Source organism: Chiloscyllium plagiosum, unplaced genomic scaffold (assembly GCF_037043375.1).
Source record: "Chiloscyllium plagiosum isolate Xiang-an unplaced genomic scaffold, Cpla_swu_hap1 HiC_scaffold_28, whole genome shotgun sequence".
NCBI classification, from domain to species: domain Eukaryota; kingdom Metazoa; phylum Chordata; class Chondrichthyes; order Orectolobiformes; family Hemiscylliidae; genus Chiloscyllium; species Chiloscyllium plagiosum.
The window spans coordinates 27,305,612-27,449,790 of NW_028270166.1; the positions used below are offsets into that span (position 1 = coordinate 27,305,612).

The 144,179-nt window shown below is 37.8% G+C and overlaps 3 protein-coding genes and 7 long non-coding RNA genes across 10 annotated transcripts; all 10 read left to right on the forward strand.

The window, feature by feature from the left end:
* The first annotated feature begins 9,111 nt into the window (after positions 1 to 9,111).
* Positions 9,112 to 10,049, forward strand: LOC148142511 (uncharacterized). The gene is made up of 3 exons (XR_015751913.1): positions 9,112 to 9,251; positions 9,349 to 9,416; positions 9,937 to 10,049. It is a non-coding gene; the product is annotated as an uncharacterized LOC148142511 (long non-coding RNA).
* Positions 10,050 to 11,512: 1,463 nt separating this feature from the next.
* Positions 11,513 to 12,450, forward strand: LOC148142512 (uncharacterized). Its single transcript, XR_015751914.1, has 3 exons — positions 11,513 to 11,636; positions 11,734 to 11,801; positions 12,321 to 12,450. It is a non-coding gene; the product is annotated as an uncharacterized LOC148142512 (long non-coding RNA).
* Positions 12,451 to 12,904: 454 nt separating this feature from the next.
* Positions 12,905 to 23,143, forward strand: LOC122565222 (mucin-16-like). Its single transcript, XM_087975843.1, has 18 exons — positions 12,905 to 13,073; positions 13,405 to 13,431; positions 14,247 to 14,380; positions 14,478 to 14,545; positions 14,841 to 15,010; positions 15,953 to 15,979; positions 16,386 to 16,501; positions 16,599 to 16,666; positions 16,964 to 17,133; positions 18,620 to 18,646; positions 19,075 to 19,208; positions 19,301 to 19,368; positions 19,665 to 19,834; positions 20,815 to 20,841; positions 21,267 to 21,400; positions 21,494 to 21,561; positions 21,832 to 21,994; positions 23,111 to 23,143. The coding sequence occupies exons 1-18, from the start codon at positions 12,905 to 12,907 to the stop codon at positions 23,141 to 23,143; spliced, it is 1,773 nt and encodes a 590-aa protein (XP_087831969.1).
* Positions 23,144 to 23,307: 164 nt separating this feature from the next.
* LOC148142513 (uncharacterized) lies at positions 23,308 to 24,033 on the forward strand. The gene is made up of 3 exons (XR_015751915.1): positions 23,308 to 23,335; positions 23,770 to 23,903; positions 23,996 to 24,033. It is a non-coding gene; the product is annotated as an uncharacterized LOC148142513 (long non-coding RNA).
* Positions 24,034 to 42,200: 18,167 nt separating this feature from the next.
* Positions 42,201 to 42,876, forward strand: LOC148142514 (uncharacterized). The gene is made up of 3 exons (XR_015751916.1): positions 42,201 to 42,334; positions 42,420 to 42,487; positions 42,763 to 42,876. It is a non-coding gene; the product is annotated as an uncharacterized LOC148142514 (long non-coding RNA).
* A 3,200-nt stretch (positions 42,877 to 46,076) lies between these two features.
* On the forward strand, positions 46,077 to 46,802 carry LOC148142515 (uncharacterized). Its single transcript, XR_015751917.1, has 3 exons — positions 46,077 to 46,104; positions 46,539 to 46,672; positions 46,765 to 46,802. It is a non-coding gene; the product is annotated as an uncharacterized LOC148142515 (long non-coding RNA).
* Positions 46,803 to 51,217: 4,415 nt separating this feature from the next.
* Positions 51,218 to 51,893, forward strand: LOC148142516 (uncharacterized). Its single transcript, XR_015751918.1, has 3 exons — positions 51,218 to 51,351; positions 51,437 to 51,504; positions 51,780 to 51,893. It is a non-coding gene; the product is annotated as an uncharacterized LOC148142516 (long non-coding RNA).
* Positions 51,894 to 56,126: 4,233 nt separating this feature from the next.
* LOC148142517 (mucin-16-like) lies at positions 56,127 to 58,515 on the forward strand. The gene is made up of 5 exons (XM_087975844.1): positions 56,127 to 56,295; positions 57,273 to 57,299; positions 57,740 to 57,873; positions 57,959 to 58,026; positions 58,302 to 58,515. Exons 1-5 carry the CDS (start codon positions 56,127 to 56,129, stop codon positions 58,513 to 58,515), a joined length of 612 nt encoding a protein of 203 aa, XP_087831970.1.
* A 931-nt stretch (positions 58,516 to 59,446) lies between these two features.
* LOC148142518 (uncharacterized) lies at positions 59,447 to 60,172 on the forward strand. The gene is made up of 3 exons (XR_015751919.1): positions 59,447 to 59,474; positions 59,909 to 60,042; positions 60,135 to 60,172. It is a non-coding gene; the product is annotated as an uncharacterized LOC148142518 (long non-coding RNA).
* A 334-nt stretch (positions 60,173 to 60,506) lies between these two features.
* Positions 60,507 to 120,075, forward strand: LOC122539219 (mucin-16-like). Its single transcript, XM_087975845.1, has 61 exons — positions 60,507 to 60,642; positions 62,416 to 62,549; positions 62,642 to 62,709; positions 62,980 to 63,149; positions 64,588 to 64,721; positions 64,807 to 64,874; positions 65,150 to 65,319; positions 67,678 to 67,704; positions 68,135 to 68,268; positions 68,364 to 68,431; positions 68,728 to 68,897; positions 69,916 to 69,942; positions 70,379 to 70,512; positions 70,609 to 70,676; positions 70,968 to 71,137; positions 72,099 to 72,125; positions 72,568 to 72,701; positions 72,798 to 72,865; positions 73,156 to 73,325; positions 74,265 to 74,291; positions 74,697 to 74,830; positions 74,926 to 74,993; positions 75,291 to 75,460; positions 76,692 to 76,718; positions 77,465 to 77,598; positions 77,692 to 77,759; positions 78,066 to 78,235; positions 78,650 to 78,676; positions 80,949 to 81,094; positions 81,186 to 81,253; positions 83,035 to 83,204; positions 84,217 to 84,243; positions 84,855 to 85,015; positions 85,105 to 85,172; positions 85,656 to 85,825; positions 86,565 to 86,591; positions 86,916 to 87,049; positions 87,138 to 87,205; positions 89,552 to 89,721; positions 90,027 to 90,053; positions 90,680 to 90,706; positions 91,030 to 91,166; positions 91,255 to 91,322; positions 95,379 to 95,548; positions 96,763 to 96,789; positions 97,083 to 97,219; positions 97,310 to 97,377; positions 98,303 to 98,469; positions 98,983 to 99,009; positions 101,719 to 101,849; positions 101,938 to 102,005; positions 102,956 to 103,125; positions 104,128 to 104,154; positions 106,278 to 106,438; positions 106,526 to 106,593; positions 108,340 to 108,503; positions 111,013 to 111,203; positions 111,472 to 111,539; positions 114,486 to 114,646; positions 116,192 to 116,304; positions 118,503 to 120,075. The coding sequence occupies exons 1-61, from the start codon at positions 60,507 to 60,509 to the stop codon at positions 118,593 to 118,595; spliced, it is 6,381 nt and encodes a 2,126-aa protein (XP_087831971.1). The 3' UTR covers positions 118,596 to 120,075.
* Positions 120,076 to 144,179: the final 24,104 nt, after the last annotated feature.

Sequence of the window (144,179 nt, forward strand, 5' to 3'; positions counted from 1 at the left end):
TCACATTTTAAAAGATGCAACATGGGCAATAATCTCTGAATGGGATTAAACAAGAAATAAAACTGATAGCAAAACAAATTGATTCTCAATTAAGTTATGCAATCTGTTACAAATTAGAGAAATTCAAACCATTTATCCAAATTATAAATTCTGATCAATTTTATTCATGCAAGGTGACACACAATTCTTGTTCATTTCCTCTGCTCATGAAGCAGATAACAAAAAGGAAAAATACCAAGAAGCCCAGTATTAATTTTTTTGTCATATTGTTCAAGCATGGAGTTATTCATTAACAATTTGCTGCAGTATTTACTTAGAAGTCACCCGTGTAATATAGAATTTCAAATTAGGCACAGCAGTGTTGTTTTAAACCGTAATCAAATTGGTGACAACTGTGGAGAAAGAAAAGGAACAGTTACACAGGAACTCTCTAGCCCTCTTTTCTTCTGCTCAAATGGCACACCAATTGCTCTGGTTTACTCATCACAGGTAACATTCATTCCAACATACTTCTGGATTTAGCTAGCTCCTCCCAGCTAATTACATAATTATTTTACATAATTATTCGAAAGCGTGCACAATTCTCAACAATAATAGGTTAACATAAATCATAATTAGAAGAAATGTCCAAAGAACTGTACACATTCAAAATTCTGACACCAATCACACAGTAGCCTTACACAAATTGAATTGCCCAGATTCTTTTGCATTGAACCACAAATATTGCACACATTAACAGAGTAACCAACAGTGATAACTTCCTGTGACAGTACAATGTTTCTTTGTTTCCAGATTATCATGAATCACCTCCGCTGCTGAGTAAGTAAGGTTTCTAATTTCTTTTGCATAAATGGTGTCACATTTAAGTCACATTATTCTTGTTAGATGAATTTTTGGGAAAACTTCTTTTATGATTTTTCAAATATTAGAATGAATTTTTATACCTATCAAGTGTAGATTAATGATCATATGATTTTCAAAAAGTTGCCTGAAATGAAAACTTGACTTTGTTATCAGAACAAAACTGGCTGCCAAAAGAAAATTTGTTTATTGCTGAAAAAAAAGACAAATGTTCTTGAAGTTTTCATCTCGCACTCATCAGGACAATGTGCAAGAAATGTCAATGTTAAGGGATTATAAATAATATATAAAGTATGAGAGATTATTGACAGGTTGATAAGTGAACTCTGATTGGTAGGGGTGTTTCCAGGGAGAATGTACCAGTTAATGATGAAGCCAAATTAATGATTAACTGCCAAGCTTTGATAAAATTGTAAACAAGTAGATTGACTCTGATTGATCAAAGTACTCCTTAAGAAAGGAAATAAAGAAATAATGTTGTCTATTTTGTTGAGTTGAAACAAGCGTAACAAGGCACGGTATAGACCAAATCGGTCTAAACTTGCAACACACACAAATGTGGCTCTGTGATTGTTAAGCTACATTTCCTAAATAATCCTTAGTATGAAATTAATTATGCTGCTCATCAATTTAGCATTCTCAGTAGGGTTTCCACTATGGTGTGTTTACGCCAGAATGCTTCATTTTTTGAAACAAAGAGGAAACAGACAGACTGGTAAACATTATAGAAACAATGAATAGCAGCTAATCTGCATTTCATTTCTCAGGGCACTCACCTCTCATATGTTTTTCCTTTACTTGTTTTTTTTTTCAGAATTGTCCCAATGAGTAGAACACAAAATTCTGTGAGAAAATGCTTCTTCTTTCAGTAATAAAAGAGAGTTTCAGATCATTTAATCCTTCCAGATTGATAATTTCTGTTTAGTTCAGGAAGCAGTGTATTGAATACAAATCAAATGTGGGAATTGATTTGGTTTAGAATTTTTCTATGTTGTTGGTTAAGTTGTGTTATATGTCAGGAGTGGAAAGGAGATCTTTACATACATCTTTATTTTGTATTTTTGTGTGCTAAGCTGTTTTTCCCTCATTTCACAGATCCAACTGTGACTCCAACGCAAATTCCAACTGAGGAACCAAAACTTGTTGACTACAATGTGACATTTATTATAAGCAGTCCAGCATTCCAGGAAATTCAGTCAAATACTTCTAACCATACAAGCCTGATTGCAAATGAGGTGATTCAATTGCACAAATATGGGAAGACAGAAAGATATAATTTATTTTTCCGTATCTAAATCAATGTTCATTCTTTCCCAATAGCTCAACAACCTGTTTAAGAACAGCAGCATAAATGCTACATCCTCAGGTTGCACAGTTAACTCATTAAGGTAAAAATAAATTTCCATTCAGATTTAATATTCAAATGTTACACCTATGGGGTTGTATTGTATTGTCAGATTATTGCATTGAAAATAAACTTTGCAACTATCCAGAACGGTCAAGAATCATCTCCTAAAATGAAATTTTTAGGAATTCCAGTATATGATTGGTCTCTTGAATTTACAGGTCAATGACATAATTATTCCTAGTGGCAGAAATAAATCTGTTACCTCAGATAATAGAAATTCATATTCTCTGTTAGATTTTCCACAGTGTTGTAATTGGTGACAGCAGCAAAGTGAGAGCAACTTGTTCTTTCAAAACAGATTTTATCATTCACGAAGTTGACAAAGCAATTGCGTACATATCTTTCAAAACAAATATAAATTGTAATATGGCCATTGATACAAAGAATTTAAAAGTGTTCTTCCTTTTGAGTCTGATTTCCAAAATATTGCATTTAATGCAAAATCTTCAGATATGTAGAATGAGCAAGTTATGAGTATTGCCAAGAACTGGTGTACAGAGGAACCTTAATTTCACAGAAAATTGTCCGCTTACAAATAATTCATCTCTTAAAATTGTTCACTGTTGATGCCATCATTCATGTCTTGGTAGTCAAGAGGTCTATATTGTGTCTAAGTACCTACCTGAAATACTAATCTTCCTTTCATGTTTTGCAGCATCATAAATGGTGACAGGAGCAGAGTGACATCAATATGTTCTTTCAAAAATGATTCTAGCAATCAAGAGATTGACACAGTACTTGTCTATCATTTGTTTGAAAACAAGACCAAACATATTTCTAACTTGGGACCATACATTTTGGACGATGATAGCCTCTATGTGAATGGTACATACCCAGTAATTATTCAGTTCGACTCAATTTTATGGTTATCTATGTGCGAAGTTTTAGGGCATAGATAGATGTAGTTATAAACAATACAAATCATTTGTGCAACTGTTAATTGGTCAGAGAGACAAAATTCAGATGGTTAGTGTAATTATTTTGCTGATAAATGATATCCTGGGAAATATGTATATTACTAGAATACTTCTTGAAGCGACAAATTGTAATTGTACAAATTCTGTAGTTGAGCAAACAGTTTATGAATTGTGTCAATAATGCAAATAATGACAGCAGCAGAAATATATTTTTAATGAACAAAAACATATGTTGTAATCTAAAAGCATGCAGAATTTTATAATTGAGTCTAGAAATTAGATGAGCTATTTCAAAAGAGGGTCGAACCACACACTCCATTTGACCCCACCCACAAAGCAAGAAAAAAAGACACAGATGTGAAAAGACCATAAGACCATAGATTCAGAAACAGGAGTCGGTCATTCAGCCTCTTGAACCTGCTCCACCATTCAACAGTATTTTGTTTGATCAACAATCCTCACACCCACTTCTCCTCCCTTTCCTCATAACCCTTCATTCCCTGACTGATCAATGATCTATCTACCTCAGTCTTAAATATATACAAGGACTCTGCTCCACAGCTCTCTGTGGCAAGGAGTTTGAAAGACTCACAATCCTCTGAGAGAAGAAATTCCTCCTCATTTCAACCTTAAATCGGAAGTCCTTAATTCTGAGAGTATGTCCTTTGGTCCTAGACTCTCCCATGAGGGAAAACATCCTCTTAACATTTACCCTGTCAAGCCCCTTAAGAACCCAGTATGAATCAATGAGATTACCTTGCATTCTTCTAAACTCCAATGAAAGAGTCCTAATCTGTTTAGCCTTTGTAAATACATCCATACCGGAGAACCTCCCAGTGAACCTTCTTTGAAATGCCTCCAATGAAATGATATCTTTCCTTAAATAGTGGGAACAGACTGCTCAGAGTACTCCAGATGTGGTCTCACCAGCACCTTGTACAGTTGCAATAAGACTTCCCTATATTTATACTCCAACCCATTGGAAGTATAGGTCAACATTCCACTAGCCTTCATGATTACCTGTTGCCCCTGTGCGCTAGCTTTTTGTGCACATGTACCCTAAGTACCTTTGTGTTTCTGTTTTAATGTTGTATTATTTTGTTCTCCCTTCCAAAGTGAACAACATTACATTTGCCCATGTTCTATTCCATTTGCCAACTTACTCTACCAATATCTCTCTGTGAACTGTTTGTGTCCTTCTCACAACCTGCCTTTCCACCCACTTTAGTGTTGTTTGCAAATTTGCTGACAGCACATTCACTTCCTTTCTCAAAGTCATTAATACATATTATAAACAGTTGTGGGTCCTGGTACTAATCACTGTGGAATCCCACTGCTCACTGGTCACCAAAATGAAAATAACCTCTTATCGATACCCATTATTTCCTGCCCATGAAACAGTTCTCTATCCATGCCAATGTTCTATCTCCAACACCATGAGCTTTTATCTTATAACTTTTATGATGTACCTTTTGGAAGTCCAAATACTGCACATCTACTGTTTTCCCTCTATCTACTCTGGTTAAGACATCCTGCATAAATTCTATTAATTCAGTCAGACATAAGTTTTCTTTCATAAGGCCATGCTGACTCTGCTTGATTAGATTATGGTTTTCCGAATGTTCTACTATTACTTTGTTAAAATTGATTCCAGTAGTTGTCCAATAATAGACATTCAACTCATCAGCCTATAGATACCTGCTTTTTACTTCCCAGCCTTTTTGAATAGGGGTGCCATATTGGCAGTTTCCAATCCTCTGGTACTTGTCCAGAATCTAACGATTTGTGGAAAATTACGACCAATGCATCTACCATCTGTGTATCTACCCCTTTTCAGGATGCTAGGATGCAGGCCATCATGGCAAAGGGGCCTACCTGCCTTTAGCCCCATTAGTTTGTCTAATATTACTGCATTAGTGATAGAGTCAAAGAGTGTGGTGCTAGAAGAACACAGTTGGTCAGACAGCATCCGAAGAACAAGAGACTCGATATTTCGGGCATAAGACCTTCATCAGGAATGAATCATAAGTGATAGGGATGGTACTTAATTCCTCCTTCCTACTCCTTTGCATAGTGTAACGTTAGTGGGCAGCACGGTGGTTAGCACTGCTGCCTCACAACGCCGAAGACCCGGGTTCAATTCCCGCCTCAGGCCACTGACTGTGTGGAGTTTGCACGTTCTCCCCATGTCTGCGTGGGTTTCCTCCGGGTGCTCCGGTTTCCTCCCACAGTCCAAAGATGTGCAGGTCAGGTGAATTGGCCATGCTAAATTGCCCGTAGTGTTAGGTAAGGGGTTAATGTAGGGGTATGGGTGGGTTGCGCTTCGGCGGGTTGGTGTGGACTTGTTGGGCCAAAGGGCCTGTTTCCACACTGTAATGTAATGTAATCTAATCTAATCTAAGTATCTTCCACTGCAAAGACTGATACAAAATATCTATTCAACTCCTCTGCCATTTCCTTATCCCTCAAAAACTTCTCCCCAGATTCATTTTCGAAGGGGCCTTTATTCACTTTGACCTTCCTCTTCCTTTTTATATATTTAAAGAAGCTGTTATTGTCAGTTTTTATATTCATCGCTTGTAATTCTTGGTCAGCTCTTGTTCAAGAGTGATACTTTCATATGAGTTCTGTAACCACAATGTAGCCACAAAGTTTTGCAGGGTGAACTCAGTCCTCTACTTGCTCTTGTAACTTCTGTAATTTCAAAGCTGTCACCTAAACATTTGTATGTTTCTCAACAGAGACAGTAGGAAGCATGATGTATCAATTGACCGTGCTAAATTGCCCATAGTGTTAGGTGCATTAGTCAGAGGGGAAATAGACCTGGGTGGGTTACTCTTCGGAGGGTCGATGTGGACTGGTTAGGCCGAAGGGCCTCTTTCCACACTGTAGGGAATCTAATCTAATCTAATCTAATCTAATCTAATCTAATCTAATCTAATCTAATATTTACATATCACAGATCAAATGGCAGGCTAACTTCACTGATTCACACAACAGAACTGATTCATACTCAAAGATGTTTCCAACATTGGACAAAATCTCATTGTTTCAAAATCTCCTCGTGGGATGTTATTGACATTTCAAAGGCGTCAAATCATTCAAAAAGCTGTTCTAGGAGATTTGACATTAATAAGAATGGCATTAATTGCTATTAATATTTTATTTTAATTATCGTTAGAGAGATCAATTGTGACAACCTTGTTAACAACTCAATCTTTTTATGTTTCTAGATTACCATGAGATTCATCATATAACCAGTGAGTATTGATTCTATTTAATTGGTTAAGAAAAGCTGTTTTTTAAATGTGGTTTTGGCAAAGTTTATGTGAAAGATTACTGAAGGTTTTACGAGTTGCTTCGTTAGTTTATCTTGGGCTGAATAATGATTCCCAGTTTACTTCTGGCAGTTGCTTAGTTCAGTTGGCAGGTTTTTAATGCAGAGTGGAGTCAACAGTACAGGATGGCTGCTACACTGATAGAAGTTACCATATTGGTCCTACCTTCTCAACCTCTCCTCTTACAGAGGGATGATGACCCTCTGGTTAAAGCACCACCAGTTATCATTTTCTAATGAAAAAAACACCCCTATGATTGAGCAGGACTGTGGCAATTTTAACTTTTATTGTGCTTTCAATACATTTGCAGTTTTTAAAAAAGTGTGGAATTAACTAAATTTCACATTATCTGCAGCAGAAAGGCCAACTGAAACTTCAACACAGACTCCAACTGAGGAACCAAGTCTTACTGAATACAATGTGATGTTTATTATAAGTCAACCAATATTCCAAGACATTGAAACAAACTCTTCTAATCAGAAAAGTCTGATAGCAAATGAGGTGAGATGATATACAATTTTTGTGTATAATGTATAGTCTAGTTTCTGGGGAAATATTAGTTGGTTTTGTGTCTTTTGTTTCTCCATTTAAAACGATGCTTGTTATTTCCCTGTAGCTCAATGACATGTTTAAGAACAGCAGCATAAATGTGACATTCTCAAGTTGCAGAGTTCATTCTTTCAGGTAAGGACAAACAATTATCATTCATTCTAAATATCTACATCACTATTCAAGTCATGTCATGCTTTCAGAATATTACATTTCGATGCAAAATTCTCAGATATCTGGATAAGCAGGAGTATTTATTCTAAACAACGTTTGTGCAGAGAATTGTGCATTCCACGGAATATTGCTTTCTAGAGGAATGATTCATAAATTTGTCCATCATTGATGTCATCTTAGTTGTGTAAGTGATTTTGATATCTATATTCTGTCAAAGTATCTGTTTTTAATACTTTGATTTGTACTTTTTCAGCATGGTAAATGGCAACAGTAGCAGAGTGACAGCAATATGTTACTTCAAAAATGATTCGACCATTCAGAAGTTTGACCGAGTCCATGTATATCATGTGCTTGAAAACAAAACCAAAGACATTTCTAACTTGGGTTCATACAGGCTGGACAATGACAGCCTCTATGTAAATGGTATTTATCCAGTTTATGATACATGTACTAAGTTTTGGGCTGCAGTTGGATGCCGTTCTAATGCAGAACACAAAACAATACTTGTAATGATCGGACATTTTGCAATGGTGCAATTCATAGGCCCATCTCAGATTGTCAGAGAAGTTGAGTATAAAATAGACAATGTAATTTTTGTGCTGATGTAGAACATTGTGAAAAATATGTGTTTTACCAGGATTATTCTTTGTGAAACAAATTACGTTGACACAGACGATGCAGTTGATTCAACAACCCATCAAATACTTAACACAGCAACATATTGAAAGAAATCAGAATGTATTTTAATAGATTAAATTGTCTGCTGCAGGGTGGAAACATTCCAAAATGCATAACCAACATTTGGAGTTTGAAAAACTCATTCAGAAGAGGAATTTATCAATTAGTCTATTTGTCTTTCCACACAGAGCATGAGTGGCATTAAAAAGACATGTTGGTGATCCATATATTAAATTCTTAGTCCACATTTGGTCAGCCAAAAGCTATTTATTGACCTCCCAACCACCAAATTAACTAAAGATTTTTGCATAATGACATCAGTCTCCATTTGGTTTTGAAATTTCAAAAACTTGTGCAGCATTTGCTTCTCAAAGTCATTGTACAACAAATGCACATTAAAGGGAAGTTCACACAGAAATCATTATATATCAATGATTCCAATCCAAACACAAGATAATCAAATAGTTGGTTAATTTGACTATTTGTTTATAATAGTTTATTAGCAATTATATGTTTGCTCACCATTGATAAACAAAAACTGGTATAAATATTTCACAAAATCCTCAATGGATATTATTGACATCTTGATAACTCTCACACCAAACATAAAGCGAAGGGATTTGACATTCAACAGATTAGTTGCTATTCATATTACTTCAATCATTGCATATTTAATTACAGAGATGTATTGTGATAACCTTGTGTGACAAGTCAATCTTTTTTCATTTCTAGATTATCATGAATCACCTCACGTAACCAGTGAGTATTGACACTATTCAATTTGCCAGGAAAATAGTTCTGCTTGTGCAAGTTTATTCTGGTCTGATGAGAATTTGATAAAGGTTTTGCTGTGATTTATTGAATGGTTTACTAACAGCTTCAGCAGATTATCTCACTCCTAATATCAATGAATAAATACATAAGAAAATCAACTTCTAATTCTTAAAAGGACAGTGTTGAAATTGTGAACAATCTAAGCGACAGCTGGTTCCTTTCAATGTGTCATATTAAGAATACATGACCTATTTATTTACATTAGTCCAGCAAAAGTAGATTGAATGATAATTAATTATTGCAATTAATTTACATTGGATGTCTATGCCATAGGATATTTTTCTTTCAATGCTTTCTTCATTTTTTGATGTGCCACGGAATAAACATAATTTCTCTTTCTCCACAGCTGCAATGCAAATTGAAACTTCAGCACAGGCTCCAACTGAGAAACCAAATCTTACTGACTACAATCTGACTTTTATTATAAGTGAACCAGCATTCCAAGATATTGAATCAAATTCTTCTAATCAGACAAGCATGGTTGCAAATGAGGTGAGATAATATACAAATCCAGCTTTTGGGGAAATATTAGTTTGCTTTGTGCCTTTTTTTTCTCCATCTAAAACCAATGCTTGTTACTTCCCTGTAGCTCAATGACATGTTTAAGAACAGCAGCATAAATGCAACATTCTCAAGCTGCAGAGTTCAATCTTTCAGGTAAGGACAATTACCATTCCCCCTAAATATCTACAGCATTATTCAACTTGTGTCATGCTTTCAGAATATTGCATTTAATGCAAAATTTGCAAATATCCAAAATGAACAGGAGTAATTATTCCAAAGATGTGTGTGGAGTTTGCACAATCTCCCCGTGTCTGCGTGGGTTTCCTCCGGGTGCTTCAGTTTCCTCCCACAATCCAAAGATACATAGTTTAGGTGAATTGGCCATGCTAAAGATGCATTAGTCAGGGGTAAATATAGGGTACTGGATTGAGTCTGGGTGGGTTAATTTTCAGAGGGTCGGTGTGGACTTGTTGGGCCGAAGGGCCTGTTTCCATACTGTAAGGAATCTAATCTAATCTAATCTAATTGTTCATTCCATAGAATATTGCTTGTTGAGAAATTATGCACCTCTTCAATTTGTCCATTGCTGTAATCGTTCTTCTTAGTGAACAGAATAAATATATCATATCAAAGTATCCACTTTTAATATTAGGCTTCTTTTGATGTTTTACAGCATAGTAAATGGTGACAGGAGCAGAGTGACAGTAATATGTTCCTTCAAAAATGATTCTATCATTCAGGATGTCGACAGAGCACTTGTGTATCATGTGTTTGAAAACAAGACGAAAGGTGTTTCTAACTTGGGCCCATACACATTGGACAATGACAGCCTCTATGTAAATGGTACCTTTCCAGTTATTATTTAGTTTAGTTCTAAAATTAATGCTTTATTTTGGGCAGTAGGTTGACACAGTTTACAGAGAAGTGAAATGGTATCATTGATATACTCAACTATTAGTACGTCAATCCGTAGTCAATGATGGACAGTGTAATTCTTTTGCTTTAAAGGACCTTCAAGGGAAAATTGTACATTATCTCAATAATTTTCTGAGTAACAAATTACATCTGTACAGATTACATAGTTGAGCCAATAATCTATGAATTATATTAATAATGTGATATTATGACACCAACAGACAGACATTTTAGTTGACTGAACAATCTGTTGCATGTGAGAAACATTCAGAACTGAAAAATCAAGTTTATACATTTTTGAACTCTGTGAAAACAGGGCTGAGCAATCAATCGATTTGACTTTCTCCTGAAAACAAACAGTAAAACGGCATCCATGACAGGTACATTAAATGCTAAATCAGTTATTGTCCAAGGGTGAAACTATCTATTGACTTCTTGACCTACAAAGTAAGTGAAGAGTTTAGCCTAATGGACTCAGTTCTCAATATGATTTTGAAATTTCTACACTATTCATTGCAATAACTTCTCAAAGATTTATATAGACAATTGCAACCTTCTGAAAAGAGATAGCAGAAGGCATCACACAGCAATAATAGACAATATGTTAATCAAAAGGTGGGCTTATTTGACTGCTTCACATGTAACAGTGGATTTGCATTTAAAAGTGCTCCCAACATTGGATAAATAAAAGATTCCACATAAATGTCTAAAAATCCTCGCTGGATGTGACTGATACTTAGCAAGTCAATCATAACGATGTTCTTGGAGACTTAGTATTGATAAGATTGCTAGTCATATGTTCCTTACAATTTTGAATCTTTAATTCTTGAGATCATTTATGATAACCTTGCATGACCACATTTTGTTTTTGAATTCTAGATTACCATGAGTCGCCTGAAGTAACCAGTGAGTATTGATTCTTTCCAATTTGTCAGGGGAAATATTTTTGTTTATTTTATTATATTTGAAGCTTATGAGAAATGTGATGTGCTGATATTTGAATATTTCATGAGCAACTTCATCAGATCATCTTGCGCTTTATACTCATTAACTTTTAAATGAGAAAGCAAACTACTATTGTATGTTGCAATAATCACATATTAATCACACATGAAACATGAGAAGTATGTTTGACATGTTTATTGCCATTAATGTAGCAGAAGATAGATTGAATAACATTGTTGCAAATAATGTCATTAAGATCTCCCATTGCTGCTGGTTAATCTGGCTAATATTTCAGCAGCGGAATATTATTCTTTCAATAAATTCGCAGGTTTTACCCTTGTGTGGAATAAATTATTTTTCTACACAGCTGGAATTCCTAATGTAACTCCAACACAGACTCCAACAGAAGAACCAAAACTTACTGACTACAATGTGACATTTATTATAAGTAGTCCATCATCCCAAAACATTGAATCAAACTCTTCCAATCAGATAAGCATGATTGCTAATGAGGTAAGATAATTCAACAAATCTATTTGAAGGGGATATTGTAGTTCCAAATTTCTTTTGTTTCTTTACCTAAAGTATATTTTGTTTTATTTTCTTGCAGCTCAATGATGTGTTCAAAAACAGCAGCATAAATGCTACATTCGCAAGTTGCAGAGTTTATTCATTCAGGTAAGAAATCTTAACATCTCATACAAAATAGTTGTAATGATCTTGCATGAAACTTTATTGCTGGAACAGCACAGCAGGTCAGGCAGCATCCAGGGAACAGGAGATTCGACGTTTCGGGCACAGGCCCTTCTTCAGGAATCCTGAAGAAGGGCCTGTGCCCGAAACGTCGAATCTCCTGTTCCCTGGATGCTGCCTGACCTGCTGTGCTGTTCCAGCAATAAAGTTTCAACTTTGATCTCCAGCATCTGCAGACCTCACTTTCTTCCCGTAATGATCTTGCACTTGACTCTTGCCTCAGAATAGTGCAGTGATTGCAAAATGGAGAAATATGTTGATTGATGAAATCATATTTTTTTACAAAGAATGGATGTGTAGAGAAATTTCCTTGCACAGGCTGGTAATGGTTCGCCACTCAACATTATCCACCAAGGTGTCATCTTTCTTGTCTTGGTGATTATGCTAGTTATACTGGATCAAAGCTTTTGCCTTTAATATTAAACACCTTTTGATGTTTTGCAGAATGGTAAATGGTGACAGCAGCACAGTGACAGCAGTATGTTCCTTCAATAATGATTCTACTGTTCAGGACGTTGACAGAATCCTTGTGTATCATGTGTTTGAAAATAAGACCGAAGATGTTTCTAAATTGGGGCCATATACATTGGACAATGACAGCCTCTACGTAAATGGTAGTTATCCAGTCAATATTCAGTTTTACTCTTTGTATGATACATGTGTTTTGTTTTGTGAAATAGGTAGATATGGGTATAGTACAGATAACCAAGCAACTCAGAATCAAAGGAAACATATTCAATATCCCAAATAATAGCCTCATTAATTAGTTGCATATTGACAAGTCTATGGCAGACAATGCAATTTTTTTGCTGACATTTCTGAGATAGCTCTCTGTGTAATAGAACCAACACTATCTGAATTGTGTTAACAATATAACATTATGACAGCAGCGGAAGTGGTTTTTATTGCGGATTGTAGCATCAGTTGCAAGGCAGAAACTTTCAGAACTCTATAATTGAGTTTGGAAATGTGATGGCTCTTTCAAAGGTGGGGTGCACTTATCATTTGATTGTACCCTTGAAAGAAAGATGGTACTCTATTGTAATAAATTCTCAGACAGCTCTTGTTCAAGGCTGTGGCTGTCTTTTGATGTCAGCATTGAGAAAATAACTGAAGAGTTTTTCATGATCAACTCAGACTACGATTTCATTTTGAAATTTCTGCAATTGCAGAAAGATCTTCTGAAAGGCACTACATGTATTACTGCATTTTTCAAAAAGGGGACAGCAGGAAATATCATAGATCAATAATTACATATCAACATCATGCTAAGCTGTTTTGATTGCTGTCAACATGATCGGGGTTGGCAAATCAAATCTCTCCCAAAATTGGGGAAATAAATTTTCCAGAAAAATATCAAACCATCCTCACTGGATAGTACAGACAGGCAACACATTATGCACAAACTGTCCTTTTTGACATTGTCCATTTTGGTTTTTTATAACATTCTCTTTCAACTATTACCATTTAATTCATGACATCAATTTTGAAAATCTTGTGTGATAACTCAATCATTTTCTGATTCTAGGTTACCATGAGGAACATCTTTCAACCAGTAAGTATTAATTCTTTGCAATGTTTTCAGTAATTTACTTTTGGAAAAGATTATTTTCCAATTTAATGAATGATTCATTAGTAGCATCACTGGATGTCTTGACCTTAAATTATATGACTTTTCAATTGTAAAGAAAGATTGGATAAGCTGGGACTATTTACCCTGGAGTATAGGTGGTTGAGAGGTGACCTTATAGAAATTTATAAAATCAAGGCCGGTATAGATAGGGTTATTGGTGGCTGTCTTTTCTCGAGGATGGGGTATTTCAAGACTAGGGATGCATTTTAAAGGTGAGAGGAGTGAGATTTAAGAAAGAAAAGGGATAATTGTTTTACACGGAGAGTGGTTCGCATGTGGAATAAATTTCCTGACGAAGTGGTGGATATGGGTACAATTACAATATTTAAAAGACATTTGGATAAGTACATGGATCGGAAATATTTGGAGGGATGTCGGCCAGGATCAGGCTGGTTAGAGTAGTTTAGTTGTGGATTACATTCAGCATGGATTGGTTGGACCAAAGGGTCTGTTTCCGTGCTGTACAACTAAATGACACTATTGGTTGAAATGAGTGTGTTGAAATTGTCAGCCATCTGAGCTGTAGCTGCATAGTTTGCATAAAACAAGGAAAAAATGCTTGCCAACTTCCTTGTTATTAATGCAACAGATGCAGTTTGAAAGTAATTGATTATTGAAATCAATTTCCAAGGCATCTCAGATTGATGCCAGCTTTTCAGCAATGGAATGGTGTTCTTTCATTGCATTCTCAGTTTGTTTCTGTGTGTGGGATAAACTGTTTTCCTCTTTTTCCACAGCTGTAATTCCACTTGTAACTCCAATAGAGGAATCAAATCTTATTGACTATAACATAACTTTTATTATACGTGACCCATCATTCCAAGATATTGAATCAAACTCTTCCAATCAGGCAAGTATGATTGCAAATGAGGTGAGATAATTTGACAAATTGATTTGAAGGGGAAATTTTCATTCCAAATTTCTTTTGTTTCTCAATCAAAAGTATGTTTTATTTTCTTTCCCTGTAGCTCAATGATCTGTTCAAAAACAGCACCATAAATCCTACATTCGCCAGCTGCAGATTTCAGTCATTCAGGTAAAAAATATTGTCATTTACGTGTAATATTTACAATGATCTTGAAGTTGAGTCTTGCTCACAGAGCATTGCACTTAATGCAAAATTAACAGATACCCTGAAGGTAAAGGCCATTGTTATTACAAAAAATGGATGGGCAGAGAAATACACATCACACAGAGCTCTGCTTTGTGGACAAATAAGTCTTCTTTTAAAAGTATTCACAACTGAAGTTATCATGCCTTTATTGGTGATGTGGTGACTACAACAGATCAAAGTACCTGCCTTTCAAGTTAATCTTTTGATTTTGTTGCAGCATAATCAATGGTGACAGCAGCACAGTGACAGCAATATGTTCCTTCAAAAATGATTCTACTGTTCAGAACGTTGACAGAGAGCTTGTGTATCATGTGTTTGAAAATAAGACCAAAGATGTTTCGAAGTTCGGGCCATACACATTGGACAATGACAGCCTCTTTGTAAATGGTAGTTATCCAGTCAATATTCAGCTTAATTATTTGTTTGTCACACACAATAGGTTTTCATGAATAGCTGGGCAGTATTCTAATGCATGATACCAAGCACCACTTGCAATGGCAGGGAACATGTACAAAGTCAAATTCAAATGCTCCACCATTTGTTGATTGGAAGGACAAATTCTGTGGTAGACAGTTCAATTTTTTTTGTTGTCACAAAATATCATTTACCCAATACCTACCTAAGCCTGAAATTGCATTCATGGAGATTGTATATTCGTCATACAAGCCTCTGTACTGTGTTAATAATATGACAATATGACAGAAACATAAATTCTTATTACCATCTGTTGCATGCCAGAAGGAATCATTACTCTGTAACTGAGATGGGAACTTTTTGAACTCTTTCAAAAGAGGCTCAGGTAACTTATTCCATTTCTCATACCTTTGAAAGAAAGAAGCCAAAAGAGACCATTACCAAAAATATATTAACTTCTCATTCAGTTTGAAGCTGGCTACACATGCAGAATAAATGAAGATTTTTTTTTGCATAATAGACACAGACCAATAACATATTGTTAAATTTGCTATAATATTTGCAGTGATATGTTCCTAAAGCCATGATATGGTTTGTTGCACATTACAGACAGGAAATAGGAACTATTACAGATCATTAATTACACATCAACAACAAGCCAGCTTTTTTGACTGCTATGAAAGTGATGGCAAAATTGCCAAAGTGCTCCTAACACTGCTCAAATAAAAGTCTGCATAACAATGCCTAAACATTCCTCACTGGATGAAATTTACATTCATCTTGAAGCTATTCTTAGAATTGTTGACATTGATTAGATTAGTTACGATTATTGTGATAGTTTAATTATTGTATGTTTAATTAGTGAGACACATTGTCATAACTTTGTGTGACCACTCAATCCTCTTTTGTATCTAGATTACCATGAGGTGCGTCTTATAACCAGTGAGTAGGCACACATTTCATCTTTTTCTAAAATATTTTCAGCTTGTGCATATTTTTAGGTTTTCTGGTGAAGTATATGCTCTCATTTAATGAATGATTCATCAAGACTATCATCAGATTATCTTGAGTTTAATACTGATTACTGTTTAGATGAATAGGTAAACTATGATTGGTTGAGCTTAGCGTGCTGTAATTGTCAGCACTGATGAGGTAGCTGGTAAGCTTACACAAATTAAGGGTGAATGCTTGACAGCCTTCCAGCCATTAATGCAGCAGATTTAGACTGAATCATAATTAACTCTTGAAATCAATTTCCATGGGATCTCCCGTTGCTCTGGGTAAATCTTTCAATACATTCTCAGCTTATTTCTTTGTATGAAATAAACTGTTTCCTCCGTTTCCACAGCTGCAACTCCACTTGTAACAACAACAGAGGAAGTAAGTAGTATTGACTACAATCTGACATTTATTATAAGTAGTCCATCAAACTCTTCCAATCAGACAAGCATGATTGCAATTGAGGTGAGACACTTTGTAACATCTATTTGAAAGGAAAATTTTCATTCCACATTTCTTTAGTTTCTTTACCTAAAGAATGCTTGTTTTTTTTTCTCTGTAGCTCAATGACCTGTTCAAACACAGCAGCATAAATGCGACATTTGCCAGCTGCAGATTACAGTCATTCAGGTATAAAATATTTCAATTTATACATAATATTTACAATGATCTTGCACTTGAGTCTTGCTCTCAGAAAATTACAGTGAATGATAAATTAACAGTTATCCAGCGGGAAGAGGTCACTGTAATTACATGGAATAGATGTGTAATGAAATGTTCATTGCAAAGAGGTTTGCTTTGCTGACAAATGATTCGCCTGTAAAAAGTGTCCTCCATTGAAGTCATCATGTTTATCTTGGTGACGCGGTGACTACCTCGGATCAAAGTTCCTAACTTTGATTCTAATCTGCTTTCCATGTTTTGCAGCATGGTCGATGGTGACAGAAGCACAGTGACGGCAATGTGTTCCTTCAAAAACGATTCTACCATTCAGGACATCGATAGAGTGCATGTGTATCATGTGTTTGAAAATAAGTCAAAAGAAGCTTCGACATTGGGGCTATACATATTGGATAAAGACAGCCTCTATGTAAATGGTAGTTAACCAGTCAATATTTGGCCTACTCTTTGTTTATCTCACATGCTATATATTGAGGAATAAGTAGACAGTGTTCTAATGCATTATCTGATGAAATACTTGCAATGGAAGGGAACATGGGAAAAGTCACAATTCAAATCATCCAACATATTTTGGCCAGATCGACAGAGTCTATGGTGACCATGGAATGTTTTTGCTGACAAAGAATATTATCTACACAAAAATTGCATTCATGCAAATTGTAGGATTAAGCCAAGAATGTCTGTATTGTGTTAATAAAGCAACAATACATGAGAAGCATAAAAGTTTATTACGTTGGATTCCCATCTATTGATTCCCAGTATGAATCGTAATTCTGGAATTGAATTTAGAAATTCTGTGAACTCTGTCAGAAGAGGCTCAGACAACTCATTCCATTTCTTTGGCCCCTTGAAACAAAGAAAACAAAAGACACTATTATGTAAAATGTGTTAAATGCTGATTCAGTTTGTCTTTGAGTTTAGCACTATCTTTTAATGTCTGCACACTTGAATAAAGAAGGTATTTACATGTTTCACTCAGTCCACAATTTTTAGGGACTTTGCTGTCATAGTTACAGCAATCTCTTCTCAAAACCATGGTATCATATTTCAGACAGGACATAGCAGGATACATTACAGATTAATAATTACACATCTACAACAGTTAAATGTCTGGAGTCAAGATTAGTGGGCGGCACGGTGGCACAGTGGTTAGCACTGTTGCCTCACAGCGCCAGAGACCCGGGTTCAATTCCCGCCTCAGGCGACTGACTGTGTGGAGTTAGCACGTTCTCCCTGTGTCTGCGTGGGTTTCCTCCGGGTGCTCCGGTTTCCTCCCACAAACACAAAAACTGTGCAGGTTAGGCAAATTGGCCATGCTAAATTGCCCGTAGTGTTAGGTGAAGGGGTAAATGTAGGAGAATGGGTCTGGGTGGGTTACGCTTCGGCGGGTCGGTGTGGACTTGTTGGGCCGAAGGGCCTGTTTCCACACTGTAAATAATCTAATCTAATCTAAAATCTAATCTAATTAGAGTGATGATGGAAAAGCACAGTAGGTCAGGCAGCATCAGGATTCATTCCTGATGAAGGGATTTTGCCCAAAACGTTGATTTTCCTGCTCCTCAGATACTGCCTGACCTGCTGTGCTTTTCCAGCACCACTCTAATCTCCAACATCTGCAGTACCCACTTTTGCCTAGTTAACTGTTTGACTCATTTGACATTTGTCAATGTGATATGTTCTTGAAATTAAATGTGGTCCCAACGTTGCACAAAGAACAGCTTTCACAAAAATGTCTGAAAATTCCTCACTTGATGTTATTTACATTGTCTGTTCTCTCATTCATCTGAAAGGCCTTCTCGGAGTCAGATTTACTGCCATTAACGTCTTCCCTCATTTCTTGCACATTTAGTAAGACACACTGTGATAGCCTTGTTTGACAACATGATGTTATTTTTGTTCCAGATTACCATGAGGCACGTCTTGCTACCAGTGAGTAGAAACTATCTTTCATTTTCTTTGGGAATATTGTCTGCTTGTCCACATTCATCTCAATTCTGCCAAGATTATATTTTGATTTGGTGAATGATTCAGTCAGAGTATCCAGATTATCTTGGACTTTATACTGATTAATTTATTCTTGAATACTTAAATGAATATTATTTGAAGTTAGCGATTTGCAGTTGTCAGCACTTCTGCGATAGATGGTAAGTTTGCACAAATTCAGGCTACAAGCTTGACACCTTTCTTGTCATCAATACAACAGATTTAGATTGAATAATAATCAACTCTTGAAATCAAATTTCATGGGATTTCGTATTGAAATCTGGCCACTATTTCAGTAATAGGCTCTTGTACTTCCAATGCATCCTCAGTGTATTTCTGTGTGTGAGATAAACTGTTTTCCTCTTTTTCCACAGCTGTAGTTCCACTTGTAACTCCAACAGGGGAACTCATACTTACTGACTATAATCTGACATTTATTATAAGTCGTCCATCATTCCAAGACATTGAATCAAACTCTTCCAATCAGACAGGCATGATTGCAAATGAGGTGAGAAACTTTATAACATCTATTTGAAGGGGAAATTTCATTCCACACTTCTTTAGTTTCCTAACCTGGAGAATGTTTTTTTTCCTCTGAAGCTCAATGACCTGTTCAAAAACAGCAGCATAAATGCTACATTTGCCAGCTGCAGATTACAGTCATTCAGGTAAGAAATCTTGCAATTTACACATAATATTTACAATGATCTGCACTTGAGTCTTGCTCTCATAAACTTACAGTGAATGATAAATTAACAGTTATCCAAAAGGAAGAAGTCATTGTTATTACACAGAATGGATGTGGAATGAAATATTGATTGCAAAGAGGTTTGCTTTACTGAAAAATGATACCCCTCTAAAAATTGTCCTCCATTGAAGTCATCATGTTTATCGTGGTGACATGGTGACTACATCGGATCACAGTTCCTGCCTTTGATGCTAATCTTCTTTCCATGTTTTGCAGCATGGTCGATGGTGACAGAAGCACAGTGATGGCAATGTGTTCCTTCAAAAATGATTCCACCATTCAGGACATCGATAGAGTGCTTGTGTATCATGTGTTTGAAAATAAGACGAAAGATGCTTCGATATTGGGGCCATACACATTGGACAAAAACAGCCTCTATGTAAATAGTAGGTATCCAGTCAATATTTGGCCTACTCTTTGTTTATCTCACATGCTATGTATTGAGGAATAGGTAGACAGTGTTCTAATGCATTATCCAATGAGCTACTTGCAAATTAAGGGAGCATGTGAAAATTCACAATTCAAATTCTCCAACATATTTTGGTCAAAAGGACAGAGTCTATGGTGACCATGGAATTTGTTGGCTGACAAAGCATTTTATTTATGCAATATGTCTCTGAGTTAAAAATTCCATTCATGCAGATTGTGGGATTATGCTAAGAATATCTGTATTGTGTTAATAAAGTGACAATATTTGAGCAGCATAAAATCTTTTTACGTTGGATTCTACCATCTATCGCATCCAAGAATGAATCATAATTCTGGAATTGAATTTAGAGATTTGTTGATGTCTTTCAAAAGTGGCTCAGACAACTCACTCCATTTCTTTGGCCCCTTGAAATAAAAAAGACACTAATGTATAAAATGGATGAGATTCTGAATCAATTCATCTTTGAGTTTGACATTATTTTTAACATCTGCACACACAGGATACATGAAGGTATTTACATGTTACACTCAGTCCACAATTTGTTGGGACTTTGCTGTCATAGTTACAGCAATCTCTTGTCAAAGCTATCACACATTGCACATTTCTGACAGGAGACAGCAGTAAACGTTAATGACTAATAATTACACATCTACAACATACCAATTAAATCTTAGGCTCATTTGACATTTATAAATGTGATATAGTTCTTGAAATTAAATGTGGTCCCAACATTGCACAAGACCCAGTTTTCACAAAAATTTCTGAAAATTCTTCACTGGATGTTATTTACATTGTCTGTTCTGACATTCATCACGGAGTCTGGGCATTGATCAGAATCTGACATTTATTTACGTCTTACATAATTTCTTGCACATTTATTTAGTGAGACACATTGTGATAGCCTTGCTTGACACCACAGTGTTCTTTTTGTTCTAGATTACCATGAGGCACGTCTAGTAACCAGTGAGTAGAATTGTTTTTGGGAATATTGTCTGCTTGTCCACATTTATCTCAATTCTGCCAATGTTATGTTGCGACATAATGAATGATTCAGTCAGAGTATCCAGATTATCTTGGGCTTGATACTGATTGACTAATTCGTGAATAGATACATGAATATTGTTTAAAGTTAGCGATTTGCAATTGTTAGCACTTACGCGATAGATGGTAAGATTGCACAAATTCAGGCTGAAAGCTTGACACCATTCTTGTCATCAATAGAGCAAATTTAGATTGAATAATAATCAACTCTTGAAATCAAATTTCATGGGCTCTCCCGTTGTTCCTGGTAAATCTGGCCACTATTTCAGCAATAAGCTCTTCTTCTTCCAATACATTCTCAGTGTATTTCTGTGTATGAGATAAACTGTTTTCCTCTTTTTCCACAGCTGTTGTTCCACTTGTAACTCCAACAGAGGAACTCATACTTATTGATTACAATCTGACATTTATTATAAGTCGTCCATCATTTCAAGACATTGAATCAAACTCTTCCAATCAGACAGGCATGATTGCAAACAAGGTGAGATAATTCAACAAATCTTTTTGAAGGACTAATTTTTGTTCCACGTTTCTATTTTCTTTTATTAAATATGTTTGATTTTATTCCCTGTAGCTCAATGACCTGTTCAAAAACAGCAGCATAAATGCAACATTCTCCAGTTGCAGATTTCAATCACTCAGGTAAGAAATATTATAATTTATACGTAATATTGACACTGATCTTGCACTTGAATCTTGAAGATTACAGTGAATGAGAAATTAACTGTTGTCTAGAAGGAAGAAGTTGTTGTTATTACAGTGAATGGATGTGTAATGAAATGTTGCTTGCACAGAGCTTTGCTTTGCTGACAAATGACATGCCTCTAAACATTGCCCTCCATTGATGATATGGTGACTACTTTGGATCAAAGTTCCTCCCTTTGATGCTAATCTTCTTTCAATATTTTGCAGCATGGTCGATGGTGACAGAAGCACAGTGACGGCAATGTGTTCCTTCAAAAATGATTCCACCATTCAGGACATCAATAGAGTGCTTGTGTATCATGTGTTTGAAAATAAGACCGACAATTTTTCGATGTTGGGGCCATACACATTGGACAAAGACAGCCTGCATGTAAATGGTCGGTATCCAGTCAATATTCGGCCTACTCTTTGTTTGTCTCACATGCTATATATTGACGAATGGTTAGTCAGTGTTCTAATGCATTATATTCTAGGAGAAAGTGAGGACTGCAGATGCTGGAGATCAGAGCTGAAAATGTGTGCTGGAAAAGCACAGCCGGTCAGGAAGAAGGGCTCATGCCCGAAACATCGATTCTCCTGCTCCTTGGATGCTGCCTGACCTGCTGCACTTTTCCAGCAACACATTTTCAGTTCTCATGCATTATACCAAGCACCACTTGTAATGAAAGGGAATATGTGCAAAGTCACAATTTAAGTTCCCTAAGAACAGGATCCATGTTGGACCATGCAATTTATTTGCTGACAATGAATATAATTTATGCAGCAGCTCTTGGAGCTCAAAATTGCATTTGTGAAGGTTGTGGAATTAAGCCGAGATTCTCTGTATTCTGTTAACAATCAGATAGTATGTCAGCACCATAAATTCCTTTTACACTGGAGTGTACCATGTATTGCATCCCAAACTGAATCATAATTCTGGAATTGAGTTTAGAAATTGTTGGATCTCTCTCAAACTTATTCCATTTCTTTTCCCTCTTGAAAGAAAGAAGGCAAAAGGGACTATTGTGAAAAATGTATTAAATTCTCAGTCATTTCCTCTTTGAGTTTGGCACTATATTTTAGCAGCTGAAAATGTGTTGCTGTAAAAGCGCAGCAGGAATCGGGCTCATGTCCGAAAAGTCGATTCTCCTGCTCCTTGGATGCTGCCTGACCTGCTGCGCTTTTCCAGCAATACATTTTCAACTCTGATCTCCAGCATCTGCAGTCCTCACTTTCTCCTACTATCTTTTGACACCTGCACACTCAAAATACATGAAGCTATTTACATGTTAAACTCAGTCCTCAATTTGTTTGGAATTTGCTGTAATATTTAGAGCAATATCTGCCAACAACCATGATATGACGTATTGCACATCACACAGGAGGTCGCAAGAAACATTACAGATGAAGAATTACATTTCAACAACATGCCAATTAAAGTTTGGCTCATTTGAAATTTGGCAACATAATGTGGTACTTCAAAATAATTGTGTCCCCAAAATAACAGATTTATGATAATATCTGTAAATTCCTCACTTGATGTTATTTACATTGACCGTTCTCACATTCATCTGAAATGTCTTCTCAGAGACTGGGCATTGATCGGATTGGCTACTTTATCGTATTACATCATTTCATTCACATTTATTTAATGAGTCACATTGTGATAGACTTGTCTGACAACACGATGCTCTTTTTGTTCCAGATTATCATGAGGCACTTCTTGTAACCAGTGAGTGGAAACTCGTTTTCTTTATTTTTTGGAATATTTTTACCCGTCCGCATTTATTTCAATTCTGCCAAGATCACGTTGTGATTTAATGGATGATTCAGTCAGAGTAACCTTATTATTTTGAATTTGCCTTGTTTATATTATAGTTGATTCGGTAAATGAGTATTGTTTAAAGTTAGTGTGTTGCAATTGTCAGCACTTATGCAGAAGCTGGTAAGCTTGCACAAGTTCAGGGCTAATACTTGACATCTTTCTTGTCATCAATACAGCAGGCCTAGATTGAATCATAATTAACTCTCTAAACCAATTTTTATGGGATCTCCCATTGTTCCTCGTAAATCTGGTCACTATTTCAGCAATAGGCTCTTGTTCTTCCAATGCATCCTCAGTGTATTTGTGTGTGTGAGATAAACTGTTTTCCTCTTTTTCCACAGCTGTTGTTCCACTTGTAACTCCAACAGAGGAACTCATACTTATTGATTACAATCTGACATTTATTATAAGTCGTCCATCATTCCAAGACATTGAATCAAACTCTTCCAATCAGACAGGCATGATTGCAAACCAGGTGAGATAATTCAACAAATCTTTTTGAAAGAGAAATTTTAGTTGCACATTACTTTTTTTTAATGTAATTATGTTTGATTTTATTCCCTGTAGCTCAATGACCTGTTCAAAAACAGCAGCATAAATGCTACGTTCTCCAGTTGCAGATTTCAATCACTCAGGTAAGAAATATGATAATTTATATGTAATATTGACACTGATCTTGCACTTGAATCTTGAAGATTACAGTGAATGAGAAATTAACTGTTATCTAGAAGGAAAAAGTTGTTGTTATTACAGTGAATGGATGTGTAATGAAATGTTGCTTGCATAGAGTTTTCTTTTGCTGACAAATGATTTGCCTCTAAACATTGCCCTCCATTGGTGATATGGTGACTACTTTGGATCAAAGTTCCTCCCTTTGATGCTAATCTTCTTTCAATATTTTGCAGCATGGTCGATGGTGACAGAAGCACAGTGACGGCAATGTGTTCCTTCAAAAATGATTCCACCATTCAGGACATCAATAGAGTGCTTGTGTATCATGTGGTTGAAAATAAGACCGACAATTTTTCGATGTTGGGGCCATACACATTAGACAAAGACAGCCTGCATGTAAATGGTAGGTATCCAGTCAATATTCGGCCTACTCTTTGTTTGTCTCACATGCTATATATTGATGAATGGGTAGTCAGTGTTCTAATGCATTATCTTCGAGGAGAAAGTGAGGACTGCAGATGCTGGAGATCAGAGCCAAAATCGTGTTACTGGAAAAGCACAGCCCGTCAGGAAGAAGAGCTCATGCCCGAAACGTCGATTCTCCTGCTCCTTGGATGCTGCCTGACCTGCTGCACTTTTCCAGCAACACATTTTCAGTTCTCATGCATTATACCAAGCACCACTTGTAATGAAAGGGAATATGTGCAAAGTCACAATTTAAGTTCCCTAACATTAGTTGGTCAGAAGAACAGGATCCATGTTGGACCATGCAATTTATTTGCTGACAATGAATATAATTTATGCAGCACCTCTCGGAGCTCAAAATTGCATTTGTGAAGGTTGTGGAATTAAGCCTAGATTCTCTGTATTCTGTTAACAATCAGATAGTATGTCAGCACCATAAATTCCTTTTACACTGGAGTGTACCATGTATTGCATCCCAAACCGAATCATAATTCTGGAATTGAGTTTAGAAATTGTTGGATCTCTTTCAAACTTATTCCATTTCTTTTTCCTCTTGAAAGAAAGAAGGCAAAAGGGACTATTGTGAAAAATGTATTAAATTCTCAGTCAGTTCCTCTTTGAGTTTGGCATTATCTTTTAACAGCTGAAAATGTGTTGCTGTAAAAGCGCAGCAGGAATCGGGCTTGTGTCCGAAACGTCGATTCTCCTGCTCCTTGGATGTTGCCTGACCTGCTGCGCTTTTCCAGCAATACATTTTCAACTCTGATCTTCAGCATCTGCAGTCCTCACTTTCTCCTACTATCTTTTAACACCTGCACACTCAAAATACATGAAGCTATTTACATGTTAAACTCAGTCCTCAATTTGTTTGGAATCTGCTGTAATATTTAGAGCAATATCGGCCAACAACCATGATATGACGTATTGCACATCACACAGGAGGTAGCAAGAAACATTACAGATTAAGAATTACATATGAACTACATGCCAATTAAATGTTTGGCTTATTTTAAATTTGGCAACATAATGTGGTACTTCAAAATAATTGTGTCCCCAAAATAACAGATTTATGATAATATCTGTAAATTCCTCACTTGATGTTATTTACATTGACCGTTCTCACATTCATCTGAAATGTCTTCTCAGAGACTGGGCATTGATCGGATTGGCTACTTTATCGTATTACATCATTTCATTCACATTTATTTAATGAGTCACATTGTGAAAGACTTGTCTGACAACACGATGCTCTTTTTGTTCCAGATTACCATGAGGCACTTCTTGTAACCAGTGAGTGGAAACTCGTTTTCTTTATTTTTTGGAATATTTTTACCCGTCCGCATTTATTTCAATTCTGCCAAGATCACGTTGTGATTTAATGGATGATTCAGTCAGAGTAACCTTATTATTTTGAATTTGCCTTGTTTATATTATAGTTGATTCGGTAAATGAGTATTGTTTAAAGTTAGTGTGTTGCAATTGTCAGCACTTATGCAGAAGCTGGTAAGCTTGCACAAGTTCAGGGCTAATACTTGACATCTTTCTTGTCATCAATACAGCAGGCCTAGATTGAATCATAATTAACTCTCTAAACCAATTTTCATGGGATCTCCCATTGTTCCTCGTAAATCTGGTCACTATTTCAGCAATAGGCTCTTGTTCTTCCAATGCAGCCTCATTGTATTTGTGTGTGTGAGATAAACTGTTTTCCTCTTCTTCCACAGCTGTTGTTCCACTTGTAACTCCAACAGAGGAACTCATACTTACTGACTATAATCTGACATTTATTATAAGTCGTCCATCATTCCAAGACATTGAATCAAACTCTTCCAATCAGACAGGCATGATTGCAAACAAGGTGAGATAATTCAACAAATCTTTTTGAAAGAGAAATTTTAGTTGCACATTACTTTTTTGTAATGTAATTATGTTTGATTTTATTCCCTGTAGCTCAATGACCTGTTCAAAAACAGCAGCATAAATGCTACGTTCTCCAGTTGCAGATTTCAATCACTCAGGTAAGAAATATGATAATTTATATGTAATATTGACACTGATCTTGCAATTGAATCTTGAAGATTACAGTGAATGAGAAATTAACTGCTATCTAGAAGGAAAAAGTTGTTGTTATTACAGTGAATGGATGTGTAATGAAATGTTGCTTGCACAGAGTTTTCTTTTGCTGACAAATGATTTGCCTCTAAACATTGCCCTCCATTGGTGATATGGTGACTACTTTGGATCAAAGTTCCTCCCTTTGATGCTAATCTTCTTTCAATATTTTGCAGCATGGTCGATGGTGACAGAAGCACAGTGACGGCAATGTGTTCCTTCAAAAATGATTCCACCATTCAGGACATCGATAGAGTGCTTGTGTATCATGTGTTTGAAAACAAGACCGACAATTTTTCGATGTTGGGGCCATACACATTAGACAAAGACAGCCTGCATGTAAATGGTAGGTATCCAGTCAATATTCGGCCTACTCTTTGTTTGTCTCACATGCTATATATTGACGAATGGGTAGTCAGTGATCTCATGCATTATATTCTAGGAGAAAGTGAGGACTGCAGATGCTGGAGATCAGAGCCAAAAATGTGTTGCTGGAAAAGCACAGCCGGTCAGGAAGAAGAGCTCATGCCCGAAACGTCGATTCTCCTGCTCCTTGGATGCTGCCTGACCTGCTGCACTTTTCCAGCAACACATTTTCAGTTCTAATGCATTATACCAAGCACCACTTGTAATGAAAGGGAATATGTGCAAAGTCACAATTTAAGTTCCCTAACATTAGTTGGTCAGAAGAACAGGGTCCATGTTGGACCATGCAATTTATTTGCTGACAATGAATATAATTTATGCAGCACCTCTCGGAGCTCAAAATTGCATTTGTGAAGGTTGTGGAATTAAGCCTAGATTCTCTGTATTCTGTTAACAATCAGATAGTATGTCAGCACCATAAATTCCTTTTACACTGGAGTGTACCATATATTGCATCCCAAACCGAATCATAATTCTGGAATTGAGTTTAGAAATTGTTGGATTTCTTTCAAACTTATTCCATTTCTTTTCCCTCTTGAAAGAAAGAAGGCAAACGGGACTATTGTGAAAAATGTATTAAATTCTCAGTCAGTTCCTCTTTGAGTTTGGCACTATCTTTTAACAGCTGAAAATGTGTTGCTGTAAAAGCGCAGCAGGAATCGGGCTCATGTCCGAAACGTCGATTCTCCTGCTCCTTGGATGCTGCCTGACCTGCTGCGCTTTTCCAGCAATACATTTCAACTCTGATCTCCAGCATCTGCAGTCCTCACTTTCTCCTACTATCTTTTAACAGCTGCACACTCAAAATACATGAAGCTATTTACATGTTAAACTCAGTCCTCAATTTGTTTGGAATCTGCTGTAATATTTAGAGCAATATCTGCCAACAACCATGAAATGACGTATTGCACATCACACAGGAGGTCGCAAGAAACATTACAGATTAAGAATTACATATGAACTACATGCCAATTAAATGTTTGGCTTATTTTAAATTTGGCAACATAATGTGGTACTTCAAAATAATTGTGTCCCCAAAATAACAGATTTATGATAATATCTGTAAATTCCTCACTTGATGTTATTTACATTGACCGTTCTCACATTCATCTGAAATGTCTTCTCAGAGACTGGGCATTGATCGGATTGGCTACTTTATCGTATTACATCATTTCATTCACATTTTTTTAATGAGACACATTGTGATAGACTTGTCTGACAACACGATGCTCTTTTTGTTCCAGATTATCATGAGGCACTTCTTGTAACCAGTGAGTGGAAACTCGTTTTCTTTATTTTTTGGAATATTTTTACCCGTCCGCATTTATTTCAATTCTGCCAAGATCACGTTGTGATTTAATGGATGATTCAGTCAGAGTAACCTTATTATTTTGAATTTGCCTTGTTTATATTATAGTTGATTGGGTAAATGAGTATTGTTTAAAGTTAGTGTGTTGCAATTGTCAGCACTTATGCAGAAGCTGGTAAGCTTGCACAAGTTCAGGGCTAATACTTGACATCTTTCTTGTCATCAATACAGCAGGCCTAGATTGAATCATAATTAACTCTCTAAACCAATTTTCATGGGGCTCCCATTGTTCCTCGTAAATCTGGTCACTATTTCAGCAATAGGCTCTTGTTCTTCCAATGCATCCTCAGTGTATTTGTGTGTGTGAGATAAACTGTTTTCCTCTTTTTCCACAGCTGTTGTTCCACTTGTAACTCCAACAGAGGAACTCATACTTATTGATTACAATCTGACATTTATTATAAGTCGTCCATCATTCCAAGACATTGAATCAAACTCTTCCAATCAGACAGGCATGATTGCAAACAAGGTGAGATAATTCAACAAATCTTTTTGAAAGAGAAATTTTAGTTGCACATTACTTTTTTGTAATGTAATTATGTTTGATTTTATTCCCTGTAGCTCAATGACCTGTTCAAAAACAGCAGCATAAATGCTACGTTCTCCAGTTGCAGATTTCAATCACTCAGGTAAGAAATATTATAATTTATATGTAATATTGACACTGATCTTGCACTTGAATCTTGAAGATTACAGTGAATGAGAAATTAACTGTTATCTAGACGGAAAAAGTTGTTGTTATTACAGTGAATTGATGTGTAATGAAATGTTGCTTGTACAGAGTTTTCTTTTGCTGACAAATGATTTGCCTCTAAACATTGCCCTCCATTGGTGATATGGTAACTACTTTGGATCAAAGTTCCTCCCTTTGATGCTAATCTTCTTTCAATATTTTGCAGCATGGTCGATGGTGACAGAAGCACAGTGACGGCAATGTGTTCCTTCAAAAATGATTCCACCATTCAGAACATCGATAGAGTGCTTGTGTATCATGTGTTTGAAAATAAGACCGACAAGCTTTCGATGTTGGGGCCATACACATTGGACAAAGACAGCCTGCATGTAAATGGTAGGTATCCAGTCAATATTCGGCCTACTCTTTGTTTGTCTCACATGCTATATATTGACGAATGGGTAGTCAGTGTTCTAATGCATTATCTTCTAGGAGAAAGTGAGGACTGCAGATGCTGGAGATCAGAGCCGAAAATGTGTTGCTGGAAAAGCACAGCCGGTCAGGAAGAAGAGCTCATGCCCGAAACGTCGATTCTCCTGCTCCTTGGATGCTGCCTGACCTGCTGCACTTTTCCAGCAACACATTTTCAGTTCTAATGCATTATACCAAGCACCACTTGTAATGAAAGGGAATATGTGCAAAGTCACAATTTAAGTTCCCTAACATTAGTTGGTCAGAAGAACAGGGTCCATGTTGGACCATGCAATGTATTTGCTGACAATGAATATAATTTATGCAGCACCTCTCGGAGCTCAAAATTGCATTTGTGAAGGTTGTGGAATTAAGCCTAGATTCTCTGCATTCTGTTAACAATCAGATAGTATGTCAGCACCATAAATTCCTTTTACACTGGAATGTACCATGTATTGCATCCCAAACCGAATCATAATTCTGGAATTGAGTTTAGAAATTGTTGGATTTCTTTCAAACTTATTCGATTTCTTTTCCCCTTGAAAGAAAGAAGGCAAAAGGGACTATTGTGAAAAATGTATTAAATTCTCAGTCAGTTCCTCTTTGAGTTTGGCACTATCTTTTAACAGCTGAAAATGTGTTGCTGTAAAAGCGCAGCAGGAATCGGGCTCATGTCCGAAATGTCGATTCTCCTGCTCCTTGGATGCTGCCTGACCTGCTGCGCTTTTCCAGCAGTACATTTTCAACTCTGATCTCAAGCATTGCAGTCCTCACTTTCTCCTACTATCTTTTAACACCTCCACACTCAAAATACATGAAGCTATTTACATGTTAAACTCAGTCCTCAATTTGTTTGGAATCTGCTGTAATATTTTGAGCAATATCTGCTAACAACCATGATATGACGTATTGCACATCACACAGGAGGTAGCAAGAAACATTACAGATTAAGAATTACATATCAACAACATGCCAATTAAATGTTTGGCTCATTTGAAATTTGGCAACATAATGTGGTACTTCAAAATAATTGTGTCCGCAAAATAACAGATTTATGATAATATCTGTAAATTCCTCACTTGATGTTATTTACATTGACCGTTCTCACATTCATCTGAAATGTCTTCTCAGAGACTGAGCATTGATCGGATTCGCTACTTTATCGTATTACACCATTTCATTCACATTTATTTAATGAGTCACATTGTGATAGACTTGTCTGACAACACGATGCTCTTTTTGTTCCAGATTACCATGAGGCACTTCTTGTAACCAGTGAGTGGAAACTTGTTTTCTTTATTTTTTGGAATATTTTTACCCGTCCGCATTTATTTCAATTCTGCCAAGATCACGTTGTGATTTAATGGATGATTCAGTCAGAGAAACCTTATTATTTTGAATTTGCCTTGTTTATATTATAGTTGATTGGGTAAATGAGTATTGTTTAAAGTTAGTGTGTTGTAATTGTCAGCATTTATGCAGAAGCTGGTAAGCTTGCACAAGTTCAGGGCCAATACTTGACATCTTTCTTGTCATCAATACAGCAGGCCTAGATTGAATCATAATTAACTCTCTAAACCAATTTTCATGGGATCTCCCATTGTTCCTCGTAAATCTGGTCACTATTTCAGCAATAGGCTCTTGTTCTTCCAATGCATCCTCAGTGTATTTGTGTGTGTGAGATAAACTGTTTTCCTCTTTTTCCACAGCTGTTGTTCCACTTGTAACTCCAACAGAGGAACTCATACTTATTGATTACAATCTGACATTTATTATAAGTCGTCCATCATTCCAAGACATTGAATCAAACTCTTCCAATCAGACAGGCATGATTGCAAACCAGGTGAGATAATTCAACAAATCTTTTTGAAAGAGAAATTTTAGTTGCACATTACTTTTTTTAATTGTAATTATGTTTGATTTTATTCCCTGTAGCTCAATGACCTGTTCAAAAACAGCAGCATAAATGCTACGTTCTCCAGTTGCAGATTTCAATCACTCAGGTAAGAAATATTATAATTTATATGTAATATTGACACTGATCTTGCACTTGAATCTTGAAGATTACAGTGAATGAGAAATTAACTGCTATCTAGAAGGAAAAAGTTGTTGTTATTACAGTGAATGGATGTGTAATGAAATGTTGCTTGCACAGAGTTTTCCTTTGCTGACAAATGAGTTGCCTCTAAACATTGCCCTCCATTGGTGATATGGTGACTACTTTGGATCAAAGTTCCTCCCTTTGATGCTAATCTTCTTTCAATATTTTGCAGCATGGTCGATGGTGACAGAAGCACAGTGACGGCAATGTGTTCCTTCAAAAATGATTCCACCATTCAGGACATCGATAGAGTGCTTGTGTATCATGTGTTTGAAAATAAGACCGACAATTTTTCGATGTTGGGGCCATACACATTGGACAAAGACAGCCTGCATGTAAATGGTAGGTATCCAGTCAATATTCAGACTACTCTTTGTTTGTCTCACATGCTATGTATTGACAAATGGGTATTCAGTGTTCTAATGCATTATCCCAAGCACCACTTGCAATGGAAGGGAACTGGTCCAAAGTCACAATTCAAATCCTCTACCATGAGTTGATCAGAAAGACAGAGTCTGTGTTGGACCATGCAATGTTTTTGGTGACAAAGAATATAACATATGTAATACCTCAGTGTGCTCAAAATTGCATTTATGCAGTTTGCGGGATTAAGACTAGATTCTCTGCATTGTGCTAATAATCTGGCAGTATGTCAGCACCAGAAATTCTTTTGGCACAGGATTGTACCATCTATTACATCACACAATGAATCAGAGCTCTGGGATTGAGTTTAGAAATTTTTTGAACTCTTCCAAAAGAGGCTCACACAACGTACTGTATTTCTTTGTCCTCTTGAAAGAAAGAAGACAAAACATATCTGAAAAATATATAATATTCTCAGACAGTTCCTCTTCGACTTTTGCCACTATCTTTTAATGTTTGCCGACACACAATAAATGATGATTTTTGCTATACATATCCCTCGTCCACAATTTGCTTGCAATTTTGAAATTACATTTACCGGAATATCTTCTCAAAGATCTGATATAATTTAGTGTACATTTCAGACTGATGATATTAGAGAACATTATAAGTTATTATAATCACTGATCAACAACATGCTAATGAAACATTCAGCTCTTTGAGTTGAAATTAAATGTGTTCCCAACATTGAACAAATAAACATTTCCAAAAAAAGGTCCACAAGCCTCCTCAGCGATGTTAATGGCACCTGACATTTCTTAGTTTCATCTTAAAGCTGTTCCTGGAGTCATTGTCATTGATCCGATTGGTTGTTCTCTCAGTGTTAGTTCAGTTGTTACACATTTAATTAGCGAGATACATTATGCTAACCTTGTGACTTTCTATTGTTACCAGATTACCATGAGGCACAACTTCTGACCAGTGAGTAAATACATTTCAACTTGCTCAGAAAGATTTTCTGCTTGTGCAAATTTTTCTTTTTCTATTTACGAAGTAGATGTTGTGGTCTAATGAATGGTTCATCAGGTGTATCATCAGATTATTTTGACCTTAATACACATTAACCTGGAGATGAATAGGTAAAGTCCTACTGGTTGATGTCAGTGTGTTGATATTGACAGCACTGAAGAGGTAGCTGGTTAGTTTCAATGAATTCAGGGAGAAGGCTTGATATCTTTCTTTACATTAAGGCAACCGATTTGGGTTAAATAAGCATTAACTGTTGAATTCAATTTTTATGGAATCTCTCGTGGATCTTGTCCACTTAATCTGTCCAATATTTCATCAACAGACTCTCACTCTTCCAATATATTCTCAATTTGTTTCTTGTGTGGGATAGACTATTTTTCTCTTTTTCCACAGCTGCAATTCCACTTGTTACTCCAACAGAGGAACCAAAGTTTACTGACTACAATGTGACATTTATTATAAGTAGTCCATCATTCCAAGACATTGACTCAAACTCTTCCAAACAGACAGGCAAGATTGTAAATGAGGTGAGATCATTCTATTTGAAGAAGAAATTATAGTTCCAGACTTCTTTCGTCGCTTTACCTAATGTTTTGTTTTCTTTCCGTGTAGCTCGAAGAACTATTCAAAAACAGCAGCTTCAATGCTACGTTCTCCAGTTGCAGATTTCAATCACTCAGGTGAGAAATATTGCATTTGCAATACTTAGAATGATCTTGAGCTAGAGTCTTGCTCATGGAGTATTGACAGTTATCCAGAAGGAAGAAGTCCTTGTTATTATATAAAACGGATGTGCAATGAAATAGTCATTGCATGGAGCTTTGCTGTGCTGACAAATGATTCGCCTGTAAAACTGGTCCTCTATTGAAGTGATGATTTTTATCTTGGTGATGTGGAGACTACATCAGATCAAAGTTCCTGCCTGTCATGCTAATCTTCTTTCAATGTTTTGCAGCATGGTCAATGGGGACAGCAGCACAGTGACGGCAATGTGTTCCTTCAAAAACGATTCGACCATTCAGGACATCAATAGAGTGCTTGTGTATCATGTGTTTGAAAATCAAACGAAAGACATTTCGAAGTTGGGGACATACACATTGGACAAAGACAGCCTCTATGTAAATGGTAGGTATCCAGTCAATATTCGGCCTTCTATTTGTTAATCTCACATGCTATGTATTGATGAATAGGCAGACAGTGTTCTAATGCATTATCCCAAGCACCACTTGCAATGGAAGGGAACAGGTGCAAAGTGACAATACAAATCCCCTAACATTAGTTAATCAGAAGAACAGAGTCCATGTTGTACCAAGCAATGTTTTTGGTGACAAAGAATATAATTTGCATAATATCTCACTGAGCTCAAAATTCCATTCATGCAGTTTGTGGGATTAAGTCTAGATTCTCTGAATTGAGCACATAATTTGGCAGTATGTCAGCACCATAATTTCTTTTTGCACTGGTTTGTACTATCTATTACATCACAGACTGAATCAGAGCTCTGGAATTGAGTTTAGAAATTTTTTGAACTCTTCCAAAAGAGGCTCTGACAACTAACTTTATTCCTTTGACCACTTGAAAGAAAGAAGGCAAAAGAGAGTATTCTGAAAAATGTATTATATTCCCAGACAGTTCCTCTTCGACTTTTGCCGCTATCTTTTAATGTTTGCCAACACAAAATAAATGATGATTTTTGCTTTATGTATCCCTAGTCCACAATCTGCTTTTAATTTTGACATAACATTTAAAGGAATATCTTCTCAAAGATCTGATATAATTGAGAGCAGACATCAGACTGATGATATTAGGGAATATTATAAATCAATAATCACTGATCAACAACATGCTAATGAAACATTCAGCTCTTTGAGTTGAAATTAAATGTGTTCCCAACATTGAACAAATAAACATTTCCAAAAAAAGGTCCACAAGCCTCCTCAGCGATGTTAATGGCACCTGACATTTCTTAGTTTCATCTTAAAGCTGTTCCTGGAGTCATTGTCATTGATCCGATTGGTTGTTCTCTCAGTGTTAGTTCAGTTGTTACACGTTTAATTAGCGAGATACATTATGCTAACCTTGTGACTTTCTATTGTTATCAGATTACCATGAGGCACAACTTCTGACCAGTGAGTAAATACATTTCAACTTGCTCAGAAAGATTTTCTGCTTGTGCAAATTTTTCTTTTTCTGTTTACGAAGTAGATGTTGTGGTCTAATGAATGGTTCATCAGGTGTATCATCAGATTATTTTGACCTTAATACACATTAACCTGGAGATGAATAGGTAAAGTCCTACTGTTGAAGTCAGTGTGTTGATATTGACAGCACTGAAGAGGTAGCTGGTTAGTTTCAATGAATTCAGGGAGAAGGCTTGATATCTTTCTTTACATTAAGGCAACCGATTTGGGTTAAATAAGCATTAACTGTTGAATTCAATTTTTATGGAATCTCTCGTGGATCTTGTTCACTTAATCTGTCCAATATTTCATCAACAGACTCTCACTCTTCCAATATATTCTCAATTTGTTTCTTGTGTGGGATAGACTATTTTTCTCTTTTTCCATAGCTGCAATTCCACTTGTTACTCCAACAGAGGAACCAAAGTTTACTGACTACAATGTGACATTTATTATAAGTAGTCCATCATTCCAAGACATTGACTCAAACTCTTCCAAACAGACAGGCAAGATTGTAAATGAGGTGAGATCATTCTATTTGAAGAAGAAATTATAGTTCCAGACTTCTTTCGTCGCTTTACCTAATGTTTTGTTTTCTTTCCGTGTAGCTCAAAGAACTATTCAAAAACAGCAGCTTCAATGCTACGTTCTCCAGTTGCAGATTTCAATCACTCAGGTGAGAAATATTGCATTTGCAATACTTAGAATGATCTTGAGCTAGAGTCTTGCTCATGGAGTATTGACAGTTATCCACAAGGAAGAAGTCATTGTTATTATATAAAACGGATGTGCAATGAAATAGTCATTGCATGGAGCTTTGCTTTGCTGACAAATGATTCGCCTGTAAAACCGGTCCTCTATTGAAGTGATGATTTTTATCTTGGTGATGTGGAGACTATATCAGATCAAAGTTCCTGCCTGTCATGCTAATCTTCTTTCAATGTTTTGCAGCATGGTCGATGGGGACAGCAGCACAGTGACGGCAATGTGTTCCTTCAAAAACGATTCTGCCATTCAGAACATCGATAGAGTGCTTGTGTATCATTTATTTGAAAATAAGACTGAAGATGTTTCGATATTGGGGCCATACACATTGGACAAAGGCAGCCTCTATGTAAATGGTAGTTATCCAGTCAATATTCTGCCTAATTGTTGGTTTGTCTGAAATGCTATGCATTGATAAATAGGTAATCAGCATCCAATGCATTATACCAAGCACCACTTGTGATGGAAGGGATTATGTGCAAAGTCACAGCTCAAATACCCCTACATGTGTTGGCCAGAAGGACCGGGACCATGTTGGACCATGCAACTTTTTGCTGACTGTGAATATAATTTACACACCTCTCTGAGCTCAAAATAGCATTTGTGGAGATTGTGGGAATAAGCCGAGATTCTCTGTATTGTGTAATAATCAGATAATATGTCAGCACCATAAATTCCTTTTACATTGGATTGTACCATCTATTGCATCCCAAACTGAATCATAATTCTGGAATAGAGTTTAGAAATTTTTTGAAGTCTTTCAAACTTACTCTATTTCTTTGTCCCCTTGAAAGAACGAAAGAAGGCAAAAGAGACTATTGTGAAAAATGTATTAAATTCACAGTCAGTTCCTCTTTGAGTTTGGCACTATCTTTTAACAGCTGCAAACTCAAAATACATGAAGCTATTTACATGTTAAACTCAGTCCTCAATTTGTTTGGAATGTGCTGTAATATTTAGAGCAATATCTGCCAACAACCATGAAATGACGTATTGCACATCACACAGGAGGTAGCAAGAAACATTACAGATTAAGAATTACATTTCAACAACTTGCCAATTAAATGTTTGGCTCATTTGAAATTTGGCAACATAATGTGGTACTTCAAAATAATTGTGTCCCCAAAATAACAGATTTATGATAATATCTGTAAATTCCTCACTTGATGTTATTTACATTGACCGTTCTCACATTCATCTGAAATGTCTTCTCAGAGACTGGGCATTGATCGGATTGGCTACTTTATCGTATTACATCTTTTCATTCACATTTATTTAATGAGACACATTGTGAAAGACTTGTCTGACAACACGATGCTCTTTTTGTTCCAGATTACCATGAGGCACTTCTTGTAACCAGTGAGTGGAATCTCATTTTCTTTATTTTTTGGAATATTTTTACCCGTCCGCATTTATTTCAATTCTGCCAAGATCACGTTGTGATTTAATGGATGATTCAGTCAGAGTAACCTTATTATTTTGAATTTGCCTTGTTTATATTATAGTTGATTCGGTAAATGAGTATTGTTTAAAGTTAGTGTGTTGCAATTGTCAGCATTTATGCAGAAGCTGGTAAGCTTGCACAAGTTCAAGGCTAATACTTGACATCTTTCTTGTCATCAATACAGCAGGCCTAGATTGAATCATAATTAACTCTCTAAACCAATTTTCATGGGATCTCTCATTGTTCCTCGTAAATCTGGTCACTATTTCAGCAATAGGCTCTTGTTCTTCCAATGCATCCTCAGTGTATTTGTGTGGGTGAGATAAACTGTTTTCCTCTTTTTCCACAGCTGTTGTTCCACTTGTAACTCCAACAGAGGAACTCATACTTATTGATTACAATCTGACATTTATTATAAGTCGTCCATCATTCCAAGACATTGAATCAAACTCTTCCAATCAGACAGGCATGATTGCAAACCAGGTGAGATAATTCAACAAATCTTTTTGAAAGAGAAATTTTAGTTGCACATTACTTTTTTTTAATGTAATTATGTTTGATTTTATTGCCTGTAGCTCAATGACCTGTTCAAAAACAGCAGCATAAATGCTACGTTCTCCAGTTGCAGATTTCAATCACTCAGGTAAGAAATATTATAATTTATATGTAATATTGACACTGATCTTGCACTTGAATCTTGAAGATTACAGTGAATGAGAAATTAACTGTTATCTAGAAGGAAAAAGTTGTTGTTATTACAGTGAATGGATGTGTAATGAAATGTTGCTTGCACAGAGTTTTCCTTTGCTGACAAATGACATGCCTCTAAACATTGCCCTCCATTGGTGATATGGTGACTACTTTGGATCAAAGTTCCTCCCTTTGATGCTAATCTTCTTTCAATATTTTGCAGCATGGTCGATGGTGACAGAAGCACAGTGACGGCAATGTGTTCCTTCAAAAATGATTCCACCATTCAGAACATCGATAGAGTGCTTGTGTATCATGTGTTTGAAAATAAGACCGACAATTTATCGATGTTGGGGCCATACACATTGGACAAAGACAGCCTGCATGTAAATGGTAGGTATCCAGTCAATATTCAGACTACTCTTTGTTTGTCTCACATGCTATGTATTGACAAATGGGTATTCAGTGTTCTAATGCATTATCCCAAGCACCACTTGCAATGGAAGGGAACTGGTCCAAAGTCACAATTCAAATCCTCTACCATGAGTTGATCAGAAAGACAGAGTCTGTGTTGGACCATGCAATGTTTTTGGTGACAAAGAATATAACATATGTAATACCTCAGTGTGCTCAAAATTGCATTTATGCAGATTGCGGGATTAAGACTAGATTCTCTGCATTGTGCTAATAATCTGGTAGTATGTCAGCACCAGAAATTCTTTTGGCACAGGATTGTACCATCTATTACATCACACAATGAATCAGAGCTCTGGGATTGAGTTTAGAAATTTTTTGAACTCTTCCAAAAGAGGCTCACACAACGTACTGTATTTCTTTGTCCTCTTGAAAGAAAGAAGACAAAACATAACTGAAAAATATATAATATTCTCAGACAGTTCCTCTTCGACTTTTGCCACTATCTTTTAATGTTTGCCGACACACAATAAATGATGATTTTTGCTATACATATCCCTCGTCCACAATTTGCTTGCAATTTTGAAATTACATTTACCGGAATATCTTCTCAAAGATCTGATATAATTTAGTGTACATTTCAGACTGATGATATTAGAGAACATTATAAGTTATTATCATCACTGATCAACAACATGCTAATGAAACATTCAGCTCTTTGAGTTGAAATTAAATGTGTTCCCAACATTGAACAAATAAACATTTCCAAAAAAAGGTCCACAAGCCTCCTCAGCGATGTTAATGGCACCTGACATTTCTTAGTTTCATCTTAAAGCTGTTCCTGGAGTCATTGTCATTGATCCGATTGGTTGTTCTCTCAGTGTTAGTTCAGTTGTTACACGTTTAATTAGCGAGATACATTATGCTAACCTTGTGACTTTCTATTGTTACCAGATTACCATGAGGCACAACTTCTGACCAGTGAGTAAATACATTTCAACTTGCTCAGAAAGATTTTCTGCTTGTGCAAATTTTTCTTTTTCTATTTACGAAGTAGATGTTGTGGTCTAATGAATGGTTCATCAGGTGTATCATCAGATTATTTTGACCTTAATACACATTAACCTGGAGATGAATAGGTAAAGTCCTACTGGTTGATGTCAGTGTGTTGATATTGACAGCACTGAAGAGGTAGCTGGTTAGTTTCAATGAATTCAGGGAGAAGGCTTGTTATCTTTCTTTACATTAAGGCAACCGATTTGGGTTAAATAAGCATTAACTGTTGAATTCAATTTTTATGGAATCTCTCATGGATCTTGTTCACTTAATCTGTCCAATATTTCATCAACAGACTCTCACTCTTCCAATATATTCTCAATTTGTTTCTTGTGTGGGATAGACTATTTTTCTCTTTTTCCACAGCTGCAATTCCACTTGTTACTCCAACAGAGGAACCAAAGTTTACTGACTACAATGTGACATTTATTATAAGTAGTCCATCATTCCAAGACATTGACTCAAACTCTTCCAAACAGACAGGCAAGATTGTAAATGAGGTGAGATCATTCTATTTGAAGAAGAAATTATAGTTCCAGACTTCTTTCGTCGCTTTACCTAATGTTTTGTTTTCTTTCCGTGTAGCTCGAAGAACTATTCAAAAACAGCAGCTTCAATGCTACGTTCTCCAGTTGCAGATTTCAATCACTCAGGTGAGAAATATTGCGTTTGCAATATTTAGAATGATCTTGAGCTAGAGTCTTGCTCATGGAGTATTGACAGTTATCCAGAAGGAAGAAGTCCTTGTTATTTTATAAAACGGATGTGCAATGAAATAGTCATTGCATGGAGCTTTGCTTTGCTGACAAATGATTCGCCTGTAAAACCGGTCCTCTATTGAAGTGATGATTTTTATCTTGGTGATGTGGAGACTACATCAGATCAAAGTTCCTGCCTGTCATGCTAATCTTCTTTCAATGTTTTGCAGCATGGTCGATGGGGACAGCAGCACAGTGACGGCAATGTGTTCCTTCAAAAACGATTCGACCATTCAGGACATCAATAGAGTGCTTGTGTATCATGTGTTTGAAAATCAAACGAAAGACATTTCGAAGTTGGGGCCATACACATTGGACAAAGGCAGCCTCTATGTAAATGGTAGGTATCCAGTCAATATTCGGCCTTCTATTTGTTAATCTCACATGCTATGTATTGATGAATAGGCAGACAGTGTTCTAATGCATTTTCCCAAGCACCACTTGCAATGGAAGGGAACAGGTGCAAAGTCACAATACAAATCCCCTAACATTAGTTAATCAGAAGAACAGAGTCCATGTTGTACCAAGCAATGTTTTTGGTGACAAAGAATATAATTTGCATAATATCTCACTGAGCTCAAAATTCCATTCATGCAGTTTGTGGGATTAAGTCTAGATTCTCTGAATTGAGCACATAATTTGGCAGTATGTCAGCACCATAATTTCTTTTTGCACTGGTTTGTACTATCTATTACATCACAGACTGAATCAGAGCTCTGGAATTGAGTTTAGAAATTTTTTGAACTCTTCCAAAAGAGGCTCTGACAACTAACTTTATTCCTTTGACCACTTGAAAGAAAGAAGGCAAAAGAGAGTATTCTGAAAAATGTATTATATTCCCAGACAGATCCTCTTCGACATTTGCCGCTATCTTTTAATGTTTGCCAACACAAAATAAATGATGATTTTTGCTTTATGTATCCCTAGTCCACAATCTGCTTTTAATTTTGACATAACATTTAAAGGAATATCTTCTCAAAGATCTGATATAATTGAGAGCAGACATCAGACTGATGATATTAGGGAATATTATAAATCAATAATCACTGATCAACAACATGCTAATGAAACATTCAGCTCTTTGAGTTGAAATTAAATGTGTTCCCAACATTGAACAAATAAACATTTCCAAAAAAAGGTCCACAAGCCTCCTCAGCGATGTTAATGGCACCTGACATTTCTTAGTTTCATCTTAAAGCTGTTCCTGGAGTCATTGTCATTGATCCGATTGGTTGTTCTCTCAGTGTTAGTTCAGTTGTTACACGTTTAATTAGCGAGATACATTATGCTAACCTTGTGACTTTCTATTGTTATCAGATTACCATGAGGCACAACTTCTGACCAGTGAGTAAATACATTTCAACTTGCTCAGAAAGATTTTCTGCTTGTGCAAATTTTTCTTTTTCTGTTTACGAAGTAGATGTTGTGGTCTAATGAATGGTTCATCAGGTGTATCATCAGATTATTTTGACCTTAATACACATTAACCTGGAGATGAATAGGTAAAGTCCTACTGTTGAAGTCAGTGTGTTGATATTGACAGCACTGAAGAGGTAGCTGGTTAGTTTCAATGAATTCAGGGAGAAGGCTTGATATCTTTCTTTACATTAAGGCAACCGATTTGGGTTAAATAAGCATTAACTGTTGAATTCAATTTTTATGGAATCTCTCATGGATCTTGTTCACTTAATCTGTCCAATATTTCATCAACAGACTCTCACTCTTCCAATATATTCTCAATTTGTTTCTTGTGTGGGATAGACTATTTTTCTCTTTTTCCACAGCTGCAATTCCACTTGTTACTCCAACAGAGGAACCAAAGTTTACTGACTACAATGTGACATTTATTATAAGTAGTCCATCATTCCAAGACATTGACTCAAACTCTTCCAAACAGACAGGCAAGATTGTAAATGAGGTGAGATCATTCTATTTGAAGAAGAAATTATAGTTCCAGACTTCTTTCGACGCTTTACCTAATGTTTTGTTTTCTTTCCGTGTAGCTCGAAGAACTATTCAAAAACAGCAGCTTCAATGCTACGTTCTCCAGTTGCAGATTTCAATCACTCAGGTGAGAAATATTGCGTTTGCAATACTTAGAATGATCTTGAGCTAGAGTCTTGTTCATGGAGTATTGACAGTTATCCACAAGGAAGAAGTCATTGTTATTATATAAAACGGATGTGCAATGAAATAGTCATTGCATGGAGCTTTGCTTTGCTGACAAATGATTCGCCTGTAAAACCGGTCCTCTATTGAAGTGATGATTTTTATCTTGGTGATGTGGAGACTATATCAGATCAAAGTTCCTGCCTGTCATGCTAATCTTCTTTCAATGTTTTGCAGCATGGTCGATGGGGACAGCAGCACAGTGACGGCAATGTGTTCCTTCAAAAACGATTCTGCCATTCAGAACATCGATAGAGTGCTTGTGTATCATTTATTTGAAAATAAGACTGAAGATGTTTCGATATTGGGGTCATACACATTGGACAAAGGCAGCCTCTATGTAAATGGTAGTTATCCAGTCAATATTCTGCCTAATTGTTGGTTTGTCTGAAATGCTATGCATTGATAAATAGGTAATCAGCATCCAATGCATTATACTAAGCACCACTTGTGATGGAAGGGATTATGTGCAAAGTCACAGCTCAAATACCCCTACATGTGTTGGCCAGAAGGACCGGGACCATGTTGGACCATGCAACTTTTTGCTGACTGTAAATATAATTTACACACCTCTCTGAGCTCAAAATAACATTTGTGGAGATTGTGGGAATAAGCCTAGATTCTCTGTATTGTGTAATAATCAGATAATATGTCAGCACCATAAATTCCTTTTACATTGGATTGTACCATCTATTGCATCCCAAACTGAATCATAATTCTGGATTAGAGTTTAGAAATTTTTTGAAGTCTTTCAAACTTACTCTATTTCTTTGTCCCCTTGAAAGAACGAAAGAAGGCAAAAGAGACTATTGTGAAAAATGTATTAAATTCACAGTCAGTTCCTCTTTGAGTTTGGCACTATCTTTTAACAGCTGCAAACTCAAAATACATGAAGCTATTTACATGTTAAACTCAGTCCTCAATTTGTTTGGAATGTGCTGTAATATTTAGAGCAATATCTGCCAACAACCATGAAATGACGTATTGCACATCACACAGGAGGTAGCAAGAAACATTACAGATTAAGAATTACATTTCAACAACTTGCCAATTAAATGTTTGGCTCATTTGAAATTTGGCAACATAATGTGGTACTTCAAAATAATTGTGTCCGCATAATAACAGATTTATGATAATATCTGTAAATTCCTCACATGATGTTATTTACATTGACCGTTCTCACATTCATCTGAAATGTCTTCTCAGAGACTGGGCATTGATCGGATTGGCTACTTTATCGTATTACATCTTTTCATTCACATTTATTTAATGAGACACATTGTTAAAGACTTGTCTGACAACACGATGCTCTTTTTGTTCCAGATTATCATGAGGCACTTCTTGTAACCAGTGAGTGGAAACTCGTTTTCTTTATGTTTTGGAATATTTTTACCCGTCCGCATTTATTTCAATTCTGCCAAGATCACGTTGTGATTTAATGGATGATTCAGTCAGAGTAACCTTATTATTTTGAATTTGCCTTGTTTATATTATAGTTGATTGGGTAAATGAGTATTGTTTAAAGTTAGTGTGTTGCAATTGTCAGCACTTATGCAGAAGCTGGTAAGCTTGCACAAGTTCAGGGCCAATACTTGACATCTTTCTTGTCATCAATACAGCAGGCCTAGATTGAATAATAATTAACTCTCTAAACCAATTTTCATGGGATCTCCCATTGTTCCTCGTAAATCTGGTCACTATTTCAGCAATAGGCTCTTGTTCTTCCAATGCATCCTCAGTGTATTTGTGTGTGTGAGATAAACTGTTTTCCTCTTTTTCCACAGCTGTTGTTCCACTTGTAACTCCAACAGAGGAACTCATACTTATTGATTACAATCTGACATTTATTATAAGTCGTCCATCATTCCAAGACATTGACTCAAACTCTTCCAAACAGACAGGCAAGATTGTAAATGAGGTGAGATCATTCTATTTGAAGAAGAAATTATAGTTCCAGACTTCTTTCGACGCTTTACCTAATGTTTTGTTTTCTTTCCGTGTAGCTCGAAGAACTATTCAAAAACAGCAGCTTCAATGCTACGTTCTCCAGTTGCAGATTTCAATCACTCAGGTGAGAAATATTGCGTTTGCAATACTTAGAATGATCTTGAGCTAGAGTCTTGTTCATGGAGTATTGACAGTTATCCACAAGGAAGAAGTCATTGTTATTATATAAAACGGATGTGCAATGAAATAGTCATTGCATGGAGCTTTGCTTTGCTGACAAATGATTCGCCTGTAAAACCGGTCCTCTATTGAAGTGATGATTTTTATCTTGGTGATGTGGAGACTATATCAGATCAAAGTTCCTGCCTGTCATGCTAATCTTCTTTCAATGTTTTGCAGCATGGTCGATGGGGACAGCAGCACAGTGACGGCAATGTGTTCCTTCAAAAACGATTCTGCCATTCAGAACATCGATAGAGTGCTTGTGTATCATTTATTTGAAAATAAGACTGAAGATGTTTCGATATTGGGGTCATACACATTGGACAAAGGCAGCCTCTATGTAAATGGTAGTTATCCAGTCAATATTCTGCCTAATTGTTGGTTTGTCTGAAATGCTATGCATTGATAAATAGGTAATCAGCATCCAATGCATTATACTAAGCACCACTTGTGATGGAAGGGATTATGTGCAAAGTCACAGCTCAAATACCCCTACATGTGTTGGCCAGAAGGACCGGGACCATGTTGGACCATGCAACTTTTTGCTGACTGTAAATATAATTTACACACCTCTCTGAGCTCAAAATAGCATTTGTGGAGATTGTGGGAATAAGCCTAGATTCTCTGTATTGTGTAATAATCAGATAATATGTCAGCACCATAAATTCCTTTTACATTGGATTGTACCATCTATTGCATCCCAAACTGAATCATAATTCTGGATTAGAGTTTAGAAATTTTTTGAAGTCTTTCAAACTTACTCTATTTCTTTGTCCCCTTGAAAGAACGAAAGAAGGCAAAAGAGACTATTGTGAAAAATGTATTAAATTCACAGTCAGTTCCTCTTTGAGTTTGGCACTATCTTTTAACAGCTGCAAACTCAAAATACATGAAGCTATTTACATGTTAAACTCAGTCCTCAATTTGTTTGGAATGTGCTGTAATATTTAGAGCAATATCTGCCAACAACCATGAAATGACGTATTGCACATCACACAGGAGGTAGCAAGAAACATTACAGATTAAGAATTACATTTCAACAACTTGCCAATTAAATGTTTGGCTCATTTGAAATTTGGCAACATAATGTGGTACTTCAAAATAATTGTGTCCGCATAATAACAGATTTATGATAATATCTGTAAATTCCTCACATGATGTTATTTACATTGACCGTTCTCACATTCATCTGAAATGTCTTCTCAGAGACTGGGCATTGATCGGATTGGCTACTTTATCGTATTACATCTTTTCATTCACATTTATTTAATGAGACACATTGTTAAAGACTTGTCTGACAACACGATGCTCTTTTTGTTCCAGATTATCATGAGGCACTTCTTGTAACCAGTGAGTGGAAACTCGTTTTCTTTATGTTTTGGAATATTTTTACCCGTCCGCATTTATTTCAATTCTGCCAAGATCACGTTGTGATTTAATGGATGATTCAGTCAGAGTAACCTTATTATTTTGAATTTGCCTTGTTTATATTATAGTTGATTGGGTAAATGAGTATTGTTTAAAGTTAGTGTGTTGCAATTGTCAGCACTTATGCAGAAGCTGGTAAGCTTGCACAAGTTCAAGGCTAATACTTGACATCTTTCTTGTCATCAATACAGCAGGCCTAGATTGAATAATAATTAACTCTCTAAACCAATTTTCATGGGATCTCCCATTGTTCCTCGTAAATCTGGTCACTATTTCAGCAATAGGCTCTTGTTCTTCCAATGCATCCTCAGTGTATTTGTGTGTGTGAGATAAACTGTTTTCCTCTTTTTCCACAGCTGTTGTTCCACTTGTAACTCCAACAGAGGAACTCATACTTATTGATTACAATCTGACATTTATTATAAGTCGTCCATCATTCCAAGACATTGAATCAAACTCTTCCAATCAGACAGGCATGATTGCAAACCAGGTGAGATAATTCAACAAATCTTTTTGAAAGAGAAATTTTAGTTGCACATTACTTTTTTGTAATGTAATTATGTTTGATTTTATTCCCTGTAGCTCAATGACCTGTTCAAAAACAGCAGCATAAATGCTACGTTCTCCAGTTGCAGATTTCAATCACTCAGGTCAGAAATATTATAATTTATACGTAATATTGACACTGATCTTGCACTTGAATCTTGAAGATTACAGTGAATGAGAAATTAACTGTTATCTAGAAGGAAAAAGTTGTTGTTATTACAGTGAATTGATGTGTAATGAAATGTTGCTTGTACAGAGTTTTCTTTTGCTGACAAATGATTTGCCTCTAAACATTGCCCTCCATTGGTGATATGGTGACTACTTTGGATCAAAGTTCCTCCATTTGATGCTAATTTTCTTTCAATATTTTGCAGCATGGTCGATGGTGACAGAAGCACAGTGACGGCAATGTGTTCCTTCAAAAATGATTCCACCATTCAGGACATCGATAGAGTGCTTGTGTATCATGTGTTTGAAAATAAGACCGACAAGCTTTCGATGTTGGGGCCATACACATTGGACAAAGACAGCCTGCATGTAAATGGTAGGTATCCAGTCAATATTCGGCCTACTCTTTGTTTGTCTCACATGCTATATATTGATGAATGGGTAGTCAGTGTTCTAATGCATTATCTTCTAGGAGAAAGTGAGGACTTTAGATGCTGGAGATCAGAGCCGAAAATGTGTTGCTGGAAAAGCACAGCCGGTCAGGAAGAAGAGCTCATGCCAGAAACGTCGATTCTCCTGCTCCTTGGATGCTGCCTGACCTGCTGCACTTTTCCAGCAACACATTTTCAGTTCTAATGCATTATACCAAGCACCACTTGTAATGAAAGGGAATATGTGCAAAGTCACAATTTAAGTTCCCTAACATTAGTTGGTCAGAAGAACAGGGTCCATGTTGGACCATGCTGACAATGAATATAATTTATGCAGCACCTCTCGGAGCTCAAAATTGCATTTGTGAAGGTTGTGGAATTAAGCCTAGATTCTCTGTATTCTGTTAACAATCAGATAGTATGTCAGCACCATAAATTCCTTTTACACTGGAGTGTACCATGTATTGCATCCCAAACCGAATCATAATTCTGGAATTGAGTTTAGAAATTGTTGGATTTCTTTCAAACTTATTCCACTTCTTTTCCCCTTGAAAGAAAGAAGGCAAAAGGGACTATTGTGAAAAATGTATTAAATTCTCAGTCAGTTCCTCTTTGAGTTTGGCACTATCTTTTAACAGCTGAAAATGTGTTGCTGTAAAAGCGCAGCAGGAATCGGGCTCATGTCCGAAATGTCGATTCTCCTGCTCCTTGGATGCTGCCTGACCTGCTGCGCTTTTCCAGCAATACATTTTCAACTCTGATCTCAAGCATTGCAGTCCTCACTTTCTCCTACTATCTTTTAACACCTCCACACTCAAAATACATGAAGCTATTTACATGTTAAACTCAGTCCTCAATTTGTTTGGAATCTGCTGTAATATTTTGAGCAATATCTGCTAACAACCATGATATGACGTATTGCACATCACACAGGAGGTAGCAAGAAACATTACAGATTAAGAATTACATTTGAACAACATGCCAATTAAATGTTTGGCTCATTTGAAATTTGGCAACATAATGTGGTACTTCAAAATAATTGTGTCCGCATAATAACAGATTTATGATAATATCTGTAAATTCCTCACTTGATGTTATTTACATTGACCGTTCTCACATTCATCTGAAATGTCTTCTCAGAGACTGGGCATTGATCGGATTCGCTACTTTATCGTATTACACCATTTCATTCACATTTATTTAATGAGACACATTGTGATAGACTTGTCTGACAACACGATGCTCTTTTTGTTCCAGATTACCATGAGGCACTTCTTGTAACCAGTGAGTGGAAACTTGTTTTCTTTATTTTTTGGAATATTTTTACCCGTCCGCATTTATTTTAATTCTGCCAAGATCACGTTGTGATTTAATGGATGATTCAGTCAGAGAAACCTTATTATTTTGAATTTGCCTTGTTTATATTATAGTTGATTCGGTAAATGAGTATTGTTTAAAGTTAGTGTGTTGCAATTGTCAGCATTTATGCAGAAGCTGGTAAGCTTGCACAAGTTCAGGGCTAATACTTGACATCTTTCTTGTCATCAATACAGCAGGCCTAGATTGAATCATAATTAACTCTCTAAACCAATTTTCATGGGATCTCCCATTGTTCCTCGTAAATCTGGTCACTATTTCAGCAATAGGCTCTTGTTCTTCCAATGCAACCTCAGTGTATTTGTGTGTGTGAGATAAACTGTTTTCCTCTTTTTCCACAGCTGTTGTTCCACTTGTAACTCCAACAGAGGAACTCATACTTATTGATTACAATCTGACATTTATTATAAGTCGTCCATCATTCCAAGACATTGAATCAAACTCTTCCAATCAGACAGGCATGATTGCAAACAAGGTGAGATAATTCAACAAATCTTTTTGAAAGAGAAATTTTAGTTGCACATTACATTTTTTTAATGTAATTATGTTTGATTTTATTGCCTGTAGCTCAATGACCTGTTCAAAAACAGCAGCATAAATGCTACGTTCTCCAGTTGCAGATTTCAATCACTCAGGTAAGAAATATTATAATTTATACGTAATATTGACACTGATCTTGCACTTGAATCTTGAAGATTACAGTGAATGAGAAATTAACTGCTATCTAGAAGGAAAAAGTTGTTGTTATTACAGTGAATGGATGTGTAATGAAATGTTGCTTGCACAGAGTTTTCCTTTGCTGACAAATGACATGCCTCTAAACATTGCCCTCCATTGGTGATATGGTAACTACTTTGGATCAAAGTTCCTCCCTTTGATGCTAATCTTCTTTCAATATTTTGCAGCATGGTCGATGGTGACAGAAGCACAGTGACGGCAATGTGTTCCTTCAAAAATGATTCCACCATTCAGAACATCGATAGAGTGCTTGTGTATCATGTATTTGAAAATAAGACCGACGATTTATCGATGTTGGGGCCATTCACATTGGACAAAGACAGCCTGCATGTAAATGGTAGGTATCCAGTCAATATTCAGACTACTCTTTGTTTGTCTCACATGCTATGTATTGACAAATGGGTAGTCAGTGTTCTAATGCATTATCCCAAGCACCACTTGCAATGGAAGGGAACTGGTCCAAAGTCACAATTCAAATCCTCTACCATGAGTTGATCAGAAAGACAGAGTCTGTGTTGGACCATGCAATGTTTTTGGTGACAAAGAATATAACATATGTAATACCTCAGTGTGCTCAAAATTGCATTTATGCAGATTGCGGGATTAAGACTAGATTCTCTGCATTGTGCTAATAATCTGGCAGTATGTCAGCACCAGAAATTCTTTTGGCACAGGATTGTACCATCTATTGCATCACACAATGAATCAGAGCTCTGGGATTGAGTTTAGAAATATTTTGAACTCTTCCAAAAGAGGCTCACACAACGTACTGTATTTCTTTGTCCTCTTGAAAGAAAGAAGACAAAACATATCTGAAAAAAATAATATTCTCAGACAGTTCCTCTTCGACTTTTGCCACTATCTTTTAATGTTTGCCGACACACAATAAATGATGATTTTTGCTATACATATCCCTCGTCCACAATTTGCTTGCAATTTTGAAATAACATTTACCGGAATATCTTCTCAAAGATCTGATATAATTTAGTGTACATTTCAGACTGATGATATTAGAGAACATTATAAGTTAATAATCACTGATCAACAACATGCTAATGAAACATTCAGCTCTTTGAGTTGAAATTAAACGTGTTCCCAACACTGAACAAATAAACATTTCCAAAAAAAGGTCCACAAGCCTCCTCAGTGATGTTAATGGCACCTGACATTTCTTAGTTTCATCTTAAAGCCGTTCCTGGAGTCATTGTCATTGATCCGATTGGTTGTTCTCTCAGTGTTAGTTCAGTTGTTACACGTTTAATTAGCGAGATACATTATGCTAACCTTGTGACTTTCTATTGTTACCAGATTACCATGAGGCACAACTTCTGACCAGTGAGTAAATACATTTCAACTTGCTCAGAAAGATTTTCTGCTTGTGCAAATTTTTCTTTTTCTGTTTACGAAGTAGATGTTGTGGTCTAATGAATAGTTCATCAGGTGTATCATCAGATTATTTTGACCTTAATACACATTAACCTGGAGATGAATAGGTAAAGTCCTACTGTTGAAGTCAGTGTGTTGATATTGACAGCACTGAAGAGGTAGCTGGTTAGTTTCAATGAATTCAGGGAGAAAGCTTGATATCTTTCTTTACATTAAGGCAACCGATTTGGGTTAAATAAGCATTAACTGTTGAATTCAATTTTTATGGAATCTCTCGTGGATCTTGTCCACTTAATCTGTCCAATATTTCATCAACAGACTCTCACTCTTCCAATATATACTCAATTTGTTTCTTGTGTGGGATAGACTATTTTTCTCTTTTTCCACAGCTGCAATTCCACTTGTTACTCCAACAGAGGAACCAAAGTTTACTGACTACAATGTGACATTTATTATAAGTAGTCCATCATTCCAAGACATTGACTCAAACTCTTCCAAACAGACAGGCAAGATTGTAAATGAGGTGAGATCATTCTATTTGAAGAAGAAATTATAGTTCCAGACTTCTTTCGTCGCTTTACCTAATGTTTTGTTTTCTTTCCGTGTAGCTCGAAGAACTATTCAAAAACAGCAGCTTCAATGCTACGTTCTCCAGTTGCAGATTTCAATCACTCAGGTGAGAAATATTGCGTTTGCAATACTTAGAATGATCTTGAGCTAGCGTCTTGCTCATGGAGTATTGACAGTTATCCACAAGGAAGAAGTCATTGTTATTATATAAAACGGATGTGCAATGAAATAGTCATTGCATGGAGCTTTGCTGTGCTGACAAATGATTCGCCTGTAAAACCGGTCCTCTATTGAAGTGATGATTTTTATCTTGGTGATGTGGAGACTATATCAGATCAAAGTTCCTGCCTGTCATGCTAATCTTCTTTCAATGTTTTGCAGCATGGTCGATGGGGACAGCAGCACAGTGACGGCAATGTGTTCCTTCAAAAACGATTCTGCCATTCAGAACATCGATAGAGTGCTTGTGTATCATTTATTTGAAAATAAGACTGAAGATGTTTCGATATTGGGGCCATACACATTGGACAAAGGCAGCCTCTATGTAAATGGTAGTTATCCAGTCAATATTCTGCCTAATTGTTGGTTTGTCTGAAATGCTATGCATTGATAAATAGGTAATCAGCATCCAATGCATTATACCAAGCACCACTTGTGATGGAAGGGATTATGTGCAAAGTCACAGCTCAAATACCCCTACATGTGTTGGCCAGAAGGACCGGGACCATGTTGGACCATGCAACTTTTTGCTGACTGTGAATATAATTTACACACCTCTCTGAGCTCAAAATAGCATTTGTGGAGATTGTGGGAATAAGCCGAGATTCTCTGTATTGTGTAATAATCAGATAATATGTCAGCACCATAAATTCCTTTTACATTGGATTGTACCATCTATTGCATCCCAAACTGAATCATAATTCTGGAATAGAGTTTAGAAATTTTTTGAAGTCTTTCAAACTTACTCTATTTCTTTGTCCCCTTGAAAGAACGAAAGAAGGCAAAAGAGACTATTGTGAAAAATGTATTAAATTCACAGTCAGTTCCTCTTTGAGTTTGGCACTATCTTTTAACAGCTGCAAACTCAAAATACATGAAGCTATTTACATGTTAAACTCAGTCCTCAATTTGTTTGGAATGTGCTGTAATATTTAGAGCAATATCTGCCAACAACCATGAAATGACGTATTGCACATCACACAGGAGGTAGCAAGAAACATTACAGATTAAGAATTACATTTCAACAACTTGCCAATTAAATGTTTGGCTCATTTGAAATTTGGCAACATAATGTGGTACTTCAAAATAATTGTGTCCCCAAAATAACAGATTTATGATAATATCTGTAAATTCCTCACTTGATGTTATTTACATTGACCGTTCTCACATTCATCTGAAATGTCTTCTCAGAGACTGGGCATTGATCGGATTGGCTACTTTATCGTATTACATCTTTTCATTCACATTTATTTAATGAGACACATTGTGAAAGACTTGTCTGACAACACGATGCTCTTTTTGTTCCAGATTACCATGAGGCACTTCTTGTAACCAGTGAGTGGAATCTCATTTTCTTTATTTTTTGGAATATTTTTACCCGTCCGCATTTATTTCAATTCTGCCAAGATCACGTTGTGATTTAATGGATGATTCAGTCAGAGTAACCTTATTATTTTGAATTTGCCTTGTTTATATTATAGTTGATTCGGTAAATGAGTATTGTTTAAAGTTAGTGTGTTGCAATTGTCAGCATTTATGCAGAAGCTGGTAAGCTTGCACAAGTTCAAGGCTAATACTTGACATCTTTCTTGTCATCAATACAGCAGGCCTAGATTGAATCATAATTAACTCTCTAAACCAATTTTCATGGGATCTCCCATTGTTCCTCGTAAATCTGGTCACTATTTCAGCAATAGGCTCTTGTTCTTCCAATGCATCCTCAGTGTATTTGTGTGGGTGAGATAAACTGTTTTCCTCTTTTTCCACAGCTGTTGTTCCACTTGTAACTCCAACAGAGGAACTCATACTTATTGATTACAATCTGACATTTATTATAAGTCGTCCATCATTCCAAGACATTGAATCAAACTCTTCCAATCAGACAGGCATGATTGCAAACCAGGTGAGATTATTCAACAAATCTTTTTGAAAGAGAAATTTTAGTTGCACATTACTTTTTTTTAATGTAATTATGTTTGATTTTATTGCCTGTAGCTCAATGACCTGTTCAAAAACAGCAGCATAAATGCTACGTTCTCCAGTTGCAGATTTCAATCACTCAGGTAAGAAATATTATAATTTATATGTAATATTGACACTGATCTTGCACTTGAATCTTGAAGATTACAGTGAATGAGAAATTAACTGTTATCTAGAAGGAAAAAGTTGTTGTTATTACAGTGAATGGATGTGTAATGAAATGTTGCTTGCACAGAGTTTTCCTTTGCTGACAAATGAGTTGCCTCTAAACATTGCCCTCCATTGGTGATATGGTGACTACTTTGGATCAAAGTTCCTCCCTTTGATGCTAATCTTCTTTCAATATTTTGCAGCATGGTCGATGGTGACAGAAGCACAGTGACGGCAATGTGTTCCTTCAAAAATGATTCCACCATTCAGAACATCGATAGAGTGCTTGTGTATCATGTGTTTGAAAATAAGACCGACAATTTATCGATGTTGGGGCCATACACATTGGACAAAGACAGCCTGCATGTAAATGGTAGGTATCCAGTCAATATTCAGACTACTCTTTGTTTGTCTCACATGCTATGTATTGACAAATGGGTATTCAGTGTTCTAATGCATTATCCCAAGCACCACTTGCAATGGAAGGGAACTGGTCCAAAGTCACAATTCAAATCCTCTACCATGAGTTGATCAGAAAGACAGAGTCTGTGTTGGACCATGCAATGTTTTTGGTGACAAAGAATATAACATATGTAATACCTCAGTGTGCTCAAAATTGCATTTATGCAGATTGCGGGATTAAGACTAGATTCTCTGCATTGTGCTAATAATCTGGTAGTATGTCAGCACCAGAAATTCTTTTGGCACAGGATTGTACCATCTATTACATCACACAATGAATCAGAGCTCTGGGATTGAGTTTAGAAATTTTTTGAACTCTTCCAAAAGAGGCTCACACAACGTACTGTATTTCTTTGTCCTCTTGAAAGAAAGAAGACAAAACATAACTGAAAAATATATAATATTCTCAGACAGTTCCTCTTCGACTTTTGCCACTATCTTTTAATGTTTGCCGACACACAATAAATGATGATTTTTGCTATACATATCCCTCGTCCACAATTTGCTTGCAATTTTGAAATTACATTTACCGGAATATCTTCTCAAAGATCTGATATAATTTAGTGTACATTTCAGACTGATGATATTAGAGAACATTATAAGTTATTATCATCACTGATCAACAACATGCTAATGAAACATTCAGCTCTTTGAGTTGAAATTAAATGTGTTCCCAACATTGAACAAATAAACATTTCCAAAAAAAGGTCCACAAGCCTCCTCAGCGATGTTAATGGCACCTGACATTTCTTAGTTTCATCTTAAAGCTGTTCCTGGAGTCATTGTCATTGATCCGATTGGTTGTTCTCTCAGTGTTAGTTCAGTTGTTACACGTTTAATTAGCGAGATACATTATGCTAACCTTGTGACTTTCTATTGTTACCAGATTACCATGAGGCACAACTTCTGACCAGTGAGTAAATACATTTCAACTTGCTCAGAAAGATTTTCTGCTTGTGCAAATTTTTCTTTTTCTATTTACGAAGTAGATGTTGTGGTCTAATGAATGGTTCATCAGGTGTATCATCAGATTATTTTGACCTTAATACACATTAACCTGGAGATGAATAGGTAAAGTCCTACTGGTTGATGTCAGTGTGTTGATATTGACAGCACTGAAGAGGTAGCTGGTTAGTTTCAATGAATTCAGGGAGAAGGCTTGTTATCTTTCTTTACATTAAGGCAACCGATTTGGGTTAAATAAGCATTAACTGTTGAATTCAATTTTTATGGAATCTCTCATGGATCTTGTTCACTTAATCTGTCCAATATTTCATCAACAGACTCTCACTCTTCCAATATATTCTCAATTTGTTTCTTGTGTGGGATAGACTATTTTTCTCTTTTTCCACAGCTGCAATTCCACTTGTTACTCCAACAGAGGAACCAAAGTTTACTGACTACAATGTGACATTTATTATAAGTAGTCCATCATTCCAAGACATTGACTCAAACTCTTCCAAACAGACAGGCAAGATTGTAAATGAGGTGAGATCATTCTATTTGAAGAAGAAATTATAGTTCCAGACTTCTTTCGTCGCTTTACCTAATGTTTTGTTTTCTTTCCGTGTAGCTCGAAGAACTATTCAAAAACAGCAGCTTCAATGCTACGTTCTCCAGTTGCAGATTTCAATCACTCAGGTGAGAAATATTGCGTTTGCAATATTTAGAATGATCTTGAGCTAGAGTCTTGCTCATGGAGTATTGACAGTTATCCAGAAGGAAGAAGTCCTTGTTATTATATAAAACGGATGTGCAATGAAATAGTCATTGCATGGAGCTTTGCTGTGCTGACAAATGATTCGCCTGTAAAACCGGTCCTCTATTGAAGTGATGATTTTTATCTTGGTGATGTGGAGACTACATCAGATCAAAGTTCCTGCCTGTCATGCTAATCTTCTTTCAATGTTTTGCAGCATGGTCGATGGGGACAGCAGCACAGTGACGGCAATGTGTTCCTTCAAAAACGATTCGACCATTCAGGACATCAATAGAGTGCTTGTGTATCATGTGTTTGAAAATCAAACGAAAGACATTTCGAAGTTGGGGACATACACATTGGACAAAGACAGCCTCTATGTAAATGGTAGGTATCCAGTCAATATTCGGCCTTCTATTTGTTAATCTCACATGCTATGTATTGATGAATAGGCAGACAGTGTTCTAATGCATTTTCCCAAGCACCACTTGCAATGGAAGGGAACAGGTGCAAAGTCACAATACAAATCCCCTAACATTAGTTAATCAGAAGAACAGAGTCCATGTTGTACCAAGCAATGTTTTTGGTGACAAAGAATATAATTTGCATAATATCTCACTGAGCTCAAAATTCCATTCATGCAGTTTGTGGGATTAAGTCTAGATTCTCTGAATTGAGCACATAATTTGGCAGTATGTCAGCACCATAATTTCTTTTTGCACTGGTTTGTACTATCTATTACATCACAGACTGAATCAGAGCTCTGGAATTGAGTTTAGAAATTTTTTGAACTCTTCCAAAAGAGGCTCTGACAACTAACTTTATTCCTTTGACCACTTGAAAGAAAGAAGGCAAAAGAGAGTATTCTGAAAAATGTATTATATTCCCAGACAGATCCTCTTCGACATTTGCCGCTATCTTTTAATGTTTGCCAACACAAAATAAATGATGATTTTTGCTTTATGTATCCCTAGTCCACAATCTGCTTTTAATTTTGACATAACATTTAAAGGAATATCTTCTCAAAGATCTGATATAATTGAGAGCAGACATCAGACTGATGATATTAGGGAATATTATAAATCAATAATCACTGATCAACAACATGCTAATGAAACATTCAGCTCTTTGAGTTGAAATTAAATGTGTTCCCAACATTGAACAAATAAACATTTCCAAAAAAAGGTCCACAAGCCTCCTCAGCGATGTTAATGGCACCTGACATTTCTTAGTTTCATCTTAAAGCTGTTCCTGGAGTCATTGTCATTGATCCGATTGGTTGTTCTCTCAGTGTTAGTTCAGTTGTTACACGTTTAATTAGCGAGATACATTATGCTAACCTTGTGACTTTCTATTGTTATCAGATTACCATGAGGCACAACTTCTGACCAGTGAGTAAATACATTTCAACTTGCTCAGAAAGATTTTCTGCTTGTGCAAATTTTTCTTTTTCTGTTTACGAAGTAGATGTTGTGGTCTAATGAATGGTTCATCAGGTGTATCATCAGATTATTTTGACCTTAATACACATTAACCTGGAGATGAATAGGTAAAGTCCTACTGTTGAAGTCAGTGTGTTGATATTGACAGCACTGAAGAGGTAGCTGGTTAGTTTCAATGAATTCAGGGAGAAGGCTTGATATCTTTCTTTACATTAAGGCAACCGATTTGGGTTAAATAAGCATTAACTGTTGAATTCAATTTTTATGGAATCTCTCATGGATCTTGTTCACTTAATCTGTCCAATATTTCATCAACAGACTCTCACTCTTCCAATATATTCTCAATTTGTTTCTTGTGTGGGATAGACTATTTTTCTCTTTTTCCACAGCTGCAATTCCACTTGTTACTCCAACAGAGGAACCAAAGTTTACTGACTACAATGTGACATTTATTATAAGTAGTCCATCATTCCAAGACATTGACTCAAACTCTTCCAAACAGACAGGCAAGATTGTAAATGAGGTGAGATCATTCTATTTGAAGAAGAAATTATAGTTCCAGACTTCTTTCGACGCTCTACCTAATGTTTTGTTTTCTTTCCGTGTAGCTCGAAGAACTATTCAAAAACAGCAGCTTCAATGCTACGTTCTCCAGTTGCAGATTTCAATCACTCAGGTGAGAAATATTGCGTTTGCAATACTTAGAATGATCTTGAGCTAGAGTCTTGTTCATGGAGTATTGACAGTTATCCACAAGGAAGAAGTCATTGTTATTATATAAAACGGATGTGCAATGAAATAGTCATTGCATGGAGCTTTGCTTTGCTGACAAATGATTCGCCTGTAAAACCGGTCCTCTATTGAAGTGATGATTTTTATCTTGGTGATGTGGAGACTACATCAGATCAAAGTTCCTGCCTGTCATGCTAATCTTCTTTCAATGTTTTGCAGCATGGTCGATGGGGACAGCAGCACAGTGACGGCAATGTGTTCCTTCAAAAACGATTCTGCCATTCAGAACATCGATAGAGTGCTTGTGTATCATTTATTTGAAAATAAGACTGAAGATGTTTCGATATTGGGGTCATACACATTGGACAAAGGCAGCCTCTATGTAAATGGTAGTTATCCAGTCAATATTCTGCCTAATTGTTGGTTTGTCTGAAATGCTATGCATTGATAAATAGGTAATCAGCATCCAATGCATTATACTAAGCACCACTTGTGATGGAAGGGATTATGTGCAAAGTCACAGCTCAAATACCCCTACATGTGTTGGCCAGAAGGACCGGGACCATGTTGGATCATGCAACTTTTTGCTGACTGTGAATATAATTTACACACCTCTCTGAGCTCAAAATAGCATTTGTGGAGATTGTGGGAATAAGCCTAGATTCTCTGTATTGTGTAATAATCAGATAATATGTCAGCACCATAAATTCCTTTTACATTGGATTGTACCATCTATTGCATCCCAAACTGAATCATAATTCTGGATTAGAGTTTAGAAATTTTTTGAAGTCTTTCAAACTTACTCTATTTCTTTGTCCCCTTGAAAGAACGAAAGAAGGCAAAAGAGACTATTGTGAAAAATGTATTAAATTCACAGTCAGTTCCTCTTTGAGTTTGGCACTATCTTTTAACAGCTGCAAACTCAAAATACATGAAGCTATTTACATGTTAAACTCAGTCCTCAATTTGTTTGGAATGTGCTGTAATATTTAGAGCAATATCTGCCAACAACCATGAAATGACGTATTGCACATCACACAGGAGGTAGCAAGAAACATTACAGATTAAGAATTACATTTCAACAACTTGCCAATTAAATGTTTGGCTCATTTGAAATTTGGCAACATAATGTGGTACTTCAAAATAATTGTGTCCGCATAATAACAGATTTATGATAATATCTGTAAATTCCTCACATGATGTTATTTACATTGACCGTTCTCACATTCATCTGAAATGTCTTCTCAGAGACTGGGCATTGATCGGATTGGCTACTTTATCGTATTACATCTTTTCATTCACATTTATTTAATGAGACACATTGTTAAAGACTTGTCTGACAACACGATGCTCTTTTTGTTCCAGATTATCATGAGGCACTTCTTGTAACCAGTGAGTGGAAACTCGTTTTCTTTATGTTTTGGAATATTTTTACCCGTCCGCATTTATTTCAATTCTGCCAAGATCACGTTGTGATTTAATGGATGATTCAGTCAGAGTAACCTTATTATTTTGAATTTGCCTTGTTTATATTATAGTTGATTCGGTAAATGAGTATTGTTTAAAGTTAGTGTGTTGCAATTGTCAGCACTTATGCAGAAGCTGGTAAGCTTGCACAAGTTCAGGGCCAATACTTGACATCTTTCTTGTCATCAATACAGCAGGCCTAGATTGAATAATAATTAACTCTCTAAACCAATTTTCATGGGATCTCCCATTGTTCCTCGTAAATCTGGTCACTATTTCAGCAATAGGCTCTTGTTCTTCCAATGCATCCTCAGTGTATTTGTGTGTGTGAGATAAACTGTTTTCCTCTTTTTCCACAGCTGTTGTTCCACTTGTAACTCCAACAGAGGAACTCATACTTATTGATTACAATCTGACATTTATTATAAGTCGTCCATCATTCCAAGACATTGAATCAAACTCTTCCAATCAGACAGGCATGATTGCAAACCAGGTGAGATAATTCAACAAATCTTTTTGAAAGAGAAATTTTAGTTGCACATTACTTTTTTGTAATGTAATTATGTTTGATTTTATTCCCTGTAGCTCAATGACCTGTTCAAAAACAGCAGCATAAATGCTACGTTCTCCAGTTGCAGATTTCAATCACTCAGGTCAGAAATATTATAATTTATACGTAATATTGACACTGATCTTGCACTTGAATCTTGAAGATTACAGTGAATGAGAAATTAACTGTTATCTAGAAGGAAAAAGTTGTTGTTATTACAGTGAATGGATGTGTAATGAAATGTTGCTTGTACAGAGTTTTCTTTTGCTGACAAATGATTTGCCTCTAAACATTGCCCTCCATTGGTGATATGGTGGCTACTTTGGATCAAAGTTCCTCCCTTTGATGCTAATTTTCTTTCAATATTTTGCAGCATGGTCGATGGTGACAGAAGCACAGTGACGGCAATGTGTTCCTTCAAAAATGATTCCACCATTCAGGACATCGATAGAGTGCTTGTGTATCATGTGTTTGAAAATAAGACCGACAAGCTTTCGATGTTGGGGCCATACACATTGGACAAAGACAGCCTGCATGTAAATGGTAGGTATCCAGTCAATATTCGGCCTACTCTTTGTTTGTCTCACATGCTATATATTGATGAATGGGTAGTCAGTGTTCTAATGCATTATCTTCTAGGAGAAAGTGAGGACTTTAGATGCTGGAGATCAGAGCCGAAAATGTGTTGCTGGAAAAGCACAGCCGGTCAGGAAGAAGAGCTCATGCCAGAAACGTCGATTCTCCTGCTCCTTGGATGCTGCCTGACCTGCTGCACTTTTCCAGCAACACATTTTCAGTTCTAATGCATTATACCAAGCACCACTTGTAATGAAAGGGAATATGTGCAAAGTCACAATTTAAGTTCCCTAACATTAGTTGGTCAGAAGAACAGGGTCCATGTTGGACCATGCTGACAATGAATATAATTTATGCAGCACCTCTCGGAGCTCAAAATTGCATTTGTGAAGGTTGTGGAATTAAGCCTAGATTCTCTGTATTCTGTTAACAATCAGATAGTATGTCAGCACCATAAATTCCTTTTACACTGGAGTGTACCATGTATTGCATCCCAAACCGAATCATAATTCTGGAATTGAGTTTAGAAATTGTTGGATTTCTTTCAAACTTATTCCACTTCTTTTCCCCTTGAAAGAAAGAAGGCAAAAGGGACTATTGTGAAAAATGTATTAAATTCTCAGTCAGTTCCTCTTTGAGTTTGGCACTATCTTTTAACAGCTGAAAATGTGTTGCTGTAAAAGCGCAGCAGGAATCGGGCTCATGTCCGAAATGTCGATTCTCCTGCTCCTTGGATGCTGCCTGACCTGCTGCGCTTTTCCAGCAATACATTTTCAACTCTGATCTCAAGCATTGCAGTCCTCACTTTCTCCTACTATCTTTTAACACCTCCACACTCAAAATACATGAAGCTATTTACATGTTAAACTCAGTCCTCAATTTGTTTGGAATCTGCTGTAATATTTTGAGCAATATCTGCTAACAACCATGATATGACGTATTGCACATCACACAGGAGGTAGCAAGAAACATTACAGATTAAGAATTACATTTGAACAACATGCCAATTAAATGTTTGGCTCATTTGAAATTTGGCAACATAATGTGGTACTTCAAAATAATTGTGTCCGCATAATAACAGATTTATGATAATATCTGTAAATTCCTCACTTGATGTTATTTACATTGACCGTTCTCACATTCATCTGAAATGTCTTCTCAGAGACTGGGCATTGATCGGATTGGCTACTTTATCGTATTACACCATTTCATTCACATTTATTTAATGAGACACATTGTGATAGACTTGTCTGACAACACGATGCTCTTTTTGTTCCAGATTACCATGAGGCACTTCTTGTAACCAGTGAGTGGAAACTTGTTTTCTTTATTTTTTGGAATATTTTTACCCGTCCGCATTTATTTTAATTCTGCCAAGATCACGTTGTGATTTAATGGATGATTCAGTCAGAGAAACCTTATTATTTTGAATTTGCCTTGTTTATATTATAGTTGATTCGGTAAATGAGTATTGTTTAAAGTTAGTGTGTTGCAATTGTCAGCATTTATGCAGAAGCTGGTAAGCTTGCACAAGTTCAGGGCTAATACTTGACATCTTTCTTGTCATCAATACAGCAGGCCTAGATTGAATCATAATTAACTCTCTAAACCAATTTTCATGGGATCTCCCATTGTTCCTCGTAAATCTGGTCACTATTTCAGCAATAGGCTCTTGTTCTTCCAATGCAACCTCAGTGTATTTGTGTGTGTGAGATAAACTGTTTTCCTCTTTTTCCACAGCTGTTGTTCCACTTGTAACTCCAACAGAGGAACTCATACTTATTGATTACAATCTGACATTTATTATAAGTCGTCCATCATTCCAAGACATTGAATCAAACTCTTCCAATCAGACAGGCATGATTGCAAACAAGGTGAGATAATTCAACAAATCTTTTTGAAAGAGAAATTTTAGTTGCACATTACATTTTTTTAATGTAATTATGTTTGATTTTATTGCCTGTAGCTCAATGACCTGTTCAAAAACAGCAGCATAAATGCTACGTTCTCCAGTTGCAGATTTCAATCACTCAGGTAAGAAATATTATAATTTATACGTAATATTGACACTGATCTTGCACTTGAATCTTGAAGATTACAGTGAATGAGAAATTAACTGCTATCTAGAAGGAAAAAGTTGTTGTTATTACAGTGAATGGATGTGTAATGAAATGTTGCTTGCACAGAGTTTTCCTTTGCTGACAAATGACATGCCTCTAAACATTGCCCTCCATTGGTGATATGGTGACTACTTTGGATCAAAGTTCCTCCCTTTGATGCTAATCTTCTTTCAATATTTTGCAGCATGGTCGATGGTGACAGAAGCACAGTGACGGCAATGTGTTCCTTCAAAAATGATTCCACCATTCAGAACATCGATAGAGTGCTTGTGTATCATGTATTTGAAAATAAGACCGACGATTTATCGATGTTGGGGCCATTCACATTGGACAAAGACAGCCTGCATGTAAATGGTAGGTATCCAGTCAATATTCAGACTACTCTTTGTTTGTCTCACATGCTATGTATTGACAAATGGGTAGTCAGTGTTCTAATGCATTATCCCAAGCACCACTTGCAATGGAAGGGAACTGGTCCAAAGTCACAATTCAAATCCTCTACCATGAGTTGATCAGAAAGACAGAGTCTGTGTTGGACCATGCAATGTTTTTGGTGACAAAGAATATAACATATGTAATACCTCAGTGTGCTCAAAATTGCATTTATGCAGATTGCGGGATTAAGACTAGATTCTCTGCATTGTGCTAATAATCTGGCAGTATGTCAGCACCAGAAATTCTTTTGGCACAGGATTGTACCATCTATTACATCACACAATGAATCAGAGCTCTGGGATTGAGTTTAGAAATTTTTTGAACTCTTCCAAAAGAGGCTCACACAACGTACTGTATTTCTTTGTCCTCTTGAAAGAAAGAAGACAAAACATATCTGAAAAAAATAATATTCTCAGACAGTTCCTCTTCGACTTTTGCCACTATCTTTTAATGTTTGCCGACACACAATAAATGATGATTTTTGCTATACATATCCCTCGTCCACAATTTGCTTGCAATTTTGAAATAACATTTACCGGAATATCTTCTCAAAGATCTGATATAATTTAGTGTACATTTCAGACTGATGATATTAGAGAACATTATAAGTTAATAATCACTGATCAACAACATGCTAATGAAACATTCAGCTCTTTGAGTTGAAATTAAACGTGTTCCCAACACTGAACAAATAAACATTTCCAAAAAAAGGTCCACAAGCCTCCTCAGTGATGTTAATGGCACCTGACATTTCTTAGTTTCATCTTAAAGCCGTTCCTGGAGTCATTGTCATTGATCCGATTGGTTGTTCTCTCAGTGTTAGTTCAGTTGTTACACGTTTAATTAGCGAGATACATTATGCTAACCTTGTGACTTTCTATTGTTACCAGATTACCATGAGGCACAACTTCTGACCAGTGAGTAAATACATTTCAACTTGCTCAGAAAGATTTTCTGCTTGTGCAAATTTTTCTTTTTCTGTTTACGAAGTAGATGTTGTGGTCTAATGAATAGTTCATCAGGTGTATCATCAGATTATTTTGACCTTAATACACATTAACCTGGAGATGAATAGGTAAAGTCCTACTGTTGAAGTCAGTGTGTTGATATTGACAGCACTGAAGAGGTAGCTGGTTAGTTTCAATGAATTCAGGGAGAAAGCTTGATATCTTTCTTTACATTAAGGCAACCGATTTGGGTTAAATAAGCATTAACTGTTGAATTCAATTTTTATGGAATCTCTCGTGGATCTTGTCCACTTAATCTGTCCAATATTTCATCAACAGACTCTCACTCTTCCAATATATACTCAATTTGTTTCTTGTGTGGGATAGACTATTTTTCTCTTTTTCCACAGCTGCAATTCCACTTGTTACTCCAACAGAGGAACCAAAGTTTACTGACTACAATGTGACATTTATTATAAGTAGTCCATCATTCCAAGACATTGACTCAAACTCTTCCAAACAGACAGGCAAGATTGTAAATGAGGTGAGATCATTCTATTTGAAGAAGAAATTATAGTTCCAGACTTCTTTCGTCGCTTTACCTAATGTTTTGTTTTCTTTCCGTGTAGCTCGAAGAACTATTCAAAAACAGCAGCTTCAATGCTACGTTCTCCAGTTGCAGATTTCAATCACTCAGGTGAGAAATATTGCGTTTGCAATACTTAGAATGATCTTGAGCTAGCGTCTTGCTCATGGAGTATTGACAGTTATCCACAAGGAAGAAGTCATTGTTATTATATAAAACGGATGTGCAATGAAATAGTCATTGCATGGAGCTTTGCTGTGCTGACAAATGATTCGCCTGTAAAACCGGTCCTCTATTGAAGTGATGATTTTTATCTTGGTGATGTGGAGACTATATCAGATCAAAGTTCCTGCCTGTCATGCTAATCTTCTTTCAATGTTTTGCAGCATGGTCGATGGGGACAGCAGCACAGTGACGGCAATGTGTTCCTTCAAAAACGATTCTGCCATTCAGAACATCGATAGAGTGCTTGTGTATCATTTATTTGAAAATAAGACTGAAGATGTTTCGATATTGGGGCCATACACATTGGACAAAGGCAGCCTCTATGTAAATGGTAGTTATCCAGTCAATATTCTGCCTAATTGTTGGTTTGTCTGAAATGCTATGCATTGATAAATAGGTAATCAGCATCCAATGCATTATACTAAGCACCACTTGTGATGGAAGGGATTATGTGCAAAGTCACAGCTCAAATACCCCTACATGTGTTGGCCAGAAGGACCGGGACCATGTTGGACCATGCAACTTTTTGCTGACTGTGAATATAATTTACACACCTCTCTGAGCTCAAAATAGCATTTGTGGAGATTGTGGGATTAAGCCTAGATTCTCTGTATTGTGTAATAATCAGATAATATGTCAGCACCATAAATTCCTTTTACATTGGATTGTACCATCTATTGCATCCCAAACTGAATCATAATTCTGGAATAGAGTTTAGAAATTTTTTGAAGTCTTTCAAACTTACTCTATTTCTTTGTCCCCTTGAAAGAACGAAAGAAGGCAAAAGAGACTATTGTGAAAAATGTATTAAATTCACAGTCAGTTCCTCTTTGAGTTTGGCACTATCTTTTAACAGCTGCAAACTCAAAATACATGAAGCTATTTACATGTTACACTCAGTCCTCAATTTGTTTGGAATGTGCTGTAATGCTCCCACGAGGAGGTTGAACAGTTCATCCACTACACCAACACCTTCCACCCCGACCTCAAATTCACCTGGACAGTCTCGGACTCCTCCCTCCCCTTCCTAGACCTTTCTGTTTCTATCTCAGGCGACCGAATCAACACGGACATCTACTACAAACCTACCGACTCCCACAGCTACCTGGACTACACCTCCTCCCATCCTGCCCCCTGTAAAAACGCCATCCCATTCTCCCAATTCGTTCGTCTCCGCCGCATCTGCTCCCAGGAGGACCAGTTCAAAATACGTACAACACAGATGGCCTCCTTCTTCAAGGACCGCAATTTCCCCCCCGACGTGGTCGACGGTGCCCTCCACCGCATCTCCTCCACTTCCCGCTCCTCCGCCCTTGAGCCCCGCCCCTCCAACCGCCACCAGGACAGAACCCCACTGGTCCTCACCTACCACCCCACCAATCTCCATGTACAGCGCATCATCCGCCGTCACTTCCGCCACCTCCAAACAGACCCCAGCACCAAGGATATATTTCCCTCCCCTCCCCTATCAGCTTTCCGTAGAGACCACTCCCTCCGCGACTCCCTTGTCAGATCCACACCCCCCACCGACCCAACCACCACTCCCGGCACCTTCCCTTGCAACCGCAGGAGGTGCAACACTTGCGCCCACACCTCCCCCCTCACTTCTCTCCAAGGCCCCAAGGGAAACTTCCATATCCGCCACAGATTCACCTGCACCTCCACCCACATCATCTACTGCATCCGCTGCAGCCGGTGTGGCCTCCTCTATATTGGGGAGACAGGCCGCCTACTTGCGGAGCGATTCAGAGAGCACCTCTGGGCCACCCGGACGAACCAACCCAACCAACCTGTGGCACAGCATTTCAACTCCCCCTCCCACTCCACCGAGGATATGCAGGTCATTGGACTCATCCACCGCCAAACCACAACAACCCGACGGTCGGAGGAGGAGCGTCTTATCTTCCGACTGGGAACCCTCCAACCACAGGGGATGAACTTGGACTTCACCAGTTTCTTCATCCCCCCTCCCCCCACCTTGTCTCAGCCGGATCCTTCCAGCCCGGCACCGCCTTCCTGACCTGCAGTCTTCTTCTTGACCTCTCCGCCTCCACCCTACTCCGACCTATCACCCTCACCTTGACCTCTTTCCACCTATCACATTTCCAACTCCCCTCCTCCAAGTCCCTCCTCCCTACCTTTTATCTTCTCCTGCTGAACACTCTCTGCTCATTCCTGAAGAAGGGCCTGTGCCCGAAATGTCGAATCTCCTGTTCCCTGGATGCTGCCTGACCTGCTGTGCTGTTCCAGCAATAAAGTTTCAACTGTAATGTTTAGAGCAATATCTTCCAACAACTATAATATTACGTATGGCACATCACACAGGAGATTGCAGAAAACTTAACAGGTTAAGAATTACATATCAACAACATGCCAGTTAAATGTTTGGCTCATTTGACTTTTGTTAATGTAATGTGGTACTTCAATTTAATTGTGGTCCCAATGTTGCACAAAGTACAGGGTAAAAACAAGGACTGCACAAATTACTGTTTTCACAAAAACGTCAGAAAAGTCCTCACTTGATGCTATTTACATTGTCTGTTCTCACATTCATCTGCAAGGTCTTCTCGGAGACTGGGCATTGATCAGATTGGCTGCTATTAACATCTTATGCCATTTCTTGCACATTTATTTATTGAGACACATTGTGATAATCTTGTCTGACAACATGATGTTCTTTTTGTTCTAGATTACCATGAGGCACATCTTCTAACCAGTGAGTAGAAACTATTTTTCATCATTTTGGGGAATATTGTTTGTTCATCCATATTTATCTCAATTATACCAAGATTATTTTGTGCTTTATTGACTGATTCATTCCGAGTATCCATATTGGGCTTTATACTGATCAACTTACAGTTGACTAGGTAAACAACAGTCGGTTGAAGTTAGCATATTGCAATTGTCTCACTTCTCCAGCAGCTGGTAAACCTGCCTATGTCCAGAGTGAATACTTGACATCTTTCTTGTCATTAATGCAGCAGATTTAGATTGAATAATAATTAATTTTTGAAATCCATTTTCATGGGACCTCCCATTGTTCCTGGCAATTCTGGTTACTATTTCAGCAATAGAGTCTTGATCTTCCAATACATCTTCAGTATGTTTCTGTGTGTGGAGTAAACTGTTTTCCTCTTTTTCCACAGCTTTAATTCCACTTTTAACTCCAGCAGAGGAACCAAATCTGACTGCCTACAATGTGACATTTATTATAAGTAGTCCATCATTCCAAGATATTGAATTAAACTCTTCCAATCAGACAAGCTTGATTGAAAATGAGGTGAGATAATTCAACAAATCTATTTGAAGGGGAAATTTTTGTTTCACGTTTCTTTTGCTTCTTGATGTAAATATGTTTGATTTCATTTCCTGTAGCTCAATGATCTGTTCAAAAACAGCAGCATAAATGCTACGTTCTTCAGTTGCAGATTTCAATCGCTCAGGTAAGAAATATTACAACTCATATGCAATATTGAGAAGGATCTTGCACATGAGTCTTGCACTCAGAACATTACAGTGACTGATAAATTAATAGTTAACCAGAAGGAAGAAGTCATTGTTATTATACGGCATGGATGTGTAATGAAATGTTGATGGCAAAGAGTTTTCTTTGCTGACAAATGATTTATCTATAAAAATTTCCCTCCACTGAAGTCATCATGTTTATTTTGGTGATGTGGTAACTACATCAGATCAAAGTTCCTCCCTTTGATACTAATCTTCTTTCAATGATTTGCAGCATGGTCGATGGTGACAGCAGCACAGTGACGGCAATGTGTTCCTTCAAAAATGACTCTACTATTCAGGAAATTGATAGAGTGCTTGTGTACCATGTGTTTGAAAATAAGTCGAAAGATGCTTCGACGTTGGGGCCATACACATTGGACAAAGACAGCCTCCATGTAAATGGTAGTTATCCAGTCAATATTTTGCCTAACAGTTTGTTTATCTCACATTGTATGCATTGACAAATAGGTAAACAGAGTCTCATGCATCATACCAACCACCTCTTGCAATGGAAGGGAATTTGTGCATAGTAACATTTCAAATCCCCTAATATTATCTCAAGCACCACTTGCAATGGAAGGGAACAGGTGCAAAGTCACAATACAAATCCCCTAACATTAGTTGATCAGAAGGACAGGGTCTATGTAGACAAAGAATATCTAGTCTCAAAATTGCAACCATGCAGATTGTGGAATTAAGCCTAGATTCTCTGTATTGTGTTAATAATTTGACAGTATGTCAGCACCATAAATTCTTTTTACACTGGATTGTAACATCTATTGCATCCCAGAACCAATCATAATTCTGGAATTCAGTTCAGAATCCTTTGAACTCTTTTAAAAGAGTGTCAGACAACTTCCTTCATTTCTTTGTCCCCTTGAAAGCAAGAAGACAAAAGAGACTACTATGAAAAATGTATTAAATTCTCAGTCAGTTTCTCTTTGAGTTTGGCACTATCTTTTAACATCTGCACATGTAAGTATTTATATGTTACACCGAGTCCTTAATGCATTTGGATTTTGCTGTAATATTTAAAGCAATATCTTTGAACAACCATGATATCACACATTGCACATTTCACACAGCAGATGGCTGGAAACAATGCAGATTAAAAATTACATTTCTACAACATGCCAATTAAATGTTTAGCTCATTTGACAACTGTCAATGTGATGTGGTTCTTCAAATTAATTGTGGTTCCAACATTGCACAACTGACAGTTTTCACAAAAACATCTGGAAATTCCTCATTTGATGTTATTTATATTGACTGTTTTCACATTCATCTGAAAGGTCTTCTCGGAGACTGGACGTGGATCAGCTTGGTTGTTATTGACATCTTACATCATTTCTTGCACATTTATTTAATGAGACACATTTTGATAGCTTTGTCTGACAGTGTGATGTTCTTTTTGTTGCAGATTACCATGAGGACCGTCTTATAACCAGTGAGTTGAAACCATTTCTCTTTTTTATTTTGAAATATTGTCTGCTTGTCCACATTTATCTCAATGCTCTCAACATTGTCTTGTCATTTAATTAATGATTCAGTCAAAGTTTCCAGATTATCTTCGGCATTATACTGATTAATTATAGTTGAATAGGTGAATGTGTATTGTTTAAAGTCAGCGTGCTGCGATTGTAAGCATTTATGTGGTAGCCGGTATGCTTGCACAAATTCAGGGGCAATGCTTGACATCCTTTCTGTCACTAATGCAGCAGATTTAGATTGAATAATAATTAACTCTTGAAATCAATTTTCATGTGATCTCCCGTTGCTGCTGATAAATCAGGCCACTCCTTCTCCAATAGGCTCTCGTTCTTTCAATACATCCACAGTCTGTTTCTTTGTGTGGGATAAACTGTTTTCCTCTTTTTCCAAAGCTGCAATTCCACTTGTTACTCCAACAGAGGAACCAAAACTTACTGACTACAATGTGACATTTACTATAAGTAGTCCATCATTCCAAGACATTGAATCAAACTCTTCCAATCAGACAAGAATGATTGTAAATGAGGTGAGATAATACTACAATCTATTTGGAGGTGAAATTATACTTCCAAACCTCTTTCGTCTCTTTACCTAAAGTATGTTTTGTTTTCTTTCCATGTAGCTTGAAGAACTATTCAAAAACAGCAGCATAAATGCTACATTCTCCAGTTGTAGATTTCATTCACTCAAGTAAGAAATATTGCAATTCATATGTAATATTTACAACGATCTTCAGCTTGCATCTTGCAATCTGAAGATTACATGAATGCTAAATTAACAGTTATCCAGAAGGAAGAAGTCATTATTATGACTTGGAGTGGATGTGCAATGAAATGTTGATTACACAGAGCTTTGCTGACAAATGTTTTGCCTGTCAAAACTGTCCTCCATTGAAGTCATCGTCTTTATCTTGATGACGTGGTGACTACATCAGATCAAAGTTCCTACCTTTGATGCTAATCTTCTTTCAATATTTTGCAGCATGGTCGATGGTGACAGAAGCACAGTGACGGCAATGTGTTCCTTCAAAAACGATTCGACCATTCAGGACATCGATAGTGTGCTTGTGTATCATGTGTTTGAAAATAAGACCAAAGACGTTTTGAAGTTGGGGCGATACACATTGGACAAAAACAGCCTCTATGTAAATGGTAGTTATCCAGTCAATATTTTCCCTAACTTTGTTTATCACACTTCCTATGTATTGATAAATAGGCAAACAAAGTCTCATGCATTATACCAAACACCTCTTGCAATGGAAGGGAACATGTGTAAAATCACAGTTTAAATCCCCAAACATTAGTTGGTTAGAAGGATAGAGTCTATGGTGAACCATGCAATGTTTTTGCTGGCAAAGGATATTGTTTATGCAACACCTCTCTGAGTTCAAAATTGCATTCATGCAGATTGTGGGATTAAGTCTAAAATCCCTCTACTGTGCTGACAGTATATCAGCACCATAAATTCTTATTAAACTGGATTGTAACATCTATTGCATCCCAGAACAAATCATAATTTTGGAAGTGTGTTCAGACAATGTTTTGAACTTTTTCAGAAGTATATCAGACACCTCACTCCATTTCTTTGTCCCCTTGAAAGAAAGAAGACAAAAGAGACTATTGTGAAAAATGCATTAAATTTTCAGTCAGTTCCTCTTTGAGTTTGGCACTACCTTTTGACATCTGCACACACAACATACATGAAGGTATTTATATGTTACACTCAGTCCACATTTTGGGTTTTGTTGTAATATTTAGAGCAATATCTTCAAAAACCATGATATCACACATTGCATATTTCACACAGGAGATAGCAGGAAAAATTACATATTAATAATAACATATCAACAACATGCAAATGAAATATCCGGCTCATTTGATTTGAAATTAAATGCGCTCTCAACACTGAACAAGTAAACATGTCCACAAAAAATTTTTACTAACCTCCTCAGCAATGTTACTGGCACCTTGACAGTTTTTAGTTTCATCTTAAAGCTCTTCTTGAAGTCATTGACATGATCCGATTGGCTGCTCTTTCAGTGTTAGTTCAGTTGTTACATGTTTAATTAGCGAGATACATTATGCTAACCTTGTGACTTTCTATTGTTTCTAGATTACCATGAGGTACAACTTCTGACCAGTGAGTAAATACATTTCATCTTGCTCAGAAAGATTTTCTGCTTGTGCAAATTTTTCTTTTTCTGTTTAGGAAGTAGATGGTGTGATTTAATGAATGATTCATCAGGTGTATCATCAGGTTACCTTGGCCTTAATACACATTAACCTGGAGATGAGTAGGGAAAGTACTATTGCTTGAAGTCAGTGTGTTGAAATTGACAGTACTGAAGAGGTAGCTGGTTAGTTTCAATGAATTCAGGGAGGATGCTTGTCATCTTTCTTTACATTAATGCAACTGATTTAGATTAAATCATAATTAACTGTTGAATTCAATTTTTACGGAATCTCTCATGGATCTTGTCCACTTAATCTGTCCACTATTTCAACAACAGGCTGTCACTCTTTCAATATATTCTCAGTTTGGTTCTTTGTGTGAGATAGATTATTTTCCTCTTTTTCCACAGCTGCAATTCCACTTGTTACTCCAACAGAGGAACCAAAACTTACCGACTACAATTTGACATTTATTATAAGTAGTCCATCATTCCAAGACATTGAATCAAACTCTTCCAATTTGACAGGCATGATTGTAAATGAGGTGAGATCATTCAACAATGTATTTGAAAAGTAAATTATAGTTCCAAACCTTTTACGTCTCTTTACTGAAAGTATGCTTTGTTTTATTTTCCTGTAGCTCAATGAACTATTCAAAAACAGCAGCATAAATGCCACATTCTCCAGTTGCAGATTTCATTCACTCAAGTAAGAAATATTGCAATTCATATGTAATATTTACAATAATCTTGAGCTTGAGTCTTGCACTCAGAACATTACATGAATGCTAAATTAACAGTTATCCAGAAGGAAGAAGTCATTGTTATTACACAAAATGGATGTGCAATGAAATGTTGATTGCACAGAGCTTTGCTTTGCTGCCAACTGATACACCTGTCAAAATTCTCCTCTATTGAAGTCTTTATCTTGGTGATGTGGTGACTATATCAGATCAATGTGGCGACCTATGGTGCTAATCTTCTTTCGATGTTTTGCAGCATGGTCGATGGTCACAGCAGCACAGTGACGGCAATGTGTTCCTTCAAAAATGATTCTACCATTCAGGACATCGATAGAGTGCTCGTTTATCGTGTGTTTGAAAATAAGACCAATAATGTTTCAAAGTTGGGGCCATACACATTGGACAAAGACAGCCTCCATATAAATGGTAGGTATCCAGTCAATATTCGGCCTACTCTTTGTTAATCTCATATGCTATGTATTGATGAATGGGTAGTCAGTGTTCTAATGCATTATCCCAAGCACCACTTGCAATGGAAGGGAACATGTACAAATCCCTGAACATTAGTTGGTTAGAAGGAAAGAGTCTATGTTGAATTATGCTGACAAAGAATATCATCTATGCAACACCTCACTGAGCTCAAAATTGCATTCATGCAGATTCTGGATTAACCTTAGATTCTCTGTATTGTGCTAATAATCTGGCAGTATGTTAGCACCATAAATTATTTTTAAACTGGATTGTAACACCTATTGCATCCCAGAACCAATCATAATTATGGAAATGTGTTCAGAATTTTTTTTGAACTCTTTCAAAAGTATGTTAGACAATTTACTCCATTTCTTTGTCTCTTGAAAGAAAGAAGACAAAAGAGACTACTGTGAAAAATGTACTAAATTCTCAGTCAGTTCCTCTTTGAGTTTGGCACTATGTTTTAACATCTGCACACACAAGATACATGAAGGTATTTACATGTTACACTCAGTCATTTAGAATTTACTATAATATTTGGACCATTATCTTCTAAAAACCATGATATCATCCAATGTACATTTCACACAGGAGATAGCAGGAAACATTTCAGATTAATAATAACATCAACAACATTCTAATGAAATATTCAGCTCATTTGACTTGAAATTAAATGTGTTCCCAACACTAAACAAATTAATATGTCCTCAAAAAGGCCTACAAACCTCCTCAGCAATGTTATTGGCACTTGACAGTTCTTAGTTTCATCTTAAAGATGTTGTTGGAGTCATTGACATTGATCCAATTGGTTGGTCTTTCAGTGTTAGTTCAGTTATTACACATTTCATGAACAAGAAACATTATGCTAACCTTGTGATTTTCTATTGTTTCTAGATTACCATGAGGCACAACTTCTGACCAGTGAGTAATTGCATTTCATCTTGTTTGGAAAGATTTTCTGCTTGTGCAAATTATTCTGTTTTTGGTTAGGAAGTATACATTGTGATTCAATGAATGATTCCTCAGATGCATCATCAGATTACCTTGGCCTTAATTCTGATTATCTTGTAGAGGAATAAGTAAAGTACTATTGCTTAAAGTCAGTGTGTTGAAATTGACTTAGTCTGTACACAAGTTCAGCAACAGGCTCTCACTCTTTCGATACATTGTCTGATCATTCATGAAGTAACTTTCGAGTGAATAATAATTAATTGTTGAAATCAATTTTCATACGATCTCCCATTGCTCCTGTCAAATATGGCCACTATTTCAGCAATAGGCTTTCGTTCTTTGTGTGGGATAAACTGTTTTCCTTTTTTTCCACAGCTTCAATTCCACCTGTAACTCCAAGTGGAGAACCAAAACTGACTGACTACAATGTGACATTTGTTATAAGTACTCCATCATTCCAAGACATGGAATCAAACTCTTCCAATCAGACAAGCATGATTGCAAATGAGGTGAGATAATTCAACAAATCTATTTGAAGGGGAAATTTTCATTTCACATTTCTTTTGTCTCTTTGCCTAAGTATGTTTTGGTTTCTTTCCTTTAGCTCGATGGATTATTCAAAAACAGCAGCATAAATGCGACGTTTTCCAGCTGCAGATTTCATTCATTCAGGTTAGAAACATTGCAATTTATACACAATATTTACAATGATCTTGCACTTGAGTCTTGCTCTCAGAACATTACAGTGATTGATAAATTAATGGTTATCCATAAGGAAGAAGTTATTATTATTGCAAAGATCAGATGTGCAGAGAAATGTTCATTGCACAGAGCTGTGCTTTGCTGACAAATGATGCACCTGTAAAAGTTGTCCTCCACTGATGTCATCATGTTTCTCTTGGTGATGTGATGGCTCCATCAGATCCAAGTTCCTACCTTTGATGCTAATCTTCTTTCAATATTTTGCAGCATGGTTGATGGTGACAGCAGCACAGTGACAGCAATGTGTTCCTTCAAAAATGATTCTACCATTCAGGACGTCGATAGAGTGCTTGTGTATCATGTGTTTGAAAATCAAACGAAAGATATTTCGAAGTTGGGGCCATACACATTGGACAAAGACAGCCTCTATGTAAATGGTAGTTATCCAGTCAATATTCTGCCTAACTCTTTGTTTGTTACATATGCTCTGTTCTCATGAATGGGTAGACAGTGTTCTAACGCATTACACCAAGCACTACTTGCAATGGCAGGGAACATTTGCAAAGTCACAATTCATGTCTTGTACCATTAGTTGCTCAGAAGGACAGAGGCTATGCTGGATAGTGCAATTTTTTTGCTGACAAAGAATAATATGTACAGAATAGCTCTCTTAGCCAGATATTGTATACATTCCAATTGGACGATTGAGGGAAGAATCCATGCACCATTTTAATACTGTGACAATATGACAGCAGCATAACTTCTTATTATGCTGGATTGTATCATCTGTTGCATTTCAGAAGAAATCATAACTCTGTAATTGAGTTTAAACATTTTTGAACAATTTCTGAAGTTTCAGGCATCTTATTCCATTTGTTTATGCCCTTAACAGAAAGAAAGCAAAAGAGATCACTGGAAAAAACATATTAAATTCTCAGTTAGCTCCTGTTTGCACTTGACATTCCTTTTTGATGTCTTCACACACAAAATAAATGAAGGCTTTTGCATGAGATACCCAGTCCACAATTTGTTTTCGATTTCACAATAATATTTATACTAATATTTTCTCAAATTCTTGATCTGGTTTATTTTACATTTTTGATGGAGACTGCAGGAAATGTTCCAAATCAATAATTATATTACACCAACATGCTAATTCAATGGTTTACTCATTTGACTGCTGTCGAGAATGTGGAGCTGGAAAAGCACAGCAGGTCAGGCAGTATCCCAGGAACAGGAGAATCGACGTTTTGGGCATAAGCTTTTCATCAGGCCTGAAGAACAGCTTGTGCTCGAAATGTTGATTCTCCTGCTCCTCGGATGCTGCCTGACCAGCTGTGCTTTTCTAACACCACACTCTCGACTCTGATCTTCAGCATCTGCAGTCCTCACTTTCTCCTCATTTGACTGCTGTCAAGGTGATGGGGTTTTCAACTGAATGTGCTCCCAACATTGAACAAATAAAAGTTTCCATAAAATGTCTTAACATTCCTCCCCGGATGTTACTGACATTCAACAGTTCTTACATTCTCCATAAAACTGTTTTTGGAGTCGTTGTCATTGATTGGATTGGTTACTATTAGCGCATCAATTCAATTATTGCACCTTTAATTCATGAGAAACATTGTGATAACCTTGTGTAGCGACTTGATCATCTTTTTGTTTTAGATTATCATGAGGCACGTCTTGTAACCAGTGAGTATTGATACTTTTCTTATTGTCAGGAAATGGCTTAAATTCATGTAAATTTATCTTTTTTTTGTAAAGATTGTGGTATAATTTTATGAATAATTCATTTGTAGCATCATCATATTATTTTGGCCTTAATATTGATGAATATTTAGAATAGTAAGTCAAATACAATGGGTTGAAGTGAGTGTGTTGAAATTCCTCAATGCAATAGTTTAGATTATTTACAGTGTGGAAACAGGCCCTTTGGCCCAACAAGTCCACACCGACCCTCCAAAGAGTAACCCACCCAGATCCATTTCCCCCTGACCAATGCACCTAACACTATGGACAATTTAGCATGGCCAATTCACCTGACCTGCACATCTTTGGACTGTGGGAGGAAAACGGAGCACCCGGAGGAAACCCACGCAGACATCGGGAGAATGTGCAAACTTCACACAGACAGTCACCCGAGGTGGGAATTGAACCTTTGTCCCTGGTGCTGTGAGGCAGCAGTGCTAGCCACTGAGCCACCATGTGCCCCATGGTTAGCTTCCATGCAACTTGGGAAGAATGTTTGATATATTTCTTGTCATCAATATTCAATGTATCAATTAATGCATCAATATTCAATTACTACTTGAAACCAATTTTCATGCTATATCCAATATATTGGTTAATCTGGCTAGTCTTTCCACAGTGGGGTATTCTTCTTCTCTGGTAAGTTTCTTTCCTTGCGTAGAATTAATAGTTTTCCTCTTTTCCTACAGCTGCATTGCCACATGTAACTCCTACGGCGGAACCAAGTCTTATTGACTATAATGTAACATGTATTATAAGTAGTCCATCATTCCAAGACATTGAATCAAACTCATCCAGTCATACAAGAATGATTGTAAATGAGGTGAGATCATTCTATAAATCATTTCTGAGAAGACATTCCTTCCAAATTTCTTTTGTTTTGACCTAAATTATGTTTTTCTTCCTTTCCCTATAGCTCGATGACCTTTTCGAAAATAGCAGCATAAATATAACATTCTCCAGGTGCAGGTTTCATTCATTCAGGTAAGTAATATTGCCACTTATACAAAACATTTGCAATGATCTTGCACTGGACTCTTGCACTCAGAATATTGCAGTTAATGTTTCAATATTAATGTGTGAATTAATTTGCCAACATTGACAAATATTTAGAATGAACAAGATGTCACTTACAAAGAATGGATCTGCAGAGAAAGGTTGTTTTTCTTTGCTGACAAATGACTTCCATCCTAAAATTATCCACTCCTAATTCTTGTCTTTGTTAGAATGATTATTATGTTGCATCAAAGTTCCTGCCTTTGATGCTAATCTTTGTTTAATATTTTGCAGCATGGTAAATGGTGACAGCAGCGCAGTGACAGCAATATGTTCCTTCAGAAATGATTCTACCTTTCAGAACATTGACAGAGTCCTTGTGTATCATGTGTTTGAAAACAAGACCAAAGATGTTTCTAAGTTGGGCCCATACACTTTGGACAATGACAGCCTCTATGTAAATGGTACTCATCCAGTCATTACTTAATTTAGGTTCTGTGTGGTCAGTTCATATATAGGCACAGTTGTTGTGTAGAATACTAAGCATCTCTTCAAATGTGAGGAAATGAATGCAAAGATTTTTATTACTGGTGTCACACATGCTGAGATACAGTGAAAAGTATTGTATTGCATGCCAACCAGATAAATCATACTGTACATAAGTACATCAGGGTAGTAGAACCGAATGCAGAAATAGTGTTACAGCTACAGAAAAAATGCAGAGAAAAAGCATCTCTAGTGCGTGATAGAAGAGAGTGGAAGAGAGTATCGTATTTAACTAAATATTATAGTATTTAATAATTAAGATTATTTATGACATGACAATAAGATGAATTGTGGTACCTTCCTGTGACACTTCTATCTTTTTACATTTCTAGATTACCACGAGACACGTCTTGCAAGCAGTAAGTATGCTTAATGATGAATTTGTGAGGAATAATCAACATTCCAGCATAACTACTCTAATTAAAAATTTGTTTTATATTTGCTATGCCATTCTATATTAAACACTCCATTCATGGAAGTTATTTTGGACCGAATGACTCCAGGTTATTCCTGAATGGCAGGATTGATACACAGTGAGAGAGACTGAATCAATTGGGACTATATTCACTAGGGTTTAGAAGAATGATGGGGGTCTCAGGTAAACTTATGAAAGTCTGGCTGTATTGGATTGGGTAGATGCAGGAAGGATGTTCTTGATGTCCAGGGAGTCCAGAACCAGCCATCACAGGCTGGGGTAAGGATTTGAGAACAGAGATGATTTTGTCACCCAAACAGAGGTGAGTCTGTGAAATTCTCTGCCAGAGTTCCTAAGTTCATTAAGATAATGGAGGAGTATTAGGCCATTTGATTGTGGCTGATATGCTCCTCACCCTATTTTCCTGCCTTCTCTCCATATCCCTTCAACATATTACCAATTAAAAATCTGTCTAACTCCTCCATAAACTTACTCACTGTCCCAGTATCCATCACATTATAGGGTAACGAATTTCACAGATTAGCAACCCTTTCGGTGAAGTAGTTTCTTAACTCTGTTTTAAATTTTCTACCCCTAATCCTAAAACAATGACCTCTCATCTGAGAATGCCCCACAAGAGGAAGCATCCGTTCCATGTCTATTTTATCCACACCTTTTATCATCTTGAATATCTTAATTTGATCTCCTTTCATTTTGCTAAATTCCAGAGTGTATAGGCCTAAACTGTTTAATCTCTCTTCATATGACAAACCCCTCCTCTTTGGGATCAATCTAGTCAACCTCCTCTGAACTGCTTCCAATACCACTACATCTTTCATAAAATGAGAGGACCAAAACTGTGCACAATACTCCAGGTGCCATCTTACCAATATAGTTGCAACAATACGACCTTGCCTTTATATTCTTTTTCTTTAACTATAAAAGCCAATCTTCCATTCACTTTTTTTATTATCTGCTGTACCTACATTCCAGTTTTCTATGACTCATGAACGAGGACACCTAGACGCCTCTGCACTGGAGCACCTCCCGGTCTCTCCCCATTTAGATAATAAGTCACCTTCCCATTTTTATCAACTAAACTGCATGACCTCGCACTTATCCAAATTAAACTCCAACTGCCACATTTTGGCCCACTCTCCTAACCTACATATATGTATTTGTGAGGTTCTTATTTCCTCATTGCAATTTACTGTCCTGCCTATTTTTGTGTTGTCTGCAAATTTGGTTATAGTGCTTTCTATCCCCGCATCCAAGTCATGGATTGTAAATAGCTGGGGTCCGAGCCCTATGGCATCCCACTAGTTACATCTTGCCATCCAGAAAAATGCATTTATTCTGTCAGTCAGCCATTCACCTATCCAAGCTAATAAATTAACCTAAAACTCAGATGGTCCAACCTTGTGAATTCATCTTTTGTGTAGCACCTTATCAAATGCCAGAGAAAACATTTGAGGCCAAAACATTGAAGACTTTTAAGAATGAGTTGGGTGGAGTTCTTAGATTAAAGTGATCAAAGCTGGGGAAAACTTAGAACAGGGAACTGAGATGAATGATCAGCCATGATCATATTAGATTAGATTGCATTACATGGTGGAAACAGGCCCTTCGGCCCAACAAGTCCACACCGACCCGCCGAAGCGTAACCCACCCATACCCCTACATTTACCGCTTACCTAACACTACGGGCAATTTAGCATGGTCAATTCACATCTTTGGACTGTGGGAGGAAACGGGAGCACCCGGAGGAAACCCACACAGACACGGGGAGAACGTGCAAACTCCACACAGTCAATCACCTGAGGTGGGAATTGAACCCGGGTCTCTGGCACTGTGAGGCAGCTGTGCTAACCACTGTGCCACCTATTGAATAGAAGAGCTACCTTGAAAGGCTGAATGGCCTACTCCTGCTTATATATTGTATATATGATGAGAACAAGTGTCACCATGAATCAACTCTTGCAAGCACTGAGTATAAGTAATTAGAATATGTTTCTGTTCAGTCACAGAGCATCCAAGCATTATATCAAATAAAACATGGAAGTACCTTTAATGTGAGATGTCCAAGTATAGAGAAGTTTTGGGATATCCTTTCTCCACTAATTTAAAATAGTTAATACTTCTACTTGGTAAAAATACGTACATTTAATTATTTTCGTATTTGCTGAGAACTGAACTATTATTTTTTTCTTCCACAGCTGTGATCCCTGTTTTAAGTGTGACAACGACTCCAGAAAAGAAACTGAGACCTATTGACTATAATGTGACCTTCATAATAAATAGACCAGGATTCCAGCAAATTCAGTCAAACTCCATTTTAGAGACCATGAAAATTGGAAAAGTGGTAAGTAAGAAAGGTAGGAAGTTTTTGGCAGTATCTTCTTGGTAACATCTTAAGCTCCTGCATTTAAGGCATGTTTATTATTTTCTTACAGCTAAATGAACTATTCAAAAACAGCAGCATTAAAGCGACATTCTCACGTTGTTCAGTACATATGCTCAGGTAAGAATTGTCAGCGATCATCGAATTGAACCTTTATCTGTTTGAATCTTATTTCTATAATGCGGAGCTAATTGTAAAATTCACACCTAGCCATAATGTTCAAAGAGTATCACTTAAAATAAATTTGTATATAGGTATGCAGGCTTGGAATTTCTGATATCCTGACAGTCATTAATTCAGTATTGTTTGTAATTGCGCATGGGGACCCTGCACAATCCACACTTTAACAGATTCCAAAGGAATTACAGGAAACTGATTCCATTATGCTTGGAACCCTCTGAAACCTTCCACAATTGGAGACTTTGGACAATTCTAATGAAATTAAGTAAAATAATTACTCAGAAAATGTTGGACTACTAAATACACAGTCTAATTCCTGTGGAACTACTGAACAGGCCCCATATTTACCTCAGGAATCCCCAATTTCAGCTCCACCAGATCCTTTACAATCCCAGATCTGACCGCTTTGAACTGATCCCCTTTCCTGTTTCACTGCAGGGTCTGGCATCCCTCTGGGGATCCAATGCCCCTCCCTGATTTGCATCTGAAACCCCTGTCTCACTCCATTGCTGCAGGTGGACCCAACCCCCTGACCTCCTCCATTGTCACCAGACCCCCAGCCCTGCCAATACTTACCAGCACCTAAACCAGGACCCAAACCCAACACCACATCAGGCCCTCCCTCTCTTCACACCAACCCTGACTTCTGTCACTCATCCCAATATAACTTAAACATTGCAGTGGCAAGGTCCCCTTACACCCTTACATCATGGAATCCTACATACCTTAATCCCTACACACATGCTATCCTACCTCCTACCTAGCAGGCATTCTGCCCAGTTTCCATAGTATGATTATTTTCTTGACACCATTTCTCACCTATCCCTTAGTCAGCTGTCACCCTATTTACCTGGCACACTCCCGTCTAACCACTTTTTACAAATTCATTCATGGGATGAGGCCATCTCCAGTTCTGCCAGTATCCCAAATTGCCCAGAGGGCAGTTAAGGGTCAACCACATTGGTGTGGGTCTGGAGTCACATGTGGGCCAGACCACATAAAGATAGTAGTTCCCTTCCCTAAAGGGCATTAATGGACCAAATGGGTTTTTCTTGACAATCAACAATGGTTACATGGTCATCATCAAACTCTTAATTCCAAATTTTAATTGATTTCACTTTCCACCATCTGCCATGGCAGGTTTTGAACGCGGGTCGCTAAAACCTTACCTGGGAATCCAAATTAACAGTCTAGGGAAAACATCACTAGACCATTGATCCCCAGCCACCACACCCCATGTCAATCTACCAGCATTTTACACCCTACCCACCTGGAATCATCCCTACCTGGCACCTTGATTATCTGGCACACCATCCCCTCTACCCAAATAGCACCTCACCCTCCAGCCAAACATTACAGTTATCTTACATACTTATCTTTTATCAGCAACTGTCAAAGTGGCTGTCTGAACATTTACATTGCAGAAAACAATGATGAAATATAGGCATGGCTGCCCCTCCTCTTCCAGCTCTGTACTGGGAAAGAAGTGTCAGAATGGAAGAATGGCTCTGCTTTTCTGGAAGGGGCCCTGACCAGTTTGTTTGTCAGAAATGTGAAGCTGCTTCCTTTCTGAGAGATTGCCAATCTTTGGGAAATCTACAACATTCATTTCAGCAAGGATCACTTCAATTTGCCTACCAATCAGCTTTGCTTTCATGATCGTATCAACTATATTGTTTCCAAGTACTTCCTGCTAAAATTGTACTTTTGTTTTTCTGCAGCATGATCGATGGTGACAGAGGCAGAGTGACGGCAATCTGTGCATTCAAGCCTTATCCGGAAATTCAAAACGTTGACAGAGTACTTGTGTATCATGTGTTTGAAAACAAAACCAAAGACATTTCTAACTTGGGACTCTACAGATTGGACAGTGTCAGCCTCTATGTGAATGGTATTTCATTGTTTTTTGGAATAACTCTTCATACATCCTTTGTAATTGTATATGCATCATTACCAACAATATGGCTAATATCTAACCTATGTTGCCCCTAATGTTCTTTGAGAGTGTGGACCTCTGAAATCCATGCAATGCATTGATTTCAGCAGAATATTCTGCAGCCATTCAGTGACATCCTGGATTCTAGCATCGGGTAGGAAACATGCTAATCTGAATTGCTAATGAGGCCTGCCAAATCCCTTCAGAACTGAATCCCCAACTCCCTGCTCACACTGTCCAATTGAGTCACCTGTGCTGCCATTGACTCAGCACAGGCTGCACTTCCCAGACAGACCATAATGCTCACTAGTATTGAAAACTGGGTTGAAATTTGGATTCCTGCACTACTCGTGTGATCTTGCATGACCATCTGGGTGTTTTTCATTTCCTTTCTGCCTTCAGAAACCTGGGACCACCTCCATAAAAATTCTGTCTACATAGCTCTTAGCTTGACAGGTATTCCACAGTGACTCCAGCTGTATTCCAGCTCCAAGCATCAGATTGGAGTTGCTGCAGCTGAAGAGATTCCAGGCATGACTTGCAGTTGTGATTTGGAGTTCCTGTGGAGCAAGGCATGTATTTTACAGAATTCCAGTGAGCTGTATCTATTGATCAGGGGGTTCATTAACAACAGACATAAGCTTTGAGAAATTAAAGAAAAACACTAGCAAATTACTGGAGATAAAGGAAATGGTTAAAAAAAACTCCTTCTCCCTCTGCTCTAAATTCCCAATTTTATCAAATTCCCAGCTTTGGCATTGTATTCGTCATATATTCAATGATTCTGGTTGTGCTATTCTTCAACTGCTTCTCATTCAATAGTCACAAATTAAAGTATTCTTGTTATTAAACGATTCAGAAACAGGTTATGGACTATTACCATTACTGTTTTTGTTTTATTTTACTTTATAGACTTAGAGTGAATTGTGTTATTTGTATTAATGATATTATCTTATTCTATTTCTAGATTACCATGAAGCACTCCCACTGATTAGTAAGTCTGCTTTTTTTCTTTAATTGTTGGGAAAGTAGTACTCATCCAGTACATTGTTGAAAATCTAAGCACACTATCTGCTCCTGGACTTTGGTTCAACAAAATTGTTAATGCTATTTTGAGAAATTTTGAAGAATTATTGCCATGAATAGGATTTCTGGTTATTCTGAGGACTCTGCCGGACCAGCTGCATGATGGCTCAGTGAATGCTTTATAGTTCTAGCTTTGTCAACATAGCTTCAATTTGAAAGAATATGCTGATGCAAAATTATCAACACAAACTGATGAAATGCTCTTGAATAGTAATTCCTAACTTCCCAATGGCAAAATGTAGTCATACAATGTTTATGAATTCTTATTAGATCCCTTTACTCCATTTATTTAGGATTCCCCTGCAGACATTATTGTCCTTGATGTGGAGCTTGGAGTAAGTTCTTGGTATCATACTGTTGGTATCATACTTGGTATCAGTCTGTTTGACTGTAATTTACAACGCTTAACAAAAAGAGCACTTGTTTTCTCTTTAATTTTTTTCCTATGATTAAGAGAGGTAATAGGACCTACAGTACAGCAATATTTATGTTTAATCATGTGTTCATCTTCCTTTCTAGCGGAACCACCAATCGTGCCTGTAACAAAAAATCCAATTCAGAGCCAGAGACCATCCAGTTTTAATGTAACTTTCACCATTGATAATTTGCCATTTATGGAGCAGCTACACAATGAAAAATCAGAACTATACAAGTCTGCATCAAATATTATTACTCATAAGGTATTCTGGGGAAACAATAATTATTAACATGTTTTGGTTATTATTTACTATACTCAGCCCACTGAACTCTGAACATATTTGCATTGCAGCTGAATGAATTATATCGTGGTAGCAATATAAAAGCAACATTTTCAAAATGTACTATTGGATCTTTAAGGTGAGTACTATCACTTAATAAATAGTTGCATTGTAATCATGGAAATTAATGGTTTCTATTAGTCTTCAAACATTATGTGTGAAACAAGATTAAATATTTTTATTAGTAATATTTAGTTTATTATGTAATGGATTGTTCCTAGAGCTGATGTCGTCTTCCTTGTTCTGAATATGCTTTTGTTGCCAATTTCGAACTTTTAAGAGATAAATACAACAAGACCTTACTGCTGATGCATAATTGGAAGAGATTACAAATTGTGGACTGTGATATCTTAATTAGGTACTGAGTATTCTGTCTTTGTAAAGCTGTTATAACTTGATGAAGCTCATAAATTATTCCCCGCAGACATAATTCTAGAAAATCAGGAAACATATAAATATTATTAAATATATGAAGATTTGTTAAAAGAAATGCCATTGATTTCTAATGATAATTAATATTATTATAACAAATAGTTAACAAAGACTTTTTTTTGATTGCCAGTGCGACAACCAGTCAGAAGACCAAAGTGTATGCAATGTGTTCTTTCAACAATAATTCTACTGCAGGGAAAGTCAATAGAGTTATTGCATACCATCAGTTCAGTTACAACACGATGAACATCACTACTTTGGAACCTTATACTCTAGACCCAAACAGTCTCTATGTCGATGGTATGAATTGTTGGGATATTTATAAAATATCGTACCCAAGGTGATGTGAAAGTGAATTAGATAATCTGTACGCAGATATTGTTGTGCTATGTATAAACAGAGCTCTTCTTGAACTGAGCTTCTCCAATGGGATTATGGCACAGCAATCTTATCTTTTGACTCTAATGTTAGGCCCTAGCATTACTTGTATTGCAATCTGGGAACCTTGAAAGGAGCAAATGGTACAGCTGCCAACCATGTCCAGCACAGCCTGTGTGCCACCTAGTGTTGGGAAAGGGTAAAAGCACTGGCATACTCATCTTGTGCTGGTAGCATTGCAAATCAATCAGCTATCCTGGCTGACTTAATGTACATCCTTAAAACTCCTCAATACAGACTTTCTTTATCTGTGCAGCTCTCTTCAAGAGGGACATTGAGTGAAAACCAGCTGGATCACACTTTAACTTTGCATGCTGTTTAGTCTCCTGGTGACGAAGCAGCCAGACATCAGAATGGCTCCTACTTGACTGCACACTAGAGTCAGGCAAATGAAGAGGCACCAAACATTTTGCATGCTGCTTATTTTAACAAGACATGGCACAAGGGAGATGGGAATTTTAATTAATTGCTCCATGATCATTCTGGACCAATTATTTATCCCTGGTAACTTAAGGTTTTACCTGGATATAATGCATTATGCATGAAATATTTCATAGATTGAACAGAGTCCAGTTAATTACAATGTGCTATTTAATTTCAGATTATCATGAATCAACACCTACAACCAGTGAGTTTTTTTAATTTTAATTTGTTAAAATTCCTATTCTATCATCTCACATTTACTCTTTATTATTTCAACAAAGTGCTTCATTTCTATTTGGTACTACAGTGATCTGGATTCAATAAATAATTACTATGTTCATATTCCATGCTAGTCAATTATTTTGTTGGAAACAAAATGTAATAATTTCAATTAAATGTTGCAAGATGCAGATTTTGTTTCTTGTCCTTTTTGTTTACTATGAAATTTGTATAGTACAAATAGAACTGTATAACAGATAAGTAACTGAATATATTAGTTGTTAAATTATATACTTCTCATTCTTTCTAGCACAAGCACCAAATCAGAACCAAGAGTCTGGATTTAATGTGACCTTCACAATTATAAATTTGCCATACATGGAAGAATTGCATGTCAATACATCACGCTTGTACAAATCAGCATCAACTATCATTACTTATAAGGTATACCATTCAAGTTGACATTTATTCAAACGATAATCTGTTAATTTAGTATATTTTTTTGTTGTAACATATAATGCTTTCCCTGCAGCTCAATTCCACTTTTAAAAACAGTGATATAAAAACTGCATTTACAGACTGCAAAGTAATTTCCCTCAGGTAAGACGGTTTTTATATCTTATCTTAATGTTTTAATTGTATCATTAAATCACGGAAGCTTCAGTGCATCCTCAGTCATGTTCTCAGGTTATATCAATTCTGAATCTATCTGCCTGTAGATAGTTTCCCTGCTCTTCCACAACATAATTTAACAGCTTTCTTCCTCTGGTAAACATTTCTATATCTGGTAAATGTCATGATCTTTTCACCTTTCGTGCTTGTTTGTGGTAAGACCATGTACTTTTTTGCTTCAAAATGCTATCACAGAAACCTTAACTGGGCATCACTTTTAGTTTCTGATTCATCAACCAATTGAAATAATTTGTCACTACCTGTATTTGCTATTTGAATCTTTTCAAAACCTGCATAAAAAGTCAATGTTTTATCTTTGAGAATCTGATGAACACAACTCATCATATATTGCCCTGTGAAGAAATATATCCAAAGGGAAAGATTTTTTTAACTTGCTGCCTGACCAATAAACTGGCATTGTCAACCATCGATTATGGTATTACCTGCATTTTATTCCATTAAAATTAATGGAGATATAAATGAAATAGTTTCTATAAAATCAGGTTACAAACTGAAATGTTAACCTTATGCCACAGAACATAGAGTCATAGAGTCCTACAGCATGGAAACAGGCCCTTTAACCCAAACCAGTCTGTGCCAACCAAAATGTCCATCAATGTTAAACCCCCCACTTCCCTGCACTTGGCCCATATCCTTCTAAACCTTTCCTATCCGTGTATTTGTCCAAATGCCTTTTAAATGTTGTTAATGTTCCCGACTCAACCACTTCTGCTGACAGCTCATTCCATACATATGCCACCCTCTATGTGAAAAGGTTATTACTCAGGTTCCATTTTATTCTTTCCCTCTAACCTCAAGCTGATGCCCTCTAGTCCTTGATTCCCCAACCCTAGGAAAAAAGACTGACAACATTCATCCTATCCATGTCTCTCATGATTTTATATACTTCTATCTATAGGCGGCACGGTGGCACAGTGGTTACACTGCTGCCTCACAGCGCCAGAGACCCGGGTTCAATTCCTGCCTCAGGCAACTGTCTGTGTGGAGTTTGCACATTCTCCCTGTGTCTGCGTGGGTTTCCTCTGGGTGCTCTGAGATCGTCCCACAGTCCAAAAATGTGCAGATTAGGTGAATTGGCCATGCTAAATTGCCCGTAGTGTTAGGTGAAGGGGTAAATGTAGGGGAATGGGTCTGGGTGGGTTGCTTGCTCTTCGGAGGGTCGGTGTGGACGTATTGGGCTGAAGGGCCTGTTTCCACACTGTAAGTAATCTATGTAAATCTCTATGTATAAGATTCCCCCTCAGTCTCATAAACTCTGAAGAAAAACATCCTAGCTTGTCCAACCTCTCCCTATAACTCAGGCCATTGAGTCCTGGCAATGTGATCAATTTCATTTCACAGTCTAAGGATAAATCTATCACCTGCAGGTAAGATCTTTTAACACCAATGCACAAAGTCATTAACTTCATAGTTAATTGCTATCTGAGGAATTGTATAGTGAGTGCAATAAATTTTACATTGTCACTAGCCATTTATGCTTTGGCTGAACATGATAAATAATGAAGGCTCTATTGTTGGTTTTGGCTCAAAAAGTAAGTATTTATTTTGTGAGACACAGGCAAGGAATCTTCCTCTGATCTATCAATGCCAACCTGGGACTCCGCAGATTCCTACCTCTGCCCCTCCCTTCATAAACCTCACCTCAGATGTTTCCTTTTCTGTTTCAGAGGCTGCAGGCACCCTCCCTTCCCACCATTATTATTGTGGCAGCAGGTAGTCTGAGCAGGCACTTACAGATGGAGGGAAGACTTTCCAATGGGTCTTGGGTTGTGATTGTAGTCTTTTATGAACGCAGTCCACTCCAGGGAGAAAGGAACATTAGGTTTAATGGCTTCCTGGTCTGCCAAAGGGAGACCACCTCTAAGAAGGTGGCAGCATTCATTTGCTAAGTACATGTGAAGGCCACAGATTTAACCTTAACTCAGATTTAACCAATAGGTTTCCTGCTTCCTTGGGAATATCACCAGAGGGTAGGAATAGGCTGGGAAACTGTTCCAAAAAAAGCATAACCTATTTTTCAAGCCTGCCATCACAGTAGCAGGAAACTTATTTCTGGGTGGTCTGGCAGGTATAAGGCCTCAAAATCTCACACACTTTATGAATTTTAATTTTTGTTTCTTTTAAAAATATGTTTTCCATCCTTTTAAATGTTACATTTGAGTAAATATCAATATTCAGTTGAACTTAACTCAATCGTACTTCAACATTCAGTTATAAGATTCATTAGTTGTTTTGTTATTTCACCTTTGGCAGTGGGACAAGCAAGAAGATGACCAAAGTGTATGCAATCTGTAGCTTCAACAATAATTCTGCTGCGGAGTCGGTTGATAGAGTTACTGTATACCATCAGTTCAATTACAACACAAAGAACATCACTACATTGAAACCTTATTTTCTGGACAAGAACAGTCTCTACGTGAATGGTAGGTACTGTCTTGTTATTTTACATTATACTGGATAAGCAACATAAGAATTGAATTAGGGACCTGTGTCTACAGAGAGTGTGGACCAGATGATCTGCATTCTAATGTAGATAATATTGTCAGATTAGCTTTGAATGGAATTCCTTTTAATTGAGCTATGCACTGGAGGTGTGCTACTGCCTTGTTATCTTTGGTATTATCAATTATCATACACTTTCTGGCTTCAATACAATTGAAGAAACATTATGCGTTTTCTACTATATTCAGAAAAAGATCAATTGATTGAATTACGTTACACTTTTCAGATTACCATGAATCTACACCTCCAAATGGTAAGTGTGATGGCTTCTGTTTCTTCCATTTGTTAACAATTTTGGACGACCATGAAAACTGCCTTTTGACTAACTTAGGAAAGTGTGTGGGCTTCCTTATTAAATTAAAAATTCCTTGTTTAATTCAAGCATACACTGTTCTGAACAAAACAATGCAAAAGCTAACATTTCATGCCAATATTTATATGTTGCAAATATTCCTTTTATTTTGCATGACTTGTACAACAAATGGAACTATAAAATAGATCAGCAATGTAGTTGCACTATTTATTCCATAAAATAACTCTGTTTTTATTTCATACAATGTACAGTCTCTATGTAAATGGTATGAAAAACCTACTTATTTTATGTTATGTTGTAAAGAACAGTGTAAAATCTCATTGAGATCTATGCTCCTTGGGCTGAATATGGGCTGGCTAATCTGTTTGCCAATAGATTGACATTAATCATTGAATGAATATTGTGAATTCAGCTTCTACAATGGCAATGTAGCGCAGTAATGTTAATATAGTGTCTCATTAAGTGTGCACACTACCTCTGTCTCCAATCAAACAAAAGCATTAAAAGAATTTTGTATCAGCTTCAGAAATTTGCCAATTGATGAAACTACTCTATTCTGTTTTCAGATTATCATGAATCAACACCCTCAACCAGTGAGTATGATGGTTTCAGTTGGTTTTATTTGTTAACATTTCTCTTGTCACTCATAACCTGCAGCCCCTGTTATCTTATCAATATTTACTTTTCTTTTTAATTCTATATTCGCACAATTTATTCTATAATGTAGTAGATTCAAATGATTATTAGAACTGCCTCCTTTCCACATTGAGCAAAGATTGATACATAAATATGAATGTTGGTAATTCAATTAAATGTTGCAGATAATTCTTTTGCTTGTGGCACAAGTGTAATTGTAAATTGGAGCAACAATGGAGCAGCATTATTTATCTTAGTACCTAATTTGTTATGTTTCTAGCGCAAATGCCAACTCAGAAATCATTGCCACGTGGGTTTAATGTGACCTTCACTGTCACCAGTTTGCCATTTGTGGAATCGTTTAATGACAAATCATCACAGCTGTACCAATCAGCATCAGCTGTTCTTGTTAATGAGGTACATTATCAGAATAATATTTATTACAATTAATTGCTGATCATTTATATTTCCATTTTTTGAAACACTGCAAATACATTTCTTTCAGCTCAACTTAATGTACAACAGGAGTGATATAAGTGCTGAATTTACAAACTGTAAAGTTATCTCTTTGAGGTAAGAATTATTTTGTGTCATTTCCCATCTTCAAGTTTTCATTGAATCTTTGAGCTTTTGCTCGAAATGCCTCCATTTGGCTCTTCATCCATATACTTGTATGATTTATAAAGCTATCAATCTCTTTTACATTCACACATATAAGTTAGGGAAAAATTTGGGCCCTTCCAGCCTGGTCTTCATTCAATAAAATCATGGTGAAAGTATTTGGGTTCTGAATTCCACTTTCCCATCTACCTCAGATAACCTTTGATAACTTTGCCGAACAATAAACCAACTATCTCCACTTCAAAAATATTCAATGACCCCACATGCATTGTTTCAATGTCACTCAGCCCTACAAAGAGAAACGAGTTTCCCTCATCGCTGTCCTAAAAGGATAACCCCTAATGTTAAAGCAATGTCCCTTAGTTCTGGATTCGCCCACAAGAGGGAACTTGCAAACCATATCCATGTGGTCTGTGCAGTTCAGGATCTACACACTTCAAACAAATTACCTGTCAGTCTGCTAAACCCCAAAGAAAACAAACCCATCCTCTTTCCTCATAGGATATACCTCATATACCTCAATATTCCTCATATTGAATGGCGGTGCAGGCTCGAAGGGCTGAATGGCCTACTCCTGCACCTATTGTCTATTGTCTATTGTCTATTGACAACCCCACTCTCCGGGAATCACTCTCGTAAAACTCATCTGAACCATCTCTAATGCATTTATATCCTTTCTTAAATAAGGAGACCAAAACTGTACATGGTATTCAAGATGTGGTCTTACCAATACCCTGTTTAATCAGACTCCTCACTTTTATGTTTAATTCCTTTCATAATAAAGAATAGCATTCCATTTCTAAATCACTTACTGCGTCTGGTTGCAAACCTTTTGTGACTCATGCAGTGGAACACATCTTGATCTTGCTGTACCTTGGAATTCTGCAGATGTTCTCTATTTAATGAATAGACTGCTTCTTGTTCATTCTTCTATCAAAGTGAACAACTTCGCAATTCACCATAGTCTATTACATCTGGCAGATATTTGCCCATTCACTTCAACTATCTGTATTGGTCTACTTCATTTGATATGTTAACTTCACAACATACTTTGCTACCTATACACAGAATGTAGAACAATACAGTACAGGCCCTCCAGCCCTCACTGTTGTGCCAACCTTTTATCCTACTCTAAGATCAAACTAACCTACATATCCTACATTTTACTATCATCCACTGCCTATCCGAGAGTCACTTAAATGTCCTCAATGTATCTGAATCTACTACCCTGCTGGCAGTGCATTCCACCACTCTCTGTGTAAAGCACCTACCTCTGACATCTCCCCTAAACCTTCCTCCAATTACCTTAAAATTATGCCCCCTCATGATACCCATTTCCACCCACGGAAAAAGTCTCTGGCTATCCACTTTATCTATGCCTTTCCTCATCTTGTACACCTCTATCCAGTCACCTCTCATCTTTCTTCATTTCAATGAGAAAAGCCAAAGCTCACTCAACATTTCTTTTTAAGACATGCCCTCCAGTCCAGGAAACATCCTGGTAAATCTCCTCAGCACCCTCTCTAAAGCTTTCACATCCTTCCTATAATGATGCACAGAACTGAACACAATATTCCAAGTGTAGTCCAACCAGGGCTCTAGGGAGCTGCAGCATTACCTCATGGCTCTTCAACTCAATCCCCTGGCTAATGAAAGCAAACACACCATATGCCTTCTGAACAATCCTATCAACTGGGGTGGCAACTTTAATGGATCTATGGATGTAGATGCCAAGATCCTTCTGTTCCTCCACACTGCCAAGAACCCTGCCTTTAACCCTATAACCTGCATTCAAATTCGGCCTTCCAAAATGAATCACTTCACACTTTTCCAGGTTGAACTCCATCTTCCACTTCTCAGGCCAGCTCTGCATCCTGTCAGTGTCCTGTTGCAACCTACATCAGTCCTCCACACTATAATTTAACTTCACTGAACATACCCAGTAAGATTTGAACAGAAACACAAAAGACAGAAATTGCTAGAGAAACTCAGCAGATCTTGGCAGCATCTATGGAGAGAAAAACTGAGATGATACTTCAAGTCCAGTTTGAAGAAGTGTCACTGCACCTGAAACCTTTCATTTTGTTTTCTCTCGACAAATGCTGTCAGGCCTGCTAAATTTCTCCAGTAATTTTTGCTTTTTATTCCAGCATGCACTTTTCTTTGTTTTATTTTAACATTTCAACAGTATTCCATTTCAAATAATTATCTCATTTTTCTTGAAAAAATACTGATTGCCATTTGGCACATTACTTCCTGTTGTCTCAACTAGGTTCCCTTCAAAATATCTCTGCAAGCTGCTTTCTTTATAGTTTTGTGCTATTCCTACATTGATGATTACCCTTCTTTAATGATTCATCAATTATTAGACATGCATAATTTCTCATCCTAAACTTTTTACAAACCTTTCAGACTTCCACTAAACAAGAATTTATGTTTCTGGACAATCATTGCCAATACATTTAGATTCCTGTATCTCCACTTTCTGTATGCAACATTGCTGTTCTAAATCATAGAATGTTATTCAAATGATGGTATATTTTTGTGGGTAATGACTTTCTTTTCTCTGCAATCTTTCTTTTGAAAGTATAGACAAAATTGCATACTATATGTTTGAATGGCATTCATGAGGTGGTATTATTCTGTAAAATGATATAACCTGACCCTGCAGTTGGATGTTTTTAAATAATGATTAATCACTGGTATGTCACTGACAGGATTTTGCTATCTCAGTCATTGAACGAACCTTGCAAAAAATTGTCACAAGGGATAACATTATGTTCTATATAAATGTTTTGAATATTTTAAAGGATATTGCTTCAGTAAATCCGCTGGTTCAGATCTTTGATAAATAAATATCAGTTGTTTTTGGACAGTCGTCACTGATAAATCTAGATGTCTGTTATGGAGTCTTAGAGAAGTACAGTACAGAAACAGTCCCTTCAGTCCACCTCATCCTTGCCGACCGGTAGCCTAACCTAATCTAATCCCATTTGCCAGCATTTGGTCCATATCCCTCGAAACCCTTTCTATTCACATACCAATCCAGATGCCTTTTAAATGCTGTAATTGTACCAGCCTCCACCACTTCTTCTGGCAGCTCATTCCATACACGCACCGCCCTCTGTGTGAAAAGGTTGTCCTTTAGGTCCCTTTTATATCTTTCCCCTCTCACCCTAAATTTATGCCCACTAGCTCTGGACTCCCCAACCCCAGGGAAAAAAAACCTTGTTTATTTATCCTATTCATGCCCCTCATGATTTTATAAACCTCTATTAGGTCACCCATCAGCCTCTGGAACTACAGGGAAAACAGCCCCAGCCTGTTTAGCCTCTCCCTGTAGCTCAAATCCTCCAACTTTGGCAACATCCTTGTAAATCATTTCTGAACCCTTTCAAGTTTCACAACATCCTTCCAATAGGGAGGAGACCAGAATTGCAGTCAATATTCCAAAAGTGGCCTAACCAATGTCCTGTACAGCTTCTTCACATTTTACTGCAAACAGTGACATGCTGTATTACAAAATGCGAATCAGTTGATTATACATTTCTGCTGATAAATATTACTTCACTCTAAATTTCTGCTATTTAAAGGCTGCACATAACTTTGCATGTTACACATTGTAATGCAATTTATAGGATTATCTCAATGTATGAATAAGGGATACTATGCTCGCTTTGCAGTTGCAGCATATTTACATGAGAATTAATATCAGGCAATATCAACACTCTGTCACTGGCAGGATTTTGTTATCTTAAACATTATACGAACTTAACTAAAAGTGTCAGAAGGAACATGATCATGTTCAATATAAAATTTCAGAATATTTTGATCCTTATTTTGAAAAGTTATTGCTTCAGTATAAAAAAAAATCTCTTTAGGCATTTAAACAATGAATTGATATATTCTTGTGAAAAGCTTTGTATTTGACTATCGTCAGTGTTATGTCACAGTTCTATTACATATTGCTTTAATTCTTTCATTCTTTTTATCTTTCATCTTTGACAGTGCGACAATCAGTGAGCTGACCAAAGCTTACGCAATTTGTTATTTCAATAAGAAGTCTGCTGCAGAACAAATTGATCGAGTTACTGTGTACCACCAGTTCAATTACAGCACAGAAAATATCACTAAGCTGGGAATTTATTCATTGGACAGAACCAGTCTCTATGTAAATGGTATGAATGGCAAGCCTATTTTACATAATGCTTTAAAGAACAATCTAAAATTCCATTGGGACTGATGATCATAGGGAATGTGGACTGTCTAATCTGTATTCCAATTGAATGGAATTTATCTTCCACATGGACACTGTTATGATCAGTCCCTAATCAAGGTTCCCCAATTTGTTATAATTCTGGACAGGATACTCCCAAATGAGGAGAGATTATCTGCCTCCTCTTATTTCAACTCATCTCTTGTCTGTTCTCAAACCAGATTCATTTAAAATGAACACTACTTTCCTGGATGCCTTTTCCAAATCCAAATGAATTTGGAGTCAAAGTAACCAGGCTTTCTTGATTTAAAGAAAGATTAAATCTATGAGCCACTAAATGCTTGGGCAAACAATAATATGTGGCACACATTCGCATAGTTTACAAAAGTGAATTGAGTAAAAAGATAACATTTGAAAAAAATATACAGTTGTCTCTGGGTTCCATGAAGAGTAGATGGTGGAATGTTATTATCATTAAGCTGAATGATACCAGTAACACTGACAGTTGATTTCAAGATTCTTGGCTCTCCAATTATCTGCCAAGCCTTTGTCCTGTTTCCTTTTTGATAATAACTTCACTGGTTTGTTTGCCTTCATGTATTATAGTGAGTGAGGTCTTTCTTCTACCTATGGTGTAAATTTACCTAATGGCTGTCCTCAAGCTGTGACCTTCACACTGGCACATCAGCCCTCTGATGCACACAAACCAGAACCTGCAGTATTTTTTAACCCTTTTTTTGTATATTCCTGGAAGAATAAAACACAAACATGTCTGTACTTTGGAACATAATCTGAAAGAGATTGCTTTCTGCTGAGAGATCAGCTCTCTTTATTTCTTCCCTTTACGTCTCTCTTTTGAAGTTCCCTGATAGTCCATAGGTGTGACACTTCATGGGTTCACAGATAGCTTTTCCAGAAAGCCACTGAACCTACATCCGCAGTCATCCTTTGACTGTATGTGCTCTGTTAAAAGCCACATGTTGTAATTAAAGTTCAATATGTCCATAAGCAATCCTGGGTTGTGATACCTTGACAATGATGTTGTAAATTTTACAAGAAGTCGCATTAAGTGCTCAATCTTTTCTGCCATCATTAAGATTATTGTATCAAAAACATGACACATTTGGCATTATATTCAGATTTCCAACTGACTCCATCACATTATTCTATTTTCAGGCTATCACGAAGCAATACCTCCAACCAGTGAGTATGATCATTTCAGTTGGTTTCTTTGTTAACACTTCGATATTTGCAGTCATCATACAGCTTCAGTTGTTTTAATCCAAGTATTTTCTGTTTATCGTTCCACGGTTATTTCTGTAACATCAATTCTAACATTAACATTTCACATTGAACAATGAGCGCATAAATATGAATTTTGAGATTTCAGTTAAATGTTGCAAGTATCTCTATTTGTTTTGCATATGTATGGTATAACATAGATCAGCATTGGAATAGCATTTATCATTCCAGTACCTAATTATTTATATTTCCAGTGGATACATCAAATCAGGACCAATCTTCACCTGAATTTAATGTGACTTTCATTATAACCAATTTGCCATTCACGGAAGCACTACATAACCACTTATCACCATTGTATCAATCAGCATCTTTGATTATTACTTATGAGGTACATCATCAGAATGAAATTTATTCAAATTAATTGCTGACCATTCATATTTTCCTTTTTTTTAAAAAACTGAAAATATCTTTCTTTCAGCTCAACCTAATGTACAGCAAGAGTAATATAAGTACTGAGTTTACAGACTGTAAAGTAATCTCCTTAAGGTAAGAGATTTCTTATGGTACTCAATCTTCAGGTTTTAATTGAATCCATGAAGCTTAAGCACAGAACACTTCCATTTGGCTCTTTATCGCTTTGTTAGTATTACATCCAAAACAGTCACAGGTTATTTCACTGAACATGCCCAATAGGTTTGAACAATATTTTGCTTCAAGTGATTATCTCAGTTTTCTTAGAAATCTCATTGCTATTTGTGACATTACTCCCCATTGTCTCATCTAATTTCCCTTCAAATTATTTCTACAAGCTGCTTCATTTATGCTTTCTATGACATTTCTACATTGAAGCTCTGCTTTCTAATGATTCAACAATGAATGGAAATTGTTCATCATTATTCACCCTTCGATTCTTAAACATCTTTTTGATAAACTCATCAAATAAAAATTGTTTCATTTTGGACAGTTGTTGCTGATACATCATTATTCTTATATTTTTACTTTCTATATACAAATATTTATGTTCTGCATCACAGAATGAGACTCAATTGATTGTACTTCTCTGCATTTTTTAAAATTTGCTTTCTTCATCTTTTATAAATATAGACAAACTTGCACAATATGTATGTGAAATTTTTTTTAACACATGGTAACTTCACAGAAATCAGTACACTACAATAATCCTGCAGCTGCAGAACATTTAAACTACTATTAATATCTGACAACATGACATGTCTGTTACTGACAGGATTTTGTGATTTCAGTACTTACATAAACTTTTCAAAAATTATGTAGCATTTTGTACAGAATAAAATTACTGAATGTACTGTTCCTTTTAAAACCTATTGCTTATGATGTTTAAAGAATGAATTAATAAATTATGGGAAGCAACACACAGTTGAGCAACTCCAGTTTTACTTCACCATTCATTCAGATGTTTCTAAATTGTCATTACTATTTTCCACTTTTCCAGTGCCACAAACAATCAGGAGACCAGAGTGTTTGCAAATTGTTCCTTCAATAATATATCTGCTGGACATGTCGATAGAGTTACTGCATATCATCAGTTTAATTCCAACACAAAGAACATCACTGAATTGGGACCTTATTCTTTGGAGAAAAACAGTCTCTATGTAAATGGTATGAATTGCCTTATTATTTTGCATTATACTGAAGAAACCACTGATGGAGTGAACTGGGGACCTGTGTTCACAGGGAGAGTCGGGCCAGATAATCCTTACATTTATATTGATAGGGTTTAGTTTATCTTAGTCACTTGGATGGTTGGTTTGTAATGCAGAGTGTCACCAACAGTGTGGATTCAATTCCTGTACTGACTGAGTTACCCTGAAGGATTCTCCTACTCAACCTCACCCCTGACTTGGCATTGTGACCCTCAAGTTAAACCATTGTCTCTCTCCAATGAGAGAGTGATCCTGCAGTGTTGTAAGACTATGCTAACTTTACCTTTACTGTAATTGAATGGAGTTCCTTTGAATTTTGTTCACTCTCTGTAAGTCTGACACTATTTATCCTGTCTTTTTTACTGCTGCAATATATTTACTGTACTTAAACATGACACATGTTGTACTATATTCAGAACAGTATCAGAATTCAATACAAATGCATTAAATTACACTACTTTCTTTTCAGACTACCAGGAAACAACTGGTTCAAATGGTGAGTATGATTTCTGCTTGTTTCCTTTGTCAGTGTTGAATAATCTGTACTTCCATTTTGTCACAATGAAGAAACTCAACACCATTCCTCTTGACAAAATTGCCCATTTGCTTGCCACACTGGCTGCCACCTTAAAAGTTAATTCGTTCAGAAATGACATACAGTGGCAGCAGAGTTTATGACCTCCAATACACACCGCAGCAATTCACCAAGGCTCCTTTGAGAGCACCTTCCAAACCTGGGATATCTACCACACAGCAGAGCAAAGGCAAAAGATACATGGGAATACCACCATCGGTAGCTTCTCCTTGAAGCCACACACCAATCCTGACTGAGACATATATCACTTTTCTTCCACTGACACTGGATCAAAATCACGGTTCTTCCATCCCATCAGCACTGCTGATGTACCAACACCAACCGGAGTGTGTCAAGGAGAAAGCTTATCACCACCTTCTCAAGGACAATTAATAAATGTTGATTGAGCTAATGATATCCACATCCTGTGAAAGGATACAACAAATGGTCTTGTTATATTTATTATTTTAACAAATCTCTTATAGTTTTCCTCATCATTCGATAATTATTCTGGAATATCATGAGGAATTGTTTTTTCATATTAAGTAATGTTGGTTTCACTGTCAATGCTTAATTAAATATGCTTGATGTGTGGGATGTCAGTGGTATAATGGTAATGTCACTGAACTATTAATAGTATAAAAAGGCCAACTGCTTCACCAATGTATTTTTGGAAGACTCAATCTATTATACTTTAAGTCCAGAATCTCAACAATGTGTTTGAGTTTAAAATACTCTTTCAGATGGTCAAGCATGCTGTTAGGTTCAAAAGTAATTCAGGATCAGTGTTCAAAATGCATAAGGATGGCAGGTGAATTCTCCCTCAGCGGTGGCCAAAATGTCTCGGAAATAAGAATTCTAGGGGTGACCAAGGAGATAAAGATTTTCCCCTGATATTGAACTGAGAGACATTGAAATCAGCAGCTACTCCACTCACAGGCTCTGAAAGCTAGTGCTTCCAATTAAACCTGTTGGACAATAACCTGTTGTTGTGTGATTTTTAACTTTGTACACCCCAGTCCAACACCAGCATCTCCAAATCCTTGCAAATCAATCTGCTTTTTATGTAGTGTGTTATTTAAAAAGAAAGGCTTTGTTGCTCATTTATTCTTGCTGTCTGGTGTCACTTTAAGTATTAAGTTGTCACAGCAATTAAAGTTTCTCTTGTGTGTTGTGGCTTTAAGATTAATGACGGTTTGATGATCATTGTGAAACTGATTAATTCATCTCAGTTTCATTCTGTGAATCTAAATACTCTATCTGTCAGCTCATATAGAGAAGGTAAAGGAGTTAGTGAGAATGCAAAATAGCCCTCATGAGATCTCCAGACAAATGTTCAAATTTTCTTTTGAATCTTGAATATTGCTTATATAGGACACAGTTTGGTGAATTTTTTTTTGCACTGCACATATCAGGACAATTCACAAGAATGCTAATTCAAGGGTATGACCAGCATTTATACAGCACAAGAGGACAACTGAATTGAATTGAATTGAATTTATTGTCACATGTACTGAGGCACAGTGAAAAGCTTTGTCTTGCGAGCAATACAGGCAGATCACAGAGTTAAGTAGCATAGATAAGTAAATAATAGGTAAACAGCAGCAAAAACAAAAACACAGGTACAAGCAAATGTTAAGAATTTGTGAGTCCATTCAGTATTCTAACAACAATAGGGTAGAAACTGTTTTGAAACCGGCTGGTAAGTGTGTTCAGGCTTCTGTACCTTCTCCACGATGGTAGAGGTTGTAGGAAAACATTGCCAGGGTGGGATGGATGTTTGAGAATACTGGCGGCCTTTCCTTGACAGTGGGCCTGCTAGATGGATTCTATAGATGGGACGTTGGCTTTTGTGATTATTCAGGCCGAGTTCACCACTGTCTGTAACCATCTCCAATCTTGAATGGTGCAGTTGCCATAGCAGGTAGTGATACATCCAGACAGAATGCTCTTGATGGTGTACCTACAAAAGTTGGCAAGGGTATTTGCCAAATTTCCTCAGGTGCCTGAGGAAGAAGACATTGTTGGGCCTTGGTAACCAGTGCATCCACATGAAGAGTCCAACAAAGCTTGTTGTGGATGACCACTCCCAGGAGCTTGACATTCTCCATTTGTTCCACCTCTGTGCTTTTAATGTGTAGGAGGGCATGAGAAACATCCAGCTAAAAGTCAATAATGAGTTCCTTGATTTTGCCAGCATTGAGAGCTAGTTTGATTGGTTGGCAAGTGGATCCTGACTGGCAAGTGCATTGCTATGACAGTGACATACAAACCTATAAAACTCTCATATATTACCAAATTACTATTCTTACTTTTGTTTGGAATGACATTGCTAGTGGTGTACACATCTCAAAACATTTTTTTTGAAAAACCTGAGTTAATTTAAGAAAATGTTTTGTTTTCTCATTAATTTTATATTTCCCCAGTTAGTTATATAATTTATTCAACTGAGCAATCCTAAAACACAATGTTTTTCATGCTTAATAATAATTGTCAGAATTAATATTGACACTTGCAAATAAATGTTGTTTTGTTTTGAATGACTTGTTTATAGCATGATTGGAACTGAAAATGTATTATTATAGCTCCATTGTTGGTTTTGAATATAATTCTGTATATTTCTACTCAAAGCAGCAAAACTGAACCAATCTCCATCAGAATTTAATGTGACCTTCACTATAACCAGTTTGCCATTCGTGGAATCTTTGCATGACCACACATCATCACTGTACCAATCAGCGTCAACTATTATTACTCATGAGGTACAGCATCAGAACAATATTTATTCAAATGATTTGCTGATCATTCATATTTTCATCTTTTGAAACAATAAAAATGTATTTCTTACAGCTAAACACCTTATACAATGAAAGTGAAATTAGCTCTGAGTTTATTGACTGCAAAGTAATCTCCTTAAGGTAAGAGATCTTCTGTATTATCCCTTTCATTCAAACTAAGCAATCTTTTAAGCTATGTGTCACTTTGTCTGCACAGGAAAGTATTATTTTCATTTCACTGATCTTGTCCCACATCATTTGATTATTTCCTTTTCAGTCATTCTCACATATCTCTTAAGAATACCTGATTGTCCCATTTGAGGTGTCTTTTTGTATAATCTACTGACTGTCTAGTACACAATATTACCTCAACTCTGTTTCATTTATGTATTTGCATCTTCCAAATGTGTAGCTTCCTCTGCAATGGTCCACCCAACCTGTCAAAATTATTTGTCATTATTTACTCTTGAAAACTTTTAAAACTTTCGTCAAGTAAAAGGTTTGTGATTTGTGACAGTTGCAGCTGACCAAATCAGATTCTAATTTATTCTATTCTAATATATTAACCTCTTCTGAATTCTAGATTTTGTGAACAATTATATTCCATATTACAGAAAGTGATTCAATTGTTTGCATTTATCTGGTAATAAATGCTATTTGTGTCTCCATCCTTTAAGAGCTACGCACAAATTTAATGTACTTCGTACCTAAATGTCACTTAAAAACTAATCTTCCAGTATAAACTAAACTTCTAACTTTTGGTTTGTGATCACAGCACACATCTTTTTACTTCACAGAAGTTTTAAAAGTTTTGAAAAGTTTGAAGAGTAAATAATGACAAATAACTTGGATTGGTTTGGTGAAACATTGGAGAGGAAGCTACACTGTTAGACTTGACAACGTAATAAAGCTTTGAAGGTAGCACAGAAGTTGTCTCAATGCATATATGAACCTCCTAATAAATTGTCACATAGAATTGCATTGTTTTCTATTCAGTTCTGATTTAGCAAAATATACATTCAAATTGGATCCAGTGTTACTTCAACATCGTGTTGCATATTTCTTTAATTGTTTTTTTTATTCTTTGGCAGTGCCACAAGCAGTCAATTTACCAAAGTGTATGCAATCTGTTCCTTTGCCAATGATTCTGCTGCAGAACAAATTGATAGAGTTATTGCATACCAGCAGTTCAATTACAGCACAATAAACATCACTACTCTGGGACCTTATTATCTGGACAGTAACAGTCTCTTTGTAAATGGTATGAACATTTTACAGTTTGCTTTTTGGGTGTGAACATCACTGACAACGATATATAGGTGCTGGTGTTGGACTGGGCTGGACAAAGTTAAAAATCACACAACACCAGGTTATGGTTCAACAGGTTTATTTGGAAGCACTTGCTTTCGAAGTGTGGTTCCTTCATCAGGTTGCTGTGGAGCAGAATCTTTTACTATAAATTCTGTGTCTTATGATCCACAGCTACGTGATGAAGGAGCAGTGCTCTGGAAGCAAGTACTTCCAAATAAACCTGTTGTACCACAACCTGGTGTTGTGTGACTTTTAACTTTTATCACCGGCAAAGCCAGTGTTTATTGTCAATCCTTTATAAAACCTTCTAGTTATTTTACATCATATTTCAAAGCCAATCTAGAATCTCCTGAGTGCAGTTGTGTTCACAGAGGGCATGGTTCATATTTTGCACTCTGATATTGTAATGCTGCCTCAAAATGGAATGCCTGTTGAATTCAACTTTTCTGCAGGGAATATGCCACTGCATTGTTCCTTCTTATATTGGATTAAATGCTCCAAAGATATTCAACTTCGTTTTTGCGCAAGGCATATGCACTATTTTAGGGGAATATAACAGGAAAGCTTCCATTGTGTTATACAGTGGATCTAATGGAGTCCACATCACATTAAACTCTATACAATCTGATGATGTCTCCAATTCATTGGGAGGAGGCAATTGCAGCCTATTCTGAGAGGAGCTGTTGTGTTTTCCGTAGCTCCTGATAGCCCTTCGTGATTATGTCTAGCAAGTTAATGTAAACTACTTATTTCTATCAGGCAATACCTCTCATTATGTGAGGCAAGTGTCTCTTCAGTTTATACTCATCTGCAGTCTATCCTCCACCACTGATAGTGAGGTAGATTTTAGAGTCAGTTTAGAGAGAGGAGATTGCTGGCAGTGGACTACTCAAACCAGAATACAACAACTTCTAATTGACTAATTTAACTCTGATGTACTATTCTCTTACAGGCTATCACGAGCCCACCACTCAAATCAGTGAGTATGATTTTAGTAATTTTGCTCATTACTTCTCTAAAATACTCTAACATAATAATATCTTTAAGATCTAGTGATTTATTTCAGTTTACAAGTTATTTTAGGTAGGAAGACTGCATGTATGTTGCAGTATTTCAACACATCCATTGTTTTATTTCTGAGTGTGAAATGTCATATGGGAACTTATCTCCAATTTGAATATTGATTTCTGTGAAAACCTATGTTTCATTTAAAGTTGTTTCACTTAAAGTTATAGTTTTCATGAATCTAACTATAACTTAAGCAATTACAGTGATTGGAAAATTTAAATGACCTGACAATCAGACTGCAGATGTCCTCTTTCTTTAATGATCTTCACATTTTAGTTGCCCCATCTCACATAATTATGAAATACATCTACATGGCTATGAAAAGAATTAGAATAGATAGCCATTTCTCTATGCAGCATCTTACACAATCTTCACAAAATGGCTATAAACTCCCAGAAAGTGTTACGGAGAAGGAAAAAGTCCATGAACAGGAGTTGCAGGTCATGATTGAGGCCATAAACCTATTTTTTTGTGACCAGGCACACCATTGGGAGGGGCTCAAAGTAAACGTACTTTAGCAGAGTCTGAAGATGGAAAGTCACCACCTGGGTGCAAAGGCACATCCTGCCTTCACTGCGTCTCCAAGAAGGAGACGCGGTGCCTCAGCAGTGCAGCCATTTGTACCAGAAGATGTAGATGAGCGTCTTCTATATCTTTATGACAAACGCCAGAAGAGGCATCAAAGGGGCCAACCAATACCATAACATGGCAGTGGTCAGCTGGTTTATGGCCAACATTTGACTCCTGTAGGACAGCACTCACAGCAGTAATGTCCAGCGCCCTTGGTGAGTAACGAGTTTGGTTTCTGGCTTTTGCCAGTTCACCAGTCAGGATTCTACAGCAGGACTGAAATGGAGTAGAGGAGATGGGTAGTAATCAGGCAAAATGCCTGAGCTTATCAGGCTGACAATTCATCTAGCACTGACTGACCAGGAGTCCAAATCTCATCTGACTACGTTCTCTCAGTCCTTAGTCAAACAAAGCTCATACCTTGTGTTTCTTTAACAACATAATCAACTAACCATTAACAAAAGTTACTTGCTTGAACAACACAAGTGATGGCATGGAAATTGGGAAATGTACTCAAGCAGCAAATTCATAGAGTTAATTATCTAATGTCCACATCACCTGATGTTCAGGCTATTTCACAGCCTTTTGGCACCATCCTGTGGTGTTTCTCTTTCCAGGTTTATAGCTTGATTGGATTGAAAACTTGCCAAATGTAAACTTAGTCTTCTCTTATGTTGCACCTCAACTGTATCATGTTTATACTTTTAAAGACTCGTATGCATTGCTAATTCATGAAGATTTGTTAACCATTCTTATATAGTTATTTCCTTCACTCCACATGGAAATTATTTACATATGTATCAGGATGCCTGGAAAATAGCCCAATCCAATATTGAGTCAGATGTCTTTCAAGCATTCTTTATTAACATGTCAGCCCTCAAAGTTTTCTCTTGGTGTGCCTGTTTTAGAGTCAGCTTGTACCCTTAATATAAGTGAAGAATGGAGGGCTTTTGTGGTCATGACCCCTGAGCCAGGAGACTTAGGTTCAAGCCCCACTTACTGCAGAGATGTGCTATAATGTCTCTGACCAATTCTGAGGCAGGGTCACCAGACCTGAAGTATAAACTCTGACTTCTCTCCACAGATGCAGCCAAACCTGCTGAGCCTTTCCAGCAATATTTGTCTTTGTTAAAGTCTCGAACAAGTTGTTTAAAAAATATCTATAACAGGAGAACATTGCTAACATCCAAACTGTTATGAGCCAGCAGTTTTAAGGAAGCATTATTTCTGTAGCAATACTAATGATTCAGTTTGAACGTAAAAACTCATCAGAATCAAAATTTTGAAATGTGGAAACTAAGATTAGAAAACAGTGACATTTTTTCTCCATTTTTTACACATTGCTGAAATGTTCACACAATGGCTTCAAACTGCCTCAGTTTTGTTTCTATTGTAAAATGTAAAGAATAAAGATCTGAAATAAAGCTCTCAATGTATTTAATTCTGCGCTCGCTATCTTTCCAGATGAACCACCAGTCATGCCTGTGACACAAAATCCAATTGAGGGCCAGAAACCTTTGTGCTTCAATGTGTCTTTTGGCATCACAAACTTACCACTCAATCCAGCCCTATTTGATACCACTTCACCATTGTATCTGTCTGCATCAAGTACTATGATTCATCAGGTATATCTAAATAAGCCAAAAGAATATTTATTAAAAAAATTATCTTAAGTAATGTCAAGATCTTATTAAATCGTGATTTCTTTGCAGCTCAATAACTTATATCGCAACAGCAATATAAATGCAGCATTTTTAGAATGTACAATCACCTCTTTAAGGTAAGAAATCTTCTTTAGCTGTTGCAGATTTGATTGTAAATTGAAGAGTACGTAGAATTTAACTCCTTTATATCTTTTACCTTGTTGCTGATGTATCTCAAGAGCTTCTTACATAAACAACTTTTTTATTTTAAAATGAAGACTGGAATAAGAAATTTTTTATTTAGTGAATGGCTCAGTGTTAAATTGTATGATTTGTTCCCACAATGTTGTTGTACAACCTGGCGTCCATGAAGAAAGAGTCTGTTTATAAAAAAAGAAAATCACAAATACTTTTAGATTTTTACAGTCATGAATTTTAAAAAAAATGAAAACAATATTCACATAATTCCCTTTAAAAATCTAACTTTATAAGGTAAATATGGATCAGTGAAAATAAACATTTCTAATGTTATGAGACTGCATGAGTCATTTTTATCAGCCAAGATGAATACTTCAGGACCAGTGCAGTTATGCATAAGCAAAACATGGTTAAAGTTAATAAGAACAAGGAAAATGCTGGAAATACTCAGTAAAACTGGATTCTAATGAAAGGATATTGATCTGAACTAGTAACTTTTGTACATCTCCCCAGGTGTTACTGGATCTGCTGAATATTTCCAGCATTTTCTGTTTTTATATCAGATTTCTAGTTTCCTTAATAGTTTGTTTTTGTGAGTAGATTTGGTTTCTTTGAATGCATCATTCCAAAAGTGAGTTCATAACGTGTCTTAAGAACTATTCCATTCTATTCTGAGGAATATCAAGGAGGGATATTGACTGTTTATTTCCCTGATTTTTAAAAATTCAGTATATATGAGGATAAACATTCATTTGACTGGTATATGATATTTTAGGAATCACCACTAAGTATTTTAAAATATATTTACCTAATCAAATCCTATCACTAAACCGTCATCAAGGAATGGGAATGCATTTTGATAGCAGCAAATTCATGTCTATTGGCCTTTACACTGTGTGTCATTGAGTTGGGTTTGAGTTTGAAATCAGTCCAAAGTGGTTGACTTATACCCCAAAATAGATCGAACATGATCTGACACTTCCAATAAAGTTCATTTTAAATACCTTTAAATTTCAACTTACTTCAATTCTTCCTGTTGATGATAATTGACAGTGGCCAATTGGAGTGCTCCTGACTGGTCTCTAGGCAGAATACTATTGTTACCTCTACTGGGTCAATCTCCTAATATCCTTTCCTGAAAGAATTTCAAAGTAAAATACTATGCAAACACCTGACCCTCCTGCATGTTGTGACAAACAATTATTGACCAGCAGAGTTAAAATGTATTTGCACTCTCTATTCAAAAGCAATAATAATTTAAGCCATAGAGTCACAGAGTCATAGAGATGTACAGCACGGAACAGACCCTTCATTCCGACTCATCAGTGCCAACCAGATATCCCAACCTTATCTAGTCCCAGTTGCCAGCACGTGGCCCATATCCCTTTAAACCCTTCATATCCATATACCCATCTATATGCCTTTTAAATGCTGTAATTGTACCAGACTCTGCCATTTCCTCTGGCAGCTCATTCCATACATGCACCACCTCTGCAAAAAAGTTGCCTCTTAGGTCCCTTTTATATCTTTCTCCCCCCTCACTCTCCAACCTTCTTTTAGATATTTGTGATATGCATGTTAAAGTTAAAGTTATGCAATTCATTCAAATGGATTAACTGAAATCTATCTGAAGATGAATATTATTACTTATGAACTGTGATTACAAATATTTTTGTTTCTGGCAGTGCTACAAATGAGATTTACGTGAAAGTACAAGCAGCTTGTGCTTTCAGAAATGGTCCTCAGAAAGTTGATGAAGTTATTGTGAAGCAGGCATTCCAAGAAAGAACAAACAATACCTCAACTCTAACAACGTACACACTTGAAAGCAACAGTCTCCTGATAACTGGTAACTAACTATTGACAATTTAATTTAATCTCTATCTTAACAAATGTCCTTCGTATATTTCAATCAGACTATCCATATCAGAACCAATTTCAGCTGAGATAACTTGTGCGAGCAATGTTCATTTGCTTCGTCATTTATTGAACCATGTTCTCAACCAGCGAACTAGTATGTTTGTTAGTTGCTAAATTACAACATTTATTCATTTAAGAAATTAACTAAATTTATTTGTAATTTTTCATTACAATGCCAATGGGCAGTATTTGGAGAAGAGTCCATTGTTCCACTGGTCTCTATGTACAATTACTAACTATTGACCTACTGACCGCTGGATTATTATAATCTTGTTTTAGATTAATTTCACTGTTAGGTTGCTGCATTTAAAAATAAATCTTGTGTATTCTGACACAAGAGATGTTAGCATTTGGGATTGGAGTTTCTCCTCATTTTGAGCCAATGTATAAATAACCCACATTCCCTGGTCACAGGTTTTGAAGAAAAATGTTTCTTTTACTCTAACTTAATTATTAGCCCTGAATTAACATATAAGTATAATGCGTTTTGAGAAGATTTGTAGCTCAGGTTGAGGTTCTGGATCATTTTCTGGCTCAGCTGGAAGGATCATTTTCACACGTTTTGTCACCATACTAGTTAACATCATAAGTGAGCCTCTAGATGAAGCGCTAGTGGTATGGCCCACTTTCTATTTATGTGTTTGGGTTTCCTTGAGTTGGTGGTGCCATTTCCTCCAGTGATGTCATTTCCTGTGGTGATGCCAGTTCCTATTCTTTTTCTCCTGAGAAAAAGATCAGGAAATGGCATCACCACAGGAAATAGCATCACCACAGAAAATGACATCACCAACTCAAGGAAACCCAAACACATAAATAGAAAATGGGCCATACCACCAGTGCTTCATCCAGAGGCTCACTGATAATGTTACCTAGTATAGTGACAAAACATCTGAAAATGAACCTTCCAGTTCAGCGAGCAAACCTACATCCATATGAGTATAATGCTGGAGTGGGGATATCATAATTTCCCTGATACAGACTGTCATTTTGATATCTAGTAAGAAATGGGTTCACATAGTCCAAAAGTTATTTTTAATAGACAAGAAGGAAACAATTTTTTAAATCATTTTATTCAAAGGCAGATCTCTCAAATGAAAGAACTGTCCGCAAACTCCGTTTCATTTTGTTCATAGTACAGATAGTTAATTTAAGACTTTCTTGCAATTTTATTATTATCAATTTACAGACACTCAGTTGAAAGAATTGATACATGTTACAAATAATACTTAATATTGAAAATTCTCATACATGATTTTTATCCCTTCGCCATCTCACTCAACAACTTTGGAATCTTAAATGATGTATACAAATCATAGAATCCCTACAGAATGAAATCAGACCATTAGGCCCATCAAGTCCACATAGACCCTCTGGGGAGCATCCCATCCTGACCATCAATCCCATGACCCAGAATTTCCTATGGCTAACCCACCTAGCCTGCACATCCCTGGACCCAATGGGCACAGTCAATCCACCTAACCTGCACAGATCTTTGGATTATGGGAGGAAACCAGAGCAAACCTATGCAGACATGGGGAGATGTACAAACTTCACAAAAACAGTGCCCTAGGCTTTGGTTGAACCCAGATCCCTGGTGCTGTGAGGCAGCAGTGCTAACCACTGGGCCACAGTGCAGCACCAACTCAGTACTCTCAACATCTGTCCCAAGTGGCATTATTCAATGTGAATTTTGGGCACTGGATATTGAAAGACTATCCAACTGTAGAAGCCAATATAATTAGACCCAATACCACTTTCACTCAGTATCCAGGTATATAAATGTTGCTGGGTAGGGTGTTGACTACATAGACTTCAGTGATTTCTCTCCCTGTAGCATTAAGAATTTGAGACCATTTGTGGGACCTTCATCACAACTTAACTGAGGAATCACTTCAGGAATCAGTATGGGTCCTTTCCAGTTTGCGTTATATGACTGTTTGCAGAATAAACTCACAGTGCCGTCAGGAAACTACAGCAAGCGAAGTGCTTTTTTGGCAACATTAATAGAATAGTTCTGCTAAACTGTTAAACTGACAAGATATCAGAATATAACTTCATCTTGTTTGTCTGCTTGAAAATCATGAATTATCTGAAAATTACGTAATTCATTGTTAACATAAAATTAGGTTCAACTTTAGAGTCCTTTACATATGCTTATATTGCAGAACTAGGGAAAACAAGTTTCTAATTTCAGCTTTAATTTTTTATCTACATTTATTAGTTTATTTAAAAGAACTGTTGGAGGCATTTATATTTAAATGTTTTAAAGATTTACTAAGCAAATCTTTAAAACATTTAAATATAAATGCCTCCAACAGTTCTTGATTTGCTTTACTTTCCAACTGGTCTTATGTAAACTTTTCCTACAGTCTTTATAGTCAATTACAATTATTGTTGCATGAGTTTTGGAAAACATTAAAAATGCACTTTCTTTTTAGGTTGTGAGCAACTGAAAACTACTGTGGAACCTGCTACACCTGCAGAACGAGAGCTGCCAGCAATGTCAGAAAAACAGGGAGATCTCACCTTTGAAGTTAACTTCACAGTAATAAACTATAACTTTACAGATGGACTCCAAATTCCAAGTTCTGCTGAATACAGACACATGACAACAAATCTTATGCGAAACGTATGCACTTTGTTTTTCACTAACAGCATTAACGTTAGAATATTTATTTAAAATACCTGTATATTAAATAATGGTTTCCAGAAAGCAAATTGTTTGCACTTGATTTAGTTAGTTATTCAATACAGACTTTGAAATATTTTTCAGTGTTACAAACAAAAGTAGAAACTATATTTTAAACTTGCTGTTCTAAGTTATTAATTGCTGTTTTAAGTATAACTTTATATGTTTTGAAAAGAGAAAATTTACAATTACTCTTATATTTCTTCAGCTCTCAAATTTATTTGAAAACAGCATGTTAAAGGACAGTTATAAATTTTGCCACATTACTAGTTTAAGGTAAGATTTAAAAAAATTACTATTCTTATATAAGCTGAGTAAAATCATTTAGGTCAGTAATCCACTACATGAAATCTCATTATGGTCAGAGCAAAACTAAATGTATAGCCTAAGCAGTGGGAATGTGAGGGATAAAGAAAATAAGTTAAAATTATAAAAATAAAAGTTATATATCAGCAGTTACCAAGACTCTAAAGTAAGTATCCTTTATTCAATGAAATGTGAAAGAAGATCTAGTTTTAACTTCAGAACTTCAATAGTTTGTCTGTTTGTTTAATCCCTTCCTCAAAATACAGTGAATGCAGATTTTTTTAAAAAGGCAGAGGTAAATAGATTCTTGATTATCAAGAGGATGAATGATTCTCGAAGGTATGCAATAATGTAGAGCTGAAATCAAAACCATATCAGCTACATTCTTATCGAATGGCAGAGCAGGCCTGAGGGGCCAAGTGGCCTATTCATTTTTCTTTGTCATGTATCTTGGCATTTAAGCAAACGGCATAGAGCCTTTTGTTTTTTAACAGGGTAATCGCAAAAAAACGTTCAGAATTTGAAGCATTATAAACTGTTAGAAGTGAAGCATAAATGAAATAAAAGAAGTTTACTTCAAAGGGTCTTGAGTGCAGAATGGCAAAGGTCAAGATTTTTACTGAATGGAGGATCAAGATATTTGGGGTATAACTTCTATTGAGATAGTTCCCTTTTGACCTGGCCATAAAAATACTGGGAGGGCAGAGGCACATATGTTGGCTTATTCAAGACATAAATTATTTCCATTCTGTTTTTAAAATTGTGATTATGGTGGTGAGCATCTTTGGTCTGAGGTTTCCCTTTAGGTTCTAAGAAAGCTTCAAACATTTATTAAGAAAAAGTAGTCAACTGTGGGAGAATAGTTAGCTTCAACAAGGTTCATGCCTCTTTTTCTGTTGGTGCACGATGTAAACAATTTAACAGTTTGTTGTTCAGATGCTTCTAAGTGTTTTGAAGGAAGGCAGTAAGGTCAAGTCCAGCAATTACAAACCACTCAGTTTTACTTCAGTGGTGAAGAAGCATATAGAAACAACTATTCAGAATAGAATTTATAGTCGCACAGAAGAGGTTGTGTTGATTAGGAAGAGCCAGGTGGATTTTTAAAAGGACAATAGTGTTTAAATAACCTGCTGGAATCCTTTGAAGAGATAATGGAAAGGCTTAGTGATGAATGTGATATACTTGGAATTCCAGAAGGAATTTAATATTTATGTCATACAACTGACCTATGAAGAAAGATATTGATTGTGGAATAAAAGGGAAACAAAATTGACTGAGTGATAGAAAGCAAAAACTAATGGTCAATGTATTTTATTTTGAGGTTGGCTTGTGCAGGAGTTTGCATTGGGGCCCTTGCTTTTCATGACTAACATTAATGATGTAGCGGACAACATCAAAGACAATGGATAATATAAGAATTGAAACTTTTACAAACTGTGTGGAGGAAAATATACAACTCCAGAAGGACATTGACATGTGGCTGGAGTGGGCAGACAGGTGGCAGATAGGGTTTTAATACAGTGAGCTGTGAGGAAGAACAATAGAAGATAAAGCAAAATAGGCAGTAGAGTTCTAAAGTTAAGGGGGTGGGGCAGTGGCAGTGGTGGGGGGGGGGGGGGGGGGGGGGAGGGGGTGGTAGGAGGAAGGAGCAGAGGGGCTTGGCAGGACAGGCTGAGATAGCCTCTCATGAAGCCAATGCGATCTTGGCTTTATTAATCAGGGCATAAAGTACAGCAGCAAGGAAGTGATGTTGAATTTGGATAAGATACATGTTAGACCTCAGTTGGAATATTGTATACAATATTGAGCGCCACATTATAGGAAGGATATGAATGTATTGGAGAGAATGCTGAAGCAATTTACAAGTACAGTTCCAGGGATGAGAAATTTCTATATGAAGATAGATTGAAAGAGTTGGGTTTGTTGTTCATGGAGAAATGAAAACTATGGGAAGGTCTGATAGATATTTTCAAAATTATAAGGGGTGGATACCATTGATAGAGAGAAACAGTTCATGCTTTCAAAAGGATCAAGAACCAGAGGGCATATATTTAAAATGATTTGCTAAAAAAACAAATGTGAGATGTGAAAACTAATAGTTAGGGTAAGGAATGCACTGCCTGGATTTATGGTGGAGGCAAGTTCAATTGAAGCATTCAAGAAGGCATTAGCTGATTATTTATATAGAAATAACATGCAAGAGTATGAGGGTAAAGCAGGAGATTGGCAGGAGGTAATGATGCATACTTGAAGAGCCATTGTGAACATGATGGATCTAATGACCTTCTCTGTGCCTTAACATTTGTTTCCAGAATTGCACTGGCTACCTGAGGATCCTATGTGATTAAACTCATTCCAAGACCCATCTGCCTAAGGACTCCTGTTCCACCCCTTATTAGACCCCAGATCCTTCTCTCCAACTTTTTTCTCACTAGCAATATCCCCAAAGCCCTCATAAAATTCTAGAACAAAGAGTGGGAAAATAATAAAAATAGAAACTGTTGGTCTGGCAGCATCTGTGGTGAGAGAAACAGAGTTAACATTTTTAGTCCCATGACATTTCTGTGAATTGTAATGTGGGATTGAAAGAGAGAAAAAATGATTTCATTTCTATATGTTGAAACACCAATAATAATTAAAATATAAAATAACTTCCAGTAGGTGCACACTTGCAGTTAAATGTGCAATCTGGAAAATAGCACGTGCGCACCTACTGGACATTACTTTCATGTCTATGTGTCCCAAATTACAATTTCCATTTTCAATTTTTAATTATGAGGCTTTCTGCTTGCAGTAGCATTATTTTTAACCAATCTAATTGTCTATGTTAACCATATATATATGCTGTGCAAAAGACTTCATTCACTATATAATTAAGATTTTATTTCTATTTTAATTTCTGGTCTGTTTCAACAGTCCAGGATCAATCAAAGTTTCCACTTCTTGCTACTTTGATCCTTCAAAATCAAACAGACCAATCCTTGCAAAAGAACTGAGATCAGAATTTGATGTTGGAACAAATGGATCAAGATGGCTTGGCAGATTATTTCAACTTAGAAGTGATAGTGTATCTGTGGGTATGTATCAGTCCTGCATTGTTATTCTGAATTGATTCACATATTTTATAATGATTTTTATTAGCAACGAACTGTCATTCTAATAAACATAAAGGCGTGCAATTTGCTGTGAAAGTTAATTGTGATGCATAAATTTATACTGTGCCTTAAGGTGGGATAAATTAGGAATATCAAATAAATATAAATGTTTTCTGCATTTTACTCTCATGCTACCTCCAAAATATAACATGGGAATTAAAGGATACAATATATCATAACACAGAACTATAATTTCATAGATCTTTGTTCAACAATTGTTCTAAAATGTGAATGTTTTCTAAAACTCCTGCAGTCTCAATTTGTATCAATTTGAACCAATGTTTAAAAGAGCCTAGAAAGAGTTTGTGGTCAGCAGGGCTACACATAGTTTTACACACTGGATGCACCAACAGGTTGATGCTTAAGTACATTATTGGGAGAAGGAGCAAATGCAAGAAGAAAATAGGACAGGCGATGTTCAGAGACCTAAGTAGACAGGTGGACTTTTAAAGGCTTGGTGGTATCAAAAAGTGCTGAGAGTGCCACATATATTTCAATAAAGATTAGGCATGAAAAACGTGCTTAAAATGAACATTGGTTTGTTGACTTCCTTTAACTGAAACATGTTGCTAAGCAGCACCTTCTGTGGAATCTAAAGTGATTATCCATTCAAATCTGATGGACCAGAGCCTTTCAGGTTTCAGCTTGGAGAAATGATTTGAATTCACTACTGCATCACAGCAAAAGCAAATTCCCTCATTCAACACACTTTATATTGTGTGATTCAAACTCTTTGAATCAGAAGCAAAAACAGAAATTGCAGGAAAAGCTCAGCAGGTCTGGCAGCATCTGTGGAGAGAAATCAGAGCTAACATTTCTGGTCCAGTGACCCTTGCTCAGAACTGGACCCAAAACATTAACTCTGATTTCTCTCCAGAGATGCTGCCAGACCTGCTGAGCTTTCCCAGCAATTTCTGTTTTAGTTTCTGATTTCCAGCATCCACAGTTCTTGTGGTTTTTCTTTAAATTGATACTTTAACATACAGTCCCTTTTGGGAAAAAAATCTGCATTCTTACCTGGTCTGGCCTATATGTGATCCATAACAGCCAGTCTTAACTCTGACCTGCACTCTGGGCAAGTAGAAATGAGCAATAAATACTGGCCTTGCTAGTGATGCCCAAATCCCATGTACAAAAAAGTAAAACAAAGTAGCATAATGTTCAAGTCCAGGATAAGTTTTGCTACAATACGAAAACAAGCTGTTCATACTTTGTTCTAAATTAAGCCCTCATCACTCTTTACCTTGCTCTTGAACATGCACCCTGGTTGCTGGACACCTAAAGTCCAGCACAATGTTAAAACAAGTCTTGTTTTCCTTTTATAGCTTATCGTAATGCTTGCCCAAAAATATTGAATATATTTTCTATATGCTTAAGCATAAGCTATAATTGGAATATATTTATTGGTTATTTTCATTATTATTGTATGTACAATTGTATTTTTATATTGTGTTTATCTCCATGCAGACCCCATGGCTCCTGTCTTCTCTGATCGATTTGAATTACCGTATTGGGCCATCATAGTTATAGTATTTGCCATTCTGCTTGCTCTGTTCCTCATTACGATTTTAGCTCTCTTGGTAAGTATATTCAGTTGCCTTAATGATATTGTATTACAAAATTGTAGACCAGCTATCACATTAAGGTATGCAGGTTTGTTTTGCCTGTTTACTAGTTGCAGAATTACTTGGCCAAACTAAAGTTCTGTTAAATAATTGAAGAAGTTACCTCACATATTTACTCAGTAATTTTTCAAAACTATTGATGGAAAAGATTATCTAAAACAACTCAATAATTTCTCAAACCAGTATCAGAGATGAAAGATGTATTTGAATATTTCTATTCCAGAAATGTTCTCAAAACCATTTGCAAAAAATGCTTTTTGAAGCTTTCACAAGCTTAATTTGTTAGTTCAATGTTTTTGTTACATCCTTTTGCCACATGTTGACATCCCAATGCCCAGATTATGGAGAAATGTGTTATTGACTGCAGTATTGAGATGGTGATGTGTATCATGATGTAATAATGATATCAACAACCATAGGGTCACACAGCACGGAAACAGACCCTTCAGTCCAACCAGTCCATGCCGAACGTAATCCCAAACTAAACTAGTCCTACCTGCCTGCTCCTGGTCCATGTCCCTCCAAATCTTACCTCTTCATGTGCTTATCCAAATGTCTTTTAAGCATCCATCCCTTACATCCACCACTCCCTCGGGAAGTTCATTCAACACACGATCTACTCTCTGTGTAAAAATATTTGAGCCTCATGACTTTTTTTTCAAAGCTCTCTCCTCTCACTTTAAAAATGTGCCCCCTAGTCTTGAAATCCCCCATTCTAGGAAAAAGACAATAATCATTAACTCTATCTATACTGCTTATTAGTCATTTGCAAGACTATGAGAAAAATCATGAAATAGTCTATCCAAGAAAGAGATGCTTAGATATACTAGGTTGTAAGTAATGGAGTCTGAGGAAACATACCAGTGTTTGATCCAAGTTGTTCATGGATAACAGAAAACATACCGAATCCAGAACAATCTATAAGTTACCTGAAGAAATCTAAATAGTATTCAAATCCAAATCAAACCACAAACTAAAGGTAAATAACAATAACAAACTCAAAACTCAATAGGGCAACTAAAGTCAAAGATTAGGAATGAAGGCAATGTTGGGATGGAACAGTACAAAATGCTGCTGAATATTGCCATGTTATTATGCTGTTTTAGTTAGTTCCCCAGATATATTGGATGATGCCTGCATCTCCAACTGAGAAAATTGTATAGAGTGTCTGGGTGTGAGGGGTATTGGGTGCATATATGCTATTTCCTGGTACCTTCAGATTTCTGGCTGCAGGAAGCGCTGGATGCAGTCTCGCTCTAACCTGCAGATTAATTAGGCCAGATAGACCAAAGTCAGAAATTACAGCTGCACTATAACAAGAAAAATAATCAAATAAAATCTTCAGCTCAAAATATTACATCAAATGGCCTTTCACAGACTGCTTTTTCAATTTGTTTAATTAATTTGTCTGAATGTGGCATGTGTCTCTTGTACTCACAATACTGACAAATTGTAATATTTCACATATTACAGCTTCACAAATAAACATTGTGGAGCACAGAAACTAGGGGCAGGAGTTGTCCATTTAATCCTTTCAGCCTGCTCTGCCATTCAATATGATTATGGCTGATCCTCCATTTTAATGCCGTTTTCCACTTTCTCCCCATGTTCTTTGATGCCTTTAAAATCTAACATTCATCTGTCTCTTTCTTGAATATATTCATAAATTTAGCCTCCACAGCCTTTATGGGGAAAAGAATTCTGCAGTTCATAACCCTTTGAGTGAAGAATTCTTTTCTGATCTCAGTCCAAAATGGTCTACCTGAGACTGTATCCCTGCTTCTAGACCAGGAAAAACACCCTTCTTCCATCTACCCTTTCCAGCTCTGTTAGAATTTTGTATGTTTCAATCAGATCCCCTTTCATTCTCTTAAACTCTAATGAATATAAGCTCAGTTGAACCAATCTCTCCTCATAGGACAAGCCTGCCATTCTAGAGATTAGCCGAGCAAACTTCTGCAGTACTCCTCTACAGCATCTTATACTCTCTTTGAGAAGGAGACTAAAACAATACCCAGTATTCCAAGACTGGTCTCACCAATGCCCCGTATAACTGCAGTAAACATCCATACTTCCGAACTCAAATCCTCTTGCAATGTTAGCCACCATACCATTTGCCTTCCTAATTGCTTGCTGTTTCTGTTTACTTCTAGATTGCCTTATGTGTAAGGAACAGATTTACTGGTTTCTACAACATGTTACAAGATCCTTTTGGAATATACTATACACATCTGGAAGGAAAATAGTAGTTCTGCAGCAATTCAACATTACAATGATGACTAACAAGAAATGAATGGAATAATCTTTGTGGCTTACAGAGAAAAAAAAATGAATGTACTGCCAACCCATCATCTTGACTTTTGAGGACTGCTCACCATTTCCTCAAAGATTTTTATTATTCCTTGATTGTATTCTTGGTAATCTATCTGCTTGGTTTACTTGGATATGCATGCAATTTTTCTGTGAAGAGTATTTCAGAAACAGACCTTAAAAATCAGACATTTCTCAGAGCAAAACATAACTTTCAATCTGTCTCCAAAGTTTCAAACATAAATGATATGATACATCCTGAAAATAAGCTTAGGAATTCCAGTACCTTCAGGCTTTGAATTTACTCCGATATATATGGGACAAATATTAGCTACACAAGGAACAATTATACTTGGAAAACTATTTAAAATTAGCTTTAAATTTCCACTTCAGTGGCTTCATAGATGTACTAAGAGCCACTACCCATCCAAAAGTTATCTTCTCCATTTTTATTTCTATCCATCACACAATTCTTTTTTCTTTCAAAATATATTTTATACATAAACAATGTCTAAATAGAAACAGATATATAGTCAAAAATACAGTTCAGTACTGTATAGTGGCATATCAAAGAAAAGAACAAACATGGGAGTTTGGCTCCATCCAAACAAACTACAGCCATCTCTTACTTGAACCTGACTATGTTTACATGCATTTGAGGCACCAGGAGGGTCCAGTAACTGAATAAACCCCTATCTAACTTCAGCAAAACCTATGACACAATTCTCTCCAGCTTCTGACAACCTGCTTGTGAGCTGCCTCAAGTTTAGAGACAAAGGAATCATTATACCTCACCTGGATAACTTCCCATTTTGAACATGCTAGCTTTCTTTGCTAATACTAAGGAGATAGAGAGAGAGAGAGAGTGGGAGAGAGAAAGATCAAAGAATGCAAATATATTAAGCTCTTTGAACATTAGCTATGAACACTGAATGTCATTAACACTTATTGTACTTCTTAAAATCTGTCCAGGCATTTTCTTCTTACAAATCATTACTCTGTACTTTAACATTGAAAACTGTTTGTGATTTTGCTGTTATCTATTTATATGCAATTATCAGGGTGGTTATTCATACTGTCACTGCCAATAACAGAATTCAAAAGAAATGTACCTCGGGAAACTGTGAGCACAAAGACCACACTGGCAGTGATAGATTATGGCATTAACTATTATAGATGTAAATTAAATATAATAAGTTTTGATAGTCTAGGAATAAAAAGTAAATTTTACATAACTACTATATATTTACATAAACATTATTTTTATAACAATTAACTTAAGATTCTGCCATTAATCATTGTGAATGAACTGACACTCAATAAATATACTCAATAAATGTCATCTTTTTTTCATATTTCGGTAAATTGCAGTACGTTATAAGCTTACATACAAATATTTTCACAATGTTATTCAGTGTCAAATTCATAGATAATGAAAGTTATTGGAGGTAGTATTCACCTATAACCTAAATAAAATCTTAGTTTGAGTGCTATGTGCCTGTAGATCATAGGAAGGAGTTTAATGACATACAAAGACGATCTAGCAGATTCACTTGGTTGGTATCAGTTTGAGCAAAAATAAAAAAAAATTCAATAGCCTGTAAATGATTATTGGGTTATGGGACAAAAGTGGGACAGGGTTTGTAGAATTCAGAGGTCATGGAATTGATCTCCAGAGTTAGTAACTGGGGCAGGAATTATCTGAACATACAAGATTCTAGTTTAAACTGATCAAGAAAAGCAGTTGAAAGGATGAGATTCTATCAGAAATATTTACCCACTGGATAAATGCAAACCAGAGCTGGTTGAATGAACAGGTATGTTCCACTGTGGATGGAAGTGCTGACTTTCACCAGTAGAAACTGCAAATGACCTTGCAGGTTGATTCTGAAAGCTCTTGATGGAGAAAGTCTTCCTCATTAGACACTTAGAGTGGGTCCTGTCTTTCATAATGCAGCTGAACTGGTAAACCAGGTGACGAATGTCAAGTGAATGATGATTTTAGCCACCTCCTGCAATCCACACCATATCAGTTTTCAGCTGATTAGATTTACTGCAAGTGATAATCATGATAAAAAAAATGTATTCTGGAACAATGCTCCTTTTCAGGTACAGCTCTGAGGGTCCATGCACAGAGCTCAGTGAACACAAATTGTTCACAGTACTGACTTTCAGTTCCATAAATCACTGCCATTCACAGACCCTGGAGGTCTCCGTAGAAGAAAATATATTAGCGGACCCGATGCTCTGGACACAGCAAAAGTTGCAGATTCCAACCAAATTCCAACTGTGCTACAGAAGACTATTGCTCCAATACTAACCCATGCTCCAGACAAGTTGTTCCTACACAACTACAACACTGCCACCTCTAAATATCCTCTATAAACTATCAATGAAACTGTGAACTCAGGACTCCTGCTGAGAGAAGTGAAATTTCAAAACTCAAGCAAGCAGTAAAAATCACAAAATAATAGCCCTTGCTGAATCATTCAGGGCAGCATGGTGGCTCAGTGGTTAGCACTGCAGTCTCACAGGACCAGGGACCTGGGTTTGATTCCAGCCTCAGGCAACTGACTGTGTGGAGTTTGTACATTCTCCCCGTGTCTGCGTGGGTTTCCTCCGGGTGCTCGGGTTTTCTCTCACAGTCCTAAGATATGCAGGTCAGGTGAATTGGTCATGCTAAATTGCCCATAGCATTCAGGGTTTGTAGGTTAGGTGCATTAGTCAGGGGTAAATGTGGGGGAATGGTTCTGGGTGGGTTACTCTTCAGAGAGTTGGTGTGGACTTGTTGGGCCGAATGGTCTGTTTCCACACTGTAGGGATTCTATGATCTAAAGACTCTTTGGAAACTGTGAACAAAAGCTACTTTTTTCGAACTTGCAGCAGATGACCTGGCAGTCAAAGTATTTTAACATCAGTTTTACTAATTCTGAATGATAACTGAAGACTTGTATGTTAAGTTTAAAGAGCATGGAATTTAAAAAAATGTGTAAATGTATCAATTATACAGATGATATTTGTTCATCATGCAGTTTTACATCTATTCTTTCTCATTCAGGAACAACTCCATAATCAATTTTAATGGACCTCTGACATGATCACAAAACAATTCAAATGGCATAATGCTTTCATTTTCAGTAATAATCTTTCACAATCCACTAACACTTGGCTGAAAACTGGTATGGCTAACAAAAGTGCTCATCTGATTACATGCTGGGTTTTCCTAATGGCATGTGTGTGCCATGTTGTGCAGAACTGCGCTGCCCATTTATGAAGTATAGGCCTATTAATTGATGCCTGCATTTTCCAGATTCCTCTATTTCCTGCCATAGGTATTTCATGTGTTACTGGCAATATCTCCGAATGACATCTGGGTAGCATCATTACTTAACAAATATCTATCTACTCTTCATTCATAGGTCTGTCGGAATGTCTCCACTTCCTCATCAGAACTGTTTCTAATATAATAACAATCTGGAACTCTTTCAGCCTTAGCTTTAGTGTAAACTATCTGTGTTAACTTACTGGAGGTTGATGCTGCTTCTGGGATTGTACATGCATGTGTTCCTCATTCACAACATCCTCGGTGCAACAGACACAGGGATGGCCCTAGTTTCTGTTCCTTGTGATGGTTCTAACGAACCTAATGAGGCACTATTAGAAGGAAGGCAATCCTTCAGTCATGTAATCATTCAACACACACGTAACATTTGAACAGCATTGTCCAAACACTGGGACATGGCAGCCCCCAACAATGTTTCGATATGGATGTTGCATATCATTGTCCTGATTCAGACATCTGTTACTTTTAGGTGTACTTACAGTAGGAAGGTTCCAACAATAATGAGAACCTCTCCCAATCTATACAGTAACCAAACCATACATACATGTAGGATAACAGTATAAACATTTATGATCCAAAATGTGAAGGGAGCAGCTCTTGCACCATGTGAGGGCCATGGACTCGTGGAAGGTGATTGCTGCTTTGCTAATAAAGGTGAATCTTTCCAGGCAGCAAAACATTGCTTAAGCCTCACAGTCATTGGAACAATTGATTCATAATGTTGCTTGACGTAGACAAGAGTGCTTAAGGTCAGGAATTTTAATCAATACCGTCGGTTAATGTGCAAGATTTTATGATTACTAATCCCTCCAACAAAGCCAGGTGGTGCTGCCTGTTAATGACCACCACCCCCACTACGCAGAACCTCTTTTGCTCCCATGCTGTATCTTCCCAACTCCCCATATATGTTGAGGTACCCCTTTCTTAATTACTATCCCTTCTGCATCGCAGCACGCTGTCTCCAATTTCCACAATTGAGTCTCCCAGCTATCCTGCCACACAGAGGTCTGTGAGAACTCTCCTGGATTATCAGTGGATACATCACCAGATCCAACCATGGTGCAATGCCTGACTAATTTTGAGAGACAGCCACGACTGGTAAATGAACAGACCCCTGACTAATTGCTGTGCAAATCTCCAGCTGACTTGTGATTCCCCAGACTGATTACACTGGACCTACAGGGCTGAGCATGGCCCATACTCTAGGATGGGAGAGGTATAAGACCCCTGATTGCCCCAAATAGCCAAGTGATCATGTCCAAACTCCTGGACTGTTATCTGATGACATCCTTGATTAACAGTATCAGCCTGTCAACAGCAATCCCCTCCCCCTCCCCCACCCCCATCCCCAACTATCACTGAGGACTACCCCCTTTGGCTTTGAGACATGACTGTTTGGTTAAGTATGTGCAGTGGAATTGTCATGCTCATTAATGTCGTGTTGTGCAACAGATTCACCCCTATGACTGATCACTGCAGAAAGCCATGACAAGCTGCTGACTTTGTGTCCATGCTCAGACAAGGCAAGACAAAAGTACTGCAATCCTTTAAGGTCAGGCTGAGGGGTCAAAGTGAAAAATGTCAATGTCACACAAGAATGTGGTAAGCATCAAAGTAGATGGAAAATGATTGAGTGTTAGATAACCTTGAGGCCCAGTCCATAACTTGGGTGTTTGTCGCTGCACAGAGTGACCTGGCAGCAGCATTACTCTGAAATGTGATGGTGTGCTCCAAAATGAAAGGTTGAAGTTGAAAACTGTATAATAAATGGGTCAGAGATGTTCCACAATGATACAGTGAGGCCAGTACTTGCCCAATGCTAACCTCCATGGATGGGGATTGCAGGTAGTTACTGCCCATGGCTTGTGCCCTGAGATATTGGTGACTGTTGTCCAAGATACAGCCCCAGAGGAGCAGGCAGAAAGCTGGAGATGTCAAATACCAATTTTTACCTTCATGTCAGGATTGTCGTCGTCCAGTTTCTCTCTAGATTGTGGGAGAATCTAAAAATGTGTATCAATAAGATGAGATTAGGTTAAATATCAATGGAATGTTTTTGCTGCAAATATGACTCTTGCGGCTTAACATATTTTCACAACTGTCTTACCATTGCCCAACGTCATTAAGAGACAATTCCATCCATTTGTGAAGTAATTATTTTCGCTAACAACCGCAAGTTGGAATTTCTTTTTAAAGTTAGTGGTCTCTCTTAAGACTACAACAAATTAATGTTTTTCAAGCACTGTTTGATGCTACTAACCCATTGTCGCTGATTGCTTATAAAAATTGACAATTAGAAAGAGCTCATGCCTATTTCTACAGTAAACAAGAACACAGCACGTTTGTAAGCCAAATAGCTAGTTGACTGCAGTCTAACAGGTTTTATGAATTGTTTTGGCTGTTGCAATAACATGCGTGCACAGTGGCATTCAACGCTGTCAGGAAAGTGGCATAAACAAAGCTGCAAAATCAGAACAAATCACAACAGTTTTGAACAAGACCAAGCATGTTGCTCTTCTGTCACAAGGTGTGGACTTCTCATAATACTGACATTGACTGTAATATTTGCTGCATGAAATCTCTGAATACTATTGATTCTCCTAATGCTACAAAAAAGCTTGTTAGACCCAATCAGGACTGCCAAACCAGAATATTGATCGGGTACCTTGGTACTGAGTTCCACTAATGTGAAATATTTAACATTCATCAAACACATGTTCTTCACCTACCTTTAATTGCTTTCTATACCTGCACTAATAAATAAATACTGCTCCCATTTGGACATTATCATCTCCAATTACATTCACTGTGAGAATATGAAAACCTTCAAGCTACTCACTATCCTTCAAGCTACAGTATATATTAAAATATTCTTTTTTGACATCTCCTATTCATACATCTGACACCACTACCCACTCTTCTGCCTATCATTGGCACAGTGGTTAGCACTGCTGCCTCACAGCGCCAGAGACCCGGGTTCAATTCCCGCCTCAGGTGACTGACTGTGTGGAGTTTGCACATTTTGCCCGTGTCTGCATGGGTTTCCTCCGGGTGCTCCGGTTTCCTCCCACAGTCCAAAAATGTGCAAGTTAGGTGAATTGGCCATGCTAAATTGCCCGTAGTGTTAGGGGTAAATGTAGGGAAATGGGTCTGGGTGGGTTGCGCTTCAGCAGGTCAGTGTGGATTTATTGGGCCAAAGGGCCTGTTTCCACACTGTAGGTAATCTAATCTAATCATTACCATTTGTCATGCCTCGACAGCCAGGCAGCTCCTAAATACCCCTGAGGCTCCCAGCTTCAGCCCTGATGAAGGGCTTTTGCCTGAAATGTTGATTTTCCTGCTCCTTGGATGCTGCCTGACCTGTTGTGCTTTTCCACACCACACTATCAATCTCATGTTTAAGTCCACCTCTTATTTTTGTCCAAAAATTCTGGTATTTTTCATATACCTCATGTGTAGGTTGACCTTAGTTTTTCGGGGATCTCTTCCTGACCATATATGCAGCCTTAAAGGGCATGATTTGCACATTTTTGTTTCAAATGAAATAACTGCATCATCACATGATAAGCGCACCAATATATTTGCACAATGCGATTTTCAAATGGTTAAATTGAATATTGATAACTATATATGCTGTATATATTTATTTATGTAATATTTACATATGTATATTTGACCTGTGAATGCAAATAACTGCGACACCCTATGGCAGCCCTCGGCCTTGTCTTCCCGCTGTTGCCTCAGTTTCTTAGAAGTAGGTGTTGTGTACAGTTGTGCTTGAACTTATTGTAAAACTCCCTCAAACTTTTCTGACAAAATGGCATCACAAAGAAACAAGTATACAGCATGGTTTAAACTAAAATTTATTGAAGATGCAGAGAAGACCAACAATAGCATAGCAGCAAGAGAGTTCTGTTTCTGAAAAACTTGTTTGAGATTGGAGGAAAAAAGCCACACAGTTAAAAGCTCTGCCAAACCAGCACTACGCAAACTGAGGAAAGCTGAACAAGTGACCACAACTAGAAGAAAAGATTGCTGACTGGGTAATTCAGTGTCATCAGAACGGAAACATAATGACTCAACAACATATAAGAATATGTGCTAAAAACAAAGCAAAAAAAGATGGATTCAGTAACTTCAAAGCCAGTGCCGGATGGGGCTTTATGAAATGGTATGATTTAGTGCTTAGACAGAAAACCAAGATTGCCCAACGTCTACCAGCGGAACTTAATGACAAGTTAATTGGGTTCCATCGCTTTGTAATCAGAAATTGGAAGAAAAATGAATACAGGCTCTCATACAATGGTAATATGGGTGAAGCTCCACTGAAGTTTGATATGTCAGGGAGCAGATCTGTGGACAAGATTGGAGCAAAAACAATTTTGGTTAAGACTACTGTCCATGAAAGAAGCCGATTCACTTTGTTACTTGGTTGTATGGCAGATGGAACAAAGTTAAAGCCTATGGTGATTTTTAAACAGAAACTCTGCCCAAACAGCAAATTCTGAAAGGCATTGCTGTCCTCCTCCATGAAAAAGGGTGGATGGATGAAGGTGGCTGCAAGATTTGGATAAGGGAGGTCTGGAATATGCGACCAGGTGGACTTAGAAAGGAAAAAAGCTTACTGGTATGGGATATGTTCTGATCACACAGAGTGAAGTGTTATCAGTGAACTTCGAGCTAACAATACTGACATTGCAATGACTCCTGGAGGCCTTACGAACATGGTGCAGCCACTGGATGTTAGTAACAATAAACTTTTTAAGGACTGAGTATGGAAGAAATGGGACACTTGGATGCAAGAAGGGGAAAAATCTTCACAAAGAGTGGCAACATGCATGTGAGTGGATTGTTGAGTCCTGGAAGGAGGTGAGAACTGAAATTATTGTGAAAGCCTTTAAAAAATCTGGAATTTCTAATGCTTTAGATGGTACTGAGGATGTCGGTTTATGGTCAGATTGAAGTGATGACAAATCAATTGATGATTCTCTTGAGAATGCAGATGAAGATGATCCATACAATGATATGCTTGACCCAGGCGACTGGAATGAATTATTCAGTGGTGCAACTGATGAGGACAGTGAATTTGAAGGATTTTAATGGACTTTTGCATGTACTGGTAACTTTTGTTTTAAACAGCCATCCCATAATATTTATAATGTATGATAAACACACCACATCAAAAAACTTATATTCACAGCAAAAACCTCTTCTCACAGTGTAAGTTTTTTGATGTGGTGTGTTTATCATACATTATAAATAGTTTCATGCAGTCTTTTCAAATAAAATAATATCAAACTTTTTTTCTTGTTTTTACTGCTCCTCTGTTTTTATTTCATGAATTGTGTGTTATACAAATACCCCCGGTAGATGGCCTGACCACCTGCTGGTATGCCTATTACCTTTTGTACATATGTGTAAACCTACATGCACTTTAAAGTACTGTTAACTGGAATACTTTATGACGTTACCATTCTACCATAGTAGGCAGAATGGAGACAGTTATTTTAGAACATAGAACATAGAACATTAAGCGCAATACAGGCCCTTCGGCCCTCAATGTTGCGCCACCCTGTCATACTAATCTGAAGCTCATCCCACCTACACTATTCCATGTATGTCCATATGCCTGTCCAATGACGACTTAAATGCACTTAAACTTGGCGAATCTACTACCGATGCAGGCAAAGCATTCCATACCCTTACTATTCTCTGAGTAAAGAAACCACCTCTGACATCTGTCTTATACCTATCTCCCCTCACTTTAAGGTTTGCCGTCCCCATACTTGGAAAAAGGCTCTCCCTGTCCACCCTATCTAACCCTCTGATTATCTTGTATGTCTCTATTAAGTCACCTCTCAACCTTTAACGAGAACAGCCTCAAGGCCCTCAGCCTTTCCTCGTAAGACATTCCTTCCATACCAGGCAACATCCTAGTAAATCTCTTCTGCACCCTTTCCAAAGCTTCCACATCCTTCTTATAATGCGGTGACCAGAACTGTACACAAAACTCCAAGTGTGGCCTTACCAGAGCTTTTTACAGCTACAGCATAACCTCCTGGTTCCAGAACTCAATCCCTCTATTAATAAAGGCCAAAACACTGTATGCCTTCTTAACAACCCTTTCAATTTGGGTGGCAACTTTCACGGATCTGTGTACATGGACACTGAGATCTCTCTGCTCATCTGCACTCCCAAGAATCCTACCATTAGCCCAGTACTTTGTATTCTGATTACTCCGTCCAAAGTGTATCACCTCACACTTGCCCACATTAAACTCCATTTGCCACCTCTCAGCCCAGCTCTGCATCTTATCTATGTCTTTCTGCAGCCTACTACATCCTTCGTCACTATCCACAACTCCACCGACCTTAGTGTCGTCTGCAAATTTACTAACCCACCCTTCTAAGCCCTCATCCAGATCATTTATAAAAATGACAAACAGCAGTGGACCCAACACCGACCCTTGCGGTACACCGCTAGTAACTGGACACCAAGATGAACATGTTCCAACCCTCTGTTTTCGTTCAGCAAGCCAATTACTGATCCAAACTGCTATGTCTCCCACAATCCCATTCCTCCGCAGTTTGTATAATAACCTACTGTGGGGAACCTTATCGAACGCCTTGCTGAAATCCATATACACCACATCAACTGGTTTACTCTCATCTACCTGTTTGGTCACTTTGTCAAAAAGGTCAATAAGATTCGTTAGGCATGACCTACCCTTCACAAAACCGTGCTGACTGTCCCTGATCAGATTATTCTTTTCTAGATGGTTATAAACCCTATCTCTTATAACCTTTTCCAACACTTTACCAACAACTGAAGTGAGACTCACTGGTCTGTGATTATCAGGGTTGTCTCTACTACCCTTTTTGAACAAGGGAACCACATTTGCTATCCCCCAGTCCTCAGGTACTATTCCTGTAGACAATGACGATTTGAAGGTCAATGCCAAAGGCTTGGCAATCTCTTCCCTTGCTTCCCAGAGGATCCTAAGATAGATCCCATCCGGCCCAGGGGACTTGTCTATTTTCACACTCTGCAGTATTTCTAATACCTCTTCCTTGTGAACCTCAAAGCTTCTAGTTTAGATGCAAGTATCTTCGTATCTTCCTCGCCAACATTTTCATTTTCTATAGTGAACACTGTCGAAAAATATTTATTTAGTGCTTCCCCTATCTCCTCTGACTCCACACACAACTTCCCACTATTATCCTTGATTGGCCCTAATTTAACTCTCATCATTCTTTTATTCTTGACATACCTATGGAAAGCCTTAGGGTTAACCCTGATCCTATCCACCAACAACTTCTCATGTCTCCTCCTGGCTCTTCTGAGCTCTCTCTTTAGGTTGTTCCTGACTTCCTTGTAACCCTCAAGCACCCTAACTGAGTTTTCATATTTTGTCCTAACATAAGACTTCTTCTTCTTCTTGATCAGGGATTCCACTTCCTTAGTAAACCATGGCTAACGTGTTCTCTATCTTCCTCCCTGCCTGACAGGTACATACTTATCTAGGACACACCAGAGCTTTTCCTTGAATAAGCTCCACATTTTTAATATGCTCATCCCCTGCAGTTTCCTTCCCTATTCTACGCTTCCTAAATCTTTCCTAATTGCATCGTAATTTCCCTTCCCCCAGCTGTAACTCTTGCTCTGTGGAGTACACCTATCCCTTTCCATCACTAAAGTAAACCTGACAGAATTGTGTCTCCAAATCTAACACCTGGCCAGGCTTGTTACCCAGTACTAAATCTAAAGTGGCTTCGCCCCTTGTAGGCCTGTCTACATACTGTGTCAGGAAGCCCTCCTGCACACATTGGACAAAAACTGATCCACCTATAGTACTCGTACTGTAGTGATCCCAGTCAATATTTGGATAGTTGAAGACCCCCATGACAACTACTCTGCCTCTCTCACTCCTATCGAGAATCATCTTTGCTATCCTTTCCTCTACATCTCTGGGACTATTTGGAGGCCTATAGAAAACTCCCAGCATGGTGACATCTCCTTTCCTGTTTCTAACCTCAGCCCATACTACCTCAGTTAACGAGTCCCCAAACATCCTTTCTACAACTGTAATATAGTCCCTGATCAACAATGCCACACCTCCCCCTCTTTAACCATCTTCTCTGTTCTTACTGAAACATCTGGTAAATATTCAAAATTGGCCATAATACTGTTCCCTTTTGTTGTTTATTATTTTATATAGACATCTGGCTCTTTGTCCATTTTTTGACTCATGCCAAGCATACATTTCATTCCTTTGAAAGCAATAACTCGTATATAAGCTGACCCCCTAATTTCAGCTTTAAAAATGGTCTTCAAAACTTGACCAATACACAAGTAAATATGGTACATTTATTTTAAACTTGTATCGTTTTTTTTAAAATCTTTCAATAACTAGTCCTCCCATCACCTGCTGCCGACAACCGAAATTTATATTGTGTTTTAAATATGCAAGATGAAAGTGCTAAATGCACTTTGCAGGGATCAGAATGTCAAACAAGTGAAAATAGTTTAGGAGGATTTGATTCAATTATTTCATGGGTTTTATTGGCAATGCCAACATTGATTACCCACCTAACTAAGTCAGATAACTGGGACAGTAGAGAAGAATTTAAACTAAATAATGGAAGGGAGGGATTAAGTTTGGGAAGGTTCACTGGATGAGGAAGCTCCAAAAACCCCATCAGGTCTTTTTTTGTGACTCAGACTTGCTTCAGTAACACATCGCCCTGTTCCCTGGCCAACATCTTTGTCTCAGGCTTCCTGCAATGCTCCAGCAAAGCTCACCACAAGCTGAAACAACAGCACATCATTTTCCACTTGGAGACTGTCCCTCTCTCCTCAATATCGAGCTCAATGATTTTAGATCCTGATCTCTCCCATGCCCGAGCCCCCTACCCTACACTTGAGACTTTGTTGCCACATGGGCTGCCATTACACATTATTTACTGTTCGTCGCTAACAGGCCCCATTAACAACTATTCACCCTCCAAGCCAGATTGTCATCCATTTCTTTGTCTTTCCAACTGTTCTTCTCTCTCTTTGAGCTCTATCCCCACCTATCATTTACTCCTTACCCCTCCCTCCACCCTATCTTCTGCATATGAATGGACATTTTCCTTGCTACCATCAGCTCTGAGGAAGGGTCACCAGACCTGAAATGTTAACTCTAATTTCCCTTCACAGATGCTGCTAGACCTGCTAAGCCTTCCCAGCAACTTCTGTTTTTGTTTGTGATTTAGAGCATCCACATTTCTTTCAGTTATAACTTTGTCTCGTTGTTTAGACCTCTTAGCTAGGTATTATTTTGGCTTCCCCTCTTCTCTATTGTCACTAAATAGTGGGCATCCTTAGTATAGCACATTATCCAGAGTTCCACAGCAATTCCATAATGGCCATTACAATATCTTGTATAGATTCCTTCATACCTTCTGTTAGGATATCTCCTGTTTCTCTAGTTATAGATTTCAAGATCCGTATAGCTTTTCTGATAGTGCAGACACACATTGTTTTGTTCATTCAAACCTCCTTCTATGTCTCAGACAATTGCTCCAGATTGAAGATAACTAGCTTCCATTCCAGGTCAATAGGTTTTGAGATGGCCAGTAAATCCAAAGCATAATCTACAGACTCTATCATATGTGGGATATCTGCAAATTGAAGAGTCAGATACACGAATTGTTGGGAGGTTTGTGTGCTCTCTCTGCTTTTTCAGCACTGCCTTTGGGTGTTCTTGAGAAGTACTTTGATGTACCTTCCTGAATAAATCCTCTCTGTTTGGCTCGGTCACATGCGAGGGGCCCCGAAGACTTTTGACCTCTTCATGGATATCCCTAAAGCTTTTCTGTCATCGTCTGGGGAGTTTCCAGTCAGGAACAAGTTCTGAGTAACTCTCTTCATAGAATTCCTACAGTGAAGAAAGAAGCCAATCAGGTGATTCAGTCTGTACTGACAATTTGAAGAGCATCACACCCCTTACTTGTGACCTCACATTGGGTTTTTAACCATGACTATCCCACTTAACCTGCATATCCCTGAAGATCACAGGGCAACATTTACCATAGCCAATCTACCGAACCTGCAAATCCTTGGACAATGGGAAGAAACTGGAGCATTCGGTGGAAATCCATACAGACACAGGAAGAATGTGCAAAGTCCACACAGACAGTTACCCAAGTCTTGAATCAAACCTGTGTCCCTGGTACTACAAGGCAGCAGTGATAAGCACGTTCCTTGCAAAATTAGGGTCAGACATGCAAACAACGTAACTTACTCTGTGGAACTGGCTCTACATACTTAAAGGTTTCAATAGGCTATTTGCCAGCACCCAAAATGATCTCCTGCTAATATTGAAATGAACATGTTCAGAGATGTTGTTACACATCTCTGGAATACTGAGGCTAAAACACTGGCCTCCTGGCTCAGAGATATGGACACTAACACAGGGCCATGAGATCTCCAAAGTTCTCTTCTGTTCTCTGTTCTTTAAACCAGAGGCAATTTTCCCTTTTTTTTGTGTATGTGGGGCAGGCATGTTATCTTGTGAGTATCTTGCTGTCCTCACTGGAAAGACATCAAACTATATCGCCTGTCAATCAGATCATGAATCGCTGAGCTGAGTATGTCTCCATCAGAGCCCTCAATATTGTCAATTCTGGGTCCTAATGCCCACTGCTCATTCCCACCACACTCCCTGAGAGATACAGCAGCAAGAAGAAACCTTTTCTTTCTTCTCTTAGGGTGTGTGTCCCTGGGGAGGAGAGTCAAAGAGTTAGAGTCGGAGACAGAGAGTTGGCATTCAGAGGCTGCACCCTTTTCCACCATCGATACCTTCGATTGTCCCCAGAAAGGGAACGTGGTGAGTTAAGACTCTTAAATGACCATCAATTGAACCTTAGGTGCTGCTGAGTCCAGAAAGCCGACCACAGCCCTTCTCAAACAGAATTAATTGCAGAGGTAACAAGAAGATAGTGAGTTTCTCTCCAGGGCAAAGTCACTCAATTATTTCCCCTTCTTGCCACCTCTTTTGCTATCTTCAGAGGAAGGTAAATTCCATTCAAGTTCTTCAGACTGCAATCACTACCATTGTTTTAGTTTGACGTGGATAGGCATAATAGCTTATACATGTGGTAAGCCCATGTACAGAAAGTTCAAGATGTGAAGAATGACTCAAATTTTTTCAGCATTAACATTTAGGAAAGGAAAACAATGGCCTTCAGCTTGATTTAGGGTGGAGCCAAATCTCCACACCTTTTATTTATGTCTGTAGCTATGGACTACTGAAGATATTCAGCACAACATCCAGTTGTTTCAGTGTGCAAAATAAGGTGTAGCTATTTGAAAATATCATACATATTTTCTATTGATCTTTACAGAATGTTTGTTCCGACTGAATGGATGAGTAGAAAAGAGCTTGGTAGCATCACAGGTAAGAGGTTATGACAAGTGTCAGGTCTTGTCTTGAATATTCTCTCATGCATTGAAGCAGTAAACACTTATAAGTGTCAAATGTCGGGGTTTTGAAGGCATTTAGTATACATTTACTATTTTGTACTATTTTGCATTATAGCATTTGGGGTTTTTTACACTGCTCAATATCTAACCATATGATGGCATAAAACAAAAACGTAACAATCAAACTCTCACGATATAAATTGAATATTCATGTCTTCTACAAAATGCTCCTCAATATGCATCTTCAAATTTTTAAGAGCTAAGAAAATGTTTTCTCAGAACAAGATGACATACATTTGTTATTGCTCTAAGAAGCCAACATTTAATGGCAACTCTGCCATTAGATAGCACCAGTGAAGAGCTGACACTTATCAGTTGCTCAGCAGCATCAGAGCACATCTTTGAGCCACTTATGACTTTTGCATAGCTGCTTTCTCAGGGCTGCTTGCTTATATCTAACAACAACTCCCAGATTTCCACAAATCCAGAGTTTCTGTTCATTTTAGAATCATAGAATCCCTACAATATGGAAAGAGGTCTACCCTGCCTCCAAAATTACAATGGCTAATCCATCCAGCTGGAATATTCCTGGACACTTTAGCATGGCCATTCCTGCACATCTTTGAACTATGGGAGGAAACCAGAGGAAACCAACTGTCTGTGTGGAGTTTGTCCACACAGACAGTCACCTGAGTCTGGAATCAAACATGGGACCCTGGCACAGTGAGGCAGCAACCGTGCCACTGTCTTACCCATTTGCCTTGCAATGATTCACATGTAATGACAAAATCTAACACAGCAGCTGAGAAAGTCCATGGCTGGAATAATCAACAACATTCTTAAAAAAAGTTCATTCATCCTATCTGCATGTGTTAATGGATCCTTTAAAACATTCCAGCTTTTGTTAAAAACTAACCTGTTCTTCATTGGTCTATACCCTGTGTGTGTACCATGTTTGGTTGAAATTGTCTATTAGTTTTTTGTTTACATTGCTTCTGAATAAACTGAATCAAAAAATACCTTCTTCCACCTTCGATAGTAAAAGTAAAGACTTTGAAATATGCCATAGCAAGATAATAGAAAAGTCTCAATGGTCTGTAAAGAGCCCAAGTGTCAGCTAAAAAAAATCTCCATAATGGTTAAACCTAGTTATCTCAAAACTGTGCAAAGAGGAGAATGAACTGAAGAGGGAGGAGGAAAGGACAGGCATTAAAGAGCAGCTAAAAGGGGCTTTCTCCAAATTGGGGAATTATATGAAGGAAGTATTTGACTTTGGAAACTCATGGCGCTGAAGAGAATTTCTACAATTTTCATTCATGGAAATGTTTTGAAATTTGTTATCAGAATCCAAAACATTTAGACATTCTGCTCATTCTCCACCCAGAGATGATTAATCAAGGAGATATTAGGGAGGAGTGCTACAAATTCCTAAGAAGTTTGGAAATGTTGTTCCCTTCTTTGCAATCTCCAGAAACAGAAATACTATTTTTTGCTTAATCAGGTCAGAAATAAGGGGTTTCCTTTCTTATAAATACACTTAAAACTGACAGCAGTGAAAAAAGAACTTCTTGAATTAGAATCATACAGAACAGGAAAAAAAAATCATTCCATTTAGCTCTGTGAAGGAGTTTTCACTTAGTCCTACCTCTAGCTCTTTCCCTGAGCGACAGAAATTAACACACTTCAAGGGGAGGCGGGGAATGTGTGGGGAGGGTTGATGGGTTGTATTCCCGGAAAGGAAGTTAGCTTGAAGCTGCTTTTATATTGGAAACCTGCTGCCATGGGAATATGTGGCCACTGGTCTAAATGGACGAACTGTGAGACTTCTGCTTCAGAGGAGCTCTCACCCTTGGGAGCTGTTGGTCAATCTCATTGTCAACACCAGCAAGTGTGTGCAGCCATTACAGCTCTCAGGCTGCTTAGAACTTGGCCTAAAGTACTTCCAAGTATTGGGCATATTTTGGTGTGGGCAACATACTTATTTATTATTGATTTGCTTTTGCTTTCTCTGCGTAGTAAGCTGTATCCTCAAAACCTTCAGTCATTCATGCACTGGGACACTCAGATCTCTCCCGATCTTAGGCCTCTGAAACCTCTCACCATTTGGATAATTTATCTGATGTCATCACCCTTTCAAGCAGTTCATTTCAGACCATAACTTCATATCTCAATAAAATTATCCAACATTCCTCACTGATTCATTTCGCAGCTGTATAAAATCCATGTCCACCAGACACTGATTTTGTCCTCAGCAGAAGCATTCCTCCCCTTTCTTTGCTATCAAAATGTTTCATACCTTTATTAAATTGCCTCGAGATCTTTAATGCACCTGGGAAAACAATCTCCCTGCTCTCAAAATCTGATTTTCATTCCAGTAAATCTCTTCCCCACTGCCTTCAAAGCCTTAAAATCTTTCAGAGTGCTCCACCCATGTTAGATCACAATTTCCCAGCTCAGGCCTACAACCAGAAGATTGTAATATTTCACATAATGTAATTGATTTCGTACTCTATGTCTTTATTCATAAAGCCAATGATCCCATATAGTTCAGTAGCATATTTATTCATCACGTTCAATGTAATTGTGCATTCCAAAGCATTTAACGCACATGAACATTATGAAAGAAAGTATGATGGAGAGCTACATAAGGTGTTGTTATGTCAGTTAATCAAGAGGTTGATTAAACAGGTAGATTTTAAACAGGGCTTTAAAGCAAGGGAGTGAAATAGAGGTGCATAGAGTTGTAGAGAGGTTAAGGGACGAGTAAAATGCTGGCAGAGTTGGCAGGGTAGGCAGCATTCTGGCTCCTGAGCCTGTCTGTTCCCCAGCACCAGGCCACCACAGCCTTCTTCCTCCCTTTCTACTTTTGTCTTTCATCTTCATAGTTTTCTTCTTTTTGGCAGCGATGGCAAAAGAAGGCGGCATCAAGAGTGGAAGCATGCAGCGCAGGATGGTGAGAACAACAGCAGGCAGCAAGGGACAGCAAGGGAGAGACCAGGCAGGAAGGGACGATGAGGGAGGGAATAGGCAGCACAGGATGGTGAGGGAGAGGGAAGGCAGAAATGGACAGAGAGAGAGAGAGAGTAAGCAGCACGGGACGGTGAGGGAGGGAGTAGGCAGCATGGGACGGTGAGTGGGGGAGTAGGTAGCATGGGACGGTGAGTGGGGGAGTAGGCTGCACGGGACAGTGAGGGAGGGAGTAGGCAGCACGGGACGGTGAGTGAGGGAGTAGGCAGCATGGGATGGTCAATGAGGGAGTAGGCAGCACGGGACAGTGAGAGAGAGTAGGCAGCACGGGACGGTGAATGAGGGAGTAGGCAGCATGGGACGGTGAGGGAGAGAGTAGGTAGCATGGGATGGTGAATGAGGGAGTAGGCAACACGGGACGGTGAGGGAGGGAGTAGGCAGCATGGGACGGTGAGTGGGGGAGTAGGCTGCACGGGACAGTGAGGGAGGGAGTAGGCAGCATGGGACGGTGAATGAGGGAGTAGGCTGCACGGGACAGTGAGGGAGGGAGTAGGCAGCACGGGACAGTGAGGGAGGGAGTAGGCAGCATGGGATGGTGAATGAGGGAGTAGGCAGCATGGGACGGTGAATGAGGGAGTAGGCAGCATGGGACGGTGAGTGAGGGAGTAGGCAGCACGGGACGGTGAGGGAGGGAGTTGACAGCAAGGATGTCGAGAGAGAGAATAGGCAGCACGGAACGGCCAAGGAAAGAGAGCAGGCAGCATGGGACGGCGAGAGAGGGGTTAGGCAGCAGGGAACGGTGAGAGAGAGAGTAAACAGCACGGGACAGTGAGTGAGGAAGTAAATAGCATGGGATGGTTACAGAGGGAGTTGGCAGTACGGGATGGTGAGAGAGGGAGTAGGCAGCACAGGAGAGTGAGAGAGGGAGTAGGCAGCACAGGACAGTGAGAGAGTGAGTAGGCAGCACAGGACAGTGAGGGAGGGTGTAGGCACCACGGGACAATGAGGGAGAGAGTAGGCAGCACAGGACAGTGAGAGAGGGAGTAGGCAGCACGGGACAGTGAGGGAGAGAGTAGGCACCATGGGACAGTGAGTGAGGGAGTAGGCAGCACGGGACGGTGAGGGTGGAAGAAGGCAGCATGGGACGGTGAGGGAGGGAGTAGGCAGCATGGGACGGTGAGGGAGGGAGTAGGCAGCACGGGACGGTGAGGGAGGGAGTAGGCAGCACGGGACGGTGAGTGAGGGAGTAGGCAGCACGGGACGGTGAGGGAGGGAGTAGGCAGCACGGGACGGTGAGTGAGGGAGTAGGCATCAGGGGGCGGTGAGGGAGGGAGTAGGCAGCATGGGACGGTGAGTGAGGGAGTAGGCAGCACGGGACGGTGAGTGAGGGAGTAGGCATCACGGGATGGTGAGTGAGGGAGTAGGCATCACGGGATGGTGAGTGAGGGAATAGGCAGCACGGGACGGTGAGGGAGAGAGTAGGCATCACGGGACGGTGAGGGAGAGAGTAGGCAGCATGGGACGGTGAGTGAGGGAGTAGGCATCATGGGACGGTGAGGGAGAGAGTAGGCAGCACGGGACGGTGAGTGAGGGAGTAGGCATCATGGGACGGTGAGAGAGAGTAGGCAGCACAGGACAGTGAGAGAGTGAGTAGGCAGCACAGGACAGTGAGGGAGGGTGTAGGCACCACGGGACGATGAGGGAGAGAGTAGGCAGCATGGGACAGTGAGTGAGGGAGTAGGCAGCACGGGACGATGAGGGAGAGAGTAGGCAGCATTGGACAGTCAGTGAGGGAGTCGGCAGCATGGGACAGTGAGAGAGGGAGTAGGCAGCATTTTTTTTAGATTAGATTACTTACAGTGTGGAAACAGGCCCTTCGGCCCAACAAGCCCACACCGACCCGCCAAAGCACAACCCACCCAGACCCATTCCCCTACATTTATCCCTTCACCTAACACTACGGGCAATTTAGCATGGCCAATTCACCTAACCTGCACATTTTTGGTCTGTGGGAGGAAACCGGAGCACCCGAAGGAAACCCACGCAGACACGGGGAGAACGTGCAAACTCCACACAGTCGCCTGAGGCGGGAATTGAACCCAGGTCTCTGGTGCTGTGAGGCAACAGTGCTAACCACTGTGCCACCGTGCCGCCCAGCATGGGACGGTGTGGGAGGGAGTAGGCAGCATGGGACGGTGAGTGAGGGAGTAGGCAGCATGGGACGGTGAGTGAGGGAGTAGACAGCATGGGACGGTGAGTGAGGGAGTAGGCAGCATGTGACGGTGGGTGAGAGAGTAGGCACCATGGGACGGTGAGGGAGGGAGTAGGCAGCATGGGACGGTGAGGGAGGGAGTAGGCAGTATGGGATGGTGAGGGAGGGAGTAGGCAGTATGGGACAGTGAGATAGGGAGTAGGCAGTATGGGACGGTGAGTGAGGGAGTAGACAGCATGGGACGGTGAGATAGGGAGTAGGCAGTATGGGACGGTGAGTGAGAGAGTAGGCAGTATGGGACAGTGAGATAGGGAGTAGGCAGTATGGGACGGTGAGTGAGAGAGTAGGCAGTATGGGATGGTGAGTGAGGGAGTAGGCAGCACGGGACGGTGAGGGAGAGTGTAGGCAGTATGGGACGGTGAGTGAGGGAGTAGGCAGTATGGGACGGTGAGGGAGGGAGTAGGCAGAATGGGACGGTGAGTGAGGGAGTAGGCAGTATGGGACGGTGAGAGAGGGAGTAGACAGCATGGGACGGTGACTGAGGGAGTAGGCAGCATGGGACGGTGAGTGAGGGAGTAGGCAGTATGGGACGGTGAGTGAGGGAGTAGGCAGCATGGGATGGTGAGTGAGGGAGTAGACAGCATGGGACGGTGAGTGAAGGAGTAGACAGCATGGGACGGTGAGAGAGGGAGTAGACAGCATGGGACGGTGACTGAGGGAGTAGGCAGCATGGGACGGTGAGTGAGGGAGTAGACAGCATGGGACGGTGAGTGAGGGAGTAGACAGCATGGGACGGTGAATGAGGGAGTAGGCAGCATGGGACAGTGAATGAGGGAGTAGGCAGCATGGGACGGTGAGGGAGGGAGTAGGCAGCACGGGACGGTGAGGGAGAGAGTAGGCAGTATGGGACGGTGAGTGAAGGAGTAGACAGCATGGGATGGTGAGTGAGGGAGTAGGCAGCACGGGACGGTGAGTGAGGGAGTAGGCAGTATGGGACGGTGAGATAGGGAGTAGGCAGCACGGGACGGTGAGGGAGAGAGTAGGCAGCATGGGACGGTGAGGGAGGGAGTAGGCAGCACAGGACGATGAGGGACGGAGTAGGCAGCACAGGACGATGAGGAACAGAGTAGGTAGTCTGGGGTGGCATCTGTGAGAGCAGGAATGGACAGCCCAAGGCAGTGTGTGTGTAAGGTCAAACCTGAAGTGGGAGAGATCCAACCCCTGTGAGGAGTACAAATTCAGCATGACCAGGCTTTTATGGACTTCGGTGTTGATCTGTTAACGATGTTTCCCAATGTTTAACATGAAGGATGTAATGTTTAACTTTTTAACTTTGTTTTTTGTATTTTTTTACTTTGTAGCTAAGATTCTGAACCTTAGGTACATTTATATCAAAGATGGCGCCATCACTGACAATGTGTAAACTCTCCACATGCACTGAGTCCATGTGACAATAAACCTAATTCAGTTCAAATTCCAGCATTCAGAAATTACATGCAGAAGAGACCAGGTTACAGGAGCACAAACATCTCTTGAGTGTTGTGCGCCTGGAAGACATAGGATGTGGTGAGGCCATGAAAGGATTTCACAACACGAGTGAGAATTATAACAATAATCACAGGGTAAGAATTTCAAAATCAAGATGCTGCTTCACTGGGAGCCAATTTTGACCCAGTTAGAGACAAAAAAGTCTACAGATGCTGGAATCCAAAGTAGGCTGGCAGAAGGCTGGAAGAACACAACAAGCCCGGCAGCATGAGGAGGTTGAGATATCAACGTTTCGGGTGTAACTCTTTTTCAGGACTGACCCAGTGACAGCAAAAAACGATGATATATTTCCAAGTCAAGGTGGTGAGTGGCTTGGAGGGGAACTTGCAGGGGGTGGTGTTCCCATGTATCCGCTGCCATTGTCCTTTTCGATGGAAGTGGGCATGGGTTTGGAAGGGGCTGTCTATTGATTAGGGAAGAGTTGTTGTGAATTAAAGCATGGACATAGAGTGTTAGATGACATCAGGTTTACAAAGAATAGAACGTGTGAGAGTAATTAGGAGTGTATTGGAACACATAAATCTTGAGGTCATGAAATACGAATAAGGGTTTCAGCAGCAATGAGTTCAGGCAGGTGTGAAGCTGGGTAACATAGAAACATAAAGAATTGGAGCAGAGTAGGGAATACGGCCCTTTGAGCCTGCTCCACCTTTCAATATGATCATGGCTGATCATCTAACTCAGTATCCTATTCCTGCTTTCTCCCCACATCCTTTGATCCCTTTAGCCCTAAGAACTGTATTGAAAGTCTTCAATATTTTGCCTCCTCAGTTTGCAGTGGCAGAGAATTCCACAGACTCACTACGTTTTGGGTAAAGAGATTTCTCCTGATCTCCCTGAGTTATGTTATATGAAACCCCTTTTACAGGAAATTGAATTGAGGGGGGGATTTGATTAAGGTTTACATGATTATGACTGGTTTGGATAAGGTGGATAAAGAAAAACTGTTCCCATTACAGAAGTAGAAATAACCAGTCTTTTTGATGACACCATTACGAGGTCAGATGCTCACCTTTAATCAGATGTGACAACCAGTTTGCAACAGATCGGCTTAATCTCAGGTTGTTGTCAGGGAGAGTGGAATCCGTTGTTATGAGCTGGGGAATGGAGATTGGAAACAGTGCCTTCAATCTTCATAATATTTAATTAGTGGCAATTTCTGTTCTACCAGTACTGCATGTCAGATCAGCAGTTAAGCAATTGTGACGATGATTATTTATAATATATGATAATAACTGGGTAATCTGGTTTTATGTGTTGATTGAAGGAGAAATAATAGTGAACTCCCCAACTCCACTTTAAAATAATGCATGGCTTTTATTTAACATTTCATCCAAAGGAAATACTGAAACAGAGGCATCCCTCAATACCCCACTGCAGTTCAATATATGCTCACCTCTTCAGCGATTTAGCCTTTCGAGTCAAACAGCATTACTCACTGATCTAAGTGTTGCAAGGTTTTGTCAAGAGCCTGGACGTCCACTCCGCATCAGTCAACATTTGCACAAAGGCTCTGGTCATTATTCATATGGAATGTTATTATGTTATTTTTTTCCCCCCACCTCTTGAATATGCAATTAATAACATATAACATGAACAAAGAACAAGATAGGCCATTCAGCCTTTCTGTTCAAATTATCTGCCATGTCTTTATCCTCCATTAGCATCTCTTCCACTTCCCATACCTCTGCCTTTGAACTTCACCCCTCCAACCACAAAGAATAGAACCCCTGATCCTCACTTTCCACCCCACCAATCTTCGGATACAGCGCCTTATCCTCCACCATTTCTGCCACCTACAATCAGACTCCCCCCACCAAAGATATATTTCCCTCCCAATCCCTACCTGCATTCTGCAGAGACCATTCCCTCTGCAACTCCCTCATTAGGTCCATGACCCCCACCAACCATCGTCCACTCCCAGCACCTTCCCCTGGTGTAAAACCTGCGCCCACATCTCCCCTCACCTCCATCCAAGGCCCCAAGGAATCCATCCACATCCAGCAGAGATTTTCCTGCACTTCCACACACGTCATCTATTGTGTCTGTTGCTCTCGATGAGGTCACCTCTACATTGTGGAAACAGGACGCCAACTAGTGGATCGTTTCAGGGAACATATCTGGGATACGTGCACCAAACAACTCCACCGTCCTGTGGCTGACCACTTCAACTCCCCCTCCTACTCTCCCAAGGGCATGCATCAACATCGATTTCACAAGTTTCCTTCCCTCTACCCACCTCATCCCAGATCCAACCCTAAAACTCGGCACCGACCTCTTGAACTGTCCTACCTGTACATCTTCCTTCCCACTTATCCCACCCCTCCGACCTATCACCATCACCCTCCACCAATTCATTAGCTCTGTTTTCATGTCCTCATAATTGTCCTTGTTTAAATTCAAAACAGTAGTCATAGAGTCATAGAGTCCTACAGCACAGAGACATGCCCTTCAGCTCAAACTGGTCAATGCCGATCAAAATGTCCATCAACATTAACCCATTTCCCTGCACTTGGCCCATATCCTTCTAAATCTTGCCAATCCATGTATTTGTCCAAATGCCTTTTAAATATTGTTAATGTACGCACCTCAACCACTTCTGCTGGCAGCTCATTCCATACGCATACTACCCTCTGTGTATAAAAAGTTGCCCCTCAGGTTCCTTCTTATTCTTTCCCTCTAATTTTAAACTGATGCCATCTCGTCCTCGATTCCTCAACCCTGGGAAAAAAGTCTGAGTGTATTCACCCTATCCATGCCTCTTATGATTTTTTGCACTTTTATAAGATAGCGTCAAACTCAAAGAAAACTCAGACAATTGTGTAAAGTAAGTGGTAGATCAGAAGACAGTACATAATATAAAATGCAAAGAATTACGAAAAGACTAATGAGGGAACAGTTAGAATCCAAGAGAAAGTTCGTGTAGTGAGTGGAACGAGATTGGCCAGGTGGATCTCATTGAGTATGATCTCGGACCCACACTTAAACTGGATGTAAAATTCAATCACATTATCCAAGGTATGCTTTCACTAAGAGGTCAGTAATTAATCCTATCTTATTGATCAATACCAGGTCTCGTATAGCCTGCTCTCTGGCTGATACCATAATGTGCCTGTCTAAGCAACTGATCCAAAACCATGCAACAATTTCGTTGAACAGTCTATATTTTTTCCCATCTGATTTTTCTGGGTCTGCGTATAGGTTAAAATTCCCCCTGGTAATTGCTGTATTCTTTTGTCAAGTTCCCATTACTTCTTCCTTGATGCCCTCTTCTACCACAGCTGATAGGGGGCCTGTACACAATTCCCACAAGGGACTCTTACCTTTATCATTTCTCATTTTGACTAAAACTGCTTCTAAAACCTGACTTGCTGAATTTAAGTCATCTCTCTCCACTGTGCTGGTATGACCTTTATTTAACAGTGCCACTCCTTCACTTTTGCCTAGCTCCCTGTCTTTCCTAAATGTCACAAGCCTTTCAGTTTTCAGTTCCCAAACTAGGTCACCCTGCAGCCACATTTCAGATGGCCATTAGATTGTAACTATTCATCTCAATTTATACTATTCATTCACCCCCTCATAAAAAATGCTACATGCACTCAAATGTGATGCCTTAAGTTTTGTCCTTTAATCAGTTTTGAAAGCTCTAGTTCTATCGGCTGATGTGGTCTTAGATCTGAATTCTCTGCCTCTTCCTGTTTATCATTTCCCACATTAATTCCTTCTTCTGTTGCAGTTTCCATAACATCCCAAATTTGGACTCTAAAGTCTGTTCCATAGTTTAGTACCGAGCTCCTCATACTGGCTATGCAGAATCCACTTCGAACTATGTCACTGGTGCTGGTATGAAACACGCCAATTGGATCCTCCCCTTCCCACTGCCATGGCTCAATACACGCTCAATGACTTGGCTTACACAGCCCTCTGCCACTATGCATTCCACAGAGTCACCACCCTCTGGCTGAAGAAAGTCCTCCTTAT

Coding starts and splice junctions, on each gene's coding strand:
- LOC122565222 (XM_087975843.1), top strand. CDS start 12,905: ATGGTACTCTATTGTAATAAATTCTCAGACAGCTCTTGTTCAAGGCTG. Junction 14,381..14,477: donor CAAGTATGATTGCAAATGAG/GTGAGATAATTT, acceptor CTTTCCCTGTAG/CTCAATGATCTGTTCAAAAA. Junction 21,562..21,831: donor TGCAGATTTCAATCACTCAG/GTAAGAAATATT, acceptor AATATTTTGCAG/CATGGTCGATGGTGACAGAA.
- LOC148142517 (XM_087975844.1), top strand. CDS start 56,127: ATGGTCGATGGGGACAGCAGCACAGTGACGGCAATGTGTTCCTTCAAA. Junction 56,296..57,272: donor AGACAGCCTCTATGTAAATG/GTAGGTATCCAG, acceptor TATTGTTATCAG/ATTACCATGAGGCACAACTT. Junction 58,027..58,301: donor TGCAGATTTCAATCACTCAG/GTGAGAAATATT, acceptor AATGTTTTGCAG/CATGGTCGATGGGGACAGCA.
- LOC122539219 (XM_087975845.1), top strand. CDS start 60,507: ATGTGTTCCTTCAAAAATGATTCCACCATTCAGGACATCGATAGAGTG. Junction 62,710..62,979: donor TGCAGATTTCAATCACTCAG/GTAAGAAATATT, acceptor AATATTTTGCAG/CATGGTCGATGGTGACAGAA. Junction 96,790..97,082: donor CGAAGCAATACCTCCAACCA/GTGAGTATGATC, acceptor TTATATTTCCAG/TGGATACATCAAATCAGGAC.